The sequence below is a fragment of the Spea bombifrons genome, chromosome 2 (assembly GCF_027358695.1).
Source record: "Spea bombifrons isolate aSpeBom1 chromosome 2, aSpeBom1.2.pri, whole genome shotgun sequence".
In the NCBI taxonomy this organism is placed as follows: Eukaryota; Metazoa; Chordata; class Amphibia; order Anura; family Pelobatidae; genus Spea; species Spea bombifrons.
Window position 1 is genome coordinate 5,654,662 of NC_071088.1, and position 113,515 is coordinate 5,768,176.

General features: G+C 42.3%; 1 protein-coding gene across 4 annotated transcripts; it reads left to right on the forward strand.

Moving 5' to 3' along the window:
- The first annotated feature begins 6,659 nt into the window (after positions 1–6,659).
- Positions 6,660–102,527, forward strand: ILDR2 (immunoglobulin like domain containing receptor 2). Of its 4 annotated transcripts, XM_053455507.1 has the most exons (10): positions 6,660–6,814; positions 52,965–53,282; positions 56,055–56,174; positions 81,213–81,269; positions 94,251–94,397; positions 94,708–94,878; positions 97,449–97,565; positions 98,693–98,897; positions 99,384–100,011; positions 101,311–102,527. In XM_053455507.1, the coding sequence occupies exons 1-10, from the start codon at positions 6,769–6,771 to the stop codon at positions 101,344–101,346; spliced, it is 1,845 nt and encodes a 614-aa protein (XP_053311482.1). In that variant the 5' UTR covers positions 6,660–6,768; the 3' UTR covers positions 101,347–102,527. The 4 variants fall into 4 exon arrangements, with proteins under 4 accessions (XP_053311482.1, XP_053311485.1, XP_053311481.1 ...); XM_053455510.1 differs by lacking the exon at positions 81,213–81,269; XM_053455506.1 differs by lacking the exon at positions 101,311–102,527 and having other exon boundaries at positions 99,384–100,484.
- The last annotated feature ends 10,988 nt before the right edge of the window (positions 102,528–113,515 follow it).

Consider the following 113,515-nt stretch of genomic DNA (forward strand, 5'->3'; position numbering starts at 1 on the left):
TTGTTCGATATCATAATATAATATACACTCACCGGCCACTTTATTCGGTACACCTGTTCAATTGCTTCTTAACACGAATAGCTAATCAGCCAATCACATGGCTGCAACTCAATGCATTTAGGGATGTAGACGTGGTGAAGACAACTTGCTGAAGTTCAAACCGAGCATCAGAATGGGGAAGAAAGGGGATTTAAGTGACTTCGAACGTGGGTTTACAGAGGATGGACAGAAAATATCCAGCAAGCGGCAGTTGTGTGAGGAGAATGGGCAGACTGGTTCGAGATGACAGTAACTCAAATAATCACTCGTTACAACCAAGGGATGCAGAATACCATCTCTGAACACGCAACACGTCGAACCTTGAAGACCGCACCGGGTGCCGCTCCTGTCAGCTATGAACAGCAAACGGAGGCTACAATTCACACAGGCTCGCCGATATTAGACAATGGAAGACTGGAAGAACGTTGCCTGGTCTGATGAGTCTCGATTCCAGCTGCGACATTCAGATGGCCGGGTAAGACTTTTGTGTAAACAACATGAAAGCATGGATCCCTCCTGTCTTGTATCAACGGGGGGACATTTTTTTTGCCAAACTTTGGGCCCCTTGAGCACCGTTTAAACGCAACAGCTTAACTCAGTATTGTTGCTGACCACGTCCATCCCTTTTTGGTCACAGTGTACTCGTCTTCTGATGGCTACGTCCAGCAGGATAATGCACCGTGTCACAAAGCTAACATCATCTCAAACTGGTTTCCTGAACATGACAATGAGTTCACTGAACTCCAACGGCCTCCAGTCACCAGATCTCAATCCAACAGACACCTCTGGGATGTGGTGGAACGGGAGATTCGCATCATGGATGTGCAGCCGACAAATCTGCAGCAACTGCGTGACGCCATCATGTCCATATGGACCAAAATCTCAGAGGAATGTTTCCAGGGCCTTGTAGAAAGAATGAAGGCAGTTCTGAAGGCAAAAGGGGGTCCAACCCAGTACTAGCAAAGTGTACCTAATAAAGTGGCCAGTGCGTGTATATATATATATATATAAGTTCTTGTTCTGGAGAATATTTGGTTTGAAAATAATTGGACTATTTCACCAATGCCTGAACTACCTTTATATAACAACATCAAAATGGAAAACATTGCTCAAGTTTGGCTCTGACGACATTACCTGATTTTTAATTTAACTGGGGTACAACCGTAATAATTCTATAAAAATACAGTTCTTGAAGCCACTTAAAAGAAAAGAGATTCGCTGGACCATAAATTCGCCTTTCTACGTATTCTCCCCGACACAACTGCTGCAAAATGTCAGACATCTCCTCCAGTCACTGGCTCGTCTTCCTTTTTTCCTATTTGTCAGGAAAAAGGGCAAATTTCATGTGAAGGCATGACTCAACCTTTCGGAGTTAATGCACACACGAAGCAGACGGCAAGGCTAAATGTCACGGGGCAAGCTCGCTAATACAATTGAATCTGAATGCCAGGGGTTTGCGTGGATGATATGTAACCAGTGTAAGCAGGAGCTTATAGAGGCCCCCTATGGCCCACTACAGACGACAGCTCTCATTGGGGTGGAAAATTATGCTACTTCACTGTAGTTGTATTTCCAAGATTTTCCATCGTTCTGTGACATCATCATTCCAGAGTTCCACCCTAGGACACATCACACGCATCTTCGGTTACACGTGTCAGTCATCCTGATGTCACATCATGCCACACACATTATGCAGACTGAGCTGTGACGTCCATATAATGCCCCCCCCCTCCTTTACCTATTCTAGAATGCGGTGCACCGTCCATACTAAGCTGCCAATAAACAGGATATTTCCCAGGCCGACAGCTGTGTCATAGGCAGGATACTTAGGACTGCCATGGCAAATTTAGGACTGTTTGCAGACATGTCCCGTGCTGTGTCCTATACATTGTTAGTATTTAGAACACAGCTTATGAAAACAGGGACAAGGCTGGGCGCAGTATTTCTTCAGTGCCCCCTGTATCTAACATGCATGTATACTAACACCATACAGTAACAAACACACACGCTAACATCGTACACGCATAAATACCAGCATATACTTACCCACACATACACATATATACAGTAATCATACTTACACAGACTAACATCCTTACTTACACACACACGCACATACTAACATATACACATACAGTCGGGATGGCAGACGCATGTTATTCAACATAGTAAAATATGATAAGTAAGACAACTGCACTACTGACATCAGTAAAGCGGAGATACACATTTGCAATATTGTTATTGGCTCCAATTTGTTCCAGGTGCCCCCTTGTGGTCTTAAGTGGGACTGAAAGTAAAATTTTTAAAAAGTTCCGGTAGTCCAAATTATAGAAAAGGTCATTCTTTGCTTTTCAACAGAGAGGCTGAGAAGTTTCTTACGTCTTTCCAAATATTTTATCAAGAATGGTCGCTAAAGGAAACAGTGGACCTTATTTCTAATGAGCATACCTGGGAAAAAATGGGCTCCGGCTGCGCGGGGGCCTCCCTTGCGGGACGCGGCCAGGACTGCCCACTGACGTCACTGGGAGGTCTCCCTGACATCAGTGGGTATTCCCAGGTATGCTAATGAGAGGAAATGACAATTATTCACTTTGTGTTATTTTCAAGATTTAGTATAAAAATGTTGGAGCTCATTGAAAAGGTAATCAAAAAAGCTCATGAATTTCGTCCCAACCGCTGAGAAACAAAGTTTGTTGCCCAAAATCGAACACTGCTAAAACAAAACAGAAATTTAGTCTGAAATGATTTTGCTTGCCGTGCACAAGTCCGATTTTGAGCTCCATGGGGAACTACCACTGGTAATTTGACGTCAGATACCTTTGTTTTATATCGTAGCTTTTAAAGAGCTCTGGTTTTGATCTATACATTACATCACCATATACCAGGGGCACCCAACCTGCGGCCCTCCAACTGCTGCAGGACTTCATCTCCCATAATGCTCTTTCAGCTAAGGGGCTGGCTGAGGAGTATGGGAGATGTAGTCCTGCAGCAGCTGGAGGGCCGCAGGTTGGACGCCCCTGCCATATACATAGATCAAGATTATTTGTTTAAAGTATTGTATTAAGTTCCCGGTCTCATGGCATCGAGCTTTACTGACTGCATGTTTTTGAGTATGGGAGCCGTGACCAACAACCAACACTTTGGTACGACATATCTTTATACCTGATCCATACACTTAAGAGAAAAACAAAAACATCTGCTCTAACGGAGCTGTTCCCACATTTTTGTGTCGAGCACATCATGAACGTTTCTCCATTTCAGTTTATTGTCTTTTGAGAGGGGTGTGTAGAATCCTAGCGCATGGTTAGGGTGGGAGCCGCTGCACATCGATGTATAATTATTCTAGAGAATTTGTGAACTCGGAATGAACTGCATGTTTTCTCCACCCTTGCAATTCCTCTGCTATCACAGGGATATTTTACTACCCCTGATTTAGTGCTCTGTGAGCACTTTAATGTGCATTCCTCCAACAAAAAAACAAAAAGAAGTTGCAGCCCTGTTGCTGCAGCTTCCCTCCTCCTCCATAGTCTGAAATGTATTTCAATCTAAATCAACAGCAGTGCTGCGGAGTCTAAATAGACCCCTGACCACAGTATCCGGGGGGGGGGGGGGAGGTATTCATTATCACACCCAACAAGATGTGTTTGGGGGCAGATGAAGGGGCAAATGCATATGAGGAGTTTCTGCAGGACCACAACAAATTTAAAGGGACCACCCAGCTATCATATTGTTATATGACAAAACTGGAATTGACCGACTAGGACAAATAGAAAGAAAATAGCAAAATAAATGCAACATTTCCCAGTGAGGACCATGACTAACTCTTTAAAGAGAAGGAGAACTGCACCGGGAACCAATGTGTTTTATAGTTTCAGCCTGGCATGACTGGCAAGGGTTAAAAACCAAAAGCTGGGCCGTTTAGGGCGGGGACATGCTGCATGGGATACTTCTGGGCTATCAACATAAATCCCCCCTGACCGGATCCTCTCCATGCTACAGATTTTTAAATACAATCCCATTTGATTTCTGTGCTTTGGACGGGACGATCGACGTTGGCGGTGGGCGTTGATTGTGTGCCGCCAGGGCCGGCTGAAGACTTAACGCCGCCTGGGGCGAAGTTTAAAATGCCGCCCCCCCGGCCGACATTTTATACTTCGCCGACGCCATAATCTACCCCCCCCAGTACTTACCTTTAAACAGTCCTGCGGCGAGTCTCCCTGCTCTGCCACGGTGCCGGCTTGTAATGCTGAGCGCCGGAAATTGACGTCACTTCCGGCGCTCTGCATTACAAGCCGGCACCGAGACCGAACAGGGAGACTCACCGCAGAGGAGAGAGAGAGAGGGGCGCCGAGCGGGTAAGCGAAAACCACTCGGTGCCCCTCTCTCTCTCCTCCGCTTCAAAAAAAAAAACGCTTGGGGCGGCAAAGTGCCGCCCCTTCTAAAGTGCCGCCTGGGGCAATTGCCCCAGTCGGCTCCATTGTAGGGCCGGCCCTGGGTGCCGCATGTTATGTGGTGCTATGCCAACTAAAGGTGCTGTTCCATCTACTCTGCTCAATTTAACACTTTTGTAACAAAATGTAGCATCAGAAACATTATTCCTGGTCCTGCTGAATGCCCAAACCTGATTCACAATTTTTGCCCGGAATTGGAATGCGACACAAAAACACTGAGGCACTGAGTGGTTAACATAGAAACCGATGTCACTTCTTAACCCCTTAATGACAAAGGCCGTACATGTACGGGCTCAAAATGCATTGTTTTCAATGGGTTTAGGGAGCGCCCATTGTCCTTAAGGAGTTAAAAATGTTCTACTACAAATAAATATATTTTCCTCTTATAAAATAAGTTATTTTAAAAATTTCATTCGTGCACCACTGAAAACGAAGCAGTCTCAAGCTTGTATAAAAAACTTCACTTCCATATACAGCGAGTGTCAGCAGCATGTGATCTACGCTCGGGTAACGACCCGTCTCGTTAGCGTGGACCTGTCACCTGTATATACGATATCGAATGGTTAGATGTTTTATCATTTTTAATTATGCTAATTTAGGAACAAATTACCAAATAAAGTATCATTTTTAAGAGCCAATGAAAAGTTTCTGCTAATTCTGATGTTAAAGTCATATGAATAAAAAAATGTATTGGAAAAGTCATCCAAGTCATTGCATGTTATCAGATATTTTCAATGACCTTTCAAATAATTATCAATCCATATAAATTTATGACGAGATTGCCCTTTAAAAGTTAGGTCTCATTTGAAACTTTTAGTGGAGGGACACCCCTTGTGCATTTTAATCTGTTTTTTTTCAGGAGCTTTGATCCTTAATCCCTTCTAAATTCCAACTAATTTCCAAGTACGCTTTGTTTTATAACCATGGCGACCGCTGGAATAATCCAATAAGCAGCTACCTTCTGATGGCGAAAAAAGACCGCTATCGGTTTTCATAAAAAACACCATTTTCCCCTTAAAAACGTCAGCGCAAAGGAGTAACGGGAAGGCAAAGACCACAACGTGTGGTCCAACAAATTAGCAAACTTACTAGAGGTTGGGAAGGGCAGTAATGTGGGACAGAGCCTGAAAGTTAGGACTGTCTTGCAAAAATGGGGACACTTAACAGGTATGCCATGTGTCTCTGACATTAAAACATCAGATAAGAGCCATTTGGTCCAATAATTTCTGCAGTGATGACATCATTCCTAACCAGCCCTTGGTCTCCTCTTAGATTCAGAGGCACTCTATGCCTATTTCATGCATGTTTGCAATTCCTCGCTGTATAAGCCTCTACCAGCTCTGCTGGGGGCTGTTCCGTGTATCCACCACCTTCTCAGCAAAGTAAAACTTTTCCTGCATTCCGTCTAACTTGGCTTCTAACCAGCTTGGCTGGTTTACAGAAAAATAAATCGATAACCGCTTGTTATGGGAGCCCGCAGACTGCAGGTCTTTCTGACTCCTGACTTTTCTTAGGGTTCTCCATGCAGGAACCCGGGTGACGTTTCTCGTTTCCCCAGCGCTAGCCGGGTGTCGTCGTAAGAATTCAAAACATAGAAACATAGGATTTAGCAGATAAGAACCATTCGGCCCATCTAGTCTCCCCATAAGTCATAATGTGACTCTTCAGTTTTGTATTTGAATTTGCTGGTCCAGAGAATAAAAACCCACTACCCTCTACAGCCCCAACCCCCCCCACCAGAATTTAACCCCTTCATCCCAGCACATGTGTAAATCAGTGTGAAATATCACATTTCCAGCTTTTTCCATAAAAGCAGCGCAGGTGCACTTTTTCTAAGGCATCATGCAATGCAGTGCCCAGTCTGTGCCCTCTCATTCACTCACTGCACTGCCATGCAAAGCTTCAGTGGGCATCAACAGGGATAAGGGGGGGACACAGACACTGTTTGTCTCCAGGAGGGACAGCTGTCACGGGGGGGGAGCAGTGGGCACTGTGGGTCACTGCGTGGCAGTGCGTGGGGCGCATACACCGTGGGTACACACCTCCAGCTGTGTACAGAGTGCCTATTACCCACATTCTGTGTGTGTGTGGAGCTCAGACACACACGCCCGCACCTCTCCATCCCCCCTCTGTTTGTTGTCGGAGTGGAAGATTCCATTGCAATGCTGCTCTGATCCTCATTCTTGCTCGTGGAGCCCCAGCAGATCAGGGAGATCAGGGAGAGGAGCCAGCTGGTGCAGGGGTCTTTGTGCTCCTCTCTGAATGGAAGCCCTGGGACATGGCTGGACTTATACTGGGGTGCATTGGTCTGATCTGTGCCACAGGTAAGCACTGCATGGGGCACAGGGAGAACTTTTTTTTTTTTACCCTGCCAGGTGCCCAACATATACAGTCCCGTTATAATTGAGGGTCTGTGCAGTGGGGACTGCATTCAGACTTATTTATCTCTGTAAATGCCCCTTCACTCAGGGCAACCTGTTCCCACTCTGCAATTCATGTAGCAAACATCGCATTTGCCTGGAATGAGACAATGGATTGATCTGTCTAGCAGAACCTGATGAGATGTGGGCACTCTGGTCACCCATGCGGAGTGCCCACTCTAATCACAACATGCTGCAGTGGCTAGATGGTTCGAGAATGGCATTCATTTATTATTGGCGCCTGAATAAATGACCGTGCACTCTCTGAATACAGGTTTAACCCCTGGATCCCCTGGCAGGGGCTGCTTTTTGTGTGAATGGCAGCTCTCATTCATACGCACATACACACACTGCATGCTGTCCACACACTGCAGGGGGAAAACATGCATATTGGCTGTTAGCAAGATGCAAAATTGAGAATTCAACAGGAGAAATAGAATGAGTCCTGGGGTGGAATGAGTACCAGATGACACCAAATACCCTTTGTCTTGCTCATTAACCCCTTTTAGGACCAGGGGGTCTACAGTCCATTGTACATCCCCCTGGAAGCCAAAGATTCATGAATGAAAGTCATTCAACTAACTGTTACTTTCCATTCTCTATTGGTATAGAATAGAGAACTACAGCATGCACATATAATATAAAAATAGACTATTTATATGATGTACTAATGTTTTTCTTGAATGAATTACGCATCCTATGAATATTTTTGTTTCTATATTATCACCTAGACACAAATATGGTTATTTATATACCCTGATGCTTTGCGTGTTTTCAAAATTTTCTAAAAAGATTCACCGACGTCATTGTTTCAAACTGATTTTTAGTGGGTTTACCAGCCTGTTGTGGGTTCCATGTTGTGTACTTGCCCCCCGAACCATAGATGTGCTGTGTTGTGTGGGTGCAAATGTGCCTCTGTTATATTGTATATAGTGTAAGGTGCATTATTTATAGTAATACAATAATTAGTGTAATTTACCTGCCTGACTCATTGTATCCTCTTCTGAAAACTGTGCTTAATTATTAAGTGTTTGCTTCTGATAACCCTCGGGCTCACATCAGCATTTTGTGTTATTACATCATCATTCTGACTTCCCACTGAATATTAACCGTTGGAATCGATCGACATCCATGAAGTGTTTAGGTTTTTATTATGCACATCATTTATCCCGGCTCCTTAATGGTTTTTATTTTTTATTTTATTGGAATACCAGTCATTCCGTGCTGGTGAACGGTAACACTTATCAACTGTATGCTTGTGTTAACCTCTGCTGTGCCAAGAAATCCGCCAATTGGAATTTCCATTTATGTTCCATGCCACTGGTGCAGCTATATTCTAAATTCCCTTCATAGGGGGATTTTAATGGTTGACTGTCACTAAATTGTAAGCCCTTGGGTGGAACTTTATGCGACGGGGACAGTTTTATTTTGGTGATCTTTTTAGATCTACTGTGTAGATAAAACATGTCTAATCCTGCGCTTAATTCTGTTTCTGTCCTCGTGGAAACAGGCGTTTTGAATATGAATAGTTGTGTTATCTAGAACCTCAATTTCACGTTCTAGGTTCTTACTTTTTTAGGATCACCTCTGTACAAATATTGTGTAGCATAAAGTTGTCTAGTGCTGATAAATAATGTGACCTGCGCAGGGTTTGGTTTCAGCAGAGCTTTTACATATAGGTCAGCGAGTGAATGAGACTTGAACACAAGCCGTAGTATTTCCATGGAGATGCGACAGACCACAATGATTAGATTTGGGCTATTTCATGCAAAGTTATCAGATTTAAATGTCTTTTTTTAGTAGTTTGAAGGAAGTGATATAATTCATATGAAAGAATGTTGAAAAGGAACACGTGCAAAGTACGTTTTTTTTCCGCTTCTCAGTGTGGAGATGATTTTAATAATGGGTTTCTTCTCTCCTGCATTGTTCGGACCCCGTATGCATCGTTATATCTGTACCTAGGATATTCTGTTCTATGTAACTGCTGTTTTTTTTTCTGAGTTTGTCCAGCAATTAGACGAAATGAGCCCTTTCACAACGCTGGGTTATGTTTATTTTTTTTAGAATGTAATTTTTTCACCCCAATAAGGACTATGATTTCACGTTTATGTCTTTCTAACAGATCCAATGTGTGTGATTTTGTTTTCTCCTGCCTCCCACACGGGGAGAATGTTGCAATACATGTTGCACGTTACCCACTGCCAGCCGCTGGCCTACCTACAACTCCCCCTTCTACTGAATGCAGCCCATTCTGTGGGAAAGGTCACAACGGGCTATTGTTCATTAGTAAGAGGTCAGTGCGATTAGCACACAGCAAGAGCCTCCACAGCTTGGAAGGGGACATTATTTAAAATACATATTTTATAAAGTAACTAAGAAACATGTCATTTTTTTGGGGGGGGGGGGTTATCTTTTATTGATATAGTACCATCAGAATGTATGGTGATGTACAATAAGTAGTATATAAAATAATAATAATAATTTTAAATAATATTTCCAAAAATTAGTGTATAACTGCTGCAAGGACAATTGTTCTCTGGGGAAGGTGTCTGTGCCATAAATTAACCCCTTAATGACACAATGGGTTTAGGGACCGCCCATTGTCCTTAAGGGGTGAAGACACTAATATCACACTTCTGCCCTGTTGGAAAAATACTCTATTGGTGTCCCAAGATAAAGGGGAGACTCGGCCTAGTGTCCCACTGTGACCATGAGATGTGGCCTGTCGATGCCAGGCCTTTAAAAAATACATTTAGTGCTGAGAATAGTTTAACACGAAAGAAACAACCGCTAATACCGTGTTTGGCAGTGGGCTACAAATAAAAACAGAGTATAATTACATTTGGGGATTTTTTTTTCTTTCTGCTGAATACAGTTTTGACATATTGTACAGAATACACTTTATCCACTAAAGAGTTACTTTAGTTCCTCCTCGAACCAGTCTTTAAAAAGTATGACATCATAATCTGGTTTATGTTCAAAGCAAAGTTTGACGAGGATCTTCTGTGGCACCTAACCTTCTTGTGGCTTCCTGATGCCACGGGTTCAGCGGACGTACCCGATAGCAGGCTGGGAAGTCCATTGACATGTAAGATTTTAAAGGGAAAGTAACATTTTATCTTAAGTGCTGAATAATAAAGAGTTTACATAGGTACAATGTATGTTTCCAGCTTGTACTATGGAAGGGACTTGAGGACTTGCTGACTTTGTACCATGGAAGGGACTTGAGGACTTGCTGACTTTGTACCATGGAAGGGACTTGAGGACTTGCTGACTTTGTACTATTGAAGGGACTTGAGGACTTGCTGACTTTGTACTATGGAAAGGACTTGAGGACTTGCTGACTTTGTACCATGGAAGGGGCTTGAGGACTTGCTGACCTTGTACTATGGAAGGGACTTGAGGACTTGCTGACTTTGAGGACCAGACTTGATTCACACAATCACTACTAAAAAAAAATGCACGTCTTAATTGTAAAGATAATTCAATAGATGTTTAAAATTATTCTTACATTATTCTAAGGCAGTGGCGGTCGGTTCAGCTTCATTATTGGCACCAGCCAGTTCCGCGTAGATCAAATGAAAGAGGCTATCCGTGTGTTTCATTTCCCGGCAGATAAAAGTCAGGCTCTCAAAACATTTAATTAAACCGTAAAATGAAATAGCTTTTCCTATCTTGCACAAAGGCTAATGTTTTACTTGCTGATGTGGCTCCCAGGAATATTTACCTAGTAATATATTATATTGAGTTGGGTTTTTTTGATCAGATCCAATGTTATTTTCTACGATATTCCACCCCGTAAAAATAAATTAAATAAATGTTCATATAGAACAAAAAAATACAGTAACTGGTATGTATTGAGCTTGCCTATATATTACACGTGTGTTAAGTACACAATATTCAATGTAATTATTCATAAGTGTAATATAAATAAAGGGGGACGTCTTTTTCCAACCGATACTGATTTCTATTAGTTAATTCTTTTTTTCTTCTAGCAATCCCATCGAGCAGATGCCACGTGCCCACTCATGGCTGCCCACACATTCACAGAAAGAGCAGTTTTACGGTAGATTTTAACCCCTTAATGACAAAGCCCGTACATGTACGGCCTCAAAATGCATTGTTTTCAAGGGGTTTAGGGACCGCCCATTGTCCTTAAGGGGTTAAAGAGGAACCGTTGCATTCTTACATCTAATTACAATACATTCACTATGCGTTGGTCCGGTTATTAGCGGGTTGGAGTTACTTTTCAAACTTCCTTCCCTTTTCACTTAAGTAATAATAAAAAAAGATTATGATTATTTTCTGTTATGCTGTAAGCGGGAGCTGCCATCTTGTTTTTATTTGCTCCTTCACCCTAGGATATTTGTGATAATTTGTGATGATGATTGCACCGATGTAAACAATGTCTGGCGACAAAGCAGTGGTGCAGGAAGTGGTCCATTGGTCTAGGAAGTAGTCCAGGAAGTGGTCCAGGAAGTGGTCCAGGAAGAAGTGCAGGAAGTGGTCCAGGAAGTGGTACATGAAGTAGTCCAGGAAGTGGTTCAGTGGTCCATGAAGTAGTCCAGGGAGTAGGTACTACTTCCTGCTTGGGCTGACAGAAAGATTTCGGCTCAGTCTTCCCTGTGGGATCATGGCCAATGGAGGAAAATTTGCTTGGAAATCTGTGTCGTAAATGTGGTATTAGAGCCGAAAACTATAATTCTGAATAACTTTGAAATTGAACACTCCATCGAACACTCAAGATACTAACACTTTTCAAAGCTCGGTTTAAGTATAGATTTGTATGAGAAATCACAATTCTGCTTGTCCTGTTGTAAAGAGGGTAATTAAAGGGGCAGCCTACTTGAAGTCAATGGGAGCGCTTTCCGCACATGCGCTCAGTAGACCCCCCACAGAGCAAGCGCTTTCCAAATATGTCCTCAGTAGACCCCCCCTGCAGAGCAAGCGCTGAGTGGGGGTAAGTATATCATTTACAAAATGTGCAACGCAAAAAATGGGGTCTGGCAAGGGAGCGAAGGGGACACCATGAACATTTAAAGGGCCCTCTCAGCTATCATTTGCATTAAAGGGGCAGCATTGTCTACGAAAACTCCCAAATAAGCAGGAAATTTCCTTTTTTTTTACATTCACATTAGAAAGATGAAAACTATGTTCCCTGCCTGCAAATAGGAATAGACTTTGAAAAGAATAATGATTTGAGCTGAATTGACAAAAAATGTCAACTTATTTACTCATTGGGACCAACATTTTTGATGTTATTAGTAAATAATAAATATGTTATCATTTGTTTCCTGAATTGTAAAAAAATAGGGGAAAAAATGGGAAAGGGAGTAAAAAAAATGAGATTGTTCCCAGGTATAATGATAATATGAGGTGTAAAGATTTTTTTATGTTTTATTGATATATGTGAAGATTTTTGGCTACAAATAATGATAACGGCTGCAGCCGTTTCAAAAGACCATAAGGATATTTTACGCACTTTTCTGGGATGTATATTTATTAAATTACTAGGAAGGATCTGCGCTTTTAATTATTGTTAATCACTTTAAAGTATGGCTGCTAAATTATAGCTTAGGAAAATATTAACAGTGCTACTTTTTTTTTTTTTACTGTAAAATATAGGGTAGAAGACTAATTGTATTTCTTAAAGAGAAACGCACGGAATTGTAATGAATTCTTTTGATCGGTAATCACATGCTGAGCTTAGGGTGGTTCATTCTTTTTAATGATGAAAAAAACGGAATAAATGTTTTAGTTTTTTTTTTTTTTTTTTACCCTCCGTACAGTACAAGATTCATACAACACGCGGTGTGGATGTGTAATCACGCGAAACATTCCGCTTGGGAAGCGTGACGACTGTACTTTGTACCGTGATCTCGTCTGAAAAACAAAACAGATGGGAACGGTTACCTGATTACCACTTTTGTTCAGTTATTATGGCCCCTGAAACCCGCATTTATTTATTTTTTACTCTTTTTTTCTTCTTTAAATGCAAGTTACTTCTTTTCATGCTTATTTGTGTTCATATTGACACAATGCGTCAAACGTAACGACACGAGCGTGACATCATTTCTCACGTGCAGTTATATTATGACGCAAATAAACTAAATTTCAACAAAAATAAGGCGGATAAGAAGCACCTTGCGTGTGCCTGGTAAAAGTTATCTTTTTTTTTTCTCCCAGAAGATGTCAGCTTTAAATGGCCCGCTTGCGCACAAAGATTTCTTGGGGGCCACTAAGATAATGCTGTGCCCCTGAAAATAATTGGGGAACAGTTGGTAGGTTAGGGGTTTAGACAGTGCTTGCCGTATATCTTCTTCAAAGGTGTTGATATGCCAAATTTACTGTCTCCATGGCAAATTAATATTTTTTTTTATATAGTACCATCATATTCCATAGCGCAGTACAATGGGTAGACAGGACAAGTAGTATATAACGTAACAAATTGACTTACAGAAACTACAGCAAAGACATAACATTTCACAGTTTATTGTATATAAATTTTATCACGTGGGAAATGGCACAATGGTTTCATTAGATTTATATGGCTTCAAGAGGTCTTTTCCCACCCTAGTCCTGCCACAGATCAATGGCTTTAGTTGTCAAGATTAGTTAATTCTCTCTGGTCAACTTTTCAACTAACTTCACCGGACCTTCCACCGTCAAAGGCAACCACAGGCGAATTGGGATGGAGCTTGGGAGGTAGCGATACTGCGCATGCGAATCCCGCCATCTTGCCAAGTTCTACCTCTTTTCTGAAAAGTAGGACAGAGGTAGAGCCAGACGGGACAACAGGAGAAAGTGGAGACGTTGGGACTGTCCTGCGCAAAGCGGGAGGCATTCTTCACCATGAGGGACCAACCTTCTCCTGCAGGAAGGACTAAGCTGGCCCTGTATAATTAAAGCGTTGGTACTGGGCCAACTATGCATTATGCAGGGCCTCCTTAGACCTTTATAGAGAAGAATCTCAAGGGGGGGTCAGAATGTTCAAATCTGCAACTCCCAGTTCTGTCAGTATTCCCATAAGAAAGGGCAAACGTTAGCTAAAATATGTTTACCTAAATATGCATGATATTAAAGAACTGATGTTGCAAGGACCACTGTTGGGGGGGAAAGCTAAAACCAGCGGAATTAAACTCTCTGATCAAATGGATGGGAGGTAAGGCCCAAATACTTGTGTTTTTGTAATAGCATAATTGGCCGTACATGCCCCTGCTATGATTAAACTGATGTCAGATGCCCTCCTCCATCATGGCCGACTTGGAAAGAGTCTGGGGGCCATATTTAATTTTTATTATTATTATTATTATTATTTTTTTACTTTTTATGTATGTTATTGGTACAAGTGGCAATTAAGAACGCAACCTCGACTTACATTTACTTGCAACCAACTTAAGCGTGTGCTGATGGTTGGGTTTCGTAAAATGACTTAATGTCGCCTATACTTTAACTTGACTGACATCATGACTTTTATTGAATGCAGTTCAGTGCTTACCACGCACGGTAATTCCTATTTATACAGAGTTTTATGATCATTACTAGAGCCTTTTAGTGGGGTTTAGTTGCATTTCTTATTTTATCTCTAATTTAGGGCCCTCTAAATATTTTTGTTAGGGGCCCCTAGAAACCTAGAGCCGCCCCTGTCCTTGTGTTATGTACGGGGTAGCAGGTTTAGTGCCCCCCCTGTACCCTGGAATTGAATGTAGTTCATTTTAAGGACTGTTGCCGCAGAGGAGACATGAATTCAAGCGGCAAGTGACACATTGTGTTACCAAATCCGGAAAAAATAAGTTAGTTCTGATATGTAAAACACAAAGCGGATATCTGCGCCACCGAATAACGTGTCTCGTTCTGCCGGCAGCCACCTCGGAAAATGCAAATCAGAGCCGGAGGGGAGGAAGTCAGCTCCGCAAATATGAATTCCCAGACTAGCGATATCAACGCGATTTACTCCCAGACGTTGGGCTAATGTGGTCTGTTTGGTTAGAAACTCATTTTTTAGAACAGATAGTATCTGGCGCTCCAGCTAAAATTATCTTTTAAACAACCCCCTTCAGAAACCTCATCAAATCTGCCAACAAAGGCCTTTTGTATAAATTAGACACATAGAACTACTAATGAGCAGTGTGTGTATATATATATATATATAATTTACCACCTTGCAAAAGTTTGGGGTCACTTAGGAATCCAATTTTGTCCATTAAAATAACATGAAATGGATTAGAAATCCAGCGTAGACGGGGTTAATGTTGTAAATGACTATTGTTGCTGGAAACGGCTGATTTTTAATGGAATATATATTCATAGGCCTACAGAGGCCCTTTATCACTCCCATCACTCCTGTGTTAGAATGGCCCTTTATCACTCCCATCACTCCTGTGTTCCAATGGCCCTTTATCACTCCCATCACTCCTGTGTTCCAATGGCCCTTTATCACTCCCATCACTCTTGTGTTCCAGTGGCCCTTTATCACTCCCATCACTCCTGTGTCCCAATGGCCCTTTATCACTCCCATCACTCCTGTGTTCCAGTGGCCCTTTATCACTCCCATCACTCCTGTGTCCCAATGGCCCTTTATCACTCCCATCACTCCTGTGTTCCAATGGCACGTTGTGTTCGCTGATCCAAGTTTAAGTTTAAAAGGCTAATTGATGGTTAGAAACCCTTTTGTAATTATGTTACAGCAGGAAATTTCCTTGTTTTCCATGAAAACAGCTGAGTGACCCCAAACTTTTGAACGGTAGTATGTAACTCATATCTTTTTTTTAGAATAATTCATTTTTTTAATAATCTCTCCTGCTTCCCGCCAGGCGTTTCTAGGGGTCGTGCCCCCCTTTTAACTTCCTAGAAACAGATGAAGGAGGTTTGTGTGCGTGTGCACGGGTCTGTAATTAGCCTTTATGTTCTAAACATTGCCAGCCAAGCGGGAACCTATTTTTAAGTCTCTATTCTTAAAAAAAAAACCCTCCCACCGCCTGTATGCAGGGGGTAGTTCCACGAACCCTTCCTGTCTTCTTTCTCATGCTCCAGTGGCTTCACCGATGAGCACCGCGTTCAGTTCTGTGTCCGGACCCGGCGGGCCGTGTTATGAGAACCTCGTGTGCTGTCAGAGCCGTGAACCCAAGCGTATCCTAAGCATGAGCGGAGTAGCCGGGGTATCATGCGCACCGGTAAAACCCTGCCGGTCAGACATCCACAGGAGTCATTATTTGGTAAACGTCCTATTACTGCGACGTGACTGAACCCCAAAGTAATGGATCGGTGGGGTATAGATTTTTTTACTAGGAACCTTGTTAATACAATGTAGGCATCTCCTTGTGGATAACTTTGTGTGATTTCAGATCTACTTTTAAGGAGATGGTGTATCGGGATGTTGCCAATGGCGACATAGGCAGAACACATTTTTTTATGAATTAATGCAGGAATAAAAATAGTTTTGGGAAATGTATTAACGTAAGTGACCGGAACGCTCCCCATTACTCTCAATGTTCCATTGGGGAGGTGGCGCTAGCCCTGGCCCTGGGCATACAGTAAATGGGCCAACCTTGACTATACATATGCATCGAGTAATATTTCCCTTTAAAAGTGTTCCTATAAACACTGTAGATGCATCGGGTTGGTGGGGTTTAGCAGTCCGTTGGTAGATCTAGGCCAGTGAGCTTGCACTCTGAAGCACATCTGGGGCGCTCTGTGCTCAGGTGTGATTCGCAGCTTGCATTCCCTGCTCATCCGAATGGCAGAACGCCGTCCGGCTGGCAACGCTCCCAACTTACAGCCCATTCAGCTGTTTTTCATTGCTCTTTTAAAGTTACCCTTCTGCTAGTATGTTCGGTAATTAAACCTTAGCCTGTCACTTTATTGTTCCTGCTGAAGCTTTAATTGAAGAAAAAACAAGCCTTTTCAGTCCCTATGGCAACAACCTATCAGTGACTGTCTTTGTGCCAAATAACAATTAAGTTATCCCGGCAGAAATGATGAAAATATGACAAAATTGTTTATCTGAGAAGGATTTGTGCATTCAGCTAGCAATGGTGTTTCTAATAATGTAGTTAGTCCCAAATACAAGTATATATATATATATCCGTATATATTTTTTAACAGTTTAAATTCCATAACTTACTGTTGGAAAGACAAATAGTGATCGTTTTCGTTTTTTCCTGTCCTGTGTCTTGGATGCAGCGTGCGCGGCCGGTGATTGGCAGCACCGGCACCCGTTGTGACCATATGTGCTGTCAGATTCTCGGAATCGGATGCAGTGATTGGCCAGGTTACCGTGATATCCGCTGTGTGCGACATTATCTAAAAGTTTAAGGTTCCTCAGGATCAAGTATTTTTTTCACATTAAGGGGACACACCAAGAAAAAAAAAACAACCAAAGGGAGAAACTGCAGCCTCAGATCTGCAGCAGAACGACACCTCCGTGGTCTGTCGAATCTGCAGAATCCCTGAAATTTAAAGGGGCCACTCATTTATCATTTGCATTGAAGTGAGTAGAATGGCTGGGATTGCCCCTTTAACTTTTACCTATGAATGGTCTAACCAGCCAATTCTTTTCTCCTACTAAGAAGGATTTGCCCCGCATGATGTATAGATAAACCAGTGAGACTTCTTCCAGGGCCGGAAAACAACATGCTTTCTGACATTTAACACTTTAATGCATCCGATGGCTGCGGGGTCCTTTTACGATTTTTGTGTTGTCCTTATTACAAATGCGTTTGGGCATTCTGTAGAACCCCCTAAATCCACCTACCCCATTCCCCACACACCAGATAGATGCCGTGTAGGAGATGTGTTCCTTGCACTCAGATACCCACGCGCATGCACAGAAAGCTAACCCATTGATTTAAATGGGAGCGTTTTGCTCCCACTGATTGCCTGCTTCGGTCGGCGGCAAGAATAGTTGGACCACAGAGGAGGAGGGGAACTGCAGAAGCAGGGCGAATAAAGAGTTTGTCATACTATATGAATTAAAGCAAATGTGCGTAATTGTTAGCAACATCGCTACATGTAGCTGAAACTGTCAGCACTTAGAGCTGTTACTTCAGCTGCTAAACGGCTCTTCATGTTGGGGCCCTTTTGGCAAGGAAATGTTTATTTTCTTCAGTATTGTTAAGCACAGTGGCATACCTAATGGGGCGGTCTGTCCTGGGTGCCACACATCAGGGTGAAAGAGCAGGGTCAGTTGGGGAGATCATGGATCTCCCTCTAATCATCCTGAAATCAAGGGAGTGGGAGGTCTGTACATACAGATGGCATATGCTGGCATATTCTGGCTCAGCACAGAAGCCACGCTCAATGCAGAAGAGCAGAAATTGTGAGAGTGTGAAGAAAGCATGAGTGAGAGTGTGATGGGAGTTATGCTGTACCACTGCCAATGTCTGGCTCAGTATATAGCAAATAAATAAAGCTTTGATGAAGTCATTGATCAATTTGCAGAAATAGAGGCTTGAAAGCACAGGATACCTTTGGCAGAATAGAATGAATGGTCGTTTTGGACCTGTGTTTTGGGGGGTTTTGGTATTATAGGAAGCAGCGTTCTCTGTTCAGTCATTTGTATATAATTAAACTTATTTAATTTATTTTTCATATTTTTTTCTCCCAATTGACACACATTTTACAAATGTGTGCAATAAAGATTCCTGCAAACATTACAATGTACAAATGATTTATAGTGCGTGTGGGGAGTGGGTGCCACATAAACGGGTGCCAAATACTCTAGGTACCCCTCTGGTTTAGTATTATGCATTCTATGCAACGCTATCTGTTCTGCTACTGTAACATGTGAATCATTTTATTATAACAGACCCTCTTTAAGTTGGTAAACTATATCGTTAATAAACCTGAAAGTCCCAATTTATTAAATTATATTCCAATTAACGGACGATGCGATAAAAAAAAAAAGACCTGTATTGCAAAATAGCTGTGATTTTCTGCTGACAAGTGATGGCTGTTAGACCTTTTTACTGGCTTTGTATAACTTTGGGAGATTAGTATTTTCTTCCCTCTACTTTGTATAAGGAACAGCTGTTCCTGCGCTTACCCCGAATGTCTTATTTTGCCAAACTCCAGGATCAGTGTAAAAGGTTCCCAAACCAGCCACTCGCTGTCGGGAGTTTGAATGGTTAACAGTAATCAGCTCTGACTTGGATCCTTTTTTTGTGATTAGGGTTGAAGTTATGTTTCTACTAGAGCTGAAACAACGAATCGATAAAATCGATAATAATCGATAACGGAAATCATCGATAACGATTTCCGTTATCGATTAATCGAGTGATCAATTCGTTGTTGGAGCACTCGGCTCCTTTTACTTACCTCCGCGAGCGTTCCCCGCTTCTGCTACACGCTCTGCAGTCTCCGCCTTCTTTTAGCTACGTGACGGATGTGACGCGTTCCGGAGGTAAGTATTCTTCATGTCTATGTGCACGGATCGCACAGAGCCACTCGCACAGAGCGAATCGCTCTGTGCGAATGGAGCCACTCGCACAGAGCGGTTCGCTCTGTGCGAGTGGCTCCACTCGCACAGAGCGGTTCGCTCTGTGCGAGTGGCTCCACTCGCACAGAGCGGTTCGCTCTGTGCGAGTGGCTCCACTCGCACAGAGCGGTTCGCTCTGTGCGAGTGGCTCCATTCGCACAGAGCGAACCGCTCTGTGCGAGTGGCTCCATTCGCACAGAGCGGTTCGCTCTGTGCGAGTGGCTCCATTCGCACAGAGCGGTTCGCTCTGTGCGAGTGGCTCCATTCGCACAGAGCGGTTCGCTCTGTGCGAGTGGCTCCATTCGCACAGAGCGGTTCGCTCTGTGCGAGTGGCTCCATTCGCACAGAGCGGTTCGCTCTGTGCGAGTGGCTCCATTCGCACAGAGCGGTTCGCTCTGTGCGAGTGGCTCCATTCGCACAGAGCGGTTCGCTCTGTGCGAGTGGCTCCATTCGCACAGAGCGGTTCGTGAGTGTGGGTGCAGGGCAGAGTGGGGGTGGGGGTGCAGGGCAGAGTGGGGGTGGGGGTGCAGGGCAGAGTGGGGGTGGGGGGTGCAGGGCAGGAGACTGGGTGCAGGGCAGAGTGGGGGTGGGGATGCAGGGTGTGAGTGTGGGTGCAGAGCAGAGTGGGAGACTGGGTGCAGGGCAGAGTGGGGGTGGGGATGCAGGGCAGGGTGTGAGTGTGGGTGCAGGGCAGAGTGGGTGCAGGGCAGAGTGTGAGTGTGGGGGCAGGGCAGAATGTGGGGGCAGGGCTGGGTGCAGGGCAGAGTTAGAGACTGGGTGCAGGGGCACAGTGCAAAGTGCTGGGTGCAAAGTGCCAGTGCTGGGTGCAAAGTGCCAGGGCTGGGTGCAAAGTGCTGGGTGCAAAGTGCCAGGGCTGGGTGCAAAGTGCAAAGTGCTGGTGCAAAGTGCTGAATGCTGGGTGCAAAGTGCTGGATGTAAAGTGCCAGGGCTGGGGCAAAGTGCTGGGTGCAAAGTGCTGGGTGCAAAGTGCCAGGGCTGGGTGCAAAGTGCTGGGTGCAAAGTGCAAAGTGCTGGGGCAAAGTTTCTTGAACAGTAATAGTCCACCTCTTTTCAGAATGTTTGGGGTTATTTTGTTTCATAAATATTGTGTTTGGGTTCTTGTACTTTGAAAATATTGTTTTTTATTACATCATAACAAAATAAGAATGTTAATGTAAATTTTAAGTTGTTTTTTAACATCCAGTTCATTAAATTCTTTTAAATAAACAAAAAATTTGCATATTGTTTTTTTTTATCCGATTAATCGATTAATCGAAAAAATAATCGGCCAACTAATCGATTATTAAAATAATCGTTAGTTGCAGCCCTAGTTTCTACTCTTCATAAGGCAGTAACTGCTGTATTTGATGGTATTGAATAAACATATTCTATAGGATCTTTATATAGTTTTGAAGTTCCATTGGAACTGCCGGCCTGCCTCGCACTGTATGTGCTATAAGTGTGGGTATATAGTGACTTGAAGGTCCTGATTTAGAACATCATTGTAGGCTCCACAAATCAATATACAGTACATGGACAAAAGTATTGGGAGACCTGGCTGTTACATCAATGGGACTTTGATGACATCACATTTTAAATACATAGACATTAATATGAAGCTGGTCCCCACTTTGCAGCTATAACAGCTTCCACTCATCTGGGAAGGCTTTACACAAGATTGTGGAGTGTTTCTATGGCAACGATGTTGGATGAGAAGGCCTGGCTCACAATCTCTGTTATAATTCATCCCAAAGGTGTTTCATGGGTTTGAGGTCAGGGCTCTGTATGGCCGGCCAAGTTCTTCCACATCAAACTCATCCAACCATGTTTTTATGGACCTTGCTTTGTGTACCACTATATGGACAAAAGTATTGGGACACACCTCTTAATTAATGAAATCTGGGTTGATTTAATTTTAGGGAAGGAAGATCCTAATGCTTTAGCATACCGGGACATTTTGGACAATGCTATGCTTCCAACTTTGTGGAAACATTTTGAGGAAGGTCCTTTTCTATTGCAGCATGGCTGTACCCCGTCCATAAAAACATGGTTGGATGAGTTTGGTGTGGAGGAACTTGATTGTCCCGCACTGAGCCCTGACCTCAACCCCATCAAACATCTCCATTGGAACCGAGATTGCAAGCCAGGTCTTCTTGTCCAATATCAGTGTCTGACCTCACAAACACTCTACTGGATGAATGGGCAAATATTCCCACAGAAACTCCCCAAAATCACGTGGAAAGGATTTGCAGAAGAGTGGAAGCAGTTATAGCAGCAAAGTGGGGACCAACTTAGAATTCACAGTTTAGAATGTGATGTCATCAAATTTGTTTATGAACCTCCTGGAAGTATCTTCTCAATTTGAAGAGATGCTGGATTTGTTGGTAACATATTTTGCATCGTCTTATCGGGACTATATATTCCACAGTCCAAAAGGGACACATACCCAAGGCCCAAACACCTTTAGTGGCCCATAAGCCGCTGCCTCTTTATCTACTGATTGCTTTTCAAATATATGGCAAACTTAGGAAGACTAAATTCATCCTCTCCCCTGCCTCAAGTGGTTTGGTCCATGGGGACTTCCTGTATGAAATATGAGCAGGGAGTGCTTCCTATGATGAGTTGTGCCTTGTTTTTATAGACACTAGAGAGCCTGTCTGCTTTGAGATACGTACAAAGTGTGTTTGAATGAAAGTGAGAGAGGGCAGTATACTTTATCAACCAAAAAATGGGCAATAAATTAATTTGGGATCATGGCTTACTTTATTTTTTGGATAAACCTCTAAAACTGAACACATAGATAGATCTTTAGAGAGCAAATGCTGCTAACGTATAACTCTGCTTTTAGAATATGCCAACCATGCATAAGTGTTGATTAAGAAGAAAAGAACAGACGCCCACATAAATAACTCCTGCTTATATAATGTTCCTCAAATAACTATTGTCTCCAGTCTGTGTAGGGTGGATGTGCGTCTCTTTTGTTATGTGGCATCCCTATTCAGAACAAACAGTTTTCAACCACGAACTGCAGACGCATCTAGACAAGGGTGAGATTCCCACAGTTAGACTTCAGGGTCCCAGTGACAAAATTAAATGGAATTAAAATTCGGTGGATAAGGGACAAGGCCTGGCGTCAAGAGAAATTAAATTATTGCTTCGATTTCCCAAGCTTCAGGCTGCACGTTGACGTTCGTGGGGTTAACAAATGAAGCGACACTTGCCTCCGATAAGAGACACAAGTAACACGACGAGACACGCATGACCTTTGGATAATCCGGTTAAATAAAATCAAAACTTGATTAGAATGCTCGATTTCAGCTGGAAGATAATTGCCCGGCACACAATGTCTCGGCCGGGTCACTCGCTGTAGGCTTTTCAGGAATCTCCGTATCTAAATAACCGAAGCAAACCTGTGTATCGGGTGAATTTTCATTTTCCCCAAAAATGGCGTCGTTCTGCAGCCTAATTATGTTAGGTCCGTGGAAATGAATTAAAGTTGTCACTGTAGCTAATTTTACACGATTTCATCCCATACAGGCAAGGATCTGAGTTTATGTTTGCATTACAATAGAATTGGTATCCTTTTATCCAATTATTAGAGTTTATTAGCTGCCCAGTGTTAATAATCAATTCACTGGACCTTAGTTTTAGAACGCTACAAAAAAAATGGGGGTTATGGGAGTCCTCTCACTTCTATGTAATGCATTCAGATAGGCAAAGGGACATGGAGCAATGTCAGTCAGCAGCTGCTAAAGCCAGTAAGGTATTGTCGTGTATAAAAAGGGGCATCCATTCGCGGGATAAAAATATAATTTTGCCTCTGTATAAATCAATGGTAATACCACACCTTGAATATGCTGTGCAATTTTGGGCACCTATTCTAAAGAAGGATATCATAGCACTAGAACGGGTGCAGAGGTGGCTACAAAATTAATAAAAGGAATGGAGAATTATAGTTATGAAGAAAGGTTAACTAATTTAAATCTGTTTAGTTTAGAGAAACGTCGCCTCAGAGGGGATATGATAACGTTATATAAATATATTCGGGGCCGATACAAACCATTGTGTGGAAATCTGTTCATAAACAGGACTATGCATAGGACACGAGGTCACGCGTTTAGACTGGAAGAAAGGAGATTTAGTCTAAGGCAGAGGAAAGGGGTTTTTTACAGTAAGGACAATAAGGATGTGGAATTCTCTGCCTGCAGAGGTAGTTTTATCGGAGTCCGTACAGACGTTTAAACTGCAACTGGATGGATACCTGGAAAAACATAATTGTAGCAATGTTATACAAGCAACCTGCAGAGGGTGCTGGAGAGTTCAGTGTGAGTTGTAGTTTGGAGCTAACCAGCTCGGCATGGCAGTTGTATGCTATGAAGCTATGCATAATAAAGAAGCCTGTTTTATCCTTAACTGAGAGTGCATCAATCTATGCATAGAAGGTATCTAAACAATAATATTCGGGGATATAATCTTTAATTATGGGGAAACAGCTTATTGATCCAAAGAGAAATCCGACTGCCATTTTGGGGTCAAGAAGGATTTTTTTCCCTGGTTAGTGCAAAATTGGAAAGAGCCAAACTGGGGTTTTTTTTGCCTTTTTTTTCGGATCAACAGCAACAAATTAACAGATATAGGAAAGGCTGAACTTGGACTCATGTCTTTTTTCAGCGTATATAACTATATATATATATATATATATTTATGGTGGGCCACTCAACCCAGATTACTCTGGAGACTCTGAGAACCGGGCTTTTACCTGGAGAAACTGGGTCAAACCCAGAGAGTACCCAGGTACGGTTGGATATTACTTTAGATTCCTGTTTTCTTTCGTATACTTTAAAGCAGGACCTGGCATTATGAGGATGTTGTGTATGCTGTACCTGTCATTGTCTAATTCATAAAATCTGTTCTGCACAGAGTGTCTACGAAAGCCTTAGAAAATGTATGACTCAAAATACATGTTGAGCTACAGTGTTGCCTTGCTGGTTATTAGTTTGTCCGTATATGTAATTCAGTAAATTTGCATTCAGACAATTGCAACTTGTGTTAGCACAGAAACTTGTATAAAGACTTATTATAATTAGCAATCAGTATGTATAGATCAAAATATATTTGAGGTTTACCCTTGTTGGGTTATAACTTGCTTGTACATTGAGGCATGGCTGACCGTGAAAGGTACGGTACACGCATGTCACCTGTATTCCAACTTAACTAGCATGATGTATAGAGCAAATCTGCTTAAATATATTTATTCCATAGAAAGAAAGCTGCAAACAGTGATGTCCGATTTAGGTTAGATTTTCAGCACTTCATGTATCTTGGTTAAGGATTCTATATGTTTTTTGTGTGCTATAGAAGAGGCCAGCATGTCATACATCATGTACAGAGCTAGTGTTATTTGACACTTGAGAAAGTACCTGTGTCTGCCCATGACATGAGACCAAATCCAATTTATGGGTCAAGTGGCTGAGGTTTTTTTTTCCTGTATACAGAGCGGCATTTCGAGCTGATCCTGTGGATTTTCCAAGCTCTCCCTGTAGCACTTAACGCCAGTCTCTAGTGAAATCGGAATATTGTTGGGTTTTTTTGTGCTATGAAAGTGTGAAGATGCCCTTATTTGTTCTGAAGAATGTGATTTTTTTTATATTTTTTTGCCCGCGAGCTATCCAAGTATCTGTCGATGCGATAACTCCCACTGGCAGTAGGACTTGGGAATGAGTCAGACCAAAGCAGCGTCTCTCCCCCTCCCGCGAGGTGGGAATGTGACAACGTGCGGAACACTCTGCTCTTATCACCAACACTTCACACTCTCTTAAAAGCCTTGTGACTGACTGATTGCTTCAAAACCTGCAACGTCTTTTAACTTTGTCCCATTATTCTAAAACCGTCACCCCAAAAAAATCATGGCTGATGACCGCTTCGGAACAAACTATCCAAAGATAACTGGCTCTACCCTGTTCAGAGATTGTGCCACAATAAGTTTGGAACATAGCTAATCATAGGCGTTGCTGTCTAGAAGTTCAGTGATGTCTCTTAAAGGGACATTCCAGTGTCTTGGGTAGCTCTTTAAAGAACAAATGCATAAAGGTGCATATACTTGAGTGACTCCAACTTTGACACTGTGTAAAGTACAGAGTGCCTTTGGCCCATCAACCATGGGACTAAAACCTTATGACTTCAATAGAGGTGGGGAAACTAAGCCATGGGGGGGGTATTAGCCAGGTAGGTTGACTCACGCTCAACAATCTCCCCTTTTAATGACCTGGGACAACTCAGGTGTATGATTCATCCATCTTTAGGTAATACCAATTTATTATTGGGCTCAAAAGAATCAAAATCTTTGTGGAATAGTAGGCTGCATGGGAGAGTAGCCAGCAACTATAATACCTAGTTTTCTCTTGATCTGTACATTTGCATATATATATATATATATATATATATATATATATATATATACACACACACTCTGCCCCTGTACATTTTTGTACTAATAAGGTGACAATTCTTCCTAAATACGTTCTTTCTCCTGTCTCCTTTAGTAGATTCTGTTCCCCCGCACTACTTCTGGATTAGTTGTTTCCGGGCAACTGCAGTAAGCTCTGTGATTTTTTTTTGACAAGCTGCAGAATGAAAATGCACAAAATCTTAAGAAATAAGAAAAAAAAAAGGAGAAGCGTGATCAATGTACTGATAGGCAAGCAGTAAAATACCGGTTAATGACTATGACCAAGGATGGGGTTGTCCACCTGTGGCAGCCAAGACCATGACTCCCATGGTATGACCCCAAAATTTTCCAAATGAGTAATATTAAACATACTTTAGGTCCTCAACAACACATTCATTTTGGACCTCCTTCTCAACACAGATGCATTCAAGTCTGGGGTGGGGAGGAAGATGTTGGACTCCAATTGATGTCAATAGGAGCACTTTCCTGCCACCTATTTCTCCATATTAGATAAGTACATTTTCTTTAGGTTTAAAGAACACATATGAAAGTACTTTCAGATACATTTAAGGTTCAGGAGGCTCCCTGGGACACCGGAGTGCCCCTTTAAATACACTCTGTGGTCATAAGTATGTTGGCCCCCTGCTCGTGGAACAGCCCCATGGGGCCAAACCAAGCTGGAGGTCAAAGATTAGAGTATAATAATATATAATAGCACTCGAGTATAGATAAGAGTATCTGAGGCTAGCTATAGAGCTGAGTGGATTGGAGTAAGCCTGGGCTCAAAACGTCAGGGCAGGAGGAACCTGAGTGGGTAAATCCAGCTCACCTTCCGAAGCGTCCATCCCCCCTATCGCGGGCTGGAATTAGTTTGTTCCTATTGAAGGAACTTCCTTTTTTTTTTTTTTTTTTTTTTACATTTCTTTTTTCTCCATTTTTTCTTTCGTCTACTTTGGAGATTCCTTGGAGAATTGTGTTTTTAAAGCTCTTTTAAAATATTGAATCCTACTAGCTGGAGATATCGGGTTATATATTTATTACCTGAGATAACAGCATTACTTGTTTTTTATTGCCACATTTTCCACTGTGGCCAACGGGGGAATTTAAAAGATGAAACCGTAATACATTTTTCACATGTAATACAATATGGCCCTTGGTGTGAACCGGTACAATAATCAATTGCTTCTCAGTCAAAATAAAATACTCTTCTATACGTGCCGGAACAATTTATACGAACTCTATTGTGTTGCTTTTCTCTCCCCGCGTTTCCCAAATGTGAGTCGGTAGAAACGTACTGACATCTATATGACTTTGTAACCTAATGATAATGACATTCCTTATTTAATTTTATTTAATAAATTATTTTAATTTCGTTTAATAGCAGAAAAATGTATGGAAAATGAGTGGGAAACTGGCTTGGGCAATTCACGTATATATATATAACTATAACTATATATATATATATATATATATATATATATATATATATACGTGTGTATATAACTATATATATATAGAGCACTGTAGAATATGATGTCACTTATTTAAGTAAAAAATATATATATTCATTTAAAGTAATGTATAGTTTTCTCCTATACATATGCTAAAAAAGAAGGAGAAATGAGGGATTAGGGCTTCCCAGCATAAATATATTTCCCGTGTAGAGCTAAAATGTAGAAGGGTGAACTGATTGAAATGCATTATGCAGAGGATCTATATTTCAGTATTTATTTGAAATTCTTTATTATGTGTCATTTTGGTCCCTAGGGAAACCATTATGCTTTTTAAATGACTGCCGTGCACTTCAAATCATAACATGACACGAAAAGCCGGCACGTGCGCGGAGCATACAGCAGTCTGGGGGGAGGGGAGAAAAACATTGCAGTTATTTATATAGCACCCGCAGATACTGTAGCGCTGTTACAATGGGGAACAATGACAATATTTATCCGAGGATTTTAAATGACAACATCTTCGTCTCACGTTAAAACATACTGGTACAGGCGGAGAAGAGGGCCCTGCTCTCGTGAGCTAACGATCTATTGGGTCATTAAGACAGTAGTGGGACAGCCGGAGAGGACTGCTTGGGCAGGGGTGAGTTGATTGTAGCGATGGTCTGTGTTTTAACGGGGTGAATATTTTTGCCACTTGTATCCTTTTGCTGCCGGACAGTAATCTATCTACGCATGTGTCCATTTTTAAACGGTTAATAGCAGGACCTTGGCTGGTAGCTATTGTTCATTGTGTATATTGAGTATATTGGGTGGGTAGCTGTGTGTGTGGGGCTTTCCATGCCCAATCCTGTGCAAAGGTGCAGATTAAATACTGCAAGCATGCGGCAACGCGTTACATTTACATATCCTAATCAAGTGGATGATAAAAAATATAAAAAAGCATTAGTGTGTGTTAGTTATGAAGAGGCAGAAGGAACGCAAGCAAGGGTAGAAAGGTTAGGTAGAAGGGTTGAACGTGATGGACTTCTTTCAACCTTATGTTCTATAACTATGTAAGACAGGGCTTGACAAATTTGTTGTGAATCTAGGCGCCAGGTAAAAAAGTTAGGAGCCAGGATTTTTTTAAACTAACAGTTGGTCAGGAGGGATCCGATCATCATCAGCCCACTTACTAAACTCACAGCATCTGACCTGGAAGCACCCTGGACTTTCAGGTCAGTGCTGTTTGTTTTGTTTTTTTATTAATTTTTTTCATTTTTTTAACTCTTTCGATGCTGATGTTCCATTGGAGCACAGCATTGACAGATATTTAGTCCCCACAAGCTTGTGGGGACAAATGTTAACCCCTGCAATGCCACGAATGTGTCATACACAATTGTGGCATTGAAGGGGTTAACGCTGCACTGTCGCTCTCATGGAGTGATCAGGCAGCAGGGGGGTGTTGGGGCTGGTCTCCACACTCATGGCAAGACCAAAGAACCTTCTCCCCTGTCCCTGAAGCTGCATCTGGCAGCTGGGAAGCAATTGCTGGTCTATAGACCAGCCATTGCAGGGGGAGTCTCTGATGACTGCTGTAGGCTTCTATGCCTACAGGAATCATCAAAGGGCTTGTGGGGGCTCGTTTTTTTGCTGTTGTTGGTCTGCCTGGGCTTCCAGGCAGACCACCGGCAGCAGAGCCCCTTACAAAACGGGAGTTAACCCCTAAAATGCCGCGATCGCGGCATTGAAGGGGTTAACGCTGCACTGTCGCTCTCGGGGAGCGATCAGGCAGCAGGGGGGTGTTGGGGCTGCTCTCCACACTCATGTGGAGACCGAAGAACCCTCTCCCCTGTCCCTGAAGCTGCCTCTGGCAGCTGGGACTCAATTGCTGGTCTATGGACCAGCCATTGCAGAGGGAGTCTCTTTGATGACATTGATGGCATTGAAGGGGTTAACGCTGCGCTGTCGCTCCCATGGAGCGATCAGGTAGCTGGGGGGGGGTGTTGGGGACCCAATCAACACACAAACCTCTTCCCTGAGGCTGCCTGTGGCAGCTGAAAACACGAGTGCTGCTTTTCCGTCAACCGCGTTTTCAGCCTACAGGATCACTCCGTGGGAGTGATCTCAGGCTCGGGGGCGGGCTCGGGGTGGCTGTGCTGTCTGCCCGCTCAAGTCAAGGAGAAGTAAGACGAGGTGGGAAGAGTCCAAGCCATTGTTAGAGTGAATGCAGCAATAACTAATCCCAGTTACCCACAACAGTCATAGCTGGGCTCTCTGCCCCATACAAGATCACGACTTTAGTGTTGCACAACCGCAGTCCTCGAGGGCCACACACAGGCCAGGTAATGTGTGCCTCTTAGCCTGAAAACATGTAGATGAAGGCATTTCTTACTGAGATACCTGTGTTCAAGGTGGGGTATCCAAACATGCTGTGATTCTGCATACTGATGCCACAATACAAAGGGGTTGTGGGACAGACTTGTAAGGTGCTCAACATAAGTCTCATAGCATCATATGCCCACCTAATCACTACCCACTTTCTTTCACGAGGACTAATCCTCCCCCTTAATCTCCACCACCCTTACAGTAGAGGGGGGACTCCAGGCAGCCGTCGCTAGGGGAGTTGTCATTTTTTTCCGGGGGTCCGTAACAATGTGTAGGTCGTGCTGGTAGGAAAATGCACAGGATAGAGTGCTGCGTGTATGTATTCCAATCCACCCCCTCCACTACGCCATGCATGATTGCAGGTTGGTCAGAGATTCTAATTTGGAACCTTTCTCAAGATCTGCTTGATTATTCCTTTCCATTAGGTTAGTCTCCTGATTGCGGATGGGCTCAGACTGGCGAAGGAGGAGGGAAAGATTCATTGATATCCTCGCTATGCCGCCTTTTGCCACGGCTGACCTGATACAACGTAGTTTTAAATTAAAACTTAAAAACATTTGCAATTCCAAGACATCTTGAAACATAGAATTTGACCCATTCAGCCCGTCTAGCCACCCATTTTTCCTGATCTAAAGACTTAAACCTTAATCAGTCGTTGGTCTCTTCTTAGATTCAGGAGCGATATGCCCTATCCCATGCATGTTTAATACCCCTCACTGTATTAAATGACAGGTCCCCTTTAACCCACAACTAACTACCCAAAGTGTTCTCAAATCTGCTTTATTTGCTCATTTTTACTGGGTGGCTAGTGACATCACACACACATCTGTTGGAAACCTGGTTTATGGAGCTGGCTAAATTTTTTAATCCTTTATAATTATAGTCAGAGATATTTTTTTTAACCCAAGGCACAATTTAATGATTTGACCGCGAGCCTCACATCCTCCGATGGTCAGACGATGAAGGAACCCGTTCTGCGTAGAACCTACACCGTTCTAGCTGTTGCGAATGAATGAGCTTATTCTGAGTTCCAGCTATGGGCATCCAGCCTGAGACACCGCGATTAATCTATTCAAAGCAATCGGAAAAGTGTTAGCAGACGTTAAGCTTTTTTTAAAAGCGATTTCATCATGTCTCGAGGTGGTGAATGAATTTACAAATGACCCTTGTGGCCCCCGCCTGGCGCTGATATGTGTTTTTGGATGAGGCTGTGACGGTGGCTTTGCGGGCAACGTTATAAAACTTCCATAACGCAGCATCCCCGGAGGAAAGGCTGATGGCGTAATGCAGCATGAAGAATGCTGGCGGCCGGCAGTCGGCGGCCACACGATGAAGAATGAGAAATACATACTGCTGCATTGGGGATAAGAGCTGGAAGGAGATTGATTTTATGGGCCCGTCAGGTGAGAAAAAAAGAATTAATCTAGGATTGGTCTGCTTATGATTGCAGAGCTTGTCATCAGCCAATCAATGACCTGATGTCAGATGATGTCGTCGAAATAGTTACACGTGAAGAATAGAAAAAAAAATGATAGAAGGTGAGCGTGTTGACGGTTTCTGGCAAATAAAAAAAAACAAACAAGGATTCAAGGGCTAAGAAACGAGATAAGGCGAAGGCGTTGTTATTTTTATAGAATGGATGTCGCCGCAGAAGGTCGTAACGAGGACCTGCAGAACATTAAAGGACGTTGCAATATCCAGCACGATGTCCCCCGTAGGAGCTCTCATAGTTCACGGTTCTCGCCGGAGGTGACCTTCTCTTAAAGGGACAGTAAAGTCTCAAGGTCATTGATAAAAAAGGGCGGTGTGACTGTTCAATTGCAACATAATGAAAAAGTTCAAGTACCTGTAGTTTGATGACATCATAGCATCTGACAGCAGACAGCTGGACACCTGCTGTCTTTCTTTTGAGAGGAAAGTTGGGAAAAGCTGTCTACAGAGAGAAATGCATTAAAAGGGGTGAAATAAGCTATAACTATAGGTAATTTGGATAAATTAAGTTATGCTGGAAGCTGTAATGATTCTGTTCCCCTTGCAAAGCTTGTTGCTACTGTAGCAAATAAATGGTTCATATACTTTAACCCCTTAAGGACAATGGGCGGTCCCTAAACCCATTGAAAACAATGCATTTTTAGCCCGTACATGTACAGGCTTTGTCATTAAGAGGTTAAAGTTCTGCTGAACTCATGGCGGGTTCCCTTTAACCCGCACACAGTACTCGTTAATCTCAGGCTCCAAATAGAAATCCATTTTTCACACCATCCACAACCAATACATTTATTTAAAGCTTAATTTGATCATTTTTTTTAATGAGCCGCGTGGAATTTTCACCTTGGGTTACTACCATGCCTTTATTTTTTAAAGGAATATTCGCTGTACATTTTTAACTCGTGCTTCACGATGCATTCCCCCATAGCAGCTGGAAGCAGTGGACTCCACACTTAACGGAAATTGATTTTTTTGCTAATATAAAATCTGTTTTCCTGCCAAAAGTGTAATTTGCCTTGGAAAGCACTGCAGATTGTTTTGTCTTCTTTACTTTCTAATTAATGTAATGTTATGCAGATTAGATTTCATTTCCTGCTAAAAATCAATGCCTGGTTGGGTGACGGACCACCAGAGGATGAATGACTTCCATATTTCGTCTCTTTAAAAAAAAATAATACTTTGCATCTCCACTTGGGGCAGCGTTGAGCACCTCTTTCCTCTTGAAAAATCTGTCCCATTAATGGAACCGCAGGGCGCCCAACGCTGACCCAAGGCTTTATGGAAAAGGGAGATGCTGTGTTATGTGGTTGGAACACTCAGTGATGTCACAACCGTCTTCATAATGTGAGGCCTGACATCATCCTCACATGGAGTATGATGTCCCACCAATCTCCTTAATCCTTCTGCCCCTCTTTCCTCCTCTTTTCTTGTGGGTATCACAGCGTTCTACAGCATTAAAAGCCCCAATGTGTATATAGAAGCTTTATAAATTAAACTGGATGAATAAAATACTTTCTTCTAAGTGCCTCACGCAGATAAATTGGTCACAAAAAGCTCATAAAATGATGATTTAAGTAAATAAGAAGAATGGCTGGGAGTGCAGCAGCTGCGGTTTAATGTTAGATGTAAAACAATGCTCTTGGGAAGCCAAAATCCAAAGGCAGAATATAGCATTGGGGACATAGTCAGCAACAACAGAAGAGAGAGACTCGGGGGTAATTATTTCTGAGGACTTAAAGGTAAGCAGGCAATGCAAGAAAGCACTGGAAAAGCAAGCGGGGTGCTGGGTTGTATGGTCAGTGGCATAAATAGCAGGAATAATGAGGGGGTTCTGCCACTTTACAGATCTCTGGTCGCTACTCACCTAGAGTATTGGGTAATGCTTTGGAGACCCCACAGCGACATTAGAGTGAATTACGAGGAAGACTAAACGGTCAGGGAGGACTAAGGGATCTCAATATGTACGGCTTGGAGACGAGAGGAGAGATGTAATACCGTTAAAATACATAAAGGGATTTAGAAAAGTACAGGAGGGAAGTTTATTCGGGGGAGAAATGTTTGAACAAGAGGCCATAACTGAAAACTAAAGGGTCAGAGGCTTAGATGTCATTTAAGGAAGTTGTACTTTATTGAGAATGTGGTCGATGAATGGAGAAGCCTCCCAGCAGAAGTGGTAGAGGCTAATAAAGCGAGACAAGAATGTAAGACAAGACCAAGGACCGATTAAGGGTTGAATCTTTACAGCAGGTGAAATGGTTCCAATGTGTAGTACATTTGGGTAATTGGGTCAGACAGAACCAGCAAAAACTAGATATTAGAGAACCCGTCACTTAATGACAACTGGTGGAGCATTATGAAAGCTGCCGATATACATCATTGCAGTGTTATTTATAAGACACTGGGTGACTCTTTCTTGGATATTTGCAATAAAAAACCCCAGCTGTTATACGTTTAATGGTTTGGACACTTTGCCTCATTTCGAGCAACAATAACAAAAACAATCAGGTAAATGAGCAGCCATCAAGGGTTAAAACCTTTGCATGCTAGGATACATCCTATTCAGAGCAAAAAGACAGGAAATCCGCAAATCTTGTAAAATAATTATCTGAAAAACTTCCATGGTGTGCTTTAAAAATGTTACCATTGTATAGAATTTTATCCTGATTTAGGCCTTGGAGTTTCTAGGTAACGATTAGGTTGTAAGTTTTATTTTTCCGGTGCGGAAGAGAAGGACGCAGCTTGGAATTGTGAGACTTCGGCTCCTCGTTGGCGTACCTGCCAGCCTTTGAGGTCTGGGTTTGGTTCCACTCACTTTCTGCCCTGATTCTACCCACTTCTCCCCTTTACCACCCATTCAAAGCAGCTTTACCACCAGACCCAGCTTCTCCTACTTTGTGCCTCCGATGTGGGGCAGGAGAGGTCCACTTCTGGTAGACTAGCGCTTGGCGGTTAGGAGGGATGCATACGGGGACCTTTTCCCAGCAGACTTGGAAGCTATGACCTAGGTCAGGGGTAGACAAACGTCGGCTCTCCAGGTGTTGTGGACTACATCTCCCATAATGCTCTTACAGTCATAGTGCTGGCAAAACATCAAGGGAGATGTAGTCCACAACACCCAGAGAGCCGAAGTTTGCCTACCCCTGACCTAGGGTGACATCAAACTAATCCTACAGCCGATAGGAATTCATTGACGGCGACTGATTGTTGAAGCCACATTAAGCAGAATCTCTCTTTACTCTTCACTTTCTTTTACACGGAACATCCGCCTCTGTAATGGAACGCTGCAACGAAGCTTTTCATTCATAAACATTCCTATTCTTTTAATCTTTGGGCTCTGGGGGTTTTTTTCTTCTGTTCCTAGCAGATCGTGCCACCACATGAAAGGTTGTGGGCTTTCAGCTACTAGTATCATACCGTATCATGTTGCTCTGATGGGACCCGGGTGGTTCTCTGAACTTCCTACGTGCACAATACACCGCGTCGTAGCCAACTGTTTTACTGTTTATGATGCAAAGCAGCGTGAGAGAAATAATTTCAGCCGCGTCGGAAGTCTTTAGACTTCCACCGAGCAGATTTTAGGACGGATGAAAAGCCGCATTAAGTGGTTTTCAGAAAATAGATTGGGGATTAAATGCTGAACTGTGATCTAAGCGGCATTCTCAATAGCGGTTGGGTTTGTGAGACGGTAACCAATAGGAAGGCACTGGAGATTGGAAAACGGAATCTTTTGCATGTTTTTTTTTTTAAAAAAAACGGTCTTCTTGCCGCATTTAAACCAATGATACGGCCTATCGGCAGCGGCCTTCCATTGCTTGATGTAGCGATACGACCAAGTTCCAATCGACATTCCACGCGGTGATGAAGACTTGGTGAAATAAATGCTATTTTAAATAATATATATTAGTCAAAGGCGCTTAAAAAATATTCAGAATCTTTAGTGTTAACCCTTTTATTCACCTCAATGACCTCATATGGCCATATGTCTACTTACTGCCAGTCAATAAGGTCACTGATACTCGTAGGTTGTTGGCAGAGGAACTGAAAACCCGTCTCGAAAACTCTTTAGTTTTTGTGATTTGATTTTAACCACAAGGTACAATAAAAATATCCTAGGCTGTGACGCTCCAGCCATCGTATTTACAATCTATATGATAGCTCGTGGTTAACCCCTCGTGCTGCGTGCCTTGCAAACGCTGCGGTTTCAGTGGGAATGCTTTCCTGACCCTAATTGACTTCTTTAAGCGGCGGCAACAAACATGCGGCCACAGAGGAGGAGGAGGAGGACAGCTGCTGCAGCTTCCGTGTCACGTAAGAGATTTTTATTTATTTTTATTTATTTTGAAAGAATGTATATTAACGTACTCACAGAGGGTTAATACGCTTATGTCGGGGGCATTAAACAGACCCTTAAAAAGGAGACATTTTTAAACGTGCGTTCTGCACTCGATTGCATAATATATCCAAGTGGCCCCCGTTTTCATGATGCCCCCCTTTCAAATGCATGGATGGGTTCTGCAAAGTTCTCCTATATGCATTTACCCCTTTCCCCCCAGCTATTTGCATGGCATGGCGATGTCATTTAAAGTATTTACTTTGTAAGTATTTTAATATGCATTATTTACCCGTCGGGGCAGGCGCTTTGCTTTAGGAGAAGCTGCAGATCCAGAGCCTCAGTGCATCTCCACTCCTCATTATTCTCAGATCAGTGGGGCTGGATCTTCATAACCCAAGTCAGGTAGCTGAAAAACGCATCTCGCCTGCAAAATCCTGATTTACTAAAAACACTCCATTTGTGAATCTCATTTCCATGGCATTCGTGGACTGTTTGGATCTAAAATGAACCGAAGGCGGTTAATTTGGTGAAATCCATAAATTTAGCTGAGGGTTACCAGGCACGGCATTTATGAAACTCTTACGATCACCACTTAACCACAAAAAACGTCAAAACGTGAGCAGTAAAAGCTACGAGGGGGCTGCTGTCTGCGTAACATCGTTATTCTGCATGAGAAGTCAGTAACCACGGCAATTTCCATATTTACGCAGTGTGTTAGGGAACGCAATCTTAACGGCCGATGAATGATTTTGGTGTAAAAGTATGCGTTTTCATTACGATTTGCAATGAATTTAAAATAAAACAAAAAAAAAGCAGCCGGTAACCTTTCCTTTGTGTACGTTCCGTGCGATGAACTGCTTCCAAATTCTAATGTTCCGAGATGCTGAAGACTTCTCATTTTTCTGTAGGATGATACAGAATGATGTATTTTATTAACTGTTCCATTTCTAAACTAATTTTCTGCTGTTTTTATACATAATGAATAGACGTGTCAGGGCTGCAGAACCGTCATATATCCATCAAATATTCCAAGAAAAGAGTTATCGGGGGAGGAAAAGGGGACAGAAGGATTAGAACCCCAAAGGGAATATCTTACAATCAGCTTCAGACTGCAATGAGAATTACATAAGAGAAAACATATAAAAAGTAAAAATAAAAAGTGCAGTTAGTAGGCTGGAGTTATAAAATTCTTTATCACCTACCAGCCAAAAATAGCTAGGGAAAGGTGAAAAAAAATTAAATTCCGTGGAAGGTCCAATGTGTTCTGCTTTGCGCGCTTCCGACAAGCCCGGTGGTAGAGTGTACCCCGCATTCAAAACAAACTGTGGTTTGGACATCTCTGGGGGCTCGAGAAGCACCTTGGCTTCATACGGCCTCAAGGCCAGAGAACCAAGCTTTCCTTCTCTCCGAGGCCGAGGAGCGTACCTGGGAACTTCTGGGCTCCGGCTACCCGGAGGCTTCCCTCGCGGGACGCGGTCAGGACTGCACACTGACGTTGGTGGGCGGTCCCGCTGGCGTCAGCAGGAACCACCCCCATTTAAAGGAAAAATGGGTGGGGAGCAGGGCGTGTCAAGACCCCGCTCCCGCGACCCGGAAGATTCGGGTCTTGGCCCGGAGAACCGGAGAAGCAGCGATCACCCGGCAATCTCCGGTCCTAAAGGTATGCCGAGGAGCAATAGCTGTTTATGTAACCGTAAGGCGTTTGGAAGACGAATCATGTAGTATTTCCTGCCATTTCTGCACTTTTTGGGAATTAATTGGCATGTATTAATCTAAATGACCTAATTTCTAGATTGTAATCGCTAACATATCGGTTCACATTAGTCTTTCTGCTCTAGTTTTGTCTTACTCTTTGAATGCGTTTATTGTAAGAGGTGTTGCATAAATTGTTGGCGCTATATAAATAAAATAATAATAATAATATTTAATAATAATAACTTGGTGTTTTTCTTGCGTGCCGCTCTGGCTGCAGCATCCTCCTCCTCAGTGCTTTTTTGTATGAGATATTTTTGTTTTTGGGCCCGGCTAGTTAACATTAAGTTATTTTGGGGGTAGTTTACCCTATTTTGGCCATTGAACACCTGATGAAAAGTTTTTTTGTATCTGTTTTTTAAAACAAATGACCTATAGGTTATATAAATGACTTAAATGACTGTCCTTGTGACTGGAAGGGATGTTTGGGTCATATAATTGAATTTACTTCATTTTACTCAGTATAACGACAGTGACCTTTAGCTAAGAATGGAATCGGTGATTATGATGAATATATCCTCTTACGGTTATTTTTTATATTGCTGGATTGTCCTGTATATTGCATTGGAAAATAGCTAAATATTAATGATTTTTTACTCATCACCTCTTCTTATCCGACGTTCTCCTTTGTTTGCTGCAAAGTACCCTCTAAATGATATTTCCGCTGGTCTTGTATCAGCCCGTTCGGTTTATTACAGCAGATTTTCTTTAGATCACAAGTTCCTGCTCCGAAAAATAAATACATTACCTTATATTAAATATATTACCTTCTTATCCACAAGGACCAGATCTCGGCAGATATTAATCGATCCATTTACTTGGTAGGTATTGGGCCAGGAAGATAACATCAGTGCCGGGTTTTGTGTCCTATAACAATTGTTTCTGGCAAAAATTATGCGACAAAACGTAACGCGATTAGAGAGTTTTTTTTCAAAAATATGGTTTGAAAAGTCTGGGAATTATGTTTCCAGTGCATTTATCTATAAACATGTTAACCCCTTAAGGACAATGGGCGGTCCCTAATCCCATTGAAAACAATGCATTTTGAGCCCGTACATGTACGGGCTTTGTCATTAAGGGGTTAAACTAAGGTGGACAAACACATTTAATAATAGAGATAATAATAATTATTATTATTATTAATATTAATCATTATTATTAATAATAAAATTAATACTAATAAGAGATAATAATAATTACCGTGTTTGCTCGATTATAAGACGACCCTGATTATAAGACGACCCCTCAAAATCTGAATATTAATTTAGGAAAAAAAGAAAAAGCCTGAATATAAGACGACCCTATAGGAAAAAAGTTTTACCAGTAAATGTTAATTCATGTAAACTATGTGAACATTTTTTTTTAATAAAAGCTATGATTGAGAAAAATATTTTGTTTTTATTTACTTTTTTTTCAACCTGCCCCCCCAGTTATGCACATCTGCCCCCAGGCTTGCCACTCTGCCCCAGAAATGCCTTATACCCCCTATATGCCACTGTGCCCCATGATATGCCTTTTAACCCTCTAAATGCCACTGTGCCCCATGATATGCCCTTTGACCCCCTATGTGCCAATCTGCCTCCAGAATTGCCTTATACCCCTATATGCCACTCTGGCATTTAGGGAGTTAGAAGGCATATTATGAGTCAGAGTGGCATATAGGGAGGTTTAAGGCATTGCAGGAGGCAGAGTGGCGTATAGAGGCATTTCCGGAGGCAGAGTGGCATTAAGGGGGTTAAAAGGTATTTCAGAGAGCACTCTGCCTCCAGAAATGCCTTATACCCACCATTTAACACTCCCTGGAGGATCCAGGTCCCCTGCATCGCTGATGGGCAGCTGATTCAAACAAATTTATTTCTACAGCCGAAAGAGTCATAACACAATGCTAATTATTTAGAAACTAAGCAAAAAATAATGCTCTAAAATCTTATCCAGTTTACAAATATATTTAGCCTTTAATGTCCTTAATCCAGACATTACCAGAGCTATATATATTCATCCAACCCTACTGGAAGTGCTGTGGAAGAAAACCCAAATAAATATAACAAAAAAATTAAAATAAAATAATTTAAAAAATATGCTCAGCTACCACTGACTTTTAGGAGTAGCACTGAGAAGATGCGGGAAGTGCACTTAAGTATACATCAGGCTAATACTGTCTGATTCCAGTATAGACAACTATGGGAAGTATTAAATGGGACAGACATCTCATTGTCTACCTCTAACAGTGATTTAGAAGCAGTAAAATGCGTCGGAGCTCATGCAGAATGAACAATAACATGTATTAAGACAAAAAAACACATTCTGGAGACTAGACCTTCCCTTTAATTAGAGTCTTCTTATCCAGACATTGTTTCAGAATATGTTTGTAGCAAGAAAATGTATACATTCTGCATTCTTACGCCGTAGTGTCTGCCCTTCATCTGTAAAGATGACTGTAGGATATTAATTAGGCTGGAAAGCTACGTGCGGAATTAGAGAGAGCAGGAGGTGTTCACCCTTCTGGGATATCGAGAGGTTAATTCATAATCCACAGCTGCCTGGCTATGTCCCTCTCGATGGGGGGGAAACAACTGGGCCGTCTGCCATGCACCTGAAACTCATTGCCGCTAATTAGGTTAAACAACCTTCGTTTACAGACAGGGGCTGGAGGAGAACAGCTGAACAGGAAGGAAAGGGAGTATCAATTGGAACATGGGCCATACTGAAGAGCGGTCCTAGGTCGTCGGTCTTTACATGATCAATAAGGAGGAATCGCGTGGCATTTTTGTTTTTTGTATGAAGATTTGCGTCTGTGGTTTGCAGCATGGTTTGTCACGAGCCATTGAATAGGAACAGGTGAAATTTATCCTGTATAGGATATTGGCGAGTATCCTTTTATTTATTTTTTGGTTGGGTGTGCTTAGATAAAGGAAGAAACCTGGAATTTGAATGGCGGTTCTGCTGCGACCTGAATGCTGAGATACCCGCTGACCTTGTCACTGGAAAGAAGAAGCTCTTGAGATGGTCTTGGACGGGGGCCATATGGTGACGAGGATTTATTTCTAGAAACTGTCATATCTTCGAGACGTGACAGAAGACCTTTGTAGTTTCAACATCTGCTCTCACCTAGGGCTTCTTTTAAAAGTCTGATGTACAATTTTATCTTTAATTCTGTAGGATTGGAGTCATAGCCATTTAAAATTAACACTAAAGTATTCCATACCTACACCCTAGTTCTGGAAGCATGGAGTCTAATAATGTTGACGGCTGTTGTCACTTTTAACGTTGATGTTCTCTAGTTTGGGCCAGCCGCCATGTTTGTTTGGCCTGGATTGAGAACTCTCCTCAATTGCTTATATTTATCAGGGGCTACTCCGAGAGCTGAAAGAATTCCTCCCGAGTTCCTTAACACCATTACCATGTTAGGGTGGTCCGATAACTGTCTCAACTGTCTCAGGTGCCGTCCCCACGTATTCCATCTTGAAGCCTAGAAGCCTTTGGAGACATCCTTATTGTCTATGCTTCCTTTCGTGTTTTTATCCATGAACAAAATAGGAATGTAAATGTAATTTTAGAAAACATTTAGATGCTAAAACTCGGTAGCTGGAGTGAAGCTGTCTGGTAGAGGCTCATTATAATATAATAATAGAGAGATTGTTGATTATAGAATTGGGTAATAAGGCTTTTCAGAAGTCTTTGTTGCAGTATTGAAGTAAAATGCATCAACTTATTTAAATCTTTTTATTCTAGTGTTTCCATAGAACCCAACAATCCTCTCGACCCTTTGAAGCTGATTTACAGAATGTATTTTATTGCAAGCCTTTGGCTTTGACTAAACTTCCCGCGATGATTTGCAGACTGGTGGGTTAAGGTCTTTCTCCGGATGAGGTGCTTTACACAAAATGAAGTATTCCTGATGCCACGCAAAATGTTTAGGGGTTAACAAGGCATCTTGCATGAAGAAGAGAACATTTTTCTTGGGCCACATTCTGCCATAAATGTTGTCTGGTATCCTGGCCAGACATACCATAAAGTCTGTGGAGAACGAAGTGCACCCAACCCAGACATCTTCAAATGATGCCAGATGTCCTTTCTTGGGTGCAAGACCCAACACCCCCCCACCATGTGACGACAAAGCGAGACATTCCTATAGGATGGAAATGCCGCTCAGATTTCATGGAAACTGAGTGCAGCTTTATATAAGTTGCAGAGCTGCTTCGGACCTATGGCTGGGATTATTTAGATTTGTAGTTCAGCAAATGGGTAGCTCTTGTCCAGTCTTGTCCTGCGTTTGGCGTTAAACAGAAGAAGCCGGGAGCTTTCCGTAGCCCCGTCGGTACCGGGCTACACCACGTGCATGCTAACTTTTTCCATAAATTGTGCGCGTGGTAGTGTTTCATCTCACGGTGCCGTGTGTGTCACGAGCCTTCCATGCTGTGACATTGTGTAGACACCGTGGATTTAATGCCGGAACACAGCGGGGACTGTGAAATAAAGCTTCAAGATGGAAAACAACATTGTGTATGGTGTCAATCAATACACCGCAGTAGTAAGGGTAGCCGCGTCCATCATACAGCAAGCAACGTCCTCCTCGTTTTACCATCGATTCAGAAGTAAATTGGCGTCACTGCCAGCGTATTAAACAGAAGTGTGAAAAAAGAAACAACTTCATAAGCTCATCAGGTGGGTTAGATGTACAAATTCACCAAACACATCAGAGCACTCAATACACAACTACGGCAAGTTCCTCAACAAGCTGAAGGCCTCAGATACCTGCGGAGACCACTGATGTTTTGGTGTAAAAATCAAATTTCTCATTAAATGCCTTTACCTGGGGAAAAAATATGTATTTTAAGGAAATTATATCATTTTACAAATACATACAGGTACAACACAAGCTGCTCTCTGATGACCGGTTCATTAATAGGACATAAAGATGTCCATCATTCAGACTTCACCTAAAGCAATGAAAATGGTTCTTTTCAGTAAGTTTACCTCACTACATTAAGGTTGTGGTCTCAATGTGAATAGGCTTTTAACCCCTTAATGACAATTGCCGGTCCTGGCACGGCACGGAAAAGCATGTGCTTTACGACAATTGACGTGCCAGGACCGGCACGTCTTTAAACGGGTGCAGAAAGCGATCTGCTATCGCTTTCTGCACCCAAAAAGCGTTGCTGAATGCCTCGACCTCGAGGCATTCAGCAACGCCGCGATCGGCACGAAGGGGCCATCTCTGGCCCCTCCACGGGGCGTCAACATCCGCCATACTTTGTATGGCGGCGGACGCCCGTTTTAAAAGCATTTAGGAGGCGATCGACGATCGCCTCCTAAACTTACATGGTGTCGCTGGAATGCCTCGATCAGGAGGCATCCAGCGACACCAAACACTAACCTTTTGATGGGCTGTGACCGCTCCGGAGAGCGGTCACAGCCGCAGCTGCCGGCAATCTTCGCCATCAAGGAAGATGGCCGCCGTCCTGTAACAGGAACCACAAATTTTAAAAGTTCGCTAGATGGTCCAGACCATCTAGAGAACTTTGGCTCCACTTGCAGGTTGAATACAGGTACTGCATTCACCATGCAAGTCAATGGAGCCCAGCTTTCTAATCACAGTGTGATTAGTAAAAATAAATTAAAAAATAAAATAAAATTTATAATAATTAGAAAAAAATTGTAAAAAAACAGTAAAATGTAAAAATCATTTCCCACTGATGTCACTATCAGGGGAACCTCCAAGTTGAAAAAAAATGTTAAAATTTTTTTTTAAAAAAAATAATAATAATAAAAAAAAATATATATAAAAAATATATTTTTGTGAGCAAGTCCTAAAATTAGCATATTAGCTTAAAACAATTCTCACATGGAAAGAGTTAAAATACTGGCATATTAAATGCCCGTGGGGTGTCTACTTTTAAAAAATGTATGATTTGATGGGGTAAATTGAATGGGCCAGGTTCAACAACGTCCCAATTAACACGGGGGGAAGGATGGCCACACATCTAATTTCCAATTAGAAAAATGCACACGTACCAAATGTGGCCTTTTAGTTCCCCCAAAAAATGACACACCCATGCATGTGGGGTATCACTGCACTCAGGAGATGTTGCTGAACACATTATGGGGTGTCATGTGACAGCGGCATATACCAGGAGCTGTAAATTCATACATAAAGTAGGTGTGTGTGGGAAAAATACACACACAAAAATATTACTGCAAACTTTGAAAAAATGCTGGTGGTAAAATGTGTGCATGCAAAGAGTTAAAATACCAGCATTTAAAATACCCTGTGGTGTCTAGTTTTGAAAAATATATGGTTTTGTTGGGCACACTGAAATGGCCCGGCTCAAAGATGTACCAAATAGGGCATGGGCAGTGGATCCCAAATGCCAAAGTTCAACATTGAAAAAAGCGCATGCCCCAAATGTGGCCCTTTTGCCCCAAAACAGCCAGGCAAAATCATTCATGTGAGGTATCGCTGCGCTCAGGAGATGTTGCTGAACACATATTGGGGTGTTTTGTGATAGTGACATATACGAGAACATTTTAATTCATACCTGAATTAAAATGTGTGTGGAAAACCAAATGCAAACAAATGACTACCACAAAGTTTGACAAAGACTGGTGGTAGATATGGTGCATGGAAAGAGTTAAAATACTAGCATTTGAAATACCCTGGGGTGTCTAGTTTTCAAAAATATATGGGTTTATTGGGCACACTGAAATGGCCCGGCTCAAAGATGTACCAAATAGGGCATGGGCAGTGGATCCCCAAATGCCAAAGTGCAACATTGAAAAATGCGCATGCCCCAAATGTGGCCCTTTTGCCCCCAAACAGCCAGGCAAAATCATTCATGTGGGGTATCGCTGCGCTCAGGAGATGTTGCTGAACACATATTGGGGTGTTTTGTGATAGTGACATAAACGAGAACATTTTAATTCATACCTGAAGTAAAATGTGTATGACAAAACAAATGCAAAAAAATGACTACCATAAAGTTTGACAAAGACTGGTGGTAGATATGGTGCATGGAAAGAGTTAAAATACTAGCATTTGGAATACCCTGGGCTGTCTAGTTTTCAAAAATATATGACTTGATGGGGTAAATTGCATTGGCCGGGTTCAAAGACACCCGAAATGGCACAAGGGGGGAAGAATTACCAGATTTGGAAAAAATGGCTTTGAAATAGCAAAACGCTACCTGTACTTATTGCCCCATAATGGGTAGAAAAAAGCAAAAAAACATAAAAACATTGGGTATTTCTAAACTCAGGACAAATAGTAGAATCTATTTAGCAGTTTTTTTCATTACCTTTTATAGATGAGTAAAAGATTTTTCAACTAAAAGTTAGAAACAGTCATTTTTTTCTAAATTTTTCACCATATTTTATAATTTTTTTAATAGTAAATAATATGATACAATCAAAACAATGTCATCTAAAGAAAGCCCTTCTTGTCCTGAAAAAAACAATATCTAATGTGTGTGGGTTCAGTAAACGGGAAAGAAGAAAATTACAGCTAAACACAAGCAGCGCAGAAATGTTAAAAAGGCCATTGTCACAAAGGGTACAAAAAAGTAAAATCAGCCTTTGTCTCGAAGGGGTTAAATATGGGCTGGTTGGCTTTTAGCAAAGAAGAATATGCAGAGACATAACGGACTATAAGGACAGGATTAGTTATGGTTTATTGAAACTGTAAGAAATAAGATGCCATTTTGGAGTCAAGAAGGAATTTTGCCCTCGCTCCAATGTTGGGATTTTTTCTTCTGGATCAACATTCAGGTTGAACGTGATGGACTTCCATCTTCTCGTTCAATCTAAATTACTAGATTACTACATCATTATCTGAGAAACTGGCTTGGTGGAAGCCAGAGATGTATGACATCATACAGCCTATGACACTAAAGCACATAACTTTTTTTATTTGACTTGATTTAAATCTTGCCTCCTATAGCCTGCCGGTGTGTCCATCTGTCTGGAATCTATGGTTTTCCGCAGTCTTTTGGGGAAATAAAGCATGTATTGAGGTTTTTAGAAAGGCCCAAGGCCTGATTATTGTGCCCGTAGTGCAGTCAAAACAAAACACGCCAGAATCATTGCTTCTCTGAGCACTTACTATACTTAAATCAATAGCTACAGCTCATCCTTTTCGTCCACAAAGTCCAAGAGAATTATAAACAGCTCAGTTTGTCAGCCTCTCCCCGAGCTGCTAAGGTCCATAATAGCAGAGACCTGGGAAGACCCGAAGAAGCCGGCTTCAGAACGAAGACTTTGATCTACCATCGACCCGAAAGACCTTCTTTTAATGAATCATTAGCTTTACCATTTAAATACATGAAAACATGGTGGATTGGGCCACTTGGATTTCAATGTGTTCAATGGGGGGGGTTTGGGTAGAAGCTTCCAAGAGAGCTTCTGGGATCTTAGAGCTATTTAGTGCCCTCTATACATATATATACATATTATCCACGTCAATAATAGGAATTCTTAAACAATAACGACCGATATTAAAGCCCTGTTCGCTGCGAGGACACTACCGCATCCCTAAAGTGAGAAACATCATGCTTTATCGCTATCGCCAGGCTCTGAGCCACCCACCTTGCTCCAAGTTATTCTCCATGTTCCCCGGATGCTACCTATTCCAGCTAAATGGTTTATTTATTTTATTTTAGTTTTATTGCATTACATTTATTTAATTGCACAATTGCCTAGAAATCTTTGGACTGTATTAATATTGTATTACGTCAAATACTCACGGAAATAGATGTATAGAGTACGGGAGCCTTTTGTGCTCCCATATCGTATATTAAATAGAGGCGTTTTGGGAGACGGTGTAACCGTTTTCCTTAAGATGCCGAACGAATCTGCGTATTAACCCCTTAAGGACAATGGGCGGTCCCTAAACCCATTGAAAACAATACATTTTGAGCCTGGGCTTTGTCATTAAGGGGTTAATCGTTTTACTGATTGCAGCAGCGAGGGACCTACTTGTTCGGAACAATTTATTTGTTGTATTTTTTACAAGCCATTAAGTCGTCTATGGAGGTTTGAATGGCAGATCAGCGTGCTTTTATACAAGCGACTCCACGAGGCTCTTTATACAGAGGCAACCGACTGCTTTACTCCCCGTAACTCCCATAATGCTCAGGCATTAGTACAATGATGTTCTTTTCTATAAGGAATTTGGCTGAGATGTGGTTTCATACGAGGCTCGACCATCTAAGTACAGATCACTAATGATTTAATTTATTATTATTTTATTGCACTGATGTTAGTGTCCCCCCCCCCACCATCAGAACGTTTATACTGAACCTGCTTCATTTTTGGTAGAAAGCAGAAGCTTTTAGAGTTTCTTGTTGAGAGAACAGAGGAGGAAATCACTTTAATGGATAAATGGAATTGTAGCTCCTTTACGGTGAAGGCGTCTGGTTCGCTACACCTGTTCCAAATAAATGAAATTGGGAGTAAGTATGCGTAAATAAGATAAACCATATTTCAGCTTTTATCTCCGGAGCGCCCATCGGACCCGTCTGCTTCCACACTCCGCGCTCTTACATTCTGTGAATAGCCTCTGATTTGATACGTAACGCATTTAATCCTACAGGCGGGGGTGTTTTATTATTTTAACGTTGACGTTCCTTATGGGGACTAAAGCAAAAGCATTTATTCTAAATACATTGTAACGGTTAGCGATAAAAGGTACATTACTGGTGACAGAATCATTACGCTACCTCCCCAATGTGGCTGCGTTGGGATCTGAGAGAAAAAAAAAAACTCAGTCCTGAAAAAAAAAAAAAAAAAAGATAACAAAAAAATAACGTGCGCTCTAAAAAGCTTGATTATTTTATATTTGGATAATATGAGATTAGATATAAATTTAAAATTTGACTCGTACCCACGATAAGATTTCATGTTCCTTAGTTTCCGCTGGCTTGTGCCCCGACGTTTGTCTTGAGCTCTGCTTTTGCCGCTGAGAGTATAGCTAGACAAACCATCGTGGTTTATAACGTGGCGAAAGATCCTCGTACGACTCATTCCTGGTTGTCAAAAAGTGGAGTAGGGCAAGACTTATAGAGTCTGCTCAAACTTCACATCCCGCTTTAGTACTTGGGTCCTGTACTGGGCAAGACCACCAATCATGTCTATAAGTGGACCCCACCGAGTTTAGACCGTAGTCCATATAAATACATGTATCACATTCTTAAACACATGTAAGCAAGCACCATGTCAATGTAGATCCTACGCCTATGAGGTATGACACCCTTCCTCCTTGCTTCTTTTTAAAGATTAACCCCTTAATGACAAAGCCCGTACACGTACTGGCTCAAAATGCATTGTTTTCAATGGGTTTAGGGGCCGCCCATTGTCCTTAAGGGGTTAATATTCGTCTTGTTTTCTACCGGGAAGCTCTCTGCCTGTTTCGCTGTAAATGCCAGCAAGGAGATTATGCCGCCAGAATATTATGCGATACAGATTTACAGCTATACGTGTATATTTTGTTTCCATGTAATATGTAGTGGTTACCATGGTTTACGGGGTGACGTTCCTGCCAAAGATATATTTCTTCAAAATAAATTAGAACAGGTGATTACTTTGCTCCTTCGGAACACACTAGGCCATCGATCAGAGTCAGGGGGGGGGGCAGCAGTCTACATGTAAATAGCCGGCAGCAACCTTTTCGGTCTCTGGTGAATAACTAATTACGGTTGCTGTGGCCATGACTGACGAGCCGCCACGTCAATAACCTTGAACACGGGAGGATTTAAGAGTGACATTTTTCATGTACGGCAGGAGATTTCAATGAAGCACAAGATGAGAACCTATTTCGCTGATATGAAATGGAATAACCAACGTTAGTGTTTAGATGAGGTTCCAGTTGGATAAACTTTAAAGGACAAGAAGGAGAATCGCCTGGACAAACACCCCCCCACACACATTTCCGGTGTTAAAATGGGGACACCTTTGTTGGACGCAGCGGCTAGAGGCAGGGAGGAATGGCCCCGGCTCATGTTGCCCGAAGAGTAACATCGCAGCGCATGGTTGGAGAACGTCCCAAGGTGGACATGCGGCAGCAACAAATGGGCTATTGCAGCACAGACCTCAACTGTTTTTGTAGATCCCCCTGACCAGTTAGGGAAGGTCATCTCCCCCAATCTGGCCATGATCCCTGCTTTCAGCAAAAACAGGGCCGCAACGCAGGATGGCGGGATAGTGCCTTAAAAATGGCAACTGCGCCAAGAACTGTCCCAAGATGGGCCAGGATATGTGCCCGGTATGGATAAAGCTTTCAAAGATGAACAGCCATATTCTCGGTGTTGAAATTAGCGGCCCAGTGAATTGTCAATCACCCGGAAGTCCTAGAAGCCCCAATGCAAACATTTATAATTTCCAGGGATGAGAATAAAATCCCTTCTAAATGGGAAACCCAATAATTCAGCTGCCGCCAAGCATTGTGGGAAGCAGAAGGCTTTATCGCACTGTCTGGTAATATACCTCCCAGATCATTATAAGCCTTCCACAATGGACAATCAGTCCGTTCTAGTCCTAGTAACATTTCTCCACAGTACGGTGAGGCTTTTTCCCTCAAACCCCGCAAGCACACGATCTTGCACGCTATGTGGGCCCACTCAAACGTTTGTCCTTATTTGAACCACTTATTTGAAGCCAAAACCTCCTCGAGCGTATGAAAGTGGGCGCGTAACAAAAAGAACAGAGGAGGAAAGGTGTTTTATAGCATGACTCCAATATGTTTCTAGCTTCTACAACTGATGCTGACTTGTGCTTGCCTTCCGGCACAGAGAGATCCTTCCGGTTACTTTATGGATAAAGCCGTCTCCTAAAATGTTGAAGACCAGAGCTGCTGTTTTCTTGAGGGAACACAAAAAGTTTCATGGCACTTTAATACTTGTAGCATCATTTAGTTTGTGTCCTCTGTTTAGGAAACAGAAGCTGTCTAGATGTTTGCCTCGCATGCCCCAGCACAACCAGTTAAAGTTTATTTTTTTTATAATAAAATGTTTTGCTTCTTGTTGCTACGTTACATTTACGTTATAAGTTGATGATGAGCTCACCATTTTAGGTTACGCGTCATAATATTAGCCACACCCTGTTCCCAAACGTCACCTGGCGATTGCTTTATGGCAGAGATTGGTAAGTCTCTTCCCTATAGGCTGTGGTTAATGAAGGTTAGTGGGGAGGGTTAACCACTTAACGTCTAAGAGTATTTAGTTTTTTTTACACTTGACACCTTTTGTGACACGCAGTTTTTATGCCTATGTGACAGTAGCTTTTTTTTATGCCATTTTTAGCATATATTTGTTCACCCACGATTCCCCTTTTCCATGTTTTTCATACCCACACATTTTTTTTTTAAATACCAGTATATAAATATTCTCTTGATACCACTTTTTTGTAAAGTCTATCATTTAATGAGTTAAATAGAAAAAAAACAACATTTTTTTTAAAAAGAATTACATTTTCTGTGAAATTACCTGAAAATAACCCCCTCCCGATTCCTGTTCAACAACATCCCTTGATAGGATGGATCCACATGGATAGGTTTTTCATTTTATAAGGGAACAAAATGGTCTTAATAACGTATATTTGCAGTGGGAGGGGCACAAAGTGTTTGGGCACCTATTTTTACATTTTTAAAAAAAAATCTTTTCCATTTTTTCTCATTATTATTTAAGTTTTCCATTTTTTTTCACTAGAGATTGTTTTGAGTTCTTTTTTATGTTTCATTATGTCATGTATTTTAAATATAGTGGTTTTTTTGTTTGTTTTGTTTACGTCTATATTTTTTTGCCATAAATCTTCAAAAGTATTTAAACAAATGAATTTTTGTACTAACCCCAGCCTCTGTGGCTCACAATGAATGTCAGTGATTGCGCCCAATGACAATGTTGGCTTGAGGAGCCAATCACGTGCCCGGAAGTGGCTCCTGTCACCTGCTGCTGATCTGCCTGGGTCTCCAGGTGGGCCAGTAGAAGCAGTCCTGCCGCAGATCGCTCCTCCAGTTAGTGGCGATCGGTGACATTTTGCGTAATATTACGTCGTCCTATTGATAAACAGGTATTATATATAATACATGTTATATATATATATATGAGGCAGGGGTTTCTAATGCAAGCCCAGGCTTCTGGATGACACACAAGGATTTGCTCGTTGTTGCACATGGTAATTGCTTAATTACAAGTATTATTAGAGAGGCACGCCGGTAAAATTGTAGCCGTGGATGACTGGGAAGCACACCTGTTCCTTAAAAGCTAATTCTACCCGTAAAGGAAATTAGCCCATTTTACAAGCGGAACCCTGACGTCAATCACGGCGTTACCATGGCTACCTGGGATTATAACATGAGTTTGGCTTCTTTGTATACGGTTTGATCATTTTTTTTATTAAAGCTAATATATTTTACGTAAAACATTCAGATTAAATAGTGTATCATATACAGCGTGTCTTTCACGGGCTTATGACACGGTTACCTTTGACTGCCAGAGAGGACGCTCACCAGGTCTGCGTTGGGACATCGGTAGTCTCTTTTTGGGTGATTTATTTTCGCTGTAGGAGAAGGGGAATCTGCCATGATTTAGGCATAAAACCGGTTTATGGACTTGTAAAACCACGGGTAGAATATACGGCTACAAACACGTTAGCAGCTGCTGCCTAACATCAGGGCGGTCTTGTTATGGAGCCGATCGCAAAAGATTCAATTGGACTTCGTCTCATTGTGACCGTACCGGAATCTGACCTATCTGAACCGTACTGAATGCTAACGGTAGGATGTCCACATTTACAAATGTATATCACACCAGGCAGCAATGCGAATAATGTAGCGTGTTAGTTTTCTGACTTAGAAGCTGCAGCCCTGCAGCTGCCTTCCTCCTCCTTGGGCAGACAATTCTTGCCGTTGATATGACTGCTATAACGCACAACTCCCCCCTCCCAGTGCATTATCATCTATAGGGGCATGTTGGGCCCATTGTGGAAGAGACACTGACCTTGCCATTTCTGCCATACAATTTGTACTAACCATAAGCCGGTAAAATCCAGGTTTGGTGGCAACCAAAGTTCTGCCCCAAGTATACCAGGTCAGAATGGCTACAATGTAACCCATGCGTTCCCTCTTTAATTCCCAAATCCCTTGCAGGCTTAAATGATCCCACATCAAAACCATGTCCTTGACGATCAAAATCCTCCCCCTATGTCACGGCCCTGTCCTGATCCACCGACGCCATTGTGGGATTGAAAATATCCACTGGGAAGAACTGGAGAACTCCAGAGTACTTCTGTCTTTTTTCTTTAACCCGTCTCGGCGAAACCAACTTCTCTGATGACCCACGCTTTGTTTCCGGTGTCCCGCATCTCCAAAATGTCAACAAACTCCAACAAAACGAACCATGACAGCGCGCACGCTGCGTGTCGGGTTAATAAGAACGTGATGATGGACGATGGAGCCGCTCTCTGAAGTGTTAGGAGATAAGTATTCCGACTACTAAGACCAGAAAGTGTATCGAGGCCGGAATGTCTTATCGTAGAGAAAGTTCCCCACCGCGTCCCACCTTGCCGTATCCTTCCTAATGCCTTAGAATTAGATGGAAGGTGCGGAGCTGTTTGATGACAGGCGCGCTTTAACCCCGCTATTCATTTTTTTTAAGGAATAAAACCGGTTTCTGCTTTTAAAGCAATTATGTTGTCCCGAGCCTCTATGCGGAAAGTCATGATGTCCCCTTTTTTTTATGTAAGAAGGTCGACACCGGGTGCTATTCCGCTGCCTTTCCTGATTAGTCTGACACGGACGTGCACCTATTCTGTAATTGAAATGAAAAGCTCTCCTCTGGCAGAGTCCTGAAATAATTGTTATAATTAACCGAAAAAAAATAAAAAAATTTGAGGCAGGAACTCAGATAAAAACAAGCAATAATGAAGCGCTTTTGTAAAGAACAACATTCATATTATATTAACCTCCGGCTGCCAAAAGACTTTGGCAGGAAACACAATTTTATCCAAATTAATTTTCAGTAACAAAAATAAAAAAAAATCAGTAGCTTTCAATTTTTTTTTGTAACAGTTATAAAATCTTCGCATTGTGTTGCCTAAAAAAATTGGTTTCTTAGATATAAAGCTGTGTAGAATTTAATGTATTTTCATATTAAACAAATATATTTAAAGAAAGTTTAGCCCCCGAAATCATGATGTTTAAAAAAAAAAAAATCTTTTTAATTCTTATAGAAATACATTTTTCACGGATGGCTTTTGGGAGGGGTTAGTGGGTGGGGCTTTGCGATTTCGACCTATTAATGCAAGTGATGGGTAAAATCACCTGTGTAAAAGTAGGGATTTCAGCTGCGATATAGGAATGAAAAACGCACCTATTGGGCTCAAAAAACCAATTATTGGAGTCAGCTCGAGACCCTGAAAATCTGCCCATTCACCCAAAGACCTTGAGATTAGGGTAAAAAGCCAAAGGCAGGGGGCAAACCTAGACTATTCCAAGATATGAAGATCTCTTTTTGTTACTTAGCTGTGTACTAAATAAGAGAGAGAGAGAATGTTCTACTCATAGGCTTCTTACAACAATCTATGAGCTGGGGTGAGTGTCCTGAAACATGAATTTAGATACCGGCTCGACCAGGGAGCTGGGGAATCTGGAGCACCAACGTTATATGTATCAATAAATAGATTTCCTGCTGCTACTGCTACAATGTTGACTCTATTCAGCTTCCTGACCCAACGCTACGTTCTTCTCTTCACAGCTATCATTGACGGGGTGCAAGTAACAATGCCTGAGCACAAGAAGTCCATTATACTCTTCCAGTCGGCGTTACTTCGTTGCCACTACTCCACGTCCTCCACCCAGCCAGCCATGATCCAATGGAAGTACAAATCTTTCTGCCAGGACCGCACCGAGGAAGCTTTGGGGATGGGGAAAGCGGCAAACAAGGCAAACATAGGCAGCTCCTACCTGGACTGTGCCGACGGAAGCAGGACTGTCCGAATTGTGGCATCCAAGCAAGGGAATTCAATGACATTGGGGGATTTCTACAAGGGCAGGGATGTCTCCATCGTCCAAGGTAAAGTGTCATTGTTTTTATTTTATTTTATATACAACTATATATCCTATGCTTTTAATCCTGGTTCCCCATCTTATTGCCTGCTCTGGGGTTAGCAAACATTCTATTTAATTGTGAGAAATGGGGGGAGAAAAGGACATTGCATGAGATAAAAATCATGAGCGAACCTGTAGAAAGTTTCAATAAAAGAATTTAGTTATGCTAAAAGTTATTATGTATCCTCAACAGATCATTATATATTTTCTGTGTTCTGCTAAAGTCGACATCATAAGTATAAGTTGAGTTGTTGTCTTGTTCACTGAAGCTGAGTTTAACTCATCTTTTAACTTGCTTGCAACTACTTCAGTTGCAACTACTTAATTTCCCTAAACACATCTAGATAAAGAAATGTTTTAAACTTATATATTTTTTAAAATATAACATCACATGTAATAAATATGAACGTAAGATCTGTTGATACGGGGCCAACAAGTTCTCGTGCCACCAAATATTATCATCCTGTATTACGTTTTATGTTTATTTTATTCTACAATTAACCTTAATTTGATTTATGTTTACAAGGCTGGTTTGGCTTTATTATTATTTTATACTTTCCGCTTATGGTTTACAATTCCATTAATCAACTCTCTTTCATTCAGAACAGAACATTTACAGTCTTTTTGTTTTTTTAAACTGTTTTGTCGTGCCCTTGAAAGTAGGAGTAATGGGTTGTCATACAAAATAGCTATCATGCAGGTGTAATTAAAATATTGAGTAAATTAATTACCGTATTTGCTCGATTATAAGACGACCCCGATTATAAGACGACCCCCCAAAATCAAAATATTAATTTAGGAAAAAAACAAAAAGCCTGAATATAAGACTACCCTATAGGGAAAAAGTTTTACCAGTAAATATTAATTAATGTAAATTATTTTCATGTTTAATAAAAGCTATGATTGAGAAAAATATATTTTTTAAATTTCCTTTTATTTGCCAACCTGCCCCCCCCAGTTATGCCACTCTGCCCCCAGAAATGCTTTATACCCCCCCTATTTGCCACTCTGCCCCATGATATGCCTTATACCCCTGTATGCCACTCTGGCATATAGGGGGTTAAAAGGCATATCATGGGGCTGAGTGGCATATAGGGGGGTATAAAGCATTTCTGGAGGTATATAGGCATATCATGGGGCTGAGTGGCATATAGGGGGTTAAAATGCATTTCTGGAGGTCCAGAAATGCATTTTAACCCCCTATATGCCACTCAGCCCCATGATATGCCTTTTAACCCAGCATGTACTGGCTGCCTTGGCTTGATAGGAGTGTGATTGCTGTTAGCAGTTTGATATATATATATATATATCAAACTGCTAACAGCAATCACACTCCTATCAAGCCAAGGCAGCCAGTACATGCTGGAACCTGGGGATGATAGCAGTGGGATTACAGCCTCCATATGCCATGCTACAACCCCCACCCCCCTTACACATCCATGCTATCACACACACACTCACACTCATTCACAAACATTTAAATACTCATTCATTCCCTTAATCACACACACTTCACACATACTCAAAAACCCTCCCCCACCCCCTCACCTGAACTGCAGATCTCCCACTCGCAGACTTCTGCAGGGGACCGGCTGTAGCAACTTCTCTGGCCCCGCCCTCAGAGGAGGGAGGGGGGAGATAGAGCTCTGTGAGGACGCTGCAAGCTTCCTGCCCTGCTTCTAACAGAAGAGACGCTGCTCGCGACCGGTAAGCAGCATGGCGCCAGCATTTTTTTGGGGTCTGATTAGAAGACGACCCCGATTATAAGACGAGGGGTATTTTTCAGAGCATTTGCTCTGGAAAAAACCTCGTCTTATAATCGAGCAAATACGGTAATTACAGAAGAGTGGTGTACTTGGGCGGGGTCCACACCGGGTACCACTCATGGGGGGGGGCACACTGGCACACAGAGGTCCCAAGTATCCCGAATATTCCATCTCTCATCTCCTTACCTTCTCCACTGACTGCTTCGCTGTCCCTGCCTTTTTTCTCGCAGCTCTGCTGCTTCTCTTATCCCTTTTTGTTCTTCTTTCTTCCGCTTCTCCTTGTGTCTTCTTTCTTCGTCCGCTTCTCTGTGAACCACCCTCCCGGGGGCACTTCCGCAAGGAGGTGGGGCCTCTGGGCACACCCTCTTCTTGTATTGGGGAACGGGGAGAGGATGTCCCCATGGCCCCACCCTTTTGTGAAAGTGCTCTGAAAGACCAGAAAAAAAGACTATAAATGGGGGATGGTGATACTGGGCCTTTAGTCTCTACTGAGACTTTACAGACCTATGGAAATTCATTGTTTTATCCACTATAAGTGAAATTTGCATACATACCCTTATATTTTTTTTTCAAACTTTATTACACAATTTGTTATATTTTTTAACCCTGTTTGGAGGAATTATTGTCGTTATGTATTGGAAGACTATTTGGACTGGTTGCTGCAAAACGTTGGGAGAGTATATAAATTTATTTTGATAATAATACTTTCCACCCATGGTGGTATTATTCGCCCTACAGTCGCCACCGGCGCTGGTATCAGGAACGTCTAGTAAGCTCGGCTTGCTAATAAAATAAAGATAGGCATGAGTTATATTCTCCCAATATCCTAAGATATCTCAGATCCATTTTCTTCATACTTTAGTGAATTTAACCCATTGAGGAGCGATTGAATAAGTGATATATTTTGAGGGTCCGTGTAGGAATTCGGACCCGCGTTCTTGTATCTCATGCTTTCTCCTGGTGGCTTTCAGATGCCGACCTGCAGATAGGAACCGTACACTGGGGAGACAGTGGCCTCTATTACTGTCTCGTGGTTACGTCAGATGATGTGGAAGGGAGGAATGAAGATCGTGTGGAGCTACTCGTAATGGGTGAGCACAAATATCATTGTTTCACAGCAAGGCGTTGAATAACTATGTAACGGTACTTATCTTATAGGGAATTCCAGACGAATTTAACTGAGCTGCGTCCCTGTGGACAATTAAATGGTGTGTAAATTGGGTTGAACCATGTGCATTTAGCAACTAAATCCTCTTCTAAGCTCCTGCTTCCTCCATTACCTATAGCTAGAGGTCTTGCTTGCAGAGATAATTAGCAGGTAAACCACAGAAGAGAGACATAACGCTTAAAGATACCCTAATTCTATCTCCGGAAATATCTCCTTTAAGGCACATACTTTGTGTTCATGTTTCAGGGCAGGTGAAATTGTTGTTTAGTGGTCCAGCACTACAGTCAGGGCTGACTTTCTGTTTAGTTAGTACTCCAGAGTTAGATCGAATACCCCATTCTCCTTTCTTTTGAGTGAGGATTTGGCTAAATGTGCTCACTAAATATGTTGTTTGAACATTCGGCCTTTTAATTTTGAATATGGTCGCTAGCAATCAACAGTTCCCGCAGTGCACCCCATAACCATCATCGCGTTCGGGTCAGGAGTCCCTCAAACTCATCAGAGGAGGCCGAATCAAGCCAGCAGATCCATGTTGCATAGATGTGAATTAGTTCTTCCGAAACTCTGACCTCCTGTACTTTCTCCTGTGCCAAAGCCACATACGGCTGCGCAGAGGCGTCCAGAGTTCATGCGGTGGTTGGTATACCCACCCCATCGCTCAACAAGTGGGCTTCCCTATAGTATTTCAGCGGGTCTGGGTGCGCCAATCTACCCTTGACCCATGGACAAGTAAGCAGTGAGAATTTGAGTCATGGGCTCCTGCCCTCCCAAACAAATCTCAGGATCATAGTTTTTAATGACTGGAAACCAAACAAACCCCGGGGTATGGGGATCGAAAACTGTCTGGAACGAGTACAGAGCTCTCGGCAAGACGTGAACTTTAATTACTGGACCATTATCTTGCCTTATGGCAAATGCGAACTTTGTCTAGTCTGCCCGTTTCTCCTGCTGTAAAGACTCGAGCCTTAATCAGTCGTCGGTCTCGTCGTAGATTCAGGAGCCGTATGCCTATCCCACGCATGTTTAAATCCCCACCACTTCTACTGGGAGGCTGTTCTACTTATCTAGCTCCCTCTGTAAAATAAAGAGTCCCTACGTTGATTAGGATAAAGTCAGGGTAAAAACCGGTGTCCCCAAGATGTGTTGTTTCTGGATGTAGGAGTTTTCAGTATGTTGTTGGTGTATTATGTGTAGGTGTGTGTAGGCAGAGTGGGTAATTGCCATCATTTTCCTATTAGGTGCTTCACCAGCCTGCCCCCCACCTGGAATATGCCGCTTTATTTCTGAAGGAAATCCCTTTTTATCTCAGGAATGACGCAGGTCTCAAAAGGTTAATACCGCACCCCTTTTATCCACCTGTCCTGTTTTTATAGGGTCTGGGAAGCAGACACTGAGATTGAGGAGCAAACTTAATAAAATGAGAGAAATTGGTAACATTTTCTCCTAGATCTTGCGAGTACCGAACATTAAGGTTGAGGCGGTGACGATCTGGGTGAATTATCACCGGTAACACACTGTTGTTCATTTGGTCTTTAATTAATAAGACAGAGAAAACAGGTGTTGTGCGGTGACATTTTCACTTCCGTCATTTAAATTTGCAACCTGTTCTCCGGAAAGCCGGTTAACTTAAATAGGAGAAAGGTGCCGTCATCTGCTTAGGGGCGACACTCAAAGGCGAGGGAACTAATGAGATTGTCAAGCCGAGTGTATATTTAGATGAGACGAGTGGTCTCCGGATGGGGTCCCAGGGTGCAGATACGCAGCTTGGCGGAGAAATGGCAGACGTGTCTCCGACGGAGGGGGCCGGGTAATGTATTCTTACTGATTTTGTTTGTTTTTTTGGCTCAGCAAGCAATCTGCAAGACAAATGCCTGCCTTACAAACAAACAGACGCGTCGTCTGCGAAGGTCACTGCATGCTCAGCTAGGTACGAAATAATATAGTAAGAAAATAATCTACGTTCGCCAAGGTGCCTGTCACAAACCATAAGCGGGGGCCATGGAAGCAAAGTGTAGATATCCAATATAAGATTCCATAACTCCCCTGCTTGTCTCCCATTGGCTGGACGGTGTTTGCATTTGGAATGTTGACAGATTCATACATAAAACAAAAAAAACTATATATAGGGATATTCCTGAGGCGGTCTGCCATGGGAGACCCCAATCCTGCCTTACTGGGATCAGATTGTCCTGGTGGGCAGATGGGCTCCCCGGTGCTACGCTGCTCCATGGGCCAGTTGGGGACCCCAGCCTGGCACCCCCGGTAATGCCTTATATATATGTATATAGGTATATATAGGCCGTCACTTTTCTATGCCTCGTTCACATATACTGTATGTATATATATATATATATATACTGCCTATTATTTAAATGGTTTTTACACTATTAACCCCTTAATGATAAAGCCCGTTTTGTCAATGGGTTTTGGGACCGCCCATTGTCCTTAAGGGGTTAAAGTGGTATATTATTTCACTTGAGGAGCTGTTTTCACACAACGCCTTGTAATAGCACCTGCTTTGTAAAAAGAAAGTCAAAAGTGCCCTTTAAGCCACGGATTTTAAATAAACTTGAGACGTCTCTATCCCCCCCGCTTTTCGTGTAACCTTCCAGCAAAACTCTGTAACGTGTCGCAAACAGACCAAAAAAAAAAATCCAAGCGGATAATGCATCGTTTTAAAGAGTTTGTTGGGATTTTGTCGCTTGATCTATCCCTCGGTGACTCACTTACAGGAGGCGTCGTATTTTTCTTGTAATAACTTCCCATGAGAAATGGTTCAGCCTGACGCAGTTTTTAAAATACAAAAATAGCTACAGCGACGCTTTTCTACACTTGTACCTACATCACATTTAATTGCATAGCGCCGACAGGTTCCGTAGCGCTGTCACAATGAGAGGTAGTGAGAATAAATGGCAGTTTATAATGACATTAACCGCTTAAGGACCCTAAACCCATTGAAAACAATGCATTTTGAGCCCGTACATGTACGGGCTTTGTCATTAAGGGGTTAAACACTGTAACACACACACCGGTGCAGGGTAGGAAGGGACTGCTGGGACAGGATGAGTTGATTGAAGCACGGATGATATGTAGAGGTCATTGATCTTTATGTGATAAATTAATCATAGTTTTCTTTTCCAATTTATTATTAAATTGACCTATTTTCCGCAGCTGCCACATGTCATGTTTTCAATTGCTGCCGTAAGATATTTATGATAATAAGTTGATAGAGGACATGCGCAGTGAGCAGCCTCTAGCAGTAGATGTGAGAAGTGCTTTGCTGGGATAATTAAAAAGACATTCCAGTGCCCTGATTGGATATTAAAAAAAGAACATGCATTCGACAAAGATAAGGTGAAAAAAAACCACTTATCTTGAGGAGAAGCTGCAGCTCCAGAGCGGCAGAGGAGTGCCTTCTCCTTGATTTGAGGTTACATGCCACTGATTGGCTTCTGCCATGGAAATCAATAGGAGCACGTTATGTGCATGCTAACGATAGGTCTCATTAGACCCCGCCCCTTCCAGTCAGCACTCTTCTGCTGGGACTTCTATGACGGAGCGTCGGCGTCACACGACCTTCCGGTGCTCAGTCATAGAAGCCCCGGCAGAAGTGCCGGCAGCAGTGGAAGTTGTCTGCACGCATCTCCACCGGCTGCCCCACTAGACACCAAGGAATCGGAAGCACGGAAGCATATCTGGGGGCTAAGTGGCATATAAGGGGGTATAAGGCATATCTGGGGGCAGAGGTGCATAACTGGGGGGCAGGTTGGCAAATAAAAGGAAATAAAAACATATTTTTAATTAAATATGAAAAAATAGTTTACATGAATTAACATTTACTGGTAAAACTTTTTTCCTATAGGGTCATCTTATATTCAGGAGTTTTCTTTTTTCCTAAATTAATATTCAAATTTTGGGGGGTCATCTTATAATCGAGCAAATACGGTATATCATGTGTCAGGAGATTCGTTTAGCCGAAAAGGGGACGAGGAAAGGGGCAAGTACACATTCTGCAAAATCTCCAACAGGGTCCGCACAAAACTGTAAGCGCGTCGTTCAGCTATCATATGCATTTGGTGGCTGGAGTGTCGCTTTGGCGAATTCTCGCGGTCACATGGTGTTCATAATTTACTTTGATAAATGTGTCTTGGCATTCTAACTGTTGCGTTAGTTATTGGTGTATCCCATCTGAAATCCCTGCTTGAATACAGGTGACTCAGTTCAGGATATCTTTACCTCCTGACAGCTCATGGTTTTCATACGGACCGTTAAGAGAACCGTTTGGTTGCCACCATGAAAAGGAGTAGCAAAAAGTGTTTTCTGATGTTTCCCTCCAAAACAGGAATAGACAAGCCCCCCCAGCACCCTGTTGTGACTTTATGTACTCTGGGCCCAAATGGGGGTAAATACGGGTAAATACCGCGAACATATATGGTCCTGTGACCTAATAGAGAAATAACATGTATCACAGCTTATTTTTGCAAAGGAACGAGCTAACCGCGCGGCAAGAGATACCAGCGGAGTGATGGAGGGGAGAAAAAATAAAAATAAACCTAGAGAAAATGAGGAAAAAAAAGCCCAATTCAGCTGCGCTTCCATGATAAGAATACTTATCTTTTCTGCTCGCCTTGCATAGTAGTGATTGCAAGCCGGATCCTCCTTACCCGTTTCTGTAATTTAAATTATTATGTAATATATACTACTTCTGTCTTGTTTACCCGTTGTACAGCGCTACAGAATATGATGGCGCTAATAATAATAATAGTGATATGTATTAACCGGCTCTTTCCAGGGATTCCAAGGTATTTTCATTCTTAAAGGGAAATAAACCCTTTAGAGACGATTTACGGAACAGGGTATGAAAGCCATATTCTAAGGGCCCCGGCAACCGGCCTACCCTAACGTCACAACGTCGCACTCCTGCTAAGGTGACTCTTTCTCCCCCAAAAAAGCCACCCCTGCTCTCCACACCCACGTCGAATGTTTTTCTTGGGTTTTCTGTAGTTATCAGACGCAAAGGTCAGGACTCGCATCACCTCGTACTAAGAAAAAAAAATCAAATAGCGTGCTGGCAGCGAAAATGGTAAATTACCATACGCGGCCATCTCATCAGGAACCCAGCGCGGCGTGCGTCTGAATAGAATTTTAATAAGAGGATCGAATCATTACGTCAATAGGACGAGGCAGCTGCTCGGGAGGAGTTAACCCTTTCACGGGACGAGACGGATGAGCCAGCGCCTGCTGAAAGCCAGGCGCCCCCCCCCCTTCGCCCTCTGGTACTCAATGGGTCTTGGAACGAGCGCCTTTGTCACAGCGGGTCCTTGTAACCCAATCTGATTCCCCCCCACCTCCTTATCATCGCAAAGCAATTGGAGCTCTTTAAATGATTAGACCAGCACTTGGGAAATAAATCCCCGCACAATCGCCATCCCGTCCTTCTCGATTTTATTAACGTTGTATCAAAATATGTAATCGCGCGCCCTGAATGCCGATGCCATGTCCGCCGTAGACAAATCATTTCAAGGGTAAACAAAACTGCCTCATCCTTCCCCCCTCCCCTCCTTTTAGACAGATCCAAACGAGTTCTCTAGGTGCCGGTAAAACGGAAAAGGTACTGTAAAGAGGGGTTGTCATAGCAACCTTTTTTCCTGCTATTTTTGTCAGTTTTCTTAACTACTAAAAAAAAAAACACGTTTCCATAATGTGGAAAAAACGTGGGGTTTAAAATGACGACTTGCGAAGAATTGATGACAGCAGTCGGAAGGTCAATATGTAAAGGACAAATAAAACTTCTCGTCCCTCGATGCCCAAATGGATTTTGGGAGGACAACCACAGTGAGCTTCATCAATAGAAGAGACTTTGCTAACGTGAATCGAATGCCTTTGGGGTGAAAGGCTACGCTTTGCTGGATTATAGAGTTCTGAAGGACCTGCAGTGGTCCAAGCTGCGTAGACTCTACTCAATAATCTGTGGACTGTCGGTGGTCCATGCGGTCCCGGTCTTCTCTGTTTCAAACTGAACATTATCTGCGATTAGATCATGCCTTCATTTTCTTCCATACTTTGCCGGCGGTAGGGCTCTAGTTACCGAGACTTACCCAAGTGACCTCATGTAAGCCAGGGGGGCTCCAATACAGGCCTTCTGGTCTTCTGGTCTAGTGCCTTATCCCTGTTCCTTCCACCATTCTGCTCCTTCTCTTAATTTTATTGCCCACCTCCCTTGACCTCACCTAGTATGGAATAACTTTTCTCTAGCCACTTGGGGGGGGGGCACAGAAAAAAATATAAATATTGTAAATTACCCCCTCTATGCATATTTTAGATAAACGATGAGCATTGACGAGTAATAAAATCTCTCAGTAACTCATTTAAACTCTTAGGCTCCTCACAAATTATAATCTGCCATGTCCCGGCCTGCGTTCCTTCCGTTGTTGTGATGGAGGGGGTCTTTTGGTATGGGCAAATAGCCCCCCCGGATAAAAGACCAACAGAGAAGGCATGTGGCTGCTGATCATGATGGATTTCAAAGCTGGACGGTAACGTTGTAACCTAAAGGGATGTAACATTTAATGATACAAAGTGATCCGCTGCGTACAAACAGCTCAACGATACCCCATTTTGCGTTAGAAATTTGTTATCCTGTCAACGTCATTTAAATGGAAATCCCGCTCCGTGAAAGAACAAACACTGCGCAAGAAATATTAAATCATTTATGAAATTACCAAATCTCCCCGGTGTGAGCGTTAAAGAGTCTCATTAATACATATTATGGAGAATCTGTCTTTATTTCTTTCATGTTCTACTAAATTATGCTGGTGACATGTACTTAATAACAGCGTGAGTTCCGCTGTATTTGTGCACATATCTTCCAGGGACTTGCGTTCTCTGGGAAGTCACGGGGGAAAGACAAGTACTTTAAACCCAGCGCCAGATACTGTATTGTAGGTGAGCATTCTCTCATTTTATTCCAATACACTTCCATTGTTGTCAGTCACATGATATATTTGGTGACTTTCCCTGCTCAAACACCACACTGAGCTGATGCTTTATGGCCACGCTAATGAAGTCTGTCCCTCGATATGCCACTCTGCCCCCTAGATATGCCTTATACCCCCCTGATATACCACTTTGCCCCCCTGATATGCCACTCTGCCCCCCGATATGCCACTCTGCCCCCCCAGACTTACCAATGCCTCTCCACACTTGTCCCCCTGGTGTCTAGTGGAGGCAGCCGGTGAACGTCTGCGTGATGGGCTTCTATGGTGGCGCACCGTAAGGTCATGTCACCCCGGCGCTCTGTCATAGAAGCCCCAGGCAGAAGTGCCGGGCAGCAACGGAGGTTGTCTGCATGCATCACGCAGACGTCCACCAGCTGCCAGAGAGGAGGATTCAGGTGCCTTGCAGCGCTGTGGGGGATCTCGATCTTAGTCTTATAGTCAGACCTCTATTTGACCTCTAATATAAGACGAGGCGTAACAAATCTCCACGGCCCTGCTGCTTTTAGACTTAGGGTGATTGGAGTTGTAATACAATAACAGTTTGCAGTGACAGTTGGCCCTTCCCTGATTGATGAGGGTGGATGTGATCGGGGGTCTCTAACATCTCTATCCCCTTTTAAACATTGATTTATGAATCTTTTGGTTCTCTATAGACCTGGAGATTATGTTATTAATCAAACCTGCTTCTACACATCCTGAGATAGACAGGTAAATTAATTATACATAATCTCTTCAGCAGTCAAAAATCGTATTGCTGCCTCCTGGAGGAGATAGATTCCGGAGTCGAGCACGGCAAAAAGATTCATGCCGCATTGCTGTCTGCCTTAAAGGGGAACTGTCATCTAAAAAAAAGAAGGTATAAAGACATTACTTTTATTACAGATTTGGGGACTATCTATGTGATAGATTTAAATATTCAGTTAAATCCCAAACGGGTGAAGTCAATTTATAATACGGCACAAATTAACACATCTGCCCTTCTGCATGGTTGTTACACATAAAAAAACATAGAATCTGCCGGCAGATCAGCCCCATTTGGCCCATCTAGTCGCCCCATTTTCACTGATGCAAACCTTAACCAGTCGTTGGTTTCGTCTTAGATTCAGGAGCCATATGCCTATCCCATGCATGTTTAATACCCTCACTGTATTACCCTCTACCACCTCGGCTGGGAGGCTGTTCCACTCACCTACTACCCTCTTACACCTGTTATAATACACAACAGGCAATTATATTTAGCTTCATGGTACCACAGGTCAATGATTGTTGTAAGCAAACGTGGAAATGCCCAGGGGTCTCCAACTACCGTATAGATGCTGTAAGGGGGGAGAGCTGGGTCAGGAAGTCTTGGTGATGCACATGGTGTGACTTGCCCTACATGAGTGGGCAAATGGGTACAACCTTGTAGGAAATGGATGATGCCAGTTACCAGCCCTCCAACCCAGAGATGTATCGGGCATACCTGCCAACAGTCCAGAATTTCAGGGACAGTCTCTTTTTTTAGGTCACGTCCCGTCAAATTCCGATCTGTCCTGGGATAAAAATACTGTGCACAGGCAACATTGTGTTTTAACTTAGTATGTCTAAGACACACACAATCTAAGCGCTTCTAAATGAACTCCAAACTACCCAGTATCTCTCTTTGTCCTGGTGTAGATACAAAGTTTCTAGGTATAACGATAATATTCTTAGCCACAAAAGACTAATTTGTCCATTATTTCAGCTCTTAACTAGGCTTGAAAATTACAAAAAAGCTAAATATATGTAAAACATCTTCAAGGAGCTGGGCATGCGATGCCTGCGCAGGCAATATTTGTGCCGGTCTATAAATTTGGGAACTGTTCAAACTAATTATACTGCCCGGGAATCAAAGTTCCCAGCGATCATCAACAACCAAACAACGTGTACAGAAAAATCAAAGTTGTAATCTCTGTAGGTGTCTTGATTTGTGGAATATAAATATTTATGGCTGATTATTGAACCATCCGCGTGTTCCCGCCAAGGTCGGGGTACCGAAGCAGAACTTGGATGTCCAGCATATATAATAAATATTAAATGTCTTTTTGCACCAGCCTGTAAACAGATTTATTACTAAATGGTTATAAAATTTGTATTCATTGCTACTCTTTAATATTGATTGACCCTGAGCAAGCGTTCTCTGGCATACAATCACACCCTTCACTCCAACTCCTTCTAACCCTAAAGTAACTCCGTGTGAGATGTCATTACGCCCTATGAGCAAAGCAGGGAAGAAGCACAATACTATGCTGATCCCCTTTTGTCCCCTTCTTCATGGTGCCATTCCTTTCTTGTGTTGTTCGGGTATAGATCAAATAACATATAGAAACACAGCTTTGGAGCTATAGATCAATTGATTAAAACACAAACCCAGCCTTACAGTTATAGATCAACTGTAATTCGCATACAGACTCAGCATTGAAGGTATAGATCAAATAAATAATGCATGGAAGCCCTAAATTGCAGGTTATAGATCACGGGTCGCACACCCCAAAGGCCAGCCCTGGCACCCAGATTGCATCCACAGGACCTGCCCATCACGCAAATAGGCCTTGGCATCTTTGACCCCAAAGAGCATGTCTGTGCAATCTTTGCTTCCAAACAACCTGTCATTGCCCTAAAACAGCCTCCCCGTGTCACCTTTGCCCCAAACAGCCTCCCTGTGCAATCTTTGCCTCCAAATAGCCTGCCTGTGCCATTTTTGCCACAAAACAATTTGGCAATGTCCCAAACAGCCCTCCTGTGCAATCTTTGCCCCAGACAGCCTGCCTGTGCCATATATTTTTTGCCCAAAATAGTATGCCTTTGCCATCTTTGCACAGACATAAGCAGTGGAGTCTTGCGGCAGTGGTTACAGGGGTTGCCCTCAGGGCCGGCCGAATAATTAACGCCGCCTGGGGCGAAGTTTAAAATGCCGCGCCGCGGGGGGGCGCGGCATTTGAAACTTCGCTGACGCCATTATTTCCCTCATCCCGGTACTTACCTTTAAAGAGTCCTGCCGGCGAGTCTCCCTGCTCTGCCACGGTGCCGGTTTGTAATGCTGAGCGCCGGAAATTGACGCCACTTCCGGCTCTCATCATTACAAGCCGGCACTGAGACTGAACAGGGAGACTCACCGCAGAGGAGAGAGAGAGGGGCGCCGAGCAGGTAAGCGAAAACTACTCGGCGCCCCTCTCTCTCCTCCGCTTCAAAACAAACAACCAAAAAAAACGCTTGGGGCGGCAAGGTGCCGCCCCTTCTAAAGTGCCGCCTGGGGCAATTGCCCCAGTCGGCTCCATTGTAGGGCCGGCCCTGGTTGCCCTGGCCCCCTAGAGTGGTGAGCCCAGTCACAGTTGCGACCCCTGCTACCGTGGTTGTTGCGGGCTAACAGAGCAGCTGCTATGGGACCCCAGGAGTGACTGGACTCAGGGCAACTGTCCCTTTTGCACTGCGTTAAAGACAACCCTAATGTCATCTGTTTACCTACAAATGATGGTACTTTCGTTCCCCTCTCCCTCTCACTCAGGCTTTCTCACACACTCACTCTCTAACACTCTCTCTTTCATACTCCCATTCATGCTCTCTCTCAATGTCTCCCTGCAACTGCTCCTTTTCCACATTGTCTTATAATCGAGCAAATACAGTAATAGTGTTTTATATTCTGCTTATTCCAGAAGAGCCTGGGCTCTGTATTAAAACAGCGATACCTTCCAATAGCCGATCAGCAGGTTCTTCCGTCCTTTTTTATGAGGATTCTTGTTTAGAGCAGCTGGACCTGGCTTGCGGCTTCTCTGACAGCAGCGTATAATCTACATCCATGTAGAGTCCATAACTCACCAGGATTTGTCATTTGTAACAATTAACCTAGTTTTCACACAAATTAAGTGAGAAATATGTGTAAAAAATGGGTAAAGAATCAAGAAGTAATGAAAGGAGGTCAGAAAGGACCTAAATATTAGGTTTTAATAGAGAAAAAAATGAAGGCACCATTTTGAATTGGGGCTGGGGTGAGATAAAGTCTTCTTCCATATAAAAACCATGTAAAGCAGGCATTTCCATGACACTATATCATATTTTGCCTTTACTATTTCTTTAAAGGAACGGTCCCAATGATTTTCAATTTCTATACATTGCCCACCCAACTTTCTGCTTACACTTCCAAAAACAATAATAAAAAAAAATGAATAAAAAGGAATTGAATGTACCGTATTTGCTCGATTATAAGACGACCCCCCAAAATCTGAATATTAACTTAGGAAAAAAAGAAAAAGCCTGAATATAAGACGACCCCAAAGGAAAAAAGTTTTACCAGTAAATGTTAATTCATGTAAACTATTTTTTTTAATAAAAGCTATGATTGAGAAAAATATTTTTTTTGTTTTTATTTCTTGTATTTTCCAACCTGCCCCCCAGTTACGCACATCTGCCCCCAGGCTTGCCACTCCAATATGGCACTGTGGCCCATGATATGCCTTTTAACCCTCTATATGCCACTGTGCCCCATGGTATGCCTTTTTGACCCCCTATGTGCCACTCTGCCTCCAGAAATGCCTTATACCCCTATATCCCATTCTGGCATTTAGGGGGTTAAAATGCATATTATGGGGCAGAGTGGCATATAGGGAGGTATAAGGCATTTCAGGAGGCAGAGTGGCATTAAGGGAGTTAAAAGGCATTGTATAGAGCACTCTGCCTCCAGAAATGCCTTACACCCCTATATGCCACTCTGGCATTTAGGGGGTTAAAAGGCATATTATGGGGCAGAGTGGCATATAGGGAGGTATAAGGCATTTCAGGAGGCAGGGTGCTCTATTAAATGCCCCCTTAACGCCACTCCAGAAATGCCCTATGCCCCCATTTAACACACACATACACCCTATACCCCCATTTAACTAACACACACACACACACTCTCCCCCCCCCCTCTCACCCCTCCCCCCTCTCTCTCACCCCTCCCCCCTCTCTCTCACCCCCCCTCTCTCACCCCCCCCTCTCTCACCCCCCTTCCCCCTCTCTCCCCCCTCTCCCCCCTCTTACCGGTGCTTCCAGCCGGGGCAGCGGGTTGACGTCGCCTTCCGCTGCAGCCGGAAGGAGGTGGAGTTGGCAGCGGGGGTTTGTATGCGTCCGTCGCGTATACTTTCCGGTGCGGGGAACTCTGATCTCTGACAGTCGGGGAAGGTCTACGCGACGGACGCAGACAACCCCCGCTGCTAGCCACACCTCCTTCCGGCTGCAGCGGACGTTGTCTACGCGGATCGCGTAGACGTCAACCCGCTGCCCCGGCAACACAGCAGGAAGCATCGGTAAGTGTGTATGATGGGGGGGGGGGAGACAGGAGGATCCAGGTCCCCTGCAGCAGTGCAGGGGATCTGGATCTTAGTCTCCTAATCAGACCTCTATTTGAGGTCTGATTAGAAGACGACCCCGATTAGAAGACGAGGGATATTTTTCACAGCATTTGCTCTGAAAAAAACCTCGTCTTATAATCGAGCAAATACGGTAATTACCGAGAGATATAAAAAATGCCTACTTGGTGTATTTTAATGGCGGAAGTAATAACCTCTGCACCGCAGCGTACAAACCTCATTGTGTCTTATTTTGTGGGCACTTTGAGAATACGGATTCATTAGGATCGCTGACAAGTGGCTCCCATAACAATGCGGCATAATTGGAGCAGGTGGAAAGCGCCAAAGGAACGTGCGGGAATGGCATTGAACATTTCCAAGATAAAACAATCAATGCGATCTCCGGTGTATTCTGTTCACAGCAATAATACATTTATTACAATATACGGTTATAGATATATGGCTGTTTGTGTATATATATATATATATATATATATATATATACGGTATATATACGGTATATATATATATATATATATACAATCTTATTTTAATCTATAATTTATAGACATTCTACAGCCCAAAAAGTAACAATACTGTGTATAGAATGGGGATCAACAAAACCCAAGTGATTGGGAATCGCTTCCTGGCAGGTGTGGTGTAGGGGGGTGGCCCAGCCTAGAACTTTGTGGGGTTCAATTTGGAAGTCCTTGTGGGGCCTTTACTCATGTAAGAAGAAAGGATCCCCTTTTTTTAGTCGTATGATATTTTGGGAGGTTGAAATAATAGTAATATCCTGAATAAAAGCAAGGCAGCGAGTAGATGCAATTTAAATTCATTCTTGAAGTGGACGTGTTCCGCCGTAAGGTTTAGCCGTCAGGTCTGAGTTAAACTATCATTAGTCAGTGTCATAAGACGGAGAAGAATGAATCCGATAAGAAGCAAGCCTGCGATGCAGAAAGCTTTCAGAACGCAACGATGAGAATAGTTCTCGTAACTGCAGCCAACTATTGATTCTTGACGTACTTTGGGCGATGCTGTTGAATGAGAATTTAAGCTTTCTGAAAAACGTGACTACTTCACAACATTCCAAATGGCCGAGGGGGGGGGGCACCTTAGTTGAGGGTATGCGGTTAGACACGTGGCACTTTACCAAGACTTTTTATATGATTTTGTGGCCTTCTTATGAATTTTAGGGCTATAGAACACTCATACCCAGCTAACATTCTGGGCTCCTAGAAAACAGCGGCGTCATGGGGAGGAAAGAGGGATGGAGGGAACCCAAAGTGCCCCATGCTGGCGATTTTGAGAGTTTTGGAGGTATGCCCTGGCCAATTGGAAAAATCATTTGCCACATTGCTTGGGGGGAGAAACTGTTGGAGTCGGCCCTAGTGCCATACTTACAAACATTCAATACTGGAACACTTGGCAACCCATGGAGAGGAGTAGAGGATGGAATTGGTTGGAAGTTGGTGTAAATGGGTGAGAAATAGCTAGATCCCCCAAAAGGAGATTAAAAATGACTGTGGAAAGGTCCCCCGCGATCAGCTGCTATAAATCTTTGCCCCGGGGCGCACCCAGAGAGTTGCTCGTCATGGCGGAAACGATAATAGAAAAATCCCACATCCACATTTAAATTAAACTTCAGAATTAGGATAGACTAACGTTTCAAGCCCCCAGAGGAGTTTTTAACTCTAATAAAATTATCTGAAGGAAAAAAAAAAATATTTCAGAAGAACTTAATTAAACAAAGATTGCCATTTTATGCAAAGCTGTCAGGGCTGATTTCTCCCGGTTTTCGAGAAATCCCCAGCTGTCTTTTTTAGGAACGACTCTGATGAGCGATGTTGTCAAATCAGACAAATTTAAATTGCTTAACATGTAAACTTGTATCGCGTTTTTTAATCCATCATTCGAAGCTTATTTCACGTGCTCTGGTTATGGATCCCCGCTCCGCACATTTCCGTCTTTCTAGTGCTTTTATTCCTTTTGGAGATATAATCTAATATGTGCCAAAAGTGACAAGCAGAATATCCGCTTTTATAGGCCATAACCTCAATTCAGCCCCAGATATGAGAAAATAATTCTAAAAATGGGTTGAATTCGGTTTATGTTTCTGTAGGTTAGAGGCCATCGGTGGTAGATCTGAAAAACAATTATATCACTGCCTTCTTGACTAGTAAAGCATTTAAAGAAAAAGCTCCCTAAATCTATCTATCTATCTATCTATCATTCTTTAGCTGGTGAGGAGTGCGGTGCAATTTAAAGGTGATTTTGCCCAAATCAAACATTACATGCTCCATTTCATTGTTTATTAAATGTACGTAATGATGCAATATACACATCTGTTTAAAGGATCTTCATGATTATTCGTCCCCAATAAAGAATAAAGTTGCTGATTGTTGATGAGGTTGTTCCGGCAGCCTTTGTAATGGTGTTTGAGGAGATGGGAGAGAACTTTGGCCAACGGCCTCAACGTCCTTGAGTTAAGGAGAACCCTACTTTTAAGTGGAAGGCTTATGGCTTTCCTAGGTATATAAAAAAAGTCCAAGGGCCAATTAAGGTTTTCATTTTTTACAGAAGGAAGTAACGGGCAGGTTAGATGCACGAATCCCGTCAAAGTCCATGTTTCTAATTATTACTCCTCATCCCCGTTAAACGTGAGTGTCGGAAAAGCCTATACATTTGGAGGCCACTCAATTTTCTCACTCAAATCTCTGAGTTTTTTAGTTGTATGCACAAGAGTGAACAAACTGGATGACCTTCAGATTTATGTGATTTTCAGATACTAGTGATCTGGTGAGAAGGAGAAAGATCTGTGTCTCGTCCAGCGCTGGTATCTCCTCGTTGGGCTACCCAGAGCTCTCCCTCTTTTGGGGGATTGGCTTTATGAGGGGGTGTAGTTTGTCATGTGAGGGGCAGGGCTAGCCCTAGATAGCATCAAATGAGCTGGGCGTGGGTGGGTGCTGCAAATTACTGCTTCCCTGCCCGGGGACAAAAAGAAAGAGAGTGACCTGGAGAGCCATTGATTCACTCTGAGAGTCTAATCCATAGAGCTCCCATTGGTCCACTTCATTGGTGACAGTGTAAGGTTGTGATGTCATACACCCAAAGCTCCTATTTTGTTGTGCACTGGCCACGGATTTCTCTGCCCACACTGGGTGAGACTGGGAGTAGTGGCAGCTTCTGATTTAAACACATGTTGCCCCAATTCTGCCTGAACTAATATTCTTGGGGACACAAAAACGAACCAGAATGATATAACGTGGATACATATCATCATTCTATAACAATAGTGCCACTTCTGGTTTTAAATGTTTACAGTAGAGGATTGGAATTATGCTACCAGTCACGTGTTTGATCTTGCCAGTGGGGTGCCAGACATGAGACAATGCTCCCGTGGGTCAGACTAGACCCTCTGCACGGCCTAATGATGGTTACACGTTGGCGTTCAATTCATCAGGGACCCGAAGTTAGACAGCCGTCTCCCATCGACCTGGCACAACAATAAAAACATTGTACGTCTGCGTCATTTATCGATTCTGTCACCGCTCTAAGCTCTGCTCCTATTGTTTTTTCTTCTTCTTTTTTCTGCGTCTCCTAAAAATATTCACCAACCCGTCGTCATCGCCTCAGTATGAATCACTGAGTATCGCTCTTCTCTCGTTCATACGCTCATCCTGCTTAGAATTCTATTGGGTTGCTAGGATTTTTTTTTTTTTTTTTGAGCGCCCGCTCTTTTATTCTTTTTTTATTTTTGCCGGGTCGCGCGGCATGCGGCTGACAATGAAGGTTTTTCCATTAAAGTCCTGGGTTACTAGGGTTTCTATGGTAACAGCTTTCCAGAGGCCTTGTTCACAGTTAAAACCTTTGATCTCTCAGAATTCTCGCTTCGTTATCCTTCTAACATTTACAAACATGGGGGCAAAAGAGGAGTGGGGGGGAGAATTTGGGACATAAAAACTTTACTCTTCTTCCAAAGAAACCAACTGTGAATGAATTGATGTGAACACGCTTTCCCCATAAATCTTACGGCAGCTCCTTGGCCGGCATCTTATTTGTCCTCCTTTTTTTTGTTCCTTTTCATTGCCTTCCAATGCACGGGGGGGCGATGTCGTACTCGTTGCGAACCATTGAACATCCGAAAGAACCGACTCTTTAATTACCGTGAATTACTTGGCTCTCTGAAACTCCTCCTTACTCGCTTCCAAGTTGCCATGGAAACCATTCACATAAAAAAAAAAATCAGACCTGCTGGGTCAGCCTTGGCTTCCCAATGGCCTATTTAAGGGAACTTATTAAAATATGGCACACGCGATAAGGGAGAGTAAATGCGGGAAGAACATTGAGCAAATCCGGGAATTTGTTGGCAGCCGTACGAATGAGAGCGAGATTGCCTTCCATTAAAAATGTTTTCTCCTTTTGGAACGAAATAAAATATAATACGCTCCAAGGGATTTCAATATTTGTCCTGTAAACGTCCAACGTGTTCTGATGTCAGCAGTTCCATAAAAACCGGTAAAATGTGGGTGATTTCCTTTAGGAAAATTAAGGATTTGTTCCAATCGTCGGCGGAGGTATTAACAGTAATGTGATCGTTAAATGATAGGGAGCTAATATAATATACATTGCAGCGTACTTTAAGGCATATGATAGGTAAGCACCCCCTTTAAATGAATGTTCTTACCCTCTTGTAGGGGTTCGGCAGAAACCCCCCTATGCATTTGCCGCCTTTTCTGCCCCCTAGCTCTTCGACTAGCAGAAGATGTGTTCGGCCAGCGCCAGTTCCGGCTTGAGTGGGAGTTCCAGGGGGTCTAATGACTTTTCTGCCATTGATTGGCTTCAGGCAGCCAAAATTGGCACAGAAACCAGACAGGGGGAGGCCGGCGCACTGCAGGTCTGGAGCTACAGCTTCTCCTAAAGGCAAGATATTCTATTATTTTGGGTTTTATTTCAGTAAACAAACTCCTAAAGCCTAAAAATCTAGTTAAGTTGATGAAACTGTTTCATCTTGCTGACAATGTCTATCATATCCTAAATACATTCTCTATTGTTCTTAGTATCGCCTGGTGGTCCACCTCAGTAGGTCCTGTGAACCACAGTTTGAGACCTACTCAACCAAAGGTCATGACTGCCATAATATTGACCTTTCGTATGAGGTTGGACAAAGTTTCACTCTTCCATTACTAGACCAAATATATGTTCAAGTGCAGAGTGGTAAAAAATATGAATTATTGAGGAGGTTTGAAGACCAGGCCATCATAAACTCTACTTTGGAACAGCTACTAACCAGACTTTCATTCTTTCCTAGTTAAGTTTGTCTGTATATGACCATCTATAGAAAGCTATAAATAAACACACAAGAAAACAGAAAAAAAAATTAAAAAGTTCAAAAAAATGGAGAAAGGAGAGACGTAGAGATGGGATTCATTCCAAAAGAAACCTTGATTAGAGAAAAAGAGAGATGAAAATGTCGTAGTTTGTTTAAACTTGAAAGAGGTTCGGTTATTGAGCTTATACAGATTCTGCGTTCAAACGCAAAGACTGATCAGAGAGAAAACACATAAAACGAATGGAAAGATGTGGTGTGTTAGAACCTAAACCTGGATCAGAGAGTAGAAACGTGTGCTGAGCTCATCATTTGGACGGGGGGGGGCTCGTTGGGATCAGGGAGACCTGATAATAGAATGTGTTTCGGGAATGGAATAATAAGGTAACTTCAGGTGCTTCAGGTCCATTAAGTTGAACCTCGCGGTTGATCAAGAAGAAGACAAAACCCCCACGTTAAAGCGATTACTAATTGTGCCTCACTGCATCAATAAGCTATAACCAATCATGTCCTTATAACCCATTATATCCCTGTATATTTTTTTTACTAAAAAATAAGTAAATAATTCAGCCCAATTTCAAAGGCATCAATTGAATTCCATGGCACAAACTCCGTAGGATGTAATAAGTCGGATCAGAGACGCGTAAGAGATTTTATGTGGAAAAGGCAGTAAAGTGCATCTGTTTTATTAAAGATTAGTTATTAGCCCACAGCTGCCATGATGCTCATCCAGAATAAATTAAGGGATTTCCATGTATTTGTCTGCGCTGAGCTTTTGATCTATACATTTTACCATCGGCTTACCAATCTTAATAGGTGAGGGAACATTTTTTTGCCTCTATTTTTCTTATGTTTACAAAATCTCAAACACTACAGCACACGAGGGCCAATGCAAGCAACCTTCTTTAGACTATACCTGCCACTTTATGTGATGGAAAATTTGACCCATACACTGAGGTAGCTGGTTTGCTAGCTGGTGTATAGCTCAACATTATACTGTTGTATACATTGTTTTATTTTTCATTGTTTATGAGTACGTATGTCCATACAAGGCAAAAACCTGTAGTGTTTCACATATTTTAGGAGAAGCTCTATTAATCCCTAAAGACAGGTTTAAAACCTGGGGTATCTGCTGGAAAGCAACAGACTGGGGAGGAAATTCGGAGGGTTCTACCTTGGAGTTTGGAATGGCACGTAAATATGATTTGTAAGTAAATAAGATACACTCAATCATTTAGTGTGATATAGTGGCAGATTCCTCTGATCATTGGCACATTTAGAGTTCGGTGCTGTTTAATACAATTTTCTGAAGAGCTTGTCACATTGACACGTGATTTATGCAGAAGCGTGATGTTTTTTAGAAAAGATGCTATGGGAATCCGCAATATATACCCCCCACCCCAAACACTATAATTTGAAAACTCAATTTAAGTCTGCACAACACTCAGAACAAGATAATGATGATGGAGCGTTAGCTGAATGCACCACAATTACTGTACGGTGGTTTGATTCACTGAGCAGGAGTTACTAGACCATCATTAAGCGGAACAGTCAGGAAAACATGTGCAATGTTTACGGAGCGTTCAGAGCTCCGTGGTCCGGATATCCCAGGAGTCTCCGGTGTCAAGTGATCCACCACGTCTGTAGCGTCTACATAATGCCATGTGCAGACCACAAGGACTAGACCTTCAATGGGGAAACTAGCTATAGACTCATGATACGCCCCAACAAAACACCTTAAAGTTCCAAAATTATGCCGGAATGCATCAGTTAAAGGGTTTAAACCACACAATATCTCAACAAATGAAATAAAGGACCATGGAGACTCCAATAAAGACAACATAAATAATTTATATAATAAATCATGGAACAAGAGCCTGTAATTTCTGGTCTACCACCAGCAGGCAAAGACCACAAGAGTATTACTCCATACATTTAGAGATCTCTGAACCGCCTAACTAATATTATTTACTGCTACCAATTGATGTTACCAACGGTTGGCTCAGGGAGTTTAGAAGACCCATGTCCTGCTGAAGCAACACCAGGTGATCCATGAAAGGACAAAGCCTCCTGATGCCAGCTTGTTCGGCGTGCCCTAGACTGTGAATAGGAATCATTTCCCATTCATTCTGAATGGCGGGCTGGTCTCCGATTAGATACAGATCCAATTAGTTGTGCTGCTGAGTAGGGTGAAGGAGGGTGGGAAGAATAATGGGATAATTATGTGCTGGGTGATGTATAACTATAACCGAAGGCTGATAAGATCATGGCGGTGGAACAAGCCTAATGACGCTGAAGGGAAATAATTATTATTAGGTTTAGAGAGGTGGATAGCCAGGTGGTTGTGATATCGGACTGCGAGGAAGAAGAAAAATTAGACTAGTGAATAAGAATTGCTCATGGGAAAAGTATCATTCCCATGATAGCCCCAAGTGTCCCTGTTTAGAAGGACTAGTCCCTCGTTGGGACCCCTAAAGTCCCTCTTTTCTAGGGGCTCGGAATGTTTGCTGCATATGAGTGTATGACAGGGTTCTACAGCCCCAAAAGTCGCAGGAATGTGTACATGAACTTTGTTATAGGTCTAAACACCTCAGTTACATCATTAGATATTAGTAGGTGACAAAGTCAGATAAGCCACCGTCCGGAGAGGAAATAGAGAAGCAGGGATTTGGGTGACGCACCCCAATTTTCTCCCAGGAACTACCTTAAAATGTCTCTTCTGACCCAGGGCAAGACCCCCCCCCCCGAGCTGCCAACCTTACTGCTAAGTAGCGGGATATTACATCATATTACATCATAACCCAGCGCTCAGCCCATTAAGGGTTTGCAGTACCTAGGAACGGCATCCTCGTTAAAGAAGCACGTGAAGGAAGCAGTCAAGGTTTAAATGTTGCTTTTAAAATATTTTTCTACTTTAGACACACCAGACATAAAGCAAAAATGGAAATTCTTAATATTTTTCATTTGGTAATTTCAGATGTTAAAGTTTTTAAAAATATTATGGTGGTTTCTTTTTCAAAATCGTTTTTACATAATAAGCTCGTCTGAGCTGGGCCTTTCTTACCCTTTGTTTCTGTGCAATAATAATAATATAATATTTTGAGCAGCTGTATATTGGCCGTTTGTATGTGTTCTAGCTCCACGGTAAGCAATCTTAATTACTCAGCCTGACAAATGAAAGCCTTTGGAGAACGGACTCCGATGACATTAACAAAAAGAACCAGCCGTGTGTGGTGTTTGAGCAGAGGTGTCACAAAAATCGCACAACTGAAAGCAAAAAGCAGCTTCCAGGTCTGCAGAAAAAAAGGTTTTTTGGAAGAAAAGTAGATAATGTCACGACTGCCGTGACCCAGGAGCACACACCGCAGGCATTCTTTGCCCTGAAACACCTAGCAAAGGGTTGAGCCCCAAGATAGGTAGCCTGGGACTTCCAGGATCCCAACGTTGAGGAGGCTCAGGTGTAAGCAGTTAGAATAATGGTCACTGAGTACGCGTTGCTGAACACCTGTATAGGTAATACTGCAGGTAAGTCCCATAACCGGTGTCCCATAAGCAGAGCAGCTAATAGCCAAAGCCGGGTTCGGTTCACTAAACAGGTACTCACAAGCCAAGGTCTTACGGACCTCGCAGCGCTAGCGGCAGCCTGTCTGCCCGCACCGAGTCCCAGCGGCGTTACGGAAAAAAAAACCTTTATAATACTAAACCACATTATTGTCTATAGCACCATATTTAATGCTCAAGAAAAAATATTAAATTTTCCAGCAAATGAGGCTTTTCCCCCTTTAAATAAATTGTCCGGCTCTCTTTTATAGAGCTGTAGACCCGCGCTGCCCCCTCATTTGGCTCTACATGGAGAAGAAGTCACCGACCTGCATATTCAGGCAATCAAAAGATTAAATCAACTGATGCTTCCGTTACCTTATCTCTGGTATATACGACGCGGCCTACCATTTAATGAACGCTGCTCGCTGGTTCTGTGGTAGAATCCTCTCGCACTTATTGCATTTTCATTCGTTTTTTTATTCTTTCTCGTGAGCCAAAGAATATTGAGGTCAGTACCCTAAGAAACAGCCATTTTCAGGTATTATTGCAGAGCACAACTCCCGAGCCCCGAAGGAGCGGAGAGCGTGTGGGAGTTTGACACGTACCGGTGATTCATGATGCAACGAGAAGGTTAATGTCACCGAACGCATTAGGTTGAGGCTTGCACAGCCTCGTCCAAAAATGTCTTTCTGTGTACAACTGAGTAATTATACAGAGGTATAAGCATGCATATCCATATCCACGGCTTCCAAGAAGTCTCTCCCAGCTACAATTACAGACCTCTTCATATAAGGACAGTTCCACCTGTAAATTGTACATATTTTGCAAACCCCCCCTCCCCCAAGATGTGTTTCCCATGGCGCACGATAAATCTTACTTACTTTACAAAGAATATTGTTTACCTTTTTGTCACAATGATTTTTGTAATCATTGATTCATTAAATCCCTGTTCTAAATGTAAGCAATACAACAGAATTAAAAAAAAACAAACACACTTGGTATGATCCATGTATGTCTTTATTTTTTGATGTCCCCCCAAAGAGTGACCCTGTCTCTTCCTTATTCTATTTTCTTGACATATTTAAATTTTTCGGCTCATTATCGAAAGCGACGCGGCAAAGAAAACGTGCAGGTGTCTTTATTTCCACGCCGTTGAACATCGCATTTGTCATCGCGTCGAACCCTCAAAGCTCTGCACGACGCCTCTTGGTGTCAATGTCTCTACTAATCAAACTCCGTCTCATTCGGGTGGACGAGTGTCCCTCGTTTTCCCTTGAGGCACCTTTTGGATTCAGGACTCATCATGAAAATGAAACCATTAACATCGGTTTTCTGTACAGAGCAATAATTGTCGCTCGTGCCAAACGTTGCACGTTGTCCGGGCTGTCAGCCTCATCCTTCCCTGTTGGGCATTTTAGGGAAGCTGGCCAAGTGTGTATGACATGATCTATTACACCTGGTAAACCGTCTTGTGTTCCAAGCTGCGGTATTTCTTTTCTCTTACAGCCTCAACCTTTAATAAATCATCCTTCCAGCACTCTTTATAATTAAGAGCCCCGTATCGCCATGTAATTATCCGATTTTAAGGTATAGTTCTCTTGGCTTGTAAACTGGGCTTGTAAAATGGACTGACGGCGGATAATGTTTGCTGCCTAAAGAACGATATATTGTTTGTTGCCCAACAGAGACCCAAGTGAAGCTCTGCCCTGGAATCTGGACCATTTTAATGTTAAATCAGCTGATTTTAAAAAAATATATATTTTATTTACTAAAGTACTAAAGCAATGCTTGGGTTTCACTTTGACAATGAATTATCAAAACTGGACTAGACCAAGATCTTTGGTCTAGTCTTTGGTGATCTTTGGTAGAGGTTGATAAGCTGGTCAAAGGGTCCTCAAGCCATCTAAGCCCAGACCTGGGCCGGGGTAGACCGGTTGTGCCCCTAGGGTTTTATGCTATTCTGTGTAGTCCCTTGTCTTCAACGCCTATGCGATAAAATGTTTGCAGTAGGCGAGACTATCCCGTTAATGCTTATGTACGATGACACGATGCCAAGCTTTGCATCTTCTTATGAAACACCATCTAGTTCGATAGTTCCCCCTGACAGTAATCCCCGCCCCGTGTAGGGACATATAGATCCGAGGGACATGTCCAAGACCTGAAACCGGGATTTTATCCAATAGGGATAATTTGTCGCCACTGCAGGTGAAGAGGATGCGGGATCATGTCCGGTAGGATCTGTCAGGATTAGGGACAGTCGGCCATCGTATATTCAAGGGGGGACTGTTATGGAACCATTATATATATCAGCAAGAAACGCTTATTGCTTTAATGAATATAAGCTGGCCTCGACCAATAAAGGGTTACACCTCACGCAGATACGTGAGAGACGCAAGTAGCAGTGTATTCAGTTATCTATATTTTACTAACCGCAAGCGCCATTCTGGCTATATCTTGTTGCAGGAAAGTATCTAATATTTGTTTCTAACGGTTTTCTGCCTTTCTGCCTATTTCCGCATAGTTTCAGGATTAACCAATTAATAAGCTTTACGTAACCTGACGTCCCTTTTTGACGTCCCTATATAATCTATAATATAAACAAAATAAAGCAGAGTGATTTTGGACCTGACCCAGAGTGTGTCGTGTGTCTTATTTTTCTCTCCGTGCACGTACATTTATATTCACATAATTTGGAGCAGTTCAACAATTGAAGAAAGGCTTTATTGGAAAGCATCCAAAACACTATCAACCAAACTAAAAGGGAGAACTGCCACAGAAACCTCTTAAATGATTCCCTTTCCACGGTCGCTCACACTGGGACAAAGACAAAGTGGGTAGAAACTGGCAGGTTGAGCTCGTTCACATCCAACACGAAAGGTTTCCGGAAACGTAACATGCGTTATGATGTCACGAGCCACCATGTAACCTTAACGTCATCACACGTGACTGTTGAAACTTTGCTACATTAAGGAGTTTGCTAGTTCTTCGTGGGGAGCCTGTGATGGAAGAGGAGGAATGGCCTTCTGGGTGTCCCCTCGAGACGAGTAAAGTGCTTACCAGCGCCTCGCTTTACAAGCAGAACACCGGATATCTTTAACTTCCTATAACGAGCTTTGTCAACCCAATTCTAAGCTTCATTTAGAACGGGGCTGGAGAACCCATTGGCTTATCAGAAATAATAATTAATAATAATTTATGACCTGGAAATGTACTTAATAGTTTGTGGAGGAGGAAGACATGAAGCTGAAGTTCTTATTTCACGTGAATTGCCGCATTGACTTTGTCTACAGTTTTAAGGGTACTTAAAAAAAAATCCTGATTAATGTAGCCGAGGGATGCAACATTAGCTGCTCAAGAAACGCGGGTTAGAATGATTAATGACCGATATTATCTTTTAAAGGAAATAGAAATAAATGTATCATCCAATTTGCTTTTGAACACATATTCCATAATGCAGAACCGCTGCTATATGTGGTTTGGGTTTATTGACAAATGTTTTAGAATGTTGGAAGAATGTTAAATTTGTAGTTAATTTTTTTTTTAAATGTTGGCAGAATATTTAATTAACGCACGAGGATTCTCGGGATACCTTTTGTGATCCTAGATGCCTTGTCTTTCCTGAAACTGGGTAAAACTGGGTATTTTGACAGATTAAAATGAATGTGCCCCGAACGACGTTCTATTCTTATATATTCTTTTTATTTCCTGAACTAACATCTGTACCCTTTTCTCTCTTCTGTCTCTTTCAGGCAAGACAGGGGTGCTTGCTGATCTCTTGCCCAGTTTTGAAGTGAAATTTATGCCAGGTATCTTCTTCTCTGTGTATCTGCACATCTGTTACTCATTCGCCTGTCTTTCCATCCTTTCACTGTCTGCCTGGCCGGGGTATCTGTGTTCCGTCTTCTCAGAGCTCAAGTGTCCCCACCGAAATTCAGGACTTTCCTCCTTATCCCCCCCCTAATTTCAAGGCGGAGGGCATAGGGGTCACAAGGACTGTGTGTGTGCCTCTGGGTTAGTATATGTCTGGGTAGTTTAGTTAGTTTGTGTGTTTGTTAATGTGTATGTCTGTATTTGTCTGGGGTTGTTAGTGTATGCCTGCTTTTGCATGTGTGTGTTTCTGCTTATGTGTTTGCCTGGGTATGTTAGTGTGTGTGACTGTGTGTGTTAGGGGTTGTGACTGTGTGTGTGTAGGTAGGATAGCTTGAATGTGGGAATGTTAGTGTAGATGTGGGTATGTTAGTGTGTGTGACTGTGTGTTAGGGGTTGTGACTCTGTGTGTGCGGGTATGATAGTTTGAATGTGGGTATGTTAGTGTAGATGTGGGTATGTTAGTGTGTGTGACTGTGTGTGTTAGGGTTTGTGACTGTGTGTGTGCGGGTATGACAGTTTGAATGTGGGTGTGTTAGTGTGTGTCTGTGTGGATCAGTTTTAGTGTTGGGTGTTTGGCTGTGTTAGTATCAGTGTCTGGGTGTGTTAGTGTTTGGTTGTGTTAGTATCAGTGTCTGGGTGTGTTAGTGTTTGGTTGTGTTAGTATCAGTGTCTGGGTGTGTTAGTGTGTGTGTTAGTGTTTGGTTGTGTTAGTATCAGTGTCTGGGTGTGTTAGTGTGTGTGTTAGTGTTTGGTTGTGTTAGTATCAGTGTCTGGGTGTGTTAGTGTTTGGTTGTGTTAGTATCAGTGTCTGGGTGTGTTAGTGTGTGTGTTAGTGTTTGGTTGTGTTAGTATCAGTGTCTGGGTGTATTAGTGTGTGTGTTAGTGTTTGGTTGTGTTAGTATCAGTGTCTGGGTGTGTTAGTGTTTGGTTGTGTTAGTATCAGTGTCTGGGTGTGTTAGTGTGTGTGTTAGTGTTTGGTTGTGTTAGTATCAGTGTCTGGGTGTGTTAGTGTTTGGTTGTGTTAGTATCAGTGTCTGGGTGTGTTAGTATGTGTGTTAGTGTTTGGTTGTGTTAGTATCAGTGTCTGGGTGTGTTAGTGTTTGGTTGTGTTAGTATCAGTGTCTGGGTGTGTTAGTGTGTGTGTTAGTGTTTGGTTGTGTTAGTATCAGTGTCTGGGTGTGTTAGTATTTGGTTGTGTTAGTATCAGTGTCTGGGTGTGTTAGTGTGTGTGTTAGTGTTTGGTTGTGTTAGTATCAGTGTCTGGGTGTGTTAGTGTTTGGTTGTGTTAGTGTGAGTTCTCCTTCCGAGATCAAGCCCTTAGTCCACCCCTGAGCCGTGATAATAAACAATGTGACATATGCCATTATATGCTGTGTGGGTTTACGTGGATTGAATGTGATGAGCGATAGCAAAAAACTGACTAGATCGGCATATTTGTGTCAAAAAGGCCAATGTGGGTCAAGAACAAGGGGGATTGCAGAATGGGCAACAGTTTAGAGAGGTCTTGGCTGATGACATCTTTCCATTTCTGAGAGAATACTGACATGTAAGCCCCGTGCTAAGTGAAGGTTTGTGAACTATCAAATAACGTTTCCGCGGGGGTTACTGTGCTCCGTGACTGTTACATTACAACGCTCATGTCATATACATCGGGGGGGGGGGATGGGGTTTTTCCCTGGCATGATGGGTTCTCCTTTTTTTGTCAGAAGAAAAGATTGGCACAGTTTGGCCTGAAATGACACGGAGAATCCCAATGTACTCGGGGGGCACTGAGCATTTCAAAGGCACCGTAAACATTCATAATGTAAGAGATACATGTCGCAAGGAACTTTTGGGCCAAAAACGAGATGTTTCTTTCACGTCAGGGAAAACACGCTTTTAGTTATTTATGTAAATTCGTCACATCAAGTGGGGGCAGACTACTAAATGGGACTTAGATCCCAGACATCGTAAAGAAACAACAGAAAAGAAAAAAGTGCTAAGATACCATTTATTAGCTATGCATCAAAAATAAGAGAACAAAAAAAAACCTATGAAATATTTACTCTTGGACGTTGCGATATAAGTGCGATACACCTCTGTGCAGAAATACTATATTTCGGTATTTCGTAGTTTATTATTTTCTCTTAGATAGTTTGATTTGAATGAAACGAGATTTTTTTTCTCTAATTTTTAATGCATTGCTAATAAATGTTATTTTAGGGTCCGTTTCTTTTCTGTTGTCACCAAAGAAGAATGCATAGCTACTTAATGAGCGTCTTAATCTGCGCTCTTTAAAAGTTCTATTAAATATAAAAGCACTTACCTTAGGCAGAAGCTGCAGCTGCCATCCTCCTCGGCGATTTGACTATTCTTACCACTGATTGGCTGCTTGAAACACTCAACCAATGGCAGAAAAGTCTAAGGGCCATCCCGCACAGGCCGCATTCCTGGGATATAATGTCGGCCACGGAGCACAATTTCGTTAGGTTGCCAGGTGGCAGCGTGAGAGCCGGGAATGAGGTATGTGCGGGAATGAGGTATGTGCGGGAATGAGGCCCTTAGACTTTGCAGAGTCCGGGGCAAGGAGGACTTGGGGTAAGATGAGGTACAGTGTGGGAAGGGTGAGGGGGTTGCTTGCTCTCCCTCACACTCATGGTCTCTGCATTGCTGAAAGGAGCGGAGTGTTGGGATATGATGTCATCCTTCCACTTCACTCAACGATTACAGGGATAATATCGGGACTGTCCTCCGGAGAACAGGATGCTTGGGATGTAGGAGATGAAATATATGCAGCTTTGCTCAAAATCAAAATAAATTCCCCACATTTTCTTAATAAAGAAAAAAGGAGAACAACGAAGATGAGCTCGGCTTTGTCTTACGTGCTCCGCAAAGGGTCATCGATTTATCCCGAGGAAATTGCGCAAAGAAATACAGTCTTTATAATGTATTGTATGAATCCTCAGATTTCATTACGATGGACTACTTCATCATTTATACGTCTCGTGTGAAATATTCATGAAAAAGAGCAGATCGCGCATGGGACATTAATAAATGTTTGAACGATTGGGGGTGCAGGGGCCACGGCTGGAGAACTAGGAATTGGATTATTCAGTATTGACGGCGACTTAAAGGGGAAGCAATTCGTTTTATTTCTAGTTTATTTCTAGGATTAACAATAGTTTTCAAACACATTGTGCTTTTTTTTCATTTCTTCTTCAAAACAGTTGTGGATTTTGCCCCATAAAATAATATTTTCAAGCAGCTGCAGATTAGCCATTTGTATGAAGCAGTAGAATGGCTCAGTCTTAATTACCTAGCCAGACACTCTTGACTAATGAAATTCTATGGAGGTCTTTATTAGTATTGCCACAAAAAATTAGCTCAGTATGAGCAGAATATCCCATGACTGACGACAATTGGATCCTCCAGATAAAGGAAGTTTAATAGAGGAAAAGGAGATAAAACCAGGTTTTTGCCAATGCCAGCGTTACTGTATACAGTGCTAGGGGTTATATTACTGTATACAGCGCTGGGTGGTTATATTACTGTATACAGTGCTAGGGGTTATATTACTGTATACAGCGCTGGGGATATATTACTGTATACAGTGCTAGGGGTTATATTACTGTATACAGCGCTGGGGGTAATTACTGTATACAGCGCTGGGGGGTTATATTACTGTATACAGCGCTGGGGTTATATTACTGTATACAGCGCTGGGGGTTATATTACTGTATACAGCGCTGGGGGTTATATTACTGTATACAGCGCTGGGGGTTATATTACTGTATACAGTGCTAGGGGTTATATTACTGTATACAGCGCTGGGTGGTTATATTACTGTATACAGTGCTAGGGGTTATATTACTGTATACAGCGCTGGGGGTTATATTACTGTATACAGTGCTAGGGGTTATATTACTGTATACAGCGCTGGGGGTAATTACTGTATACAGCGCTGGGAAGTTATATTACTGTATACAGTGCTGGGGGGTTATATTACTGTATACAGCGCTGGGGGTTATATTACTGTATACAGCGCTGGGGGTTATATTACTGTATACAGCGCTGGGGGTTATATTATTGTATACAGCACTGGGGGTTATATTACTGTATACAGCACTAGGGGTTATATTGTATACAGCACTGGGGGTTATATTATTGTATACAGCACTGGGGGTTATATTACTGTATACAGCGCTGGGGGTTATATTACTGTATACAGCGCTGGGGGTTATATTACTGTATACAGCGCTGGGGGTTATTACTGTATACAGTGCTGGGGGTTATATTACTGTATACAGCACTGGGGGTTATATTACTGTATACAGCGCTGGGGGTTATATTACTGCAGGGCTTGACAAATTTGTTGTGAATCTAGGCGCCAGGTAAAAAAGTTAGGAGCCAGGATTTTTTAAACTAAGAGTTGGTCAGGAGTGATCTGATCATCATCAGCCCACTTACTAAACTCACAGCATTTGACCTGGAAGCACCCTGGACTTTCAGGTCAGTGCTGTTTTGTTTTTTTTAACCCTTTCAATGCTGATGTTCCATTGGAGCACAGCATTGACTGATATTTAGTCCCCACAAGCTTGTGGGGACAAATATTAACCCCTGCAATGCCACGAATGTGTCATACACAATTGTGGCATTGAAGGGGTTAATGCTGCACTGTCGCTCTAATGGAGCGATCAGGCAGCAAGGGGGTGACTCACGGGGAGACCTAAGAACCCTCTCCCCTGTCCCTGAAGCTGCCTCTGGCAGCTGGCACTCAAATTGCTGGTCTATAGACCAGCCATTGCAGGGGGAGTCTCTGGTGACTGCTGTAGGCTTCTATGCCTACAGGAGTCATCACAGGGCTTGTGGGGGCTTGTTTTTGCTGTTGCTGGTCTGCCTGGAACCAGGCAGACCACCAGCAGCAGAGCCCCGTACAAAACGGGAATTAACCCCTAAATGCCGCGATCGTGGCATTGAAGGGGTTAACGCTGCACTGTCGCTCTCATGGAGCGATCAGGCAGCAGGGGGGTGTTGTGTCAGGTCCCCACACATGTGTGGGGACCCAATCAACACACAACCCCCTTCCATGAAGCTGCCTGTGGCAGCTAAAAATGCGATTGCTGGTTTTGCAGCAACTGCGTTTTCAGCCTACAGAATCACTCCGTGGGAGTGATCTCAGGCTCAGGGGGCGGGCTCTGAGTGGCTGTGCTGTCTGGGGCAGACAGCAGCAGCAAGCGCCCCCGTGTGGTGACTCAGCCTCTTACATCCACAATTTTTTCTGGATGTAAGAGGCTGACAAAACCTAGGCGCCAGGACAAAATTCTCTGTCGCCATGGCGACCTGGCGCCTGGGATTTGTCGAGCCCTGTATTACTGTTAGGGATATTAATGAGACAAAATCGGTAAAACCAATATTTTATCACACACGCAAAATAACGACGCTACCAAATATTGTAGTACCACATCCACAATATTAATTTAAGGAGATACCCTATATTTTATCTCCGATCCTAAATCCTTTCAGATCGCCGAAAATTATAATTCAAATTAGATATATATCACAACGATAATCAATCAAAAATATTATTTATTGTGAATACAATCTATAAAATCTATATATGGGTCACACAGTGCATAATACAAAATACAAAGTTTTTAAACATGTCAAATTGCAGTATATCCAAATACGGTATATTATCGAAAGTTATCAATCTGAATTAATACTTTATGAGTCTACCACACACAATTAATTTCCATCCCACTCAGCAACCAAAAATGATAATCAGGGCGGTAAGAAAAAGATCACTAACTCTATTATATTAGTTTAACTAATATGACAATTAAAAATAATTTAATAATGTCTAAGAGTATTTAGTGAAATTCCTAATAGATGCAAATAATGTCAAACTTCATCTACAGGTAAAAATACCTTTTCATTATTGTCATTATCACGGGTTATAAGCTGCAGTCTCACAAGCCGTCATATACAATAATGCAATATACTATTTCCCAGAAACAGGGAATTCTATATGAAGAAGACAAAATTCACCTCTATTTAGAATAATAAAACAATTATAATTACCACCACTTGTTGCTGTTGTCCGACCGGTCCTTGTAGAAGTTAATCCTGGTTCAGTGGCAAGAAATTAAGTGGAAAGAAATATAACTTACTAAAAGTTATATAGGTGGGGACTCAAAGTAATTCTAAGAGTGAGATTATGGTGCCAGGATCTTGAGATTCCAATTCTTTGGGGTAAATTAAATGAAATGAGTCCTCAGGGTCTGTCTGTTTCAGGGTGCGTTTTTCAGGTGAGCCCCTTTTTTTTTAAGGTCCGTCCCTTATTATTAAAGACATAAGCTTTTAAAGACAGAGCTTATTATCATAGCCTCCACCTCTTGATTATAATTATCCAATCATAACGGTGGGTTTTACCCATTATAATTAGGACTTCTACTCATATTTACATCCTGTAATTTCTTAATTTACCTGCGAGAGACGCTCTGGTCTAAGAAATAACTTAAGACCATTACATATGTGTTAGGAATTCATTCATGGTCACCCTTATCTTTAGATGTTACCTCCTAGGTAGTAAATCAGGTCTTTGTTGTCACCCATATCTCCAGATGTTGCCTTCTAGGTAGTAAATTAGGTTTTGGTGGTCTTACGACGTATCCCCCATTCCAATTTACATTCCTAAGGATATGCAGTGTCTACTCCTTAACTTTCTCATGGAAGATAACATTAATTGGATCATATATACTGAATACTTCTTTGTTCTCAATTATAGAGGGAACAAAGACACAAAGAAATAACCGTTATATGATTAAATAAAATAAAATGGCTCTGACTCCATTTTGTGCTCATGTAAATACAGAATATATAGAATACATGTTTTCTAGCATAAAATATCTGACATTACTGTTTACAGCGCTGGGGGTTATATTACTGTATACAGAGCTGGGGGTTATATTACTGTATACAGCGCTGGGGGTTATTACTGTATACAGCGCTGGGGGTTATATTACGGTATACAGCGCTGGGGGTTATATTACTGTATACAGCGCTGGAGGTTATATTACTGTATACAGCGCTGGGGGTTATATTACTGTATACAGCACTGGGGGTTATATTACTGTATACATTGCTGGGGGGTTATATTACTGTATACAGCGCTGGGGGTTATATTACTGTATACAGCACTGGGGGTTATATTACTGTATACAGCGCTGGGGGTTATATTACTGTATACAGAGCTGGGGGTTATATTACTGTATACAGCACTGGGGGTTATATTACTGTATACAGAGCTGGGGGTTATATTACTGTATACAGCGCTGGGTGGTTATATTACTGTATACAGCACTGGGGGTTATATTACTGTATACAGCGCTGGGGGTTATTACTGTATACAGCGCTGGGGGTTATATTACTGTATACAGCACTGGGTGGTTATATTACTGTATACAGCACTGGGGGTTATATTACTGTATACAGCGCTGGGGGTTATATTTCTGTATACAGCGCTGGGGGTTATTACTGTATACAGCGCTGGGGGTTATATTACTGTATACAGTGCTGGGGGGTTATATTACTGTATACAGCGCTGGGGTTATATTACTGTATACAGCGCTGGGGGTTATTTTACTGTATACAGCGCTGGGGGTTATATTACTGTATACAACGCTGGGGGGTTATATTTCTGTATACAGCGCTGGGGGTTATTACTGTATACAGTGCTGGGGGTTATATTACTGTATACAGCACTGAGGGGTTATATTACTGTATACAGCACTGGGGGGTTATATTACTGTATACAGCGCTGGGGGTTATTACTGTATACAGAGCTGGGGGTTATTACTGCATACAGCGCTGGGGGGGTTATATTACTGTATACAGCGCTGAGGGATATTACTGTATACAGCGCCGGGGGTATATTACTGTTTACAGCGCTGGGGGGTTATATTACTGTATACAGCGCTGGGGGGTTATTACTGTATACAGCGCTGGGGGGTTATATTACTGTATACAGCGCTGGGGGTTATATTACTGTATACAGCGCTGAGGGGTTATTACTGTATACAGCGCTGGGGGGTTATTACTGTATACAGTGCTGGGGGTTATTACTGGGGGGTTTTTACTCAGAGAAATATTTTTTTTTCTTCCCCTTTACGATGCCACCCATGTTTTAGTAATTTTTATTATAATGAAACGCTTTGCTGAATCTCGTGTAGAAGTTTCTTTCTGTAGCAGCGTTGGTGTAAATGAGCGGCCGCAGTCTTTCCGCCTGTGAGTGCCGGCATGATATGGAACGTATCGGTGTTTATTCACCAAAGAGGGAGTTAAAAAGTTGCAATTTCACTTCATATTATGAATCCCCGTGAGTCTCTGCCACAACAGCAGCTGTATGAAATATATATAATACGACACTTTTGGGGGCCAACCATGTGTATGATACGTGGTTATTAAAAAAAAAAGTTCCAGCTGTAAAAAACAAATAGCTAATCGCTGTTTTTAAGGAAAAAAATCTCTAAGTGTCGGTATACTGCTGTTTGATCTGTTTTAATGTTGGTCCAAAGGAGGAGTGGAAACGGGGAATATTTTACACTCTAGAACCAGGCGGAGAAACCTGCGGACGTTCCATAAATAAATATAATATTACGCGTTTCATTAACTATAGTAGATATACTAGAAGAAAAACACTCAACCTTTATAAAGCAGAATGGAATAAAAAAAAAGCACCCAGCTAAATCAGAGCTGATTGTGAAACATATGGGTGCAGGAGCCGCATACAAACGATCGATTAGAACCGGGCGAATCTATTAGGAACGCGGCTGCCCAGCGTCGGACGCCGGCTCCTGTCCCGGTCCCCATAATTGCCTATTAAGAATACAATTTCTTTTGTGTGCGCTTGGGAGAGAGCAATTCAGCGCCGTGCCCTATTAACGTCGCCGTACGTGTGGATTTCAAAATGCGTCTCATTTTGTTTTTAAGCCGGAAAATATTATTTCCTGGTCCTTAGAGCGCAGGGAACGGCGTGTGAGGAGCTCGAGACACCGACGCTTATTGTTATACTGTATATGGAGTGTGAGCGGGGTGTGCGGCGGGGCGGGTGTGCGGCGGAGCTGGTGTGTGTACGGCCAGTCCCAACAAACAAACCATAATTGATTTTGTTGAGTCTGGCCTTTGCAAAATGCATGACTGTTGGCTGCTATGCAGAATTGCTGTGTATTTAAGGGGAGGGGCTCCGTTAATAAGCCCATTATATACCTGAGTCGTCCGTATTCCGTGATTTCTCCTAAATACGCGTGTTGGCGATCGGCCAGCAAGCAACATCCACTTTCCCGGCTACAAAGCAGTGTTCAGCTGAAGTCGTAGTTCATTAACTGTTCTTGACTGTGTTATTAATCAATTTCGATTGTTTCCCTAATTCCCACATTTACACGAAAATAAAAACATTTCCGTGCCAGCTCATTCTAGATTAATGTCCATTTTGCATGCAGAATTGTGTATAACGTGAATGAACTTGATCTCCCATCTAGTTGTTGAGATAATAATAACTTTCACAGCTACACACCCGTGATCGTATTCATTAACTTTTATGTTGTATGGAGTTAGCGTGACTGTGTTTGGTATTTGGCGTTAGTATGTGTGTTAGCGTGTGCGTCAGCATATGGTGCTAGATTGTCGAGGGTGAGTTTGGGGGTTAGTGAAGCGGGGAAGAGGAGAGAGAGATGGGTTTGTGTAAGTGTATGGTGTTAGTGGGGGTGTTAGAGTGACTTTGTGTGTTAGGATGTGCTTGTGTTTTAGTTATGGGTTAGGAAAGACACTGCACCCAGGCAGCATTAACTCTAGGCCCACCCCTGAGCAAGTACATATGGGGGGATTCAGCAAGGGGGGACAACAGAACATATCATATTTATCAAAGTGTGTATGATGGCCGGAGTGTCCCTGTTATTGTCCAAAGAGATTCAGTAAAATAATGTAAAAACGATCTATTACTGTTACTATGTATTTTTAGCTTTTTCAAGCTTTGTACCGAAATCCTGGACTTCACAGAAAAAAAAATCCTGCAACAGCTTGTTTTAGTAAAAGGAAAACATATAATATTCCCGCCCCGCCGTTCTCCACAGAATATATTTAGTGAATGCCCAGGTCTCCCTCCTTTCATTCCGATGGCATGATAGCCCGTCTAGCGAGCTGGCATGCCAGGGCACAGATGGATCTCAGCAGGGTTCTGTCCTGAGTTCCGCTGCTACGGGAGGAATGCATGCGCCAAAAGCCCGGCCGTCTTCCACGATGTAACCTGCTCGGGAAACGGCCACCAGCGCAATAAATGAAAATTGTTTCATGCAAGGCTGACTGATCCCGAACACAGAAGGTTGCCATCGCCAGAGATGTATTTAACCTTGGGTGCTGCCGTAGGTCTGAGACAGGGAAGCGCCTCCAGCCACCCCCTTTCAATGACCGCCATTTTTAGTGCGTAATACTGAGCTATGACATCATATCCCTGTGACTTCAAGGCACAAAGCATCTTGTAAAACATGGTATGGAAGCTGTGCCAAGACGGCATGGTGTAAATGGGCTGGTCAGGGAGACAGTGGCACCATGTTGGGGGGGCAGCTGCCCTTCTGGACTTGCCGGCCTTGCCCAGAGTACGTCACCGGGTATTAATGCCCCTTTAACTGAGAGATGTTTTATCTAAAACAGGAGATTGCAGGTGGATTGTTCATACAGTTAACCCATTGAAAGTCACCTTAACTATAGAGTATCCAGGGCCGGCTGAGCCCTTCCCGTTGGGGCAGCAAACTCCTGCTTTAGTGAATTCACTTCCGACTTAAAGAGAAACCGGTCAAGTCTGTTCCTTGCCAGACAAGTTTAACCGGTTTCCATCAAAACTGGGAATTACAAGCAGCTGAGTAAGCGAGGGAAGCGGAGGAGTCACTGAACGAGATCCGGATCCTAATTCATTCACTGACGGCAATCTGTAAGCCGGCCGGACAGGTCACATCGGGCAAATGCCATACCTCCCAATCATCCCGATTTAAGCGGGACTGACCTTATATTGGTGTGATGTCCTGACGAGGTGCATTTTTAATAACGCCTAAAAAAAGACATCTGCCCGTCCTAAAAAAGGGCTTTTTTGAGTCCCATCGAAGAAGTTATATATCTTTACTGTAAATATATATATATATTTATACACATTTTTATAGCCCTACTGTACCATTAAACAAGGTTTATCAGAGGAAAGTGTGACGTTACCACTTGCATGAATTTTTTATTACTTTTTAAATCCCAGGCCTAGACTCATAACCAGCGAATAAATTAAAACGTTACATTTTTTGGCATATGGTGAACAAAAAGCGAAAAAGGAAAATCCAGATTCCTTTCATATGGAAACTACCGTATGTCGTGAGCGCTTTGTTCCTGTAGTTGGTCCGAAAGCTGCGGCCTCGTCTGTTTTTTAAAGATTAAGTTCCTAAAATGAAATCTCAGCACTCCGAGTTAAACAAGGATTTAGGGAAAGCAGGTTATTTTTGTTGGATTATATGTTATATTGTAACAAATAGTTTTTTCAATTAAAATGAGATATATGAAGTATTTCTTTTGTGAGATATATTTATATATTTGTTTTTGGTAGTAATTTATTACTTTTATGTGAAAAAGATAAATTTTGTTTGATTTTAGTCAGGGTTGTTTTTGTAAAATTTGGTGATGTCGTTTTTGGGTGTGATAAGCTGATAATAAAAATATAGTAAATTTATATCGTTTGAAAAAGAAAAGGCTAAGCATCCAGTACTCCGCGCGAAAGGCGATGCTGGTGGTCCCGCGCGTCAGGGGGGCACCCAGGAGGCCCTGGCAGACTGACGGGGAGGAACATCCTCAGGCTACAGAAATAGGGAGTCCGTTACCTCCTTTGATGTGCGCCGTATCTCTGTAAAGCTTCATGTGAAATTGTGACAGCGAAAAGTACGAGCGCTTAGGAAAGAAATCGCGAAAGATTGTCTGAAAATGGCTTTTATTGGATTTTTTTCTCCTTGTGGAGCGTAGATCCTTAGAACGACGACGCCGTTATTTTTTTGTCTTGCTCACTTAAAAGGGTTATTTACATTTATTGTACCCCATGTTTTATAAATGCTGTACATACAGAGAACGTGTACATTTAACACTTTATGTACTTAGCGCACGCCAACCAAAAAACAATGTCTGTCCCCCTTCAGGTTATTTCTTCTCTTTGGTAGAAGACTCCTCTAGGTTAAGAAAATATATAAATATATATATATATAAATCAAAAATCTCCAAAACAATTACACTGGTTTTAACCCCTTAAGGACAATGGGCGGTCCCTAAACCCATTGAAAACAATGCATTTTGAGCCCGTACATGTACGGGCTTTGTCATTAAGGGGTTCAAGTAAAAGCTGGAGCTATAGGACGTTTTAATGCATTAATTTTCTGATTTAAAGCACCGAATAATCTAGTTTTTTATACACAGTAACAAAGTCATTTTTACCAATCTCCCAATTATTCAATGACCCCGCATTTTACAGACGGCATGGTTCATTTTTTCCGTGCATATTACAAAGATGTTATAAAGATGTAGCGTGAAAGGTTTGGATGTGTGGATTGTACGATTGTGTGAGTGATGGGGGGGGCATGGGTTCCCACGTTTTACTTGCCCCCTGGGCCAAAAGGTGCCAACATTCCCCTGGCAGAGGGTGGGAGAGACCTGGGCAGGGGGTAGGTACGTCCAAATGCTACTCCAGACCCATATAAAGCAGAAGACCCTGGTAAGTTTACCCGTGTTGGTATAATTTGCCAATTTCCATTCATCGGGTGGCACTTAGCCTTGGTCGAAGTCATGGTGGTCCCTTAGGCTGGTGAATCCAAGTCTGTGAATTTCTGTGACTCCTCACCGCCAATTTCTTTTTACCATTTCAGAATGGGCTTTCGTATGCCTGGTGATACTCGGCACTGTGCTGTTCTTCGTGATGGTGGGGATCTGCTGGTGTCAGTGCTGTCCTCACAGCTGCTGCTGTTACGTCCGATGTCCTTTCTGCCCGGAGACCTGCTGCTGCCCGAGGGCCTGTGAGTAACAAAGATGGAGATGTTTGGGGGGGGGGTCCATAGAAGGGCCGTTATAACGATGCAAAAAGTATCAGGAAAGCCTAAAACCTCTCAAAACGTATAGCTTGGAGGAAAGACGGTAACGAGGGGAAATGCTGGGACAAGAGATCGTAATCTAAACCTAGAGAGTCAGAGGCTGAGATGTTTGGAAGTATTTATTCCCTGAGTGGTGGAACGCCACCAACACGGGACGTAGTTTATATCGGTGTCATTTCTTTTGTGAGATATTCTTTGTAACGCACGTCATTCGAAATCCTTTTGTATTCTACAGTGTATGAAGCAGGCAAGGCAGCCAAAGTCGGCTACCCTCCGACAATCCCGACCGCCTGCCCTCCGTACTACATCTCCACCGTTCCTGCGCCACCCGTGCCGGCGCCGATGCTCATGGAAAAGCAGCACGTCCCTCCGCTCGTGCAAAGCGACTCGCTAGGCAGCCAGAATGGTAATTTTCACGGACGATCACATTAAAAACAACATAACAGTTATTGTTCCATAGCAAGGTGGTTTCTTTTCCAATGGTCTTATTTCTGATACTGAAAAAATTATAACTTTTTCCTTTCAATAGATTTATTTAAGTCATTTTTAAGTTCCTTATTTTGAATTCCCCTGGTCTCTTCTCTCTGATCGCGTTGGCTGTAAGCCAGCATCGTTATTCGCGATCAGCCGTGTGGATTCTGCCTCGTCAGCAGAAATGTTCGACACGCAGCCTTGGCGAAGGCAGAGATGTCGTTAGAGCTGCCGGTATAGAACGTGCATTAAATTACAGCTGGAATTGGCACATCTTGTGTATATATATATATATATATATATATATAATTTCCAAAGGCTTTATAACCCTTAAATATAATAAAATACCTAATTTTTATGTATATTTTTATTACACTTTTACTATTTATTATATGCAGCCTTGTTGCTCCCGATGTTTCAAGCTCCACTTGGATCCGTCACGTTTTCCTCGGCACACGATGCTGAGAATGTCAGAGTTCTCATGGGTTCCTTTGGCTATCATCCAAAAAACGATGAAAATGCGTTATTAAATGAACAGCCGGCGATTAACGTGGAATTATTCAGTATATGCTTCTTTAGCAGACCCGAACAGAGCGTTCGAATTAGTCGGACTAGAAAGCCAAGTAATTGCAAGTAATCTTTTAATGCTTACGGTATCCGGACTTTAGAAAAGAATATACGTTTTTCATTCGGGAAATAAGACTTCTGTCTCACTTTTATCCTTGTTTCTATGGACGCCGGCAGAATGCTTTTGGATAGTAGCCGCTCTTTCGCAGTAGTCCATGACGGCTCCGGTTGAGCTTCCTTGGAAATGAGTGGCAGCTCAGCTTGCATGCTTTAGCTTGACTTACAGGTCTTGAAGTAGAGCTTTCACTACCCAAAGCAGGGAAGAATCAATGAATCGAGTCGGTGTTGGCTCATGTCCAACTCATGGCTCAGCCCGACTTGTTCCAAGGCATGAGACATCTCCACCGATATTGTCTTTGGGTGTATTTGGAAAGTCCACCTTGGTAAGGCGAGCCTTTGATCTGGCTATGCCTTGGTTTGGCTCAAAGGCCACATCTATAACACAAATAGGAGCCGATTTCTCATTTAAGGTGGACCTGTCCTCTACATTAACATTAAAATAATCCGAGGTGATCCTCAGGATGTCAACAGGAAAAAAAAAACAACATACTTTTTATATAGGAAAGATAACTTTAAAAATAATAAAAAAGTATCACATTATTTTACATATCCTTGGAACATTCTCGTGACACAGATATTCACTAATACATCCATTTCCACTTATATGCTCCAATCTAACAATAACAACAAGAACATTTCTTCCTTGCATTTTATTTGGTTATTTGTGTCTCCTAATTTGTAGCCGATGTGCATTTCCATAATAACACTGCTCATCGCAGACAAATTTGGTTTTGCATTTGTTTTGTCTCATTCAGGTTTTTTTTTGCCATGTTTATTATCTGTTGTTATTTTTCACTCTTGGCTAAACCAGTAACTACCAAACTTATGTCTTGAAGCAACATTTTTTAATAAATATATTTTTAACATATGATTCAAATATTATGGTTTCAGATACACGGATCAGCCGTAACATTATGACCGCTGACAGGTGAAGTATAATCCTGTTATTATGGCGCCTGTCAGTGGGGGGGGGGGGTTGTATTATTACGCAGCGAGTGAACATTTTGTCCTCAAAGTTGATGTTAGAGGCCGGAAAAATAGGCAGTGTAAGGATCGGAGCGACTTTGACAAGAACCAAATTGTGATTGCGGGATGACTGGGTCAGAGCATCTCCAAAACTGCAGCTCTTGTGGGGGGTTCTCGGTCTGCAGGGGTCGGAATCAAAAGCGGTCCCAGGAAGGAAAAGCGGCGACAGGGTCATGGGCGGCCGAGGCTTTTTCATACACGTGGTGGGGGGAGGCTGATCTGGGAATCAAATCCAACAAACGAGCTGCTGGAGCTCAAACGGCTGGAAAAAATGAATGCTGGTTCTGATAGAGAGGAGTGTATGGGGGCCGTGTAGCCGCAGACCAGTCAGGGTGACCACGCTGACCCCCGTCCACTGCCTACAATGGGCACGTGAGCAGAAGAACCGGACCACGGAGCAATGAAGAAGGTGGCCGGTCTGATGAATCCCGGTTTCTATTACATCACGTAGATGACCGGGTGCGTCGCTTACCTGGAGAACACGCGGCACCCGGATGCGTCCATGGGGGCCGCACCTCGCAGCTTACAGGACTTCTAATGTCTCGGTGCCGGATCCCACAGCGCAGCTTCAGAGGTCTAGCGGAGTCCATGCCTCGACGGGCCAGGGCTGTTTTGGTGGCAAAAGGGAGAGCTACACAATATTAGGCAGGTGGTCATAATGTTACGGCTGATTGGTGTACATTCAATATTTTAATAACCTATTCTTATTTTATTTCTTCCGTCATTTTCGTAAACGCTACTCCTGAAATGTATTTTTTTTTTCTGACAAGTAAAATATTCTACTATTTTCAGCTGTGCGCAAAGGGTACCGAATTCAGGCCGACAAGGAGCGAGATTCCATGAAGGTTCTGTACTACGTGGAAAAAGAACTGGCCCAGTTTGATCCGGCTCGGCGAATGAGAGAGAGATGTAAGCATTACTTTCACGAACAGAATGTTAAGAGTTGAGTGATTATAATGGTTCCTAAGCCGCGGCTGATCGATTTGAGTCATGTTCTTAATAATAATTAGGCGAACACCCACACAGTGAGTCACCGTCTCTAACAGCTTCCATGTTGCCTACACTCAGACTCATTCTTACCTTTTTATGGTATGTTAAAGGAATCTAAAGTGTTAAGTATATGGAAAAAAAAACCCAAAGATAAAGGTAGATGTATATAAATAACTGAGCTCAATCACACGATTGTTCTTCTTGAATCATAAGCACGTATTTAAGCGAATGGTGGATCCTTTCGAAGCACAACAAAACATTCTGAAAATAGCGAAACACCGATCGTATGGAAGTCCACCAAGTTCAGCCTTTTACAATCCATGTTTCTGTTTTCATTAATCTAGAAGATAGCAAGAACATTGTTCTCCTGGATATGAAGAATCCACCACCCCCCCGTGGGTCAACTTTTGACCCTTGTTTAAATATTTGTATAGTGAAACTGATATTAGATGAAACATCATCTGCGTCTTATATATAGAGTCTGAGCAGCGGATTCCACATCTTTACTGCTCTTCATAAACTGACATCTCCAATTCCCGCTAATGACCCTGGATAAGCTAGTAAGTTAGGGAGTTTTTTTTTAACCTCTTTGGCCGTTATTTGCAAGCCGATGAATACTGTGCGTAGAGTAATTTGAGAGGAGCCCCATCAGATATCAGCTTAGGAAACCCCACTTGTATCGGTACAAGCAGCTATAACTAAAGAAACCAACTGGTGTTCTACTTAACCCCTTAATGGCAAAGCCCGTACATGTACAGGCTCAAAATGCTTTGTTTTCAATGGGTTTAGGGACCGCCCATTGTCCTTAAGGGGTTAATCTTTCTTCAATGATATCCATAAGAAAACGTCCATAAGGTGCTATCGGGTGCTGCAGCATGTGGCCAGCGTCTGGATATGCCCGGCCACACTTGCGTCATGGCTGCTGGCCTTAAAGCACCAGGGCCACCTCGACATTGCCACTCCGGCCCGGGTTGAGGTTTTCTAATATATATTTTTATTTTCAAAGTATTATCGTTTTGTCAGCTGCAACCTGCTTGTTTCCTCAGATAGCCACACTATTTCAGAGCTCAGTTCACTGCACGAAGACAACTCGCATTTTAACCGCTCCTATCGACAAGGGCGCCGAAAACCACTGCCATCCAGTTGCAACATCGATGGAGATGCAGAGTACTGGTCTGGGGTAGTTGGTGCAACAGCAAGGCCCTCGACCTGTTCCAAGTTAAGGGATGAGAGAGAAAACTTCAGGAGTAGGTAAGTGTCGTATGTCCTGCGAGGAGGAGGGAATATGATGGTGCTAAATAAAACAATAAATAATAGTAATAATTAGAAAGAAAGAAATCACATTGGTGGTTGGGTGAGGTCAATATCAGAGGTAATTGGCTGAAAAAAAGTCAGTATTCAATGTTTTGGAAATATTTTCTTACACCATAACAGTAAAATCAGGTCTATTCCATCTGCCGACGCATTTCACATTCTTGGGATCGTTAACATTAGAATGATAATTAACTATTTATTATGGAGCAGTAATTGTTAAGATGCTGCTTGCTTTTTGGATGCTTTACAACTTCTGTAAAAAAAAAACAAAAAAACCCTGTTTTCTAGTTACAGATTATGGCAGCCACTAACTGGTTAACTGCAATATGTTCTTCTATATACCATGAAAATAGGCTGGAGTGGAATATTAATTAAATAATTATTGGATAGAATGCCATTTTTCTTTTTATTTTCTTTCCACAGTCTCCAGAGACCTACATCTGAGGTCTTAGAAAGAAAATCCTTTCCCATGGCAGTCCAAGCCGTGTCTACGGACGAATTAGCCGCATTTGCAGACACCTACAAACAGAGATCTCGACGGTCTGACAGCCGCGGGCCAAGTTCAGCGCCCAGGTTCGAGAGATCAGAGTTGAGAGGGAGATCCCTCTACCACGACAGCTCGTCCGATGACTACTATGGAAAACGAAACCATGGAAGAGAACTATTTTCAGACAATGAAAGAGGCTGGTCGTTCAGCCCTTCCAGGATACGAGCTCCAGAGGACAAGCATCTGCCCAAAAGGATAACCAGAATGGGACAAAGCTATGACGATGCTTATCTCAGCAGCGTTCTCGAAAGGAAATCAAGGGGCCTCGAGGAAACTATTGTGACCCCGTCCAAACTGAGCTTGCGGCAAAATTCAAGTCGCAGCTACGGCCGATCTCCAACGTTCAAGACTGGAGATGGGAAAGACCACAAAGTAGAGGAAGAAGACTCACTTCCTCCGTACAGTGAGCGAGAGCTTGCCAGGGCTCTCCCATATCGTTCCAGGGAGCACTCCTATCTCAACGCCTCAGACAAGAGGAAGAAAAAGGAGCAGCCCAGTAAAACAGTGAGAAAAGCCTTCTTTTTTTACATGAATGGGTCACAGGCCAAATGGGGTTGGAGGGCATTGTCAAAAATATAAGGAGTGGGAGTCTGCGTGTGTGAGGACGTTTATTATATGAAATATTGTGCCATTTTAAGATGTTTGTGGATCATTAACATGATGCAAATGGAAAATGCATGCTGTATAAAAACAGCCGTTGTACCTTAAATATTGTCTGAGCACATTTCAAAAGGGGCACGTGTTATTGTCCACTTTTTGAGTATGTCAATAAAAACAACAACAACAACACGGGCTGTTTAACAAAATTCCATGCTTTCGGGTGTTTAACTATGTTTTTTTATTATAAATATATATATATATATAATGTACATTGAAACTCCAGTTGTAATTTGTCTTGTTCGGGCATGGTTGAAATCGGGACATTTGTTTAAGTCAAATTTCTTTGTAAACAAATAAACAAATACATTTTTTTTGGAGTGGCTTCACTCTTTCTTTAGGTTATTCTGTTGTTATTTCCTTGTTGTTCTGGAACGCAGGGTCAGTTGTGGTAGAAACCAAGTCAATTCATCCGCATTGCTTGAGGAACTAAAACCGCAACAGAAGAATCTACTTTTAGAGTGAAATATCAGATATCGGCCCCTTTCCTTGACTATATTAAACATATTTAGCGTTTAATCGTACAGGTAACAGAATAACTGATTGTGTCGCTGCTACTTTGGATATTATCGCCAAATATATTTTAAACCTGAAAGGGTAAACGGTGGCAGCTGCTTAATTGTGAAGGTCAATGTGTGAAAGAATCCATAATATAGTACATTTTAAAAAAATATAGTTAATTGTTTTTCTATATATTTTCCATGTGGGTTTACACAATCATTGAGAGAAACATCCACTGAGGAAGACACAAAAAAGTCAGTATTTCAGCTTATTACTGTAACAATCCAGAAAAAAAAAAAAAGACGAGATCCATCGTTTTCATTGTCACCATCCGTGCATCGCCATCACGAGTCGCATTACGCTTCTGAAGTCCGATTCGGTTTCAGAGCGGCCCTCGAAAGACGGCGTATCAGCGTTGGTCATTTCCACGTCCACTCCATCGTAATCCGTGTATTGTGTATTTTAACATACCTGTTCCAATCATGCGTGCATTGGGTTAAAACCTTTAAATTGGGGCTGGCCTGGAAGCGGGGTGTTTTCACTTGTCTGATCGCAAGACTAGGAGAGGTTTATCGTTTTGTTTTTTTTTTTGTTTTGTTTTCCATTTGGTCATGTTCATATCTTACTGTTTATTATTTTTCGCAGGGTGATTTCCCAAACAGGATGTCCCTCGTTGTCTGACACCGTTAAAGACCTAAGGAAGATTCTGATTGGAGGAGGCACTGAGGCAGTCCTGGTCACGAGAGACAGAACTCTGAGCCACTGTGCTCCAAGGATTTCCCTTCTTGACGCTGAAGATCTTTAGCCTGTCTGCCCAACAGAACAGGAGACCATGTGCCAAAAATTTGGAAGCAATGGTCTCCTGCAGGGTATCCTACCCAACCACTTATGGACCTCAAACATAGGTCTGATGGAATTGTGGGACACCACATTTTATCAATTTCCAACAATTTGCGATTGTGTGAGGACTAGCCTTACTCCTACTAATTAATCATTTTGTAGGGGTGATATTTGCCTCCATTCTCCAACGTTCCTTATGTCTCACACTCAAACAGTGTTATATTTGTACCATGAAACCTCTCTGTGCCTCTCATTGCCACTGTCCACACTACGGACGAGTGATGTCTTTGTGTATCTTCTGTTTACATCGGAAGGGTGCTAACCATGTACCTCTCATCTTTTTTTTTTTTTGGCTAATTAGAAGTAACACCTTTGGTTGAACTTTCCATTTTTTCGTTGTCCACTTTCTACCAATCCCTTCTTTTCTGTTCACATTATGTTTCTATAGTGTCATTTAAATTTGTAAGTATTTTTTCTTTAAACCTCTGGTATTTATAGCAGTATTTCAGCAGAAATTACGGGCAAATTCTTTGTTTTGTACTCTAGAACGTTTAAGCTACTCCATAGTAAGAAAGAGAACAGAGAAATCTCATAGAGAAGATGTAGGGCTTTCTATAATGAATGTAATATATGGGGTGTCTTATTTTCTTATTTTTTGATGTTTTGAAATTTAGTTTAAATGTAATTTAGTGATTTTCTAGACTACTCTCTATATGATAGGAATAATTAACATTTTAGAATTTATTTCAATATTCATTTTAAATTGCGAATGAATGCTGACCTGCTCTCTACTACTTAAAAACAAAAATGGTTTCTCATGAGAATTGAGCAATGGTCATTCTTTATTGCCATAAAAGAAAAGCTATTTTCGGGGGTTGCTCGTTTCCATTGAAATATGAGACTGCAAATCACAATAAGTCATGCGTACCCTAATTCCCACACCAATGCATTTTTTACTTCATGGAATCATCATTCACTCATGCATGCCGTTCATTCGTTAGCGTACACTGAATCCGGTCCATTTTAAATATAGAAGCCACGAGTTGATATCGGTGGAATTAAGTCGGATTGAGTAAAGAAATTCAAACTATTAATCAAAATAATAAAAAGTAGTGAAATAATTGGTAAACACCAACTTCCAACATTTTTAGTAAATAAAAAAAAAAATATTTTGCTAGTTTTTATTGGTATTTAGAGCACATGAAATCTGCACTTTTGCACTTGCTGATTTTTTGTGATTTAGAAAGCCCCCCCCCTCAAGTTTAACCTTTTATTCTTTTTTTTTTACAATACTGCAATTCTGTTTTACTTAGGGAAACGTAATCATTTTTTTTTAATTAAAGGTTCCTGCAGAGGATACATTTTTATATAATGTCTCTAAGGCAGTGGATCTAGTGGACACTTTTACGCATTACAAAAAAATATATATACATATATTTCTTTTAAAATATTTTGGAAATAAGTACAACGTTATTGTAGAACTGACTGGCATCGCAACCACTGGAAATACTCGATTCAGATTATTTTTGTATTCTCATACGGTGCTGACCTTTTTGTATTCAGCATGGCCGAACGTGAAACACATACGCAGGGATACAAAGCTTAATCATGGGTAAGTAGTTCTAAATCAGAACAATCTATGAGGTGGGTCCCTGATTCCATTAATTTGTATGCATATATATATATATTAGTCTTTCAATTTCCAGAAGGGCTGGTAATATTAAAGTATATAATATTTTGTATGAATTTGCTGTTTGCAGAGTCCTCTGAAAAAGTACTGTGAACGTTGTATACAGCTGGCAATTATTTCTTGTATTAAAAAAAAAAAACAGGTTATACTTTGTTGTTGATCTTATAGTAAGGTTGTATTTTTATTCTCTGAAGCTTCGATCTGATATTGTCATAAAATGTATTGCAGAATATCCGGTTGCCCTGTTTTATTTCTTTGTCTGTATATAAAACGACCGCATTTATCGGCGGGAGAAGGAATCGAGTCGCAGTTTCATCAAGTAAAGTACGAAGTCAATAAGAGGACATACTTCTACGTGAGAGTGAAAGAAATACATATTGTTAACCCCTTCATGACAAAGCCCGTACGTGTACGGGCTCACAATTCATTGTTTTTAATGGGTTTAAGGATAACCCAGTGTCCTTAAGGGGTTAATAGGGTAATATAAAAACAAAACTACTCTGGAGAAGGTACTAGGAGGGATAGAAGAATATTTACTGACTGATGCGTTACGAGGGGTTGCCTCAACCAATGGACAACATTCAGAAACAACAGAAGAGATATGTATATTTTTTTCATTTATAGAAAATGTAATTGGAATTTTCTGGCTGCAAATCAAAACTTCAAACAATATGCAAAAACTGACCGTAAATACCAAAAGAAACTGAAATATTAAGATTTTTTTCCCATTTGCATTAGTTGTGCACAATTTTTTAATGGGTAAAACTGCAGAGAATGTTTTTAAATTTTAATTCTAATATTGCTTTTCAAAAAAAATAATTATCCCCTTGCAGCTGGAGCTGGGAGGGTTTTATATTTTTAAGTAAAAAAAAAATTATATTTGAATTAATAATCCTGTTATATACTTTAAATAAATAAATATTGTGTTATATTCAAAATTGTCAAATACTCAAATTATAAATTCAGTATGAACCATACGGTGGTCATGCCCAAGAATATTTAACCTGAAGATTATAAATGATTATAAATTATATATTAAGTCCCGTTTTTTACTTTATATCGGGAAAGGAAAATCGTAACTACTTGGGCATCAAAATGACTGCCAAAAGAATAGTGGAAATACATGTTCTATCGCTCTTAAAATAAAAAAATAAAGTCCTGAAGGACCGGTAGAAATTGGATATTTCTTGGTTAGGCAGGATTAATACCATTAGGGCATATATCTTGCCCAAGTGGAATTATATCTTTCGCATTTATAAATCAAGTCTAAAATCCTGGGCTACAGGAATCTGTGATATTCTGATTGGTTAAACAGTCCTTGATACATCGATAAAACAAAACAATTCCTAGGTTTTTAGAAACCTGGAGCAAATTTAAAAAAAAGAAAAAAAAATTCCATTAATTATAGAGAATAGTGAGAATTTAAATAACAACCTGGCATGAAATATCTGAAAGATCTAACAGAATATTAAAGCTTTCAATCAATTGCATTGTGTTTTTTTGGGCTCCATAATAATGACATTTTCAGCTATATAAGGATAAAGTATTTTTTAGCTAAATATCTCCAATGGGAGTATAAAAAATGCATAGATTCTGTATGTTATCTTCTCAATCGTTCTCCCAACGTGGGGTATCTCAATGCCTCGTTATGCATAAACCGGAGAATTGAGATAAGGATTATACGGCTCTTAGAATTATGTGAATAAAGAACCGAAGAGAAGGATCCCAGCGGACGCAGAACTCAAGGCCATGAGAGGGGTTATCGGAACGGCTCGCGGCTTCAACCTAGTGGAAAGCTTTTACAAAGTTTCAAGTAATTGGTACCAACACGGCTTGCCACGATGTATCGCTCGATGGATAGGAACCGTTGGAGAAGTGGTTCAATAAGCAGAGATTTTCTCCAAAATACTCTCTTTTTTTAAACCAGTTGTAGTGTTTAAACAGTGGAATGGCTCAGTCTTAATCACCCAGCCAGACACCCTGACTAATATATGAATGAGGGAACAGACTTCATTAGCATTGCCATAAAGCATCAGCTCAGTGCGGTGTTTGAGCCGGGAATGTCACCCCAAATATCACATGACTGACAGCAATGGCGGCCTCCAGGTCTGCAGATTAAGGGAGATTATTGGGACAAAAGGAGATTAAACCAGTTTTTTTACTGACATTACTGTATACAGCACTGGGGTTTATGCCCAAGGAGAAAAACATTTTTTTCCCATTGGACCCCCCTTTAAGGACGCTGCCCGTGCATGCACAGTAGTTGGCATTGAAGGGAGTTCAGCTGTGATACATGCAAGCGGCTGCTTTAATTTATGAATATTCAAATTATGGTTGGATTGTGTGTATTATGTATGTGTTAGTAAACAAAGCACGCCATGAATCATTTCAGAAGTGCCCGTAATGTTACTGCTGTTTGAGCTCAACAAGAAAAACAAATATTCATCTTCTGTATTTCCGATCGAGGCGGCTTTCGAGTGCATCTGCGGAGAGTTATCCGCCTTTGTGTTCGGACAATCAGACGCATATAAAAGCAGGCGGCGGATTCCGGTGCGAACGATAATCTCCATACATTCAGCTCAGTGCTTCCAAGGACCACCGACGCTACCAAGCGGCGCTTACAGTCACAGAAACAAAGGCGCCCGTTCGAGATGATTGAGGTTTGGAAGCTGCCAGATGTTCGAAGTATTTAGCAGAATTGTTGTATTTCCAGAAGAATCCTACAGGTGCAAAAACTTGGTATGAAAGACACTGAAATCAGTCACATTATTCTGTATAACACTTTGTATAACACTGGACTGAGGATGATGGGAACTGTTAAGAATCGGCTTAGTTAAGAATATTTTATTATTATTATTAATTCTAAAATATTTTGCTTTAATATCAAATGCACAAAATAATATTAATAACCTCCTTGGGCATTTTAAAAAGGTAGGAAATTGGTGAACTTTGTCCTTCACCTTCAGATATAATAGTCTAAAATAAAAGTACTCTACAGCTATTTATAAATAAATATATAAAATGAAACAGGAAAAAAAATCAGGAGCAATATAAATGCAATAAAATTATCCAACTATCCATCCCTTAAATCCCTTACAAAATATATTGCAATAAAAATGCCATAAAAAGTGTTTCTGGCAATAAAACGTCATAGCGGAACCCAGAGTACCCGAACAACATAACTTAAAACAATAGAAACCATCAAAGCTATCTTCTACCTTTTGCCATAGAGATCAGGTTATTTTGGGCAAAAGAGGCCCTGAAAGTTTGTTGTTGTTTTTTTTAACCCCAAATTGAGGGAGTGTTTTGTAGGAAGGAACAACGACGAGAGAAAGAAGGAGCTGATCCGGAGACACCGGGTCAAACCAAAAGAGCTCCAAGGCGTGATTGAAAGATGGTCACAACCTGAATTCTGAATAGAATGTTCGCTCTACTATACATTTATATTTGTAACCCTTTAAAGTATCAGTTAGGGTACAACATTTACCATATATCGGCTATAGATGAATTCTCTTATTCCTATTGGATCATTCAGTTACCATATATGGGCAATATATGAATTCTCTTATTCTTATTGGATCATTCATTTACCATATATATGGGCAATATATGAATTCTCTTATTCCTATTGGATCATTCATTTACCATATATGGGCAATATATGAATTCTCTTATTCCTATTGGATCATTCATTTACCATATATTCCAGAAAGATCCTCTAGGAGTTGAGAAGCAGGTCGTTCATAATGAACAGTTAATGCAGGCAAAATGTCTCATTTCACCACAACCGCTAATCTAGTGAAGATCATCATTTCCGTGATGCTGATTGACCTCGTAACAAGTGATCCGCAGAGTATTCTGCTTCTCTTAATATTATGGCGTTGCTATTTTCGTGATCGTTTAACTGTAAGAGGTTTTATAGTTGCTTGCCGAAGGACTGCGTTCGCGGAAGCTGGTAGCGCGTAATCAAAAAACCTTGACACTAATGTCCTCGTGAACAAGAAGCTAAAATTTAATATTTAATTTTAATACGAGAATCATAGAAAGACCAAGTAGTTAAGAGCAAATATATATAAATCATATATTAATATAGATCAGCATAAAAAAATGTGCTTTTTGGCAACATTCAGTAAAACAATTATAGTTTAAAATATGTCTTTTATATATATATAGAGAGAGAGACACATACGGGACTAGATTCATTTAAAACCACAATTGAGAAAAATAGTGATGTTATTTTCGAACGTTCAAACAGGAAAAGGAAGTCGGGCGCAGACTGGGGAAAAAAATATGTTCTAAGCACCAGAGTCAGATAATAAAATAAATGTGTTAATAATATAATACTTCCAATAAAAAGTTAAATGCCAAGCCATGAGATTAACCTCTTTTAGTGTTGAAACCAGTCTGAAGCTAGCAAAGCAGTTAATCCATGGTAACATTTGAGTTATTCGCTATCCTTTGGTGGACAAACACTGGTTAATCTATGCATCATGTGACACGACAGGATGGAAAGGAGGCTTGGCCAAGCCAGGACTGGCCATCTGGCACACTGGGCAAATTGGTTTGGATGTGCCCGGCCGCACGCTACATGAGCAGAAGACGACATATGGCCATCAGACGGCCACTACCTAAAATGTCATGGCCGCCTGGCCATTGTCAGTCCGGTCCTGGGTTGGACGGAAGGAATTAAGAGGAATTTAGCCAAATACAAGTCCCTGGATAACATATTATAGCAAATCTGCTACCGTCGCAACACTTAAACATTCAATTTCACGTCACAGCTTCGCACCATACAGTTTCGGTGCAAGTAAATGGAGACTTTTCTAAACTACTAAACCTTTTCACTAAATATGAATTTAAAGGAGGATCCATTCACGGCGTAATAAATACGCGTATAACTAGCAGTTGGATAGAAGGGGTAAAGTGTTTGGATCAGATGTCTGGCTGCCGACATCGGTGCAACATGACCTTTAACATGATACTGAGCTTTTTTGTAGGGATTTAACTCTTTGAAACGGGATTTCGCATTCAGTTTCCATGGTGATCACATCAGATGAAATCACTTTAAGACAATACGTTTAAAAACTTAGAGATCAAAAATTACTCTGGTTTCAACGTGAGGCAGAATAACATCTGAAAGACATCTTATCCTGGCATTCCTGATCCCTTTTGATTCCTGTTATTAACCCTTGACCTGTGAATAATGTCTGCTTGGCCGTGACCTTTTTGCTGAATGTGTCTGCTGCCCCCGACCTTGAAACTCTCGACTATTTGGGTGCCTCTGGAATTCTGGATTTGCTTCATATGAGCTCGCAGTCCTCTCCATCCTAAATTCCACCTCCGGTTGTCCTGACAGGTCATTTTATGGGCAAGAGGCCGAAGGGGGCGGGTGATTGAGAAACAAAATGGCCGCCTGCGCACATACTGGGGATGACTTTTCTTTCAGTGGATCAGAGATTATTTTATGTTTCGTTTCTACAAAACTACACATACACTTAAAAACAAAAAAAATGAAATGTAGTTGCCCCATAAGATACCACAGAGACAGTCTGGCGATTCTGTGCTAGTATCATTATTATTAACAGGTTAATGTTCATGAGACCTGCATGTAGTGATTTTTCCATTAACAATTCATTTTTGGTATAAACAATGCAGCATTGCTATAGCAACCACTGGAGAAAGAGCAATACTCCAGAAAGACATGTGTCAAGTTTCTGCACTCCTTACGGGAGGCGGACATGACATAATTGATGTTGACACCCGGCATTGTGATACGAATAGTCGCACTCCTGCTGTGAAACCCAATCGTTTCCATTCGGTTGGGACTGAGCTTTATTCCCTGTGACAAGTTCTTTATTCACATAAACGCAGCGTATTATTGATGGGTAAAGCTGTATGGGTTATAATACTTTAACAGGCCTGGGGTGGCCATCCGGCACACTGGGCAAACGTCTGGTTGGCTGCTGGGCGACAGATCTCCATACTCTCCCGATCTGTCTCTCCACCGGCAGATTAAGCGCGGCAGACGGATATGACAAAAATTTTATATTTGCATACCTGGGAACTCTCTGGGCTCGGAGAACTCCGGGAGAAGCATCGGAGCCCGAAACTTCCCAGGTATGGTCATATGGCGTCCGCCAACCTTAAAGATCCAGGGCTGCCTCGTCATCCTCGGTCCAGCCCTGTTCTCCGCAGTAACTGCATATAGAAGCCATTAATATACTTAGCTCCTTGCATGGTAGCTGCAAATGAAACCAAGTAATGGAATAGAATGTGTTGGGTCCCAAGGACCACCTGCATCACTTTCGTTACCTTACCTAGGGCCATTTTAGGGTTTCCCCCCAAGAGCGCTCCCTTTCCTTATAGGAGGAAGAAAGGGGGTGTCTGGGCTATGAAGTTGGGTCCAGCTAGGTAGTGGGGTGGCACGGGCTCCGAAAAGAATTGAATGAGACTGGCAGGGGGCAAGAATAGGTGGGATCAGTGCCTGAAAATCATGGCTGTGATGGGAGATCTTGGGAAATCATGCTTGAGAGTAGAGGACTGCACTGGGAGGCGGGTCCCGCGGGTCCCGCGGGACCCGCCAAAAAACTTGCGGGCGGTCTTGCTGGGGCTGCGGGCGGGAGCGGGCGGTCAGGCACTGTACCTGCGGGTCCCGGTAATCCCGCGCAGTCCCGCAAGGCTGCCTTCTTGCTGCTCCCTCACAGTGTTTCCTAGCTTGCTCCGCCCAGGAACAAAACTGAGTCACGTGATGTGACGTCACTTCCTGTGACTCCGCCTTGTTCCTGGGCGGAGCAAGAGATGAGACGCCGTGAGGGAACAACTTGAGGGCAGCCGCGCGGGACTGCGCGGGAAATCAGGTAAGGAGGCGGGCATGATTGGCCACAAATGTGGCGGGAGCGGGCGGGAGCGGAAAACCCACATTTCGGTAGCGGGCGGGAGCGGGATTAAAAAAGTAGTCCCGCGCAGGGCTCTACTTGGGAGCTAAAATGAGCTGACCCTAAAATTCTTCAAGTCTTTATTATAAATCTTTGACTTGTCAATGGTGGGACCCATGTGGTTCTATAACAGTCTTTTTGAAATCTGTTACTTGCCAGGAGGGCTGGGGAGCTCACATATCATTAAAAGAGAGGTCAGTGTGACCCTGAGAGTGGGGGAAACCTGGAGACTCCTACAGTCCAAATTCTGAGAGTGTTGAGGTATGATAGAGATGGAACGCAGACCACAATTTGAGTACCTGGCCGTGGTCTGATGCTATAACCCTCTACCCTCCGCTATAATAAACGATATCGTCCCGTGAGCATACAATTCAGCAGTGTGAGATGTTATAAAGTAACTCATTCATTATTAGATGGAGCGGGAGACAAGCTCTGCTGGAAATCAATTGTCTTCCCAGCCGCCATCTGTAATTCTCCGTACAACAAATGGGGGCTTCTGTCTGTAAGCAACGGATTCAACCAGGGGATCCATCGGGACCATATGGCCGCTAGCAGTGCTCGGCTACACATTCAGGGAATATTTCTGAAAGCTCTACCATAAACTGCAATTCATTCATAGCCCTCTGTCTATCCAAGGGTTAATTGCCTACTACTTCTTCTCGTATACAGTAATACAAGCCCCCAGCACTGTACACAGTAATAACCCCCCAGCACTGTATACAGGAATAATCCACCCAGCGCTGTATAAAGAAATATAGCCCCCAGCGCTTTATACGGTAATATAATCCCCCAGCGCTGTATACAGTAATAACCCCCAGCGCTGTATACAGTAATATAACCCCCAGTGCTGTATACAGTAATATAACCCCCAGCGCTGTATACAGTAATATAACCACCCAGTGCTGTATACAGTAATATAACCCCCAGCACTGTATACAGTAATATAACCCCCAGCGCTGTATACAGTAATATAACCCCCAGCGCTGTATACAGTAATAACCCCCAGCACTGTATACAGTAATATAACCCCCAGCACTGTATACAGTAATATAACCCCCCCAGTGCTGTATACAGTAATAACCCCCCAGCGCTGTATAAAGTAATATAACCCCCAGTGCTGTTTACAGTAATACGGCTCCAGCGCTGTATACAGTAATAACCCCCAGTCCTGTATACAGTAATACCCCCCAGGTGCTGTATACAGTGATATTTTATCTTCTTTTGCTCCTTTATCTGCAGACCTGGAGGCCGCCATTGCTGTCAGTCATGTGATATTTTCGGTGACTTTCCCGGCTCAAACACCACACTGAGCGCATGCTTTATGGCAATGCTAATGAAGTCCGTTCCTCCACAGACTTTCATTAATCAGCGTGTCTGACTGGGTGATTAAGACTGAGCCATTCTATAGTTCCCCACAGGCAGTATGATAAGGAGTCGAGGGTTTTAGTAGATCGGGGCTCAGATAACAGAAGGAGAACTCATACAAACGGCTGATATGCAGCTGCCTGAAAACATTATATTATAGGATAAAAAAAGCTTTAAAAAAAGAAAATAATGCAATATCTTAAGACCTCGTTTTACTCTCATCTGAAGCAGGAGGCAACATTTCCAACTATTCCGCAGGTACTGATATCCTGATAAGCGGTTGTTGTGTGTAGTTGAAAAAAGACAACATTGTCTGTTTAGTTCCCTTTTTCCATCGCCACCTGAGCCGGCGTAAACCAATTTTCTTTTTCCACTAAAGATGACGGCCATCGCACCTGTCTGCAAAGTGCGGAGCCCATCGGGAAACCATCATCTCTATTTCGATCAATTTGCTACTTCAATTTTCTGTCAGCGTTTCACTTGCCAGGGCAGTTTTTTTTTTTAAAAGGAGATAAAGGGCGCTGGTAATCCATGCCACTTATTACATTTACCAGGGGGGGGGCAAAATAAAGTTAATAATAAAAAGTATACTACTATTTGCGGTGTGCAGAGCCAGGACTGGGCATCAGGCTGAGACGAGAGGATAGGTGGTCTCAGGAGAACCAGGGATGACACGACGGCCGCCGTAGATCAGTCCCCGGAGGTATGGATGGGGGCACAGAAGTGAGAGAGTAGCCATGATGTAGGAGGGCTGTGGTGGCACCAGACTGGTATACAGGCATGGGCGCAGGAAGGACGCTGGAGCCTTACTCTAGATAGATACATAAATTAAGAGCAGGTCAGGACCTGGCCAAGGTCAAAAACCAGAGAGGAGACCAAAAAAATAGCCAAACTCAAGTCAAGGTCAAAAACAAGATGGAGGTCTTTAACCAGGGCAACCAAGCCAAGGGCGAAGAGGATCAGGGATGGCTGGAGCAGGAAACAATCAAAACCGCCAAGCTGAGGTTGCAGACAACCAAGTGATCTTAAGAAGATGCTCAAGCCAAATAACCTTCCTTGTAGTGCTGTGCATGTCGGCAAAGAGGGAAGCCTTAAACGAGGTGTCCTCCATGCCTATAAGACGTGGGACCCATTTGGCACACGGAGCAGGAGATCAATCTGCCCGGTATCTGAAGAGACGCGGTTCTCCAGGCAATAGCCGCCAAGTAGAGCACCAGCCGTGGCGATGGGTGTGATGGAAGGCCAGTTGGGCCAGGGCTTTACCAAGGCTGACAACACATAAAGACTTTTTTTATGGAAACAGGGTTGAAATACAGATTCATTCTCAAAAGACAAACCCGTGATCATGGAGAAATGACTGAACGTAAAAGATTAACCATTGTCTCTCTTTTCCTCTTTTCTTTATGAATATTGGAATCTCTGCAGCCGCCAAAGGAGCTGGAAGTCGTGTATTTGCAGCGAACGTTTGACAGCGGCAGAGACAGAACATTCACATCAATAGTACAATTACAATAAAACAGGAACGTCACGGGCAACTAAGCTTCAAGGTTTTAAAACTTGAATTAAACTTATTAAACGTTATCAGCTCTGAAAGTCTCCATTATTGTCGTTGTCACCAGAGATTCTTAATTTTATCACCCCTGTAAGGGTCATCAACTGTTCCCAGTCAAATCTGACGAGAGGTTAGTAGTTGGCACCCCCAATTAACGGGGAGGAGGACCATAGGCGGTGGACCATCGATGGAAGCCAACCTGAACTTTGCCCCATCTTATACAGTCTGCAAGGCGAAACATAAGTGTTTTATAGACCATATCCCCACACAGAGCTGCCGGCAGTGTCTCGTGTAAGGCCACGGCGGGTTCGTAGATATCTTTAGTCTGTACGTGAGGCATATGTTAAAGCCAGTTCTAAGCCCCGCCATCTTGGCAGCAGGCGGACTTCCCCTCCGACCGCTGAGGATGTTATCCAAAAGGTTAAGACAGTCGCTGTCTGAAAAGTGAAAAAGCTGGGTCTTAACTAA

Coding starts and splice junctions, on each gene's coding strand:
- ILDR2 (XM_053455506.1), top strand. CDS start 6,769: ATGGCTGGACTTATACTGGGGTGCATTGGTCTGATCTGTGCCACAG. Junction 56,175..81,212: donor TGTGGAGCTACTCGTAATGG/GTGAGCACAAAT, acceptor TGTCTCTTTCAG/GCAAGACAGGGGTGCTTGCT. Junction 94,879..97,448: donor CTCGCTAGGCAGCCAGAATG/GTAATTTTCACG, acceptor TACTATTTTCAG/CTGTGCGCAAAGGGTACCGA.